This window comes from Anomalospiza imberbis, chromosome 1 (assembly GCF_031753505.1).
Source record: "Anomalospiza imberbis isolate Cuckoo-Finch-1a 21T00152 chromosome 1, ASM3175350v1, whole genome shotgun sequence".
In the NCBI taxonomy this organism is placed as follows: domain Eukaryota; kingdom Metazoa; phylum Chordata; class Aves; order Passeriformes; family Viduidae; genus Anomalospiza; species Anomalospiza imberbis.
In genome coordinates, this window is record NC_089681.1 from 122,369,695 (window position 1) to 122,513,873 (window position 144,179).

The following is a 144,179-nucleotide window of genomic DNA, read 5'->3' on the forward strand; positions in this document are numbered from 1 at the left end:
TCCTTTAACAAGAACACTGATAAGATTTCCTTATTTCACTTGGCCATTTTCCAAGCCTTGTAGGAACATATTTATTTTTAGAGCTATGGTCCTAAGTTAATTTGGTTGGAATTAGCCAAAGGGCTCAAAGGTATTAATGGAAAACAGAGAGATAAACATGCATGTGTGCATACATTCAACACACACACACACACACACACACACACACAAAAAAAACCCCACATTTGAGCCCACACAGGCATTTTTGTTATCTTATAAAAACCAATTTGAAAATACAATTTAAAATACACCCTTCAGCAGTAATCTGCATGTTGTACAACAACAAATACATTAAGAACAGCTGACACTTTATTTGGTTTGGAAAAATTCTCTATTGCTCATAAAAACCAAAATTGAAGTATAGAATTAAGCTTATATAGGAAAAAAGATAATTTTTATAGTCCCAGCAAGATACTTTAACTATATGTAAATCCCAGCATAATGAAAGATTTCCTATTTGTCAAGTAACAGCATGGTGGTCTGTAATAAATACTAATATAATATAGCATTCAGAGATCAAAGCCTCAGTCCTAAAAGATACAGAATAAGTCATGAAATCATAATTACTGTTTTGATTTAATCCAGGCACTTCGCTTAAAGCATTTTTTAAAGACATGCAAGCATTTCAAAGAAAACCATTTTCTAACAGCAAAACAGGAAATAATCTGGTTCTCTGTCCTTCCTCTTTTTATTTTGTGGCACACCTATTTTTGATATTATATAAAAAGCCCATATCCAACCTACTAATTCCCTCATCACAGTTTTTCTTCAGTAGTGCTGTCAACTGCATCCAGTTGAAGTGGAAATAGATTTCCTTAGCACAGGTCTCCTGCTTTGTGCTTAGCATCATATAAGCTATAACATGATTAAGATGTGCAGTCATTTAAGATGCAAAACTCAAACTCACAGTTTTGCAAAATCAGGTCATGATTATACAGTCTGTTTAATGTGATTAAATCCTGCTGATTACATGCAAAAATGGGTGCATGTGCTCTTTAACTTGTCTGACTGTTCGTGCTCAAAAGCCTCCCTGCTTGTAGCAGCACTAAGGAAGATGCTGGGAGTGAGCAGCTGGGCATGTGAGGAGACAGAGTCAATTTATGTCAGGTTAACATGAGTGTGAGCCATCACTGCAGCCTCTTATTTGCAAGTTATCAGCATAGATGTAGTTTTCCTTATTTCTATGAAGTATCTCATACAGTTGGGGTACTTTAAAAAAGTTAATTTTCCTTGTAAATGTTGCCATTTTTAGATAAACAGCTTAAAAATATTTATTATTAAGGAAGTACATTATTAGTTATTTATTAGTTCGACCATAGGATTTTAATGTGAAAACTGTCAAATCAGTGCTAATGCCTACACACCTCAAAACTGACCTTATGACAATTTGTTTGGTCTGCATAACAAGTTGCATTTTACCTTGTTCTTGAAGAGAAAGGTCTACCACCAATACTGGTGAAGTCAGTGGAGATCTTAAACCTACTGCTGCCTTAATAATCTAGAAACATACATACTACATAAAAACTGGAAGCAAAAATAAATTTGGGGTTGTGTCACTCACAACAGCAAGTATAGTCCTACACATTAAAACTGAGACTATTGGAAAAAGATGTAAGGGACCATATATCTGTGCCTAAAACCCTGGGAGTTCCAATCAGTAATCACACTAGTAGGCATATGCACATGAGCTAACGAAATGATATCTTAAAAACAGCTCTACTCTTAAAATTAAATGTCATTCCTAATTGGAAAACAAATCACAAAATGCCACTCAAACTATTTCATTCTGTATGTTTAAAAATATTTTTTTGCATCCCTTTTGCAATCTTTTAATCAGCAGCTGTGTACTTTACATACATGATGAGTGTGTTAATGTCAAAGAAAAAAAAAAAAAAGAAAATGTTCCATAGAAATAAATGTAGTTTGCTTTCTCTAGCTTGAATGCAGGATTCCAATCCATTCTAGATTCATTCCAATTCATTGTAGTACATTCCACAATGAACTTTCTCTCAATATAACGTAAAAGTTTAAGAAACAGTTTACAAAGGCTTTGACAAGTTCTGTGTAACTAGCCTAGTCCCAGCTATGTGGATCTGGATGAATAAACGCAATTCTATTCACATCTCTAACCTAAGGTAAGGAAAGTATTTTTCCTTATCCTCACAGAAATAAATCTCCTTGTGGAGCAGAGCTCTATCTCTTTATAGCTATTTTTGCATAAAGACTGCTAAAGAGGTCTTCTATGTCCTGGAAATCTCCAGATTTTGGAGAAGAAGACTGATCACATACTTTTAAATATTAATCTGCTTGTGGAACACTGTTTGGAATAGAGCTACCCTGTCAGTAGAAGGTGGCAGAAGATGTCTAAATGTGCTTTGGCTACAATCCTAAAGAAACTTTAACATATTTGTGTTAAAGTATAAATAAAAGCTCTGTGCACTGAGTGATTATAAAATTATTCCAGTAGTAAAGTTAACACATGCAAAAGTTATTGAGGGTTTAAAGCATTATGAGTAACCAAGATGGAGGGGTTTGAATCCAGTGGTACCCATATCACAAACTAGAAATGTTTTTTTTTTTTTCTACTTACCCGGTTTTCTAAGACTTTAGGATTCACGTAGGTAAGCATTTCTGTTCCAAGAGGAAGGACAAAAACTTGCTTGCCTACAGCAGAATTCTTCATCATCACATGGCTCAAGCACATTTCTTCACAAATGGCAGCTTTAGGTCAAGCAACAAAACCAACCCCAGAACCTGCTATAGTGATGAACTCCATTTGATTTTTCTATTTGAAGCTCTTTCATATTTACTGAAAAGGTATACAGTTTAATGTTACAGAGCAAACATATCCTTTCCGCGTTATTGAGACTGTTCTATCCAGAAATGCTTTTGGTAGCTACCATCAGCCTTATCCCAGAGCACATTTCCTCTCAGAGATAGAAGCTCCTTGGTTTGAGGGAGGGGCAGAAGACAGATGAATCCTGGCAGCTTGCTCACTCCCCTGGGATGGTACTTTCCCCAGGTGGCAAGCAAAAGACATATGCTGAGCTGTGAGAAAGAGAGGCATTTCTGAAAGGAATATGGAGTTGTTGCCACACCGGGGGCCTAGGAACTGAAAGAAAGCATATTTCTCCTACGAAAATGGAGGAATAGGATTAAGAAAGTATTTCATCCAGATGTTGCAGGGTGAAGAACAAAAGAAAAAATAAAAACGGCAGTGAGTGAGCAGAGAAGTTACAGATGGATAGATTTTGCAAGGAAGACTAGACTTTGCAAGGAAGATGTTTATTTTCCACACCTGGATGTAAATGGGATGGTAATTCTATTTTTTTTTTAATCTTAAATTTTATTAAGAAGTATTTTATTCTAACTTAGTTTTGTTTCTTTCTCCTGATATACTTTCTTACTGTGTGTTCATTGGACTGCTCCAAAGAAACAACAAAAGATCTAGTGCAGCTGATTTACATTTTGTAACTGGAAAATGTTTGTTCCAGACCTGTTCTTTGTCACTTCTGTCAGATAATTTGCAACTTAAATTAGAGGTGCTGTTTGGTTTTTAACTCTGGCAACACCTGAAGGCATTACATAAGTTTTTAATTGCATCATGTATTGAAGAAGAACTTGATGTACCTAACTGTTTCTAACTGGCAAGTTTTTAATAGGTTTTTAATTTAAAAATTAATAAATTTTAATAAAATTTTAATACATTTTTATAAAATATAATTTTAATAAAATAAGTTTTTAATAAAAATTCAAAATAATAATGTTCAGATCAGTCATGTATTAGACTTAGGCAGAGCACATCTTTTCTCTTTTCTCTTCTCACCTCCAAAGCACTCGTGAGTTTGGAGTAAATCAGGCTTTTCCTGGGAGTTATCTGTGTAAACACAAAATCTTCATCACTATGATGACTAAGCAGTTCTAAATTTCAACTCAAAACTCCTATGCATAGTTGCTACAGAGATTTTAGCTTAGTTTTTTACTTTGCAATCTCAGCTTTGACTCCAGAGTAGTCTGGGTCAAGTGATGTTTACTTTCAGTGTTTTCAAATAAAATCCCTGTGATTATACTTTTGCTTTGAGACTGTATTTTGACTGCAGCATTTGTACTGCTTGTAATATGGGACATAAGTGTGCCTGAAGTACTGTATTCTCAGCCTGAAGAAAAAGTGATATCCTTTGTTAAACCCACTGACATCAAAGAGAAAGGGAAAGACTAAACATGTATTTTAAGCTTACAAATTATTTTCTAGCTGGCATTTCCAGAGGAACTATTTTAAGAAAGAACAGGAATTGTTAGGAAATTATGGGATTTATCATGGAAAAGTTCACTGACCTACTTTAGGCTATGCCTTTGCTGCAAGGATTAATACTCAGATGTGTGAGTCACTCTGCAAAATCCTATCTAAGATTATGCCCTTACTGATCCTTTGTGACCTTAGATGTATTGCTGATGTCCTCGTGTCAGCAGTAGTGGCATACATGGTTCCAATTCTTTCACAATAAACTGTGGAGAAATGGGTTTGTCTTTCTGGGAACTTGATGTACATTATGAGAAAGGACTAGTGGCATTTAGTCCTCCTGGTAAAGTGAAGGAAGAATACACACAATCAGAGATTTTTGGGTTTTTTCCAAACTGTAACCTTAAGAAAAAAAAAAACTCCAAAATCAGAAAACGAAACTTGTGAAAAACTTAAGGAGAAAACAGAATGTCAAAATTAAAGCCAGCAAACCATGGAAACAGAGGATCAAATCTTTATTCAGGGACATATCTTGTATGTAAAATTCAACCAAATGAAATTCTTCATAGTGGCCTCTCTGACTATGCATCCAAAAATGAGGAAGAGGAGTGCCTGAGGAACAGGTTTTTCTGGTGAAGGAGGAACTTGGTAGTCCTTGTAGTACATGAAAACAAATCTGGCTTTGACATAGTTTTGACCAGTTTTTAACACTCCTTCAGGGGAGCAGGCACTGATTTCTTTTGTAAAGTCCATAGGGGAGAGTACTGTGAGAGTCCCAGATAACCAGAGGAAACGCGGTTACTCAAATAAACAAAGACTGTTGTACTCCTCTGTGCTGCCTCCTCCTAGTGCATTACAAGCAGTATATTTGTTTCACGTGTTTGAACATACTGTGGCTATTTCCAGTGGTTAAATTAAATCTTTACATTTTGTAGTTGAATCAGTTTGTTAAGAACAAACTCCTGTAAGAGGGCAGCAAAACAAATGAGCAGAAGAATGTTGCCAATTCCCAAGGTGGCTTCAAAGGTCTAAAGCTTCAACTCTGAGAGCATATACAGTACCAATAAAGTCCTTCACACATAGACAAGATGCAAACATCAGTGATGCACAATGGAAAGAAAGTATAATAAGCTCTCCAGTATTCTCACAGTTTTTGCCAAGTCCTAAAAGTTTACTATAAATTAAAATATTTAGCTTCTTTCTTATAGTTTTTGGAGCCAAGTCATTTATTACCACAGGAAATATGCTTTTAAAAGATTTTGTAGTGTTTATGATTGCAAAACAAAGCCTAATGAAAATAAGACTTGAAAATTTCTTACAGGTTCAGGAGACACAGAAAATGTAAACAACTTTCAGTTCCAATGTCATGATTCTTAGGGCCTGGCTAATGCTCTGAACACCTGAGGTTGCTGATACTGCAGACAGAATATTTATTTTACTCATAGCTATTAGATTCTTCTCATTTTCTCCCCCACATCCATCCCCTATAAGCAGATTAACTGTCCTAGAAATTTTATTGATTATGGGATAAGCCTTTAGGACTCAGTAGAAAATATTGTTTAAAGAAAAAAAAAAAGTTTTAGAATCATGTCTAAATACCTCTCTGCTCAGATTTTTTTTAAAATACATTCCCTAACCAAGAACCTTTTGTACTGTGTGTTAACTTGTACAGTTAGTCAGGCTTTTTAGACTTCTCAGGATGATATCTTCATCTGGATTTATGTAAAGAGGACCCAATAGACACTACTTTTGCAGAATACAAATATGGTAAATGATGCTAATTTTTTAATGCATAATAAATAACTTTGCTTCCTATTTGTCTTTGTTTTTTTTACTAACTGTCAGTCTTATTAAGCGGATATTTCCCCCCAAAATAATTTACATATAACTTATTTTGTGTTCCCTGTACCATTGAACATCCTAATTTTGTTCTGAAGTCACTGGCAAAATTCTGCATTGCTGTAACAATCACAGCTCCAGCATCACTGTAATTGCTACTGTAGCAATTTGTAACCTGAAAATTCAGGCCCAAACTCCTGCTTCTTACCTACACCTAAGGTCTGGAAGGATAACTATGATATAATGATACAAACAAATTCTTCTTACCAGAAAAGTAAACTGAGTCCACTGCAACACCATCACTGAACAAAACTAAAATATATGTACACAAACTGTTTGCAGTACATTCTAAAATTGTGCATATGTACGCTTGAGAGAATACCAAAAGTATCCTTTTGAAGGATCCCTTTGAATCCTTTTAGATCATCACATAGGCTGATTTACCTGCCAGATACACTCAGATCTCTGGAGAGAAACCATCCAAACCCTTTTGCAAGGGCTAGCTGTTGATACCAGGCTAAGCTTGGGTAATAGTAAATAGTCTGAAGAGCAATAGAAATATCTTTAAATCACAGATATGCTTTCATGACTCTTGACCCGCTTGAGTGGGCTCATTTCCCATAACATAGAATAAAAATTCCATGTAACAGTTTAATCTACAAATTATCGTACCATTCAGATAAAGAATTGTACTGGTTGTTTCCAAAGGAATTTTAAGAATTAAGGTGACTTTTCTAAACAGTTTGTTGCATTCTACCTTGCTTGCCTTTGTGTCAGCAGTGTACAAATAGCATAGGAAGCCTTCTGTTTGTGTGCAAAAAAATCCCCAGCCAGAAGCTATGCAGCTGATGACTAACATCTGTGTTATAATTCTGATATGACTCTAGTTGTGATAGACTTCTGATAGACTTCTGAAAGAGACACCATAATTTTGAAAGTTCTCTCTGTATTAAAAATATAGCTTATCTTTATTCTAATACTTACTTAGAGAACTAGGATTAAGATGCTAAGGCAAACAGTGTCTGTCTAGCCTGTCTAGCTGCAGACAGCTGCTTGAATACAAAATATTCACTATAGCAAAGACGTAAGCTAGCAAAAGCTTTAAAATAAATTTCAGCCTCCCATAAAGAATTCTGAGAACATGAACATTGGGGAGATATTGTATCCTTATTGCAAAGGATGAGGCAGGAATTAAGCTGATGCTTCTTCAGTAATTATTTATCTAATGCCCAACATCCACATTATATTGCTTCAAGTGGCCCTTTCACATACACCCTTGCATCTCATGTCTGTAATGCATCTCAGGTGAAGGATGAAAAAGTTTAAAGTGAATGAGATATTTAATTGGAAATTATACAGTTGTGATCCTGACCAGAAACAAAAGTTCTGATCAGGCCACTCAGACCAAAGAGCTTAGAATTGGCAACATCCTGAAATAACGGAATATTCAAATTTAACACAAAAAGATACTTTGAGTTCCCCTTTCAATCATGTTGCTATGTAGACTTTTGGGGTCATGTGACCTTAATTGAAATGGAATGGAATGGAATGCAATCACAGAGAATTGCACTAAAACAGTTAAGACTTAACACTTGAAATATGTAATGACTACAAATTCTTCAGGTCTTCTCCACCTCACCTCCTCCCCCAGCAAAAAGAGTGAATCCCAAACTGAACAACCCTATGCAAACTCTAACCATACTGCCAGCCTGAGCTACGAGCAACTTAAACAAGAGAACAGAAGCCAAACTTTGGTTTGCATCAGTTGTTACAGACAATCAGAACTATTACAGCATTTAGAAATAATTCTGTAAAAGATCTTTCTATATTTTAAAGAAAGGTACAGAAGTTCAGGCTTACTGATGTTAGAAACTGTGTTGTAGCCACTTCCATAAAACTGCTTTGCAAAGCAAAATCGGTCTGTTCTTTCAGTCCGTCCCTCCCCCGACCCTGCCTGTAGTTTCCCCTTTCCTTAGTCTTCACTTGTTTTCTTGTACAGGTCAGGAGAACATATCCTTTTGCTCTCCAAATGCAGGCTACTGCACTTTCAGAGGTTATCATGATGGCAATTAGGTCACCAATTTCGTTTTTCATAAGCTGGTGAGCTAACAATTATTTAGGTTGTGGAACTGCCCTCCTTTCAGGGCTGGAAAATAATTTGCACTCCTTTGTGCTTTGCTGCAAGTTGGCACAGTTGCTCTTTTATTGCTAAATCTTACTTATGCCCCTGCTTCTGTGCATGTTGTGTCCTCCCCATCATGACTATATTTTTGCCTCTTTACTTTCTATACTCTTTACTTTTGTCTCTTTATTTTCTATGCTTTACTTTTCAAAATCTTTATAAACTTCTGGATGTAGAGCCTGAAGGTGCTATCTCTGTCTTCTCCTGTATTTCAGATTTTAATGCTGCATTCATCCATCATTTCAGTAGACAGCCCCGTGGCTCCCTATGTCCCCTGTGGGATTTCAAAATGTAGATCTAGACCACCAGACCACTCCTTTAGCTTATAGTGAAAGCTGTAATGAATGCAAAGAACACTAAGATGTTTGGCAACAGGTTGGAGTTGTTTTATAACTATGAAGGTATTCACAGCCATCTGCTTTCAGGTACTCCTTCTAGATGAGTTAAGCATTTGTCTAGGCCTAAGAGAAAAAAATCTGTAAGTATTTTAAGGACTGAGTGCAAACACTTTCTGCCAAGTTTGCCTTTGCAGATATAAATACTTGCCCTAACACAGTACTTCACACCATGCTTGTGGGCTTGTGGAAGTGACATGAAAAATAAGGTGTGTGCTGCTCTGCCTGGATGAGTGTGGTGCTAATGTGGCTGCCGTGCTGCTGTTAAAATGCTGGCTTGTTGCAGTGTCTGTCCCGAGCTGTGTGTAATGAACGCAAAAGGATGACATGGATTAAACTCTCTTACGGATGACTCATCAAGTCTAATGGAATCATTGTCACTGGAAGATGGGCTCAGGGAAACAAGTGTTCTACTGCTTCTGGCCTACAACTGATAAATCTTTCAGTATCTATTGAAGCCTCATTTCCAGACCTGTTCACACTAATTTAGAAACACCCTCCCTCCTAGGGAAAAAAAAAAGGTACATCTTTTCAGTTTATTATAAGAATGGGAACTGGCAACATAACTGCTGGTTTGTTACTCTTATTCCCAGCAATTTTTTCAAGAATTCCCTGATATCATACTCTTCCCAAGCTGCTGCCCTTTCTCACCTCTCATTTAAAAGGCTGCCTCTTCTTCTGCCTTGAGTCTATGTGGTTCAGTCCTTCCTCACAGCCTCACTCCTTGCTGTTGCAATTACACTGCCTTTCCCTTTTGAAGTTGAGATGATATTGACCAAAAATTAGAACAATGGAATCTAGCATTAGTTGCAGCTTGGAACACTGTTAAGGCTGTGCTGATTGCTGTAAAATCAGAGAACTGTTTTCAGCAGAAGTACTGGTATGTTTATTCCAGCAATGCAAGAACAGAAGGTGCTTCCCAGACTATTATGCTGTTGGGCTGCCAAATCCCAAGCAGAAGTAGGGGCAAATTCAAGTACAAATTATTAATTGTGACCTCATCTTGCTGAGACATTTGTGTAAGATTTGCTCTTCTTTTACATCAGCACACTTAGGATATATACATCTTTGCAGCAAGTTGTCAAAAGGGATTATTTATTTTGAAAACCTTAATTGCTATACCTAAACACACAAAGTGTATGGCCAAATAAGCACCTACACAATTTTAGGGGACCAAAGCAATACACTGAAAGTGATATTTCACAACTCCTATTTCTCAATGGTTTTTGAACTATTTTTAATTTATCAAGGTGGTGAAATACCATGTGTGTTATTGCCCAGCCTATGGTTTAGAGTTGTGTGTGCTGTAAGATTCCCTGAGAGATCAGCTTGGGGGAAAGAGTACTGCTAACATGAAACATTCAAAATTATAGACTTAGAAGTAAAAAAGCTTATTTGACACTTAGAAAAAATAGTATTTCTTATTATTTATAAAGGCAAATAAACAATTATGAGTTTATTTATGAAGGGTTTGTTCTTTTTGTTTCACATGACTAACAGCTGGGTCTCTGACAGGGGGAAAAACAGTTGTATAAGTAAAACTGAAACTCAGTAATACTCACAAATAAAACTAAGAAGTGGTCAACCTTGAAATGTTAAGTATTTAACAATACCTGGGAAAATTACAGAACTTCTGCAAAACCCATCAGCCTTAAGAACTGCTTAATGCCCGTCACATTTCTGCAAGAAAACACAATCTGCTTTTATTGAGGAGAAACAACACTGTAATTGAAGAAGGTTGGTTTTCTTAACATTAAAATAGTAGTGTTGTTTTTCTCCATCTTTCCTGCAAACCATTACTATTTCTTTGGTGTGCATGTTGTTACTGGCAATGCAGGAAAAGAATCCCATCTTGCTCCTACTCTCCTAATGCACCTAAGGTTAACTGTGTACCTTAAAGTCTAGTGAAAAAGCAAGCACACAAACAAAAGCCCACAGAACAGTGCTTAAAGGAAGAGCAAGTTTCAGACGGGAATATTTCTGTGTATTCACATACTAAGCCGTAGGGGCACATCAGCCCAGTTTCTCTGGGCTGGGGCAGACGTGGCTCTGTTTCTGGACGTGTTTCTGTTCCATATTTTATGCCATTATTTAACAACACTGTAGGTAACAGACTTACAGAAGTTTCTTTCACAGAATCATTGAGCTTGGAAAAGACCTGAGATCGTCGAGTCCAAAAGACCCATCACCATCACTCCAGTAGACCATGACACTAAGTGCCACATCCAGTCTTTCCTTAAACACCCCTAGGGACAGTGACTCGACCACCTCCCTGGGCAGCCCACTCCAATGTCTAAACACACTTTCGTGAAGAAATTCTTCCTAATATCCAACTTAAACCTCCCCTGGTGCAGCTTAAGACTGTGTCTTCCCACGCTGGTTGCCTGGGAGAAGAGACCGACCCCTGCCTGGCCGCAGCCTCCTTTCAGGCACTTGTAGACAGTGATAAGATCACCCCTGGATCTCCTTTTCTCCAGACTAAACACCCCCAGCTCCCTCAGCCGCTTCTCAAAGGATTTGTGCTCCAGATAGGACATGCGCTCTTCCTTAGCATCTGGAACAGGCAATGACGCGCAGCGCTGCATACGTCACTGGTGGATGAGAGATGTGCTGCTTGGTCAGAAATTTAACAAAACATTTCGATTAGCGTCCGCAGCACAGTTGCCTGACACCGAAGAGCTCTAAGACAGGTCACACCAAGGGAGAGAGAGAAAAAAACCCGACCCGCAGTTTCGAGCTGCGTGCCTTGCGGCCGGACCCCGCCAAGGGCCGCCGGTGCCGGTGCCGGTGCCGGTGCCGGTGCCGGTGCCGGTGCCGGTGCCGGTGCCGGTGCCGGTGCCGGCGCCGCCGGGCAGGCGCAGCGCGGGCCGGGGGGCGCGGAGCGGAGCGCCGGCCCCGGCAGGGGCGGTCCCGCGGCCCCGCTGGGCGGGCGGGGCGGGGCGGGGCGGTGGCGCACGTAGCCGTCCCAAGATGGCGGTCGCTCCGGACCGGGCTGCCAGGGCAGCAGCGGGGCCGGGGCCGGGGTCGGCGGGCGGGCGCTGAGCGGGGCGGCGGCGGGGGCTGGCGGCGCTCGCCTCGCCTCCCCGCGGGGTGCGGGGTAGCTTTCCGCGCGGCCGCCAGGCTTCACCATGCTGCGGGGCTAGAGCCGCCGAGGCGCCGCCGCAGCGCAGCGGGGTAATAATGTTAACAGAGGTAAGAGCGCTGCCAAGGAGGTGCGGGAGCGCGGGGAGCGGCTCGCTGTCCGCCCGAGCGCTCAGCGCTCAGTGTCGTGGCTCAGCCCTTGGCCGGGGCCTCCGAGTTTTCTCGGCGGCTGGCAGTTTTCCCCTTGGCCGCGGAGGGCAGAGCCACTGGCCGGCTCGCCCAGGGCAGCGCCGGGCCCCTCTTATCAGCCTCGGTCCTCTCCCGGCAGGGCGGGACGGCAGCGGGGCGCTCCGGCTCTGCGGCGGAGCCCGGTCCGCCGTGCCCGCTCCGTGCGGCGGCTGGGCCCGGTCCCTGTTCGACGCGGTCCGCAGACGGCCGGGCTGTGCTGCCCGGTGAGGGCCCGTGGGGCCGCGCCCCCGCGGCGGGCCCGTGTCTGGAGGAGCGGAGCGCACCTGGCGAGGGGGAACTCGCCTCGGCCCCGGGCCGCGCCGGGAAGATGCCCCCGCCTGGGCCCCGCACGCCCGCTCCGACTTCAGCCCCTCTGGCCTCCTTCTCCGCGGCGGCTTCGTAAAGGCTCCGTGTTTATTTTTTTGGAGGGCTTAAGCGGAGCGGTTCGGCTGTGCTTGCAGGAGTTTGTGTCAGTAGGTAATCCTTAGAAGTTGACTGCCCCGGTTCACCTCTGCCTGGTGAAGGTTTTCTGTCCCGAAGCAGCTTGGCTGTGAGACAGGCAGGTATTTGAGGATCAGCGTGGGCTATAAATGTCTGCTGTGTCCAAAGGCATTCTAAAAGGTGGAATCTGGCAGTGCTTTCCAGTTGCTGGAAATTAGACTTTATCCTGTATTCTGTTTTTCTACAAAGAGCAATTGATTTTCTATTTTTAATGTCAGCAAGGTGTCCTGAGTGCAGATACTTTTGCAATACAATGACTGTGTTACCTATGTTTTATAATTTGTCATATTATTTTACAGTGGAGGTTATTAATCCAAAAGTGAGTTTTCTTAAGTCTTGCAGGGTAAAGGCTTGCTTTCCAATGCCTGAACATTTCAGCTTTGCTTTCCTGAATGATATTAAACAGTATCTTCCCTGTTTTAATTTGCATCAGTTCAAAGTTTTAGGGCATTCAGAAAGCAGTTCTGTAGAGCCATGAGCTCTCAGATTTCCCCAGGAGGGTAAAATTTGCAGAATGAATTAAACCTGTAAAAATATATGACCTATTTTTGAATTGAGGGTATTTGGTGGGTGGTCAGGATTAATGAGCTGCATTAAAAAGAATTGGTGAGTGTGATGGCTATGACTATTAGCCATGGTAATTTAGATTATTTTAAGGGTAGCATAGAACGTTCTGGGTCGGTGCCTCCTACTGGACTGTTTGTTCCTTTTGGTAGTGGCTGTGTGTGCTCATCCAAGACACTTTATCTTGGAACTGATTTTTTTTTAACAGTGTTGAATTTCTGTGAATAGCAGTGTGGATGACAATCCATTGGCTTTTTGAGATAAAGCTTCATGATTTCATGTGTGATGACTGGTTATGACACTTATCCTTGTTGTCAGGTGGAGAGGGTTCTGATGTTCCCTTCTTCTAGTTCCTGTACATATGTTATTTGTAGACAAGATGCTTCAAGGTGAAGTATTCCAGTCTTGGTCTTTGCCAAGGAGATGAATTTAAGTTTTAAAGAAGTCTTGCAAAACTGCAGGCTTTGCCTGCCTGAAAAGCAATTGTGGGGAGTTCTTCAGGCAGTCAGACAGCTCTGTCAGGAATACCCATCTAAGGTGAACTGGAGGAGTCCTTTCCATGTGAGCTTTTCTGGGTGTTCCAATGGTGACTTGGTAGCTACAACAGCCCGGAGAAGCTGTACACAGTTGCACCCATGAATCCTTACCATACTTCAGAGGAATATGCATATTGTTTCAAGTCTACTGATACGTGATTTCTTTATATATGAAAACTGAGATTGACTGTATGTTGAACTGACATTAGAAGCAAAGACTGCACTAGTTTTTGGTGCTGGATATTTGTGGCCTTGTCAAGTTTGCTACTGTCTAGAGTGGCCAAAATCACTGTAATTTTGTTTTTAGCCATTAAAAATTTAGATCCACTTCCCCTACTGTAACTGCTAGTTTTATAACTTAGCAACACAGAAAATATTTTTTCTTAAATATGTTTAAGAGTGAGGGAAAGGCATATCGGGTTTTACATGTATTGTTATCATGCAGTAACATAGTGTTGAGCTTCTCAGGGTCAGTTTCCTACATCCTTTGACTGTATCTGTATATGCAGACCCCAGCAGATTTGTTTCAGTTTTGTGTGAATGCAGTTAGGATTAGGACTTTGTAATCAGTAATTTCAGAGGAAGATCACACTTCCTGTCAGGAAAAAATACTGTGTGTGTTTTTTATTTGGCCCTTTCTGCCCATCTTATTTTATTTGTATTAAAAACCCATGCTGTTGAATGGCAAGCACATACATTTATTTACCTAACCAGCAAGTGCCATTTCCAAATTTTTCACCATAAAACTTATTTCTTCAGTAATGCTGAATTCATTCTCTTGGCATGTGTTTAGAGTCCTGTTGTGATGATCATTTCCCTAGTCTGTTGTGTTGGCCATTCTGGGTCTTTTCACTTGTTCCTCTTTTCTTGTTCATCAGATGTCTCCTCTGCTTTCCAGGCCCGTGTGGCCTGTTCCCGTGTGACTTACTGCCTCAGCACTTTCTCATCTGGCGAGGCCATGAAGGACAGAAGTTGCAGTGGTCTTCCTCTTGTCTTTTTGGACAGCTGGCTTTGTCACGCTTGCCTCTTGTGCGGTGGTAACTGTACTGCACTGACTGTGGGGAAGCAGTTGGTGTTTTACAGCTCTGGCTCTTGGTGGTCAGTAGTGTCTTAAATTCTGGTGGACCAAACACTCAGTAGGATTTTGACTTTAAGAAGTTTTAGATGCCTTTCAAACTGATGGTCTATGCTGTCTGCATTTGCAACCTGTGTTGCCTCTGAAGAGGGCACTTTATCTCAGCTGAGAAGTAGGTTCCTTTTTTGTCTTCCCCAGCTACTCATTAAACTACTTTGAGATGCTTAGGGAGGACTTCAGAATTTATCAGCAGCTAAATTTTTGACAAATTAATTCACAGCTTAGCAAGAGTAACTTGTTGCAGTACTAGTAACAGTTGAGAAGATTTTTGAAATTTAACTTTTTTTCCTTATCTGTAACTAAAAATGAGCCATATTAAATGAGCTCTGATGTGTTGGTATTTCTGTTATTGCAACTGGTGAAGATAATTCACTAACTACATGAACTACTTCCTTTCCATTAAACAATCTATGTTTTGTTTATAAGAGAGGTTTAACAACCTTTTTTTTGTGAGGGGGTTAAATTTTGGTAACTACTAACCATTGAGAACTGTTTCTGAGAAAATCTAAGCAAATTAGCCTGATTTTTAAGAATAAAGGTTGACTCAGCAGCTTAACTTGCTCTAGAATAATAGTGAATTAGCCTTTCTGCAACAGTAGCACATTGTAAAGTATATTAGTATGGCTCTGAAAGAGGCAGAACACAGTTAACTGCTTGATGTACTGTAGCATTTTTCTGTTGCTTGATACATGTCAGTGGCAGATTGCTCTGGTGCTTTGTGTCTGAACTATGTTCCACTGGTAGAGCCATTTTCAAATGTGTAGACATTTACCAGGGTGCTGAAATAAATAAGTTTTCTGTCCTTTTGTGAAACTTGTGTGCTGGGGCTTTCTTTAGTGCCAGTGTTTTTCTAGATGAGATCTAGTTGGAGCATTAGCTGCAAGCCCTTGGGAGGTAAAGAGCCTCTTTCTCCTTTGGTATTTTCTGTCAATGAGGTTTCCCCTACAGATGGTCTGTGTTTTGTCCCTAATTGTTCCTATTAGAGCTCTTTTAATAACTCTATAATTTATGAAGTGTCAGTTGAAATATGTGAGAAATGACAAAACTAAGAAAACTAACATTTTGCAAAGAACAGTTATCATATATTCCTAAGTACTTGCTTTTAAATATTTTGCTGGCTACTAGTAAAACAGTGTCTAAACGTTCAGGGCTATTCTTAGAGTGTACAGTTGGGCCTAAACTGCTGAGACTGAATGCAGAATTCTACTACATCTCTAAAATGTCAGTCTGGACCATTCCCCAAAACAGCATGAAAGAAGAAAAGCATGAAGTTCCTTACTTCAACAAAAATAGTAATAGCTTGTCAGGTTAGATAGCTGAAGGATGATCTCCTCTATCTGGTTGCACTCTAGGGAATTATCTCTCTTTTAAATATGTTTGTTGTCTTCTCCCCACCCTTACAAAGATGACAAAGCATGTTTTCTTTGAGCAAGCGTTGGGAGAATTGCTATTATTAGAAAAGAGAAGTCATTGATATTGTATCTAAGTTATTTGCAACAGTGAAAGGATTAATATTTTGCAGTCTCACTAGCAGTTTTCCCCATGGCTTAGTTGAGAATACCAAGGCTGGAATGATAGCAAAAGGAATTGCAGCTGGCACTTGCAGTTATGTGAGCAAGAAGCTTCAAGAAGTACAAGGAATTGTAAGCTTAGGCCTGATACTCTGATTTCTGAATTAATAAAGCAAGGCATTATTTCATGATGTAAACATATTGACAAGTTCGAACAAGAGCACTCTAACCATCTTTACATAATTTCTGTGAGATCACACCTCAAAATGATGATGGCATGATGGTGATTTACAGGTTTGAGGTGAAATGTGTGTTTGTTTTTACTGTGAGTAAGCACAGATAATTGATATGTTCAGCCACGGGGACTCCTTTTATATCTACCATTTGTTTTGGACAAGAGGTCAATTCCTACTCTGTCACAGTTTGGGAGGATCTATTAAAGGTTATTATTGCTCTAAAACAGGAGTAGCTGTAAAATCCTGAGAGAGTAGAGATGGATTTCTGAAGAAGTTGCAATGTTGATTGACTTTGTGTTCTGTGTGGAATGGGATGTGATCTTAGTGTTGCAGTTAAAATAGTGTGAGCCAAATTTATTTTTGTATTCTAGCACTGACATTTTACAAACATTAAAGTCTCACAATTTTTTAACTATTTTTTTTTTCAAGTGGGATGTTATGAAAAATCCAGGATTTCCTAGCAGGGAATATGGAATTTGACCATAATGGTTAGTACAGGCATTTATTTTAAAGCTGTTTTACCAGTGACACTGAAATCTTTTCAGTCCTGCTGTTTTGTCTATTTTCTCGGACAGTGAGCACAAGACTAATTTGATTTGAACCTCACCAGTTTGTCAGTCCACTAGTTGCCAGCAGGAGACGGAAATAAAATCATCTCTGCTGGCTTGAATCCCATTAAATCCCTTCATGCATCAGATGGCTTGTATGATGTCCTTTCTTCAACTTCATTTGGAAGGATTTTTTGATAATTAGAAATACTAAATTTCAAGAACTTTTTCTTTATTTCATGGGTGGAAATGGCACTGTGTTCATGTGAGGGCTCATGGCCTAATTAAAAGTTCACAGGTACCATTGATGTCTGAAATGCTTAATTCAGTATCCCATTGTAGTTGGAGTTCTGAGTAGGAGGATGAACTTTGCATGCATTTTCTTTCCAAGAATGTTCATAAGTTTGGGAACATTCTTTGAAGAGTATTAACTGCTTAGATGCAGTTTTGCTTTTGTTACAGTGTTATTTTTTAATCTTTTATGTCTCTTCCTTTGCCATTCTTCCCTTAATCTCATGCTTCTTGGAGGAAGGGGGTGATCCTGGTTCTGTTTTAATCACTCCTGTTTGTTTCAGAATGTTTTGATTTCAGAACTGTCGCTATTGTAAGATTCTTGTTCATCAGTATATTTTTGCAATTCTAGGGAATGACTACTCAGCACTTCTGCTGGTGCCTCTAAGGCAGTGCAGGTTAGGCTATCTCTTGTGATGTAAGGGAATGAACTTGAGCAGGAAGTTTGAATTGCTACATATCCTGTAGGGCACCCTGCATTTTCACTCTTCCAGTCAGCACTGTTATACAAGGTCAAGTAGAAAATAATTTAGAATAGCGAAATTCTTGCAGCAGCTGTCCAGCTGATTATGAAAGAGTGCCTCAGACTTGGAATGATTTCTCACATAGCTCTTAAGTGATACTGAAAGCAATGGGGAACAAATGTGTATGGTATTCCAAGTCACACCTCATTCAGGATTTGGCATTCCAGACTGCATGGATGAGTTGAAAATCTGGTGCTGTACATGCCTTGGGAAACAAGTGTCCAACCTGTGTTACTGTAGAAATCGTGATTGCTTTGAAGTCTTGCTGATTGTCAGAATGGTCTTGGAACTGTCTGACTTGGAGAGATGAGGGAGCCTTGCTTGTTGCCCTGCTGCTGTTCTAACAATGGCTGATGCAGGCTGAGATATCTCAAGAATCTTTTTTCCTTTGTGAGGCCCACTTAAACCTTTACATTCCATGTCCATTATTATAAATCAAAACTTTGTTTCAGTTGGGTTTCCCCAAAGGTTGTGGTGTTTCATACTGTTGTATCAGCTTACTTTTCTGAAGCCTATGTAATGATTTTTTCTGATACCTTGAAAATAATGGGATCAGTAAAAATTGAATATATTCCTTATTCACTGAAGGACCTCTTTGTGCTTCAATCACATCTGTATTTATATGTATTTGTGTGCTTTTTAGTTTTTTTCTAAAAATCTATGCAAGTGGTTGTAGTTCTGTTCCACTCTCCCCTGGTATATCTTGGTATATTAGTTACTGATAGATACCGTAATTTTTAATGAAACCTATTGGGGATTGAGGTATCCAACCTCTTTTAACATATTTGGAAGAAAAATACTTTTGTATTGTTTATATACTCAAATTAGTATTTTTGATCATAATGCCAACAAATGGAAATTTCATTAACTTTGTAAAGCAAAATCATATACTATGGAAGTTTAAATCTTGTAATTTAATGCCTAAATTACAAATTTAATTTGATGGTACATATAATGAAATGGTAATTACTTTTTATGCTTGTTTATTTCTTCTATAAAATTTAAAAATTTTTGTGGAGAACAAATTGGCTTCTGTGAATATAATTTTTATTTTTTTGATAAGAAGTTATTTATAACATTAGACTAGGGGAATAGGGTTTTATTTTAAATTTTCACATTTACTAAAGCTTTTGTCTTCACAGTCAGCATTTTTTCTGAATTTAATAAGAGTGCAGTAGGTGTGTTAAAAAGAATTTGTCCTTACTTTGTGTATATGAGCACTTAATACTGGTATCTTGCTTTATGGTCTTACAACTATGTATTTAATTTCTTCTTTAGTGCTTCAGGCTTGACTTGCATGTGTGCTTAAACTTTGAAATAAATTTTATGTTTATTTCTTTAAGTTGTTTTTAAGGTCTGAACTTCAAATGGTACCAGTATGTCTTTCAGTTGGCAGCTGCTCTACTGCAGCTTCTTAAAAATTCCTAGGAAGATTATGAATTAGCAATAGTGACACCAGCAGCAAATAATATGTCTGTGAATGTTTCTAAGCTCTTACATCATTTTATTAGATATTTTCCTTTATTCAGTTCTCCAATTAATGATGGTTGACTATTGCCAATCACTGTTTCTTTTAATTGTGCTTTATTTTACTGGCACCTTTTTTATTTGAAATATTTTTTCTATTTTAACAATCTCAATATAACATGATGCTTGCAGTCTTCTTATTTTTTCTCTCTAGATTTCTAGAGAATTGCCTGTAACTCTAATTTCCCTTATTTCTGTTTTTTGATGCAGTATGCCAATTGTTTTTTTTGTTTTCCAGTGATAAAAGTAGCTGCATTGTTTCTGTGTAGATTTGTCTACCTGGGTTGGTCTATGAATGCTTCCACCTTGCTGTCAGTGTGGTTCTTCTTTTGTTAGTTCTTTTGTTTCTCTTGTGTGTTGCCCTCTTCTTTATTATTTTCTTTATATATTTTCTTTTCCTGCTGCTTTCACTTTCGTTTCTTTTTGTTTTCACTTTTCACTTTCATATATTTTTCCGTAGATGTCTTCCATGCATAAAGGCATTTAAGATGCTAGGAGTGCCATTTCGTGTTTAACCTCACTGGATCTAGTTTGGCTGCTACTAAAGTGGTTTTCTCCCCTCCACCAGACACAAGCTGGTCTGACAGCTTCCTGTTTCAGGTCTAGCAGCTAAGTAGCAACTGCATGAAAAATTCTTTTGCCTTGGTGAACCAGTCTTGTGGAGGGATATGCGGGTGAGAACACAGGATAAGTTGCCAAATCAACAGCTGCATGGTTCAGTGCTAGGGAAGTGCATAGTGTTAGTCTGCATTTCCTTCTGTGTAGATCTAAAGCGAGTCAATACCCAAAATAATTCCTGTTCTTTTGAATCAGAGAATGTCACTATCCCTTCTGTGAGTTCTGAACGCATCTCTGCCTCCAGAAAAAATTACAAATAAGGTTTGGTAGTGCCAGTTAGGTTTCTTTTTTTGTTCCTGGACATGTGGCAATGATTGAAGTTTTTAGATATCTTCTCTAAACTTGCCCTGGGAGCTGGATATTCAAATGACTCAATTAGTTTAATCTATAATTAGTTTCAGTCTATAATCTTGAAGTGACAAGAGTTGGTGCACCATTTCTGAGGTTTCCTTTCTCTCTGAATTCATTGAAATTTGTTGGAAATATTCCATGCTGTTATGTATGAGAATGAAATATTCCAGCAAGTTCAAAAAACTGTCCCTTTATGTAAATGTTGTTTGTTGGTATTCACACTTGCTTTCCCTCTTCTGTGTCTTTGTGGAGTGGTAGTATGTGAACCTGGGAGATATCCAGGAAATAGTTGACATGCTGATTCTGGGCCCAGATTTTGTACAAGGAAGAAGATGACTTGAGGCTAAAAGATTCATCTAGGATACTCAACAGGCTCTTTTCTTCCACAGAGAAGTCAGATGGACAGAGGTCATGGAGCAGAGTCTTGGAAGAAGTTGTAGGAGGCTCCACTCTACTTACACTTACCTGCAGTGCTGCCAGCAGTGTTTTGTAGCAAACCACTAAATAAAACCTGTGGAGTTTCTCAGGGTTGTGCTGTCAGCAGACAGCAGTTTTCTCAGTAACGGTGTTAAGGGAAAGGCAGAAGTGCAGAGAGGACTGTGAAAGAGATGCATGGAGTGAGCAAGCCTTCCCAAAAGGGATGGGGGGCCAAACATCTCTGGAAAGCAAGTGAAAAAGCACACAAGCAATAAGGACTGTAGGAGGTATTGGAAAAGGGGGATATTGAATACATGAAGGGGAAAGATTTTGTTTCTGTTACATTCCCATTACATTTGTCCCATTGGAAAAAGACAATAATGTTTAAATAATTTCTCCTTCGCTGATTCAAAGCAAAATCTGAGTGCTGATTTTCTGTGTTTGCACTGTCCATTCTGTGAAGAGTTAGGCATCAGCTGATTATTAAAGAAGATGCAGATTTTTTGTATATTATGAACTATTGAAAAACTTGCTGACACTGAACTGATCTCTTTCTCTTTCTTTACTTTCTGTAACTGGATAATACTCTGTCCAGAAAAACAGTAAGTTTTTAGGCTTACTCTAGCTTTGTGAGGGTTTGCGTCACTTTGTGTAACAGTTGTTTCCATGGTTATTTTGTGTTCATCCAGTAGCATGCTTCATACGAAATTTGGCCATTTAGGGGTTCAGATGTACTCTCAGAGACCACTGGGAATTTGTAGTGAAATAGTGGTTGTATTGGAGTGTCTGTATTTTGTAACTGGAGAAAACCTGTGGCACTCAGAGAACTGCATAAAATTTAAACTTTTGAAGAAAACAGTGGAGTAACATCATGCTCTCCAAAGGAAGGTGCTAGCATTGTGTCAGTGGTTTTAAGTTTCTTAAAATTTGACTGTATTTGCAGCTTGGGATCCTGCTTGTTATTTGTGTACTGACAACAAATTCTTTGTGGTGCATACTCTGATCTTTGGAGTTCTATTTTTAATATCCATTTCATTTTCCAGCTTATAAATTATGATGCTGATTAAAAAGCACTATATTGTTTTAAGAACTGTTGTGAAATTATCAGTACCTTTTGGACAAGAAATGTGTTACAGTGGATGGGTGATCATTGCAAGCAGAAGTCCAAACTGAAACTAGTTCATGGTGCTGGCAGTGACTGAGGTCTTGGAATTAAAAGAACAAAACAAATCTGCCAAAATAGTAAAATCTGTGAATACAGTGTTGGTAGCTGTTTCTTCAGAATCCAGTGTTCAGGCAGTAGATGCCCTTTATTATTTTGGTGGTAAGAGTCTAGAGACTACTTGTTTATGTTTGAAGACAAAGGTGAGCGCCAGGGAGAGGAGGAAGGAGGTAATCCTTTAAAAATGGTGTTACTTCTCAGTCACATAAAAGGAGGTCAGAATGTTAATTGGGAGCACCAACAAGCTTTCTTAATCTATCCTTCTCTTGGTGGCAAGTGTAGCTAGTGTGTGGCTTCATAATATGGATATATTTTATTTTAGCACAAAATCCTTTGTGGTGGAATTGGATGTTGTACACTGGTTTCCAGATGGATTTTTATTGTAACAGGAAGGCCAGAACTGGACACAGGACTCCAGGGATGTCCAAATGGAGAGGAAGGGTCACTTTGCTGTCTCTGCTTTTCTACCCTCTGACAGAGGGTAGAATACTGTTGGCCACCTTTGCTACAACAGCATGCTGCTGACTCGCATTCACCTTACAGCGCACCTCGGGGTCTCTTTGTGCAGAGCTGCGTCGCAGAGAGAGGGCCCCAGACTGTATTGTGGCCCAGGGTTAGTCCACTCCAGATGCAAACCTGTGCTTGCTGTTGAACTCGATGAGGCTCTTGTCAACCCCTTTCTCCAGCCTGTTGACACACCTCAGATCCCTCCAGTGTAATGAGTGCTCACCCCTCTTCAGGATTCTGTGCACCCTTTACTGAGAGTTCACTGTGTCACATCACCCACATTGCTCAGGCATCATCAGTCCCATATTGATCCATGAAGGTTCCCACCTGGTTCACTGGCTGCACACTGAACTCTGTACCACTGATCATGTGTTTGCATCCGGCATTTTTCACTTACCTTTTAATCTACTCATCTAGCCTGTACCTCAGCAATTTAGTGATAAGGAAGCTGTGGGATATTGTGCTAAAGGCAAAGTGCATGTCGTCTAAGGCCCCGCCCTTGTCCTCAGCATCACTCGCCTCATCGCAGAAAGCAATTGGGTTGGTCAGACATGATTTGCACTTGGTAAATCCCTTTTGGTTGCTCACAACTTTCTTAGGGACTGAGGTGATGCTGACTGGCATGTATTTTTCCTTCCTCCCTGGCCTGGACCTTCTTTCTTTCTGATGGTCTTGTGCTGCCAATACAGTCTGAGAAATCATTTATGGTGGCTTTCTGTTAAGCCTTGTTTTTTTGGATTCCATGAAAGCAATTACAGTACTGTCTTCAAGCAAGGTGACATTTTGCATTACAGGTGAGAAACTCAACATGGTTTTCCTTTATAAACACTGCATTATTGCTTACAGCTTTCTCCTCCTTTTTAGTAAATTAAAAAATCAAACAAAAAAAACAAACTTTTTTTAGGGATAGTAAGAAGGATAGGAATGTTTTTAGCCACATTATTTAATTTGCCAAAATAATTCTACAAGGATAGGTGGTATGATTGACTGTATTTAGAGACAACAGCCTTTATAAAGAGGGACAATGTGGAAATGAATTTTTAGTCTTGTTGAGTATGTCTGTTACTGGAGGACTCCTGGCAATTATGATAGATAATGTGAATTGGCTTCTTCCACTTGTTTTTTTTCAGATTTGTAACCTGACCTAATAAGACAAGTAGAGTCAATCTTTTTGTTTAGTACAATCCTTGATAAAAATATTCTAAAGTCACGTTTTTAGCTTAGTATTTTTAAAGTAACTTTTTCATCTAGATGAGGAATGTTGTGTATTTGGGATGTATTAGATTGTGGTATGTACTGTCAAAGAATACTGCATCCTAAGTGGTTGCTTCTTAACTTTAGTGGAATAATGCTGAAAATTTTGCTGCAAATAGTAACATAATATCACCAGTGGGTAAGGAACTTAACAAAACTCTTTGATGACTAATTTTATAGCCTGACGATGCCAGAGTACTAAAAGGTTGATCAGAAATTAATGACTAAATATTTCTGCAGTAACCTTACTGCAGTACTGGATTTCGTATGTGTATATATAATATTTGTATATATGCAAAATATGTATAAACATATATAAAATGTTTAACTATCAGTAAAAAAAATCACACATCCTGCAGATATGTATTAAAATGTGTGGTTTATCAGGCTGTTTAGAAGAAACTACTGATTTTAAGTAATTTGCTTGAAAATAATTATTTGCTTATTGTTGCTTTCAAGCAAGTCATCAAGTGATAGAAACAAAAATCTTAGTTTGTCAGTACAAATAATAATCATATTTTTGTCAGTATAAAATTTGAAGGTATTGTCTACTGTTTACATGTGATGAGTTGTTTAGGAAAAAGCAATACAATAAAGGTCAGTGACTGCTGCTGCAATGTGCAGTTCCAAAATGTTCCAAATTTTATATAATTTGTCTTATTTTATACCTTCATGACTTTGACACTTCTGTATTTTCAAAAACTGTGCGCTTTTACTTCATTTCACTTTGTTATAGTGTGGTTGTAGGTTGAAGGTAGCGAGATTTCCAATCTCTTACATTTTCCAGAAACTGTATCAGTGTGCATCTTTTTTGTATTTATTTTTTTTAAGCTGATTCTATCAATTGAAGATTGCACAAACTGTTTTGCACACAGCCACTGCTATGAAATTGTGTGGTATCTCTATAGAAAAAAAAGAATGGATTTATTTTGGAAGTAATCATTGTTCATCAGACCTCTTAAAACCCATCTTTTCCACTTTGTTCTTCCTGTAAAGTTCATAGACAATAATGCATTGTCTTTGAAAAGAAGACTCTGTGCAAAGTAATGTTTATATAAATAATCTTTATATAATTTGGTTTTAGTAATGGTATAAATTGGGCAAGTGTAATGGAGATTTAAGTTCCAGGAGTAGGCAGATGCTTTGCTTGGTAGAAGGGATGCTGAGTTGAAATTACCACTATAATGGAAAAAAAGCTTATAACGAAAGAAAATCCTTCTCTACCTTCCAAAAGCTTAGCTCTTAAGGTATGAAGAAACCTTTTTAAAAACTTGTCCAATGCAACTTTTTCTGTAACTTTTCTTGTATCTGTGAGCTCTGCCTGCATGTTTTTGTTAGAATCATAAAGAGATGACCACTAGATCCGATTCTTGTGGAGAGAGTCTTATTTAATGCATACAGATAAATTTCCATTCAGATAAATATTAGAAGCTGGAGTGGTAGAAATTGTTCTCAAAGCAAAGCTCATCATTCTTAAAGTTCTTTCAGTGGAATCAGGTTTCTTTAGCAGTGAAAAAAAATGGTGAAAAGAAATTTTAGAGAACTCCTTGTTGTAGGAAAGCAAAAAGCTTAAGATGCTGCTTGAGCAGTCGTCACAAATTAAATACCCAATAACAGTTTCTTGACTTAGCACATGTGACCTCATTATTTTGAGCCATATAGGAGAACAGATCTTTTTTTTTCGCACGTTAAAGATTTTGGAGGCTTCTCCCTCTCTCCCCTTTGCCACTATTTTGCACCAGAAAAACTTGAAATAGATGTAATCAGTTTATCCAGAGGCTGAATGTAGAACAGCCTAGATTATCTCATTGGCTTGCATTCAAAATAGAGTTAGAGGGATTACTTTATTCTCTCACTGTAGATCACCTTCGGCAATCCTGTCAAGGCTGGCCCTGTTTCAATCACCTAAGTTGATCCAAAATGCTTTTATCTTTTTGTCTTTCTTTCTGTCCAAATAAATAAATTAGCTTGGATACAAGTCAATATGGATTGTTACAAAGGAAAAGGATCACTTTCTTGAATATAAAAGTGACATACTCAAACTCATCTTTAATACAAATTTCAAGGAAATATCAGAAATTGGGGCTTGCATCTCTTATTTCCCATTGGTATCCAAGATGCTCAAGTGCTTCTTTTAAATTTGACCAAAATTCCACATCCTTTAACCAGAACATGATTCAGACTGGGTTTTAATGCAGGCATGTTATCAGAAAGAGTGTGTATCTGTGAAGGTAGCCTCTTTATTTTTCACTGCAAGTTAAGTACTTGGGCCACTCAAGAAAAGGTTACATAAAATGAAACTTTCTGTCCCTTGCTGATATGTCTGCTATATAATAAAGTAGCTGTTAGCAGTGGGGAAAAAAGGTTAGTAAAATGAAGGTCAGTTTAACATTAAACATTTTGCTTCCTAATTTCATGTTATGATCAGCAATGGTGTCAAAGCCAGGTGTGAGAGAGAAGAAAATTTGACACTGAAAATATTTACCATTTCTTATAGAACTGTAAGTGTTAAACAGAAAATTGGTCTTTTTCGTGCAAAAAAACCCCCAGTTGTATCAAAATATGGACCATGATGTTTTTATTTTTAATTATATTACAAATTGTATGGTAATATTCTGATTATTGCAAACAGTAAAGTTTTGGTAAGGGAATTTGTTGTTCTCTAGATAAATAGTAAAATCAAAGTAATGTGCACAATAACTTTTAATCTTTCTAGTTACACATTGTTATATTTAAAGATAATGTTAGCATGTATTTTCATTTAAATGTTTGCACTTCTAAAAATGAGCTTTGGCAATAAAACTGCAAAACTGCAGTGATAGTGAATACAGATGAAAAATTGTCACCTATCCATTAGAGCCTAATCTGTTGGCTGTCCCGAATAGCCGTAGGGGAGAGTAGGGGAAAATGATCCCAAAAGCTTTGCTGTTTCATGCAGTGTGAGGAACAGCAGGAAAACCCAAACTCAGAACAGTTAGACATGGTTGTGTTTGAATTAATGCAACCGTTAAGTAATTAAGCCATTTGACATACAAAGTGTGCGGTAGCAGAAGAGGAGGAGGTGAGGTAGAGAGGGGACAGGTGGACTCTTGCTTGCAACAGTTTCCAGACTCTGTAACCGCGAGGGACCAGCGGAAATACCACACTTACCTAGAAGAAACTTCATTGGCCAAACTTCTTAACTCTTAATGTTAATTAACATAACCTTCTTCATTTAGTTAAAAGATTTTTAGTGTATATTTATATGCTCTAGTATTTTAAGCTTTCTTTGGGAAAAAAAAACAGTCTAAACTTAGAACAATAAAAGCAAAATAGACTATGTACAATCCTTTAAATTTTTTTTTTAAATCCCAAGAGTTTCCTTGGGAGTACTGCAGTAAATTATTGTGTAGATTCACCACAATTATTTTTCCATACTATGAAGTAGGAGTGGAGTTTAGGGTGTATTTTTCCTTTGCCTTTTTTGGCTGAGGAAGGAAAAGGGCAAAAGGATAAGAAGAAAGAGGTTAAAAACAGACCTTTAGTGCTGTTAGGAAATCGTGATATGCAGACGTCAAAACCATGTTGACATATATTTCAGATGATTGGTTTAACTTTGGCAGATAGGAGAATGTAACCTAGAAAATTGTTAATGGTTTACTTCAAAATTGTTAAATATTTCTCTGAGTAGTGTAATGTAACAATTTCATTGCACTGAAATTGGCACTCTGGTTGGTACAGCTTTCCAATTTTACTTGTCATGCTAGTGAAAGAGGCAGTAATTTGAAACCTAAAATAATCTTTTTAATCACTTGACAAAAGTGACACTCACCTTAATTATAGAAAGGTTTATATGTGAACATGTTCCATTTGCACTCAAAATGGAAGTCAAATTAAAAGGCAGATGTGTGGAATTAACAAAATTAAACTTGACATCTACTGTAAATGCAATCCCTGACAATTTTTTTAATGTGAGCCCAGAGGAGGCATTAAAAAAAAACCAAACCTAATAATTTAAACTACCCAAACGGCAAAAAAGTTTATCAGTGTCTTGTTAGAAACAGGCCAGCTACTGTAGCTTTTAAAATATTAATGGAAAAATGTAATTTGATCAACAAGATTGAAAGAATTGTGAGCAAAGCAACATGTTTTTGTTTCTAAATGTTGCTGTTCTTTCAAAGCTCAGATTATTCTGTTGTGACCAGTAAATGTGAAAATAATCACAAATTATAATCTTTCAAGGTAGAATCAGTCTTTTGGATGCTAATGTAAGATTTAAATTGTCTTTTGCTTCAGCTTTAAGATTGATAAGCAGATGATTCCAGAGCCCTGCCTTCCCTTATTGGTGTTCTTAATTTCCTTTTGAACTGTCTTGAAACCTGAAACCACAATTCCCACCCAATGTGTGTGGGAATTATGAAGAGAGACAAGTGCCTGGAAGAAGAGCTTCTCATTGGAGTAGAAGGGTGGTGGCACCCAGAGCCACATAAGGGGAAATACTTGTCCTCTGTTCAGTGGCAGAGGGGGCTGAGAAGAACCTATCATCTGAACTTGTGGAGTAACATTTGTTTTACCCTAAATCAGACACGTGTTACCTTACTGCCAGTTGCAAGCTAAAATTGACAGCACTAGTTCAAATCCAAACAACAAACTTATATTACCTTGGTGAATCATTTCTAGAGAAAGATGTGTCAAGATCGAAGATCTTGCTTAAAAATGGGTGTGGGGCAAAGGTCTGAAAGATTGTCAGATGGATTAAGCAAGTAAGAAACCTGTTGAAACTACTTTTTAGTAGGACATAATTGTGTTTGTTTCTGGGAGAAATAATTTCTAGAAACTTCTGTGTGAATGGTCACATCAAATGATGTAATCAGTCTTAGCTCAGCACTACTAGCCATAGTGGCTTGCAGCTTTAACCATCAAAATGTTGCCTTGATGAGGAAGCAGAAACCAAAGAAAGAAAAAGCAAATATGCATAAGAAAGCAAATTTCTTTATGTAATGCTTTTAGTACTTGGCTGCATACTGTGGAAAAGCCATTCAGTGTGAAAAATGGACAAAACCTAGTAAAAAAAGCAGGTGTCATTGAGGTGAACGTTTTGTTAGCTGTAAAAGCTGAATCGAGCACCTATGAATATTCACCTTTTTGTGTCCTCTGACACCTGATGAGCCTCTGCAGTGCACAGTTGGAGCTTACAGACACCCCTGTACTTCAACTGCAGTTTATTTTGCTGAAGCAGCTCCAACTGTGGAAAGAAAATTACCATGTGTGGCCACAATGTTGCATTAACCCATTATATGTATATGACCTTAGTAATATTCTGCAGAAGTGTTTGCAAAATCTTAGACTTGAAAGCTAAGAAGTGATGATGGTGAGACAAACATACAGCATCTGTAGTGGTGGTAAGCAAAAGTGGCTAAAAATGATGAAGTGGAGCTGCTGCTGACAGGGACTAAACATCCTTTACCCATGTGTGTGCACACAGTATATACCCAACCATGCCTACCACAGCACTAAGGCCTGTGCATCTCTTCAGGCTTTAGATAACTGTCCCTAATTCCTTGAAAGTCAGTGAACAGCACTGTGCCAGGTCAGCTTGGAAGTTTGCCCTGCCAATATAGGGCAGGTTAGCTTCTTTTAAAGGGTCTGGATAGCTGTGACTGAAACACCAGCAATTACACCATTTCTTCAGAAGACTGGTTTGTTCTTTGTGTTAAGGGTGGTAAGCATTCACCCTGCAACTAACTTTAGTTAGAGGTTCACTAAATCTGTAAATCTTCTAAAAATTAACATTATAAATAGAATTTGGAAATAAGCTGTAAGTGAGGTTTGAATTTAAATGCCTGAACTGTTTTCATACTGACCAGCGGTATAGTCATATTTGTTATATTTGGACATTCTATTCAAAAATAGTTGGTTTTTATGTATAAAGAACTTTAAGTTTTCATTTTTTTTTTCTAGGAGTCTTACTGCTGAAGTCCCTTCAAGAAGTGTGGAGTCAGGGAAAGTTTTGTTGACAGTCAGCAGAAAGGGTACCATCCTGATGATTTAATCCCTTTGAATGTCTCAAAATCCATAAGACTATAAAAGCACTCATTAGAATGTACAAGAATTGGGCCAGTGTCAGTTGTGCCTCCTGCGGTGTACCAAGTTCTCTGATTTTTAAGAAATCCTATTAAAATACCAAATGAGATTTGAATCTCAGTACCCATATGCTAAATTGCAAAACTGGAGCGTAGGACAAAAGGTCACTGTTTTATTTATTAGAGTTATAGAGCTTTCTTTGTTAATTATGCATTCATCCAACTCTGACTATACATCCGTCTAGTTTAATTAAGTCATTTAGAGAGCTTATCCCATATTTAGAACTTAAACTTTTTTGAATGATATAATTAAGTATAATGGGTTTTTGACATAAAAAGACCATCATTAAATGCTATCTTCTGTGTGCATATCTTCCTTATCATGCTTGTAGTGCTCTGCAGAAGTTTTAAAATTTAGTTCTGAAGATATGAATATGCTGAATCTTCTTTTTGTATTTAAATGTAGATGTGCAATGGGGTCTCATGTTTTAGTTCATTCTTGCATTTGCCAGGTTTTCTTTCTTTGTTTCCGTTAGCATGTGTCCTAGAATGGTTTGGATTGGAAGAGACCTTAAAGATCATCTAGTTCCAACATCCCTGCTATGGGCAGGAGTACTTTCTGCTAGACCAGGTTGCTCAAAGCCCCAACCAATCTGGCCTTGACCACTGCCAGGTTTGGGGCATCTGCAGCTTCTCTGGGCAGCCTGTTCCAGTGCCCACCACCACCTTACATCTAATCTAAACTTAGTCTCTGTTTGAAGCCATTCCCCCTTGTTCTGTCACTACATGCCCTTGTGAATAGTTTCTCTCTTTCTTGTGGGCTCTCTTCATGTACTGGAAGACCACAATTATCTACTGCATTTACTTATTATGAGTCAACAAAACAACAAAATCTTCTACTCGGTTGTGATTTTAGTAGTGTGGATTTTGTGGTCTATATTATCTATTGAAGCAATTCCTCAGCTTAAAGAGAATTGAATAACTTGCAATGCATTTTTTTTAAATTGAAGCACTTTAATTACACTTATCTACATACTTGTGTGTTTAATTTTTCCCAGCCTCAAACACTAAGAACAAAGTCAGTGCAACTCGTGTCTCCCGCTAAGAAAGTTCAGCTTGGAAGAAAATAGAATTTCATCTCAATGTTCCATTAAACTTTTAACTAGGAAGAATTAAATAATTCTAATTACAACAGTTTAGATCTGTGAAGTCTCTCTTCAGTGCTGTGATTTTGCTTTTTGATGTTGCTCTCAAAAAATAATCATAGCTGCTTTATATATAGGATTTTTTAAACTTTTTTGAAAAAGTTGATTTTTTTAATCCTATGCCTAAAATGAAAAGATGAAATCTAAATTGAGAGAAATGAGCTACAGCTCCTTCATATTAAAAGCTAAAAAAGGCCTCTCTGCAAATCTGGTGTTCAATCTCTGTTTGTTTTCTAAATGTCAGACTGCAAGACAAGTTTATTTAAATACTTTCTTAGTGTTACTTGTTGACACAGTTGTCTGAGTTCCCATCGGGGTGTCATTTGATCCCTGTTAGGAAAGGTGTAAATTAGACAACAGCAGCAACCAAAAAGAAAAATATTGAGAGCCTTAGAGCTGGAACAGTTTGAGTGGCCTATAAATACTTGTCATCGTTGTGTTTCACACTCTTGGGACTTGGCTGAAGCATGCTTTCCATATTGAACTAGAGACTAGATTGAATTAAATTTATATAAGCTTTGTTGACTGCATTGCAGCATTGTGGTGGTCTAAAAACTATGGTAGCTCAGATCAGTCAGGTTTTCCCTGCCTTGCTTTTTTAGCTTACCATGCACAGGTATGTATAGGCACACATCTGTCTACACACATAGATCGAGTATGTGTGTGTATACATGGGTATATATAAATGCACGTACTCTAGAACCGGAATCTCGCTACTTTTTTTGTACTCCTGGTGGCTGCCAATGCAGGAGTTTTGCCTGCTGCATTTATGCCAGACATCAACTCCCAAAATCCCACCAGCCCCACGTGTGCTCTTGTGACTGACTTTAACTTCATCATGGGCTTTTTCAAACAACCACTGCCCAAGTATCAGTTGCTGAAGTTTCCCTCCCTTTTATTTATGTGGAAAAGTAGACTTGTGCCAATTATTTGGTGCACCTGTTGACCTGCCCGTGACTTGACTGGAGAAAGGGACACCTTTTTAGGCTTGCACCGCCTTTGATCTAGGGAAGAAACAGTGTTGCTTGGTTGTAGAAAATTACATGTTTAGATGTGTAAAACAAGGCTGTGTTGTCTCTTCCTGTTCTATCACAAAGCCTGCTTTTTCCTAGGAGATGGTGGAGAACTTTTCTCAGGGTGGGGATGGGGGGAAGAGGTGAGGAGGAAGGGATCTCAAGAAATAAAAATGCACTAAGGGAGAATAGAAAAGAGAAAAGGGGTACCTTAAAGGATGATAGATTTATCTGAAGTGAGAGATGAGGAACAGTATTTGAAAGAAAAATGCTGTAATGTTGGCTAAACTGGATTAGTAGCCCACAATATAATGGGGGACGTATTTGATAGAAATATACTCTTAAAAACAAAGGTAATTTTTTTATTTCATCAAGCAGAGGTTACATTTGGCTAAAAGGTATCAAACATTATAGAAACTACAGGTATTGCTCTGGAGACTTAAAGTTGTATGAATATGACATTAATTATTCCTTTTCTCTGTGTTCTTGTTTACAGACCAGTCTTTCCATATGGGGATGGGGAAGTCTTGGCCTTGTGCTTTTTCTAGTAACTTTTGGACCCTTCGCTATATTTTACTTTGCATTTTATATCCTCTGCTTTGTGGGTGGGTAAGTATGTTATGAAGTGTTTTGTTTAATTTGCTGTGGAAGTAAAATTTTAATGGGTGTGTTAGCAAAGAGCTTGCTCTGAAAATCTGAAGTGGCTTTATGTAATTAATGTTTCCCCATTTGAGCACCTCTTTATGAGCAAAATTTTTGCAATTGAACTCCCAATTTAGCTATTTTTAGTGGATGTTAGAGGGAAAATGCTCACTTAAAAACAGTGGTAATTTCAGTTCATACTTTTTATTAGTGTCAGTTCTTTTCCCAGGTACTTCTAAGTACTTATGTTTCCTTTTCTATCACAATCTCATTTTCCTATTTAAGGCACTTGATTCATGGGAGTGGATGTTGTCCTGTGTGTGTGGATATAATGCTACACTTTGAACAAGTAGATCAGTTCAGCAACTGTAGACTTTTCATATATTATCTATATAAGCAGGAAGGGAGAAAATGTGAAGTTTAGCATCATTATTACATAGTATATTATGATGTTTGCCTTGTAACCATTAAAATATTTTTAATGGCAAGTTAGAATGTCTTAGTGGGATATTCTTTTTACCTTCTTACTTGATACCGTACAGAATGTATGTATATTCCTGAATATCTCATCAAAAATGTAATAGAGTTTAGTAGCTAGAATTAGAGCTGCTATGCTTGGGTTTCAACTGTATTAGGCTTGGTACTTCATCTCTGAGAAATCAGAATAGTCAGTCTGTTAGAAAAGGGATTTAGTTAAGGTAAAACTAACTTCTAGTAAATGCTTTTGTCTTGTTAAGTCTTGATGCAGGTGTGGTTGGCATATTTTGCTATCTGTTAGTCCAGGGCAAAAGTCAGAGTTTATCCAAAGGGTAAGGGTGCATCTGCTTGCTGTATTGTCTTACCACTTCCTTAGTACTTGCAGTATGGAAAACAACATGGGATATAATAATTTCTTAAGATGTTATCCTTCATTCTTGCACAGTTTCAGTTTGGCTTTGCAAAGCTAATCGTCAAAGCAGGGTCTTGGAGTATGTCTGAAGTCAGCTACAGTTTGCCACCATTAAACTGCATGTGGTGCCTGAGCTCGTTCATTCTCAAGTCAGCTCTCATATCTCTTTGCTGTGGTTATTGTACTGCTTTGATTAATTTTTTTATCTAGTCAGTAAACATTGATCTTGTTGGTAGTGTATCTGTTGGAGCAGAGTCTTTACTTACATATATAGATGTGAAGTCTCAGCCCTTGCAGTAGAATGTCATCACTTCATTACTATAACATATACATCTTGACTGTGGCTGTGATCTGGCCTTTTTTACACTGTTAATCTTTTGAAGAATGACACACTTGCTTTAGCATTCAGTACACAGAACCGTGAGTGCTAACTAGGCCAAATGGGTTTATATCTAAATTATTCTTGCCTGCTTTTTTTTTTTTTTTTTAATTAATTCCCCTGAAGTTTCGCAAAATGCTTGGTCATGCTTCTGTTAGGAACAAACAGAAATTGTTATGAAGCAACTTTTGCACTTAGAATTAGCAATTATATGTCATGACATCATATATATAAACATTTAGTTTTGGTTCATGGTTATAGTGATGTCTGTAATGTTTATTTACACTTCTCCAGAGCAAAATAGCAATTTTGGACATGGATTTTTATGGTTGATATTTTTGTTGAAACTTGGAGTTCTTACCCAATTTCACACAGTTTTTTGGTCTTTATATTTCGTTCAAAAAAGAAGTGGCCAGTCAAACGTTTCTGACTTCCAGTAGCCAGAAGTCAAGCTTCTGTCCCATTTTGCAGTTTTAACAAAAGAAAATGCTGAATCACAGCTGGTCGCACTCTTAGTATTGACCCTAAGTACTTAAATAATGTATCAGTGGACTGTGCAGGAAGATAATGGTGATGCCATATCTATGTCAATGTAATCAATCTGTTTATACTGTTTAATTCCTATTATGTGTAATTATTTCTTTTTGATATGCACTCAGCTCTGTGATTGCACAAATGACTTGTGGTAAATGTACTATTGTTTTTGGTGTACATGGAAGAATGCTGAAACCATTTGTATATATGAATAAAAGTTCCAAGTCACCATTTCTCTGTATTTAATTTTCTTTTGTTTCGAGACTGATTTATTAAATGTTAGCCTTTTTCCATTCAGTGATCATTCACTTAGGGAACTGAGCTCAAAAGCAGGAGGCTAAAGATAGATACTGTTTACTTAACCTGTGTAGAATATTACAGGGTGGTTTTCTTTTTTCCTCTCCTTCAAGTACAGGTGTAGACCCCTTTACCTGAGTGCTGAGCCTGTCTGTTACCATCTGCCTTTCCCACTAAGAGTGTTTCTTATCTTATTTTTCCTTCCCTCTTTCAGCCCTAAGCAAGTGAAATAAAAATTATGTGAATTGTGGCTTTGCCAAATACAAAAATTGAAATTTCATGGAAATTTCAGTTGAAATTTCTTGAAATCAATTGCTTTGCCATTTAAAAGCATTTGCTCGGTCATCAAATCCCATAATTATTGATACTCAGTCACATCCATATATATGTGACTGTCTGGCTCCATTAATGATTGTGACTGCTGACCAAATCAGGAATGGTTCTGTAGCTGCTTTTTGACTTTCACAAAGCATTCAGCTGAGACTGTTACTTTTTAGAATTGAGGGGAAAGTGATAATTCTGTGATCTTCATTTTTTTATCTTTTACCTTTGTTCTGTTGTTAATCTACCCCTGAAAAAGCTGGCCATCCAGTAATCTTTGGAAGAATTTTTTTAAAATGAAGCAAAATGCAATCTTTTCCTTTTTCTTGTCTGTTCATTTACAGAAGACTAATACGATTTCTCATTAATGTATTGCAAATCCTCTTGATGAATTAAATAAGCATTTACACTAGAAGATTCAGGTTAGCTAACAGATGCCCTGAATGTTCAGACTATGTATCCTTCTCTGATGCTCACATGATTTTACATTAGAGAATAAAATGTGTTATTTTCTGCCAGAGAAGAAGCAGCTCCTAGCATTTCAAGCATAAAACTGATAATACTTCAAGGCATCTAAGATTAGCCTTTTTTTTTACCATATTGGTAGTATTAGTATTTTTGAATGAGTCATTAACTTCAAAAGTATCAAAACATTTGAGAGAAATCAGAGATATAATCTATACTAGTTATTTCCAAGGCTTCATTCCTTTTGAATAAAAAAAATAGAAGCAACTGACTGACAGATGTTTGAAGTTAAAGTTGATTTTAGGCCAAACTTGAGTATACTGTTTCCTTTAAAAACAACCGAGGTTTCTAATAGCAAAGTCATAGATAATCAAAAGAAAATCCAACCTTATATAATTAAAAATGAGCCAAAACATTAGTGAAACTAGTATTGTGATTTTTCTAAGAAAGTTCTTGTCTGTGAACTCTGATAGGTGTTAGGATTTTAAAGTTGCAGGGAGCAGGAGGGCAATTAAACCTTTTATTTTTTGCTGTCATATGGCAGGTAAGGATGGCTGTAATGGAATTAGAGTATCCAGTAAACTCTTCCTATGCATTGTCAAGTTACTGATAATAATTTGAGTAGCTTTTTTTTCCTTCTTCTTTCATGGAATTAACCTCATAGCTTCTGAATTACTGGGCCTGTGAGGGGCTTAAAAAGATTTTTTTTTTTTTTTTTTTTTTTACATTTTGGGAATTAAAACCTTTAAATTGCATATTTTAGATTGCATAGGATTTTTTCTGTAATCTTGTAAGTGAGAGTATCATATCAACAGCAATCTGTATTAAAAGAACATATTACTTCAGCACATTTCAAGCCTGGAATAGCTTTGTGAGTTCCTGTGGTCACAAGTGCTGGTCTGGCCTTTAAATGTAATGCTTTGAAATTTGTGTAAAAGTTGTGTGTGTTTAGCCATCCCAAGGTTAATCTTATTTTCTTTTTTTCTTTGCTTGATATTTCAAAGGCTACATGCTCTGCTTATGCTAGAATTGGGACAGACACTAGGTTTTCATCTATTTCTAAATAAAGCCAGCTTGATGTTCATGTGTTTTTGTGCCCTAGTGTCATAAGCTGTAAATAAATTTTTGCTGTTCTAGCAAGGGTAAGCACAATGTCTAAACATATGCAGCGGTTAGTTATGCTTGCTGCATCAGTTTATTCCTGGACTGTGATTTTGTGGCTTACACTACAGTGGAGCAGCCTACAGAGTTTATTTCTTCATAGCTTTGGTGATTCTTCATATAAATGCAATCAATGCAACTTCTGTATGTACCCCTCTTCCCAAGTGCTAATATTTGTGAGCGCAGGCAGTGTGCCATCACAGCAGGCACACTGTAGCATAGACAATGCTATGTAGATTTTCTGTGTTGTAAGAATGTATCAAGACAGACAATGAAAGACTGGGAAACTTCATGATTAGGGTTGTATCAGTTATTTTGAGCCGCATGTTACAATGTGAAAAAGCACGAGAGTAAACAGTGAGGATTATCATGTATTGTCACTTTATAACTTGCTGTTAAATATTTTCTAGAGGTGAGAAAATGTGGCTGTAGTTGTACCTGGTCTTTCTTTTTCCATTTTAGGGGTTTTGTGGTTACTCTTTTATTTGGAAAAAGCAATTCAGAAAAATACCTTGAGCAGTGTGAACATTCATTTCTCCCTTGTACATCAGTTGGGATCCCTAAGGTAAGGAAAATTTCTGGTCTTAATTTCTAGATGAGATTTTATAACTTGGTTAGAAATAATCAGTTTTAATGTAAGAATTGTAAATTGTGCCCATTTCTGAAGGTAAAAGAGACTGCTTTTATCTTTTGAGTCAGCTGCTATGTGTAAGTGAAATGCAATGCCATATTTTTCCTTTATGAAATACAATTTTTTCAATAGGTTATGGAAAGTTTGATTAAAGTATTGTTTCTTCATTGTGAGAAATGAATATGATATGACTGGCAAATATCATCTGTGAGGAAATTACTAAACCATTCCTTTCCAGATTACCTGTGTGTCTTGGGGGTAGCTCTTTCTTGCTTTTTTTGTGCAAGATTGTCACAACTATTTAGGTGTCTTCCATCACTGGATCTGTAGTCTCTCCACTTTTGATTGTGGTCAAAAAGTTGCCTGCCTAACTAAGAAAGTCAAACTATTACAAAGTCTAGATTTGCAGTACTTCAAGGATGTAGAGGTTATCTTTGGCTCTCTTCAATACCAAGCAAAAATTCTGGAAAGGAATAGATGAATACAGAGCAGCAGTGGTATCCACTTTTCAGCTATTTTCTTTTCTGAATACCTAACAGACACATCATTTTGATTGATGGACTCAAGTTCAGGGTTCCTAACTGGATAAATCTGCATCTGTTTAATACAGAAAAAGTTGTTAAAAGCCAGGAGGTAGAATTTCTAGGAATTCCTGGTTTATGAACCAATGCATCTTGTTAGGTCAGAAGTTTAAATATATCTTGGTCTAATCCATTTGCACTCATCAGAATAAACACTTTAACCCCAAGATTGCTAATTATATTACATTTAATCTGACAGCTATTCTGACTGAAGCATCCTGTTATATCTTAGCTATCATTCACTACATTTCATGTCTATCAAAGGGGGTGAGTGTTCAGCTTTATCAGTAGCACATAGAAATTTACCTTGTGATTCAGCAGTGTGTTTTCTAGTCACAGAACTTTTTCTGTGACTCGTTCATTGCATGTTTGGAAAGTGGCCTTTTCACTTAAGTCTTTGAATATTTTAAGATAAATCTGAAAGTATACCCTAAACTGTAAAGTAAGTTCACTGCTCCAGATGAAAAGTACAAAGGATAAGGCTGAAAAACGAAAAGTCAGTAGTCAGCTAATGTTTCTGTTCTGTTAATGAAACCTCATTTTTGAAGGCAAAGATTCTTGGTGCCATATAGACTTTAGTGCTTCTGTTATATAGGTTGTTACTTAATGTCCTGTGTTTTGAGAGCAAATTTAGAGAAGTTTTTTCTGTTTTTTAATTTACCTCTACATGCTGAAACGTTTTATAATGTTAGTGTTACATTTTTGGGTTCAGCATGTATGTATGCTCTAGTTGCTTTATAAAAGAATAAAATCTTGTGGAGTTTTTTGTGTACTCCTTGCAAATTCAGTAGTTTGGCATCCAATTTGAGTATGGACTATTGATACAGCACTTCCCTCAACTGACCTGTCTTGACTAATCTCTGGATTTAAGTTTTGTAATATGAAGATATTTGTTTTTAGCTGACTTATGAAATGCTATTTGAAGCTGTTCACCAAATAAAATCTGTTTGTCTTCTACAATAGTGTTTTCTCTTTTGCCACTGCATTAAAGTAGCGTTAACAAGGGTATGTAAGCTTTTCAATAGCAGTGCAAGTAGAGATGAGTCCCAGCCAAAACCAAACATGTTGTTTTGTGATTCCTATTCCTATTTCTGTATTTCTGCTGACTTGTGTGGAAAATAATATTTTTAACTTGAAATTTTTTTCATGTTTAAAGTCATTTTGGACCTAAGTGGTCTTGAACAATGAATATTCTTTCTAGTGGCTGATGTGTATAGATTATACTTCTGCCATGAACCAAGTACAAGCTGAATTTGCCTGAACATGAAATTATTTTGTGGTAGTCCAAGGAGTAATCTGGTGATATTGGTTCTTTATAAGATGCTCTTTTCATCAGAGTTTTATTGATAGTTTTGGGGTATTTTTGGTACTTAGAGATTTTCTTTAGGCTAAGATAAATGTTCAGATGCTTGATTTTACAGAAATCAGTAATAATACAGAGAATCAAAGTTGTGGCTGGATGTAATATATAGAATGTACCATACATTACAACACTAGATTTGGTGCTGATAGGTTTCCTTGATTGCTGCACATTATACTTACTAGAAAATATATAGTGAATACCTCACATTAAGGAGAATACTTAAGGTACCTTTGATGGAAGATTGTATACCTTTCTACAATTTGTTTGTTTGTTTACAAACACACAGGGAGGCTTAAAAAATAGGCTTCGACTTGCTTTTCCTTTTGCAAGTCATATATAACTTCTGTGTCAGGAACCTACAGGATGGTGCAATAATTAACTGGCTCTGCAAGATACACAGTTGTCTGCAGGCTTGTATTAAAACAATATTGAGTGAAAGGTAAGTTTAGAGCTCTCTGAACTGTTAACTTGAATGCCACTTCCAGTTGAAATTACAGTTTCACTTCAACAGAAGTGTGAAATGTTTGGTTATGATAGTTTGTGTCTCTAAGCTTTACCCAAAAGACAAAAAGTAGGCTTGGTACAATATTGCCAAAGTACAGGAAGAAAACAGTGGTAACAACTTACAAGCAGTAGTTGCATGTTGGATCCCTAAATAGTCTCTGAGTCTCTTTAAGTCAGTGGGTCATATCCTATGTCACAGATTTGAGGCAGATGTGTAAATGCTCTGTGTCTTGTCCGCTCCTGAAACCCTGTGACTGCAACTGAGGAAATAGTACCACAGTCTAAATGAGGCATATTTCATATTTGACAGTTAGCTAACAGTTTCAAAAGAGGACTTCAAAAATACCCATTAGTGCAGTGAAACAAAAGTCTGAAATAACTCAGTGCAGTTAGATGCTTGTGGAGCCTGGATTTATTTGTGCTGCATCTCTCTTTGTGGAGTCTGTGTCTTGCATTCCTCCTAGGTGCTTCCTCCCTGCTTAAAATGAAGCAAGGAGGTGTTAAATGTAATAAGAAGTGATATCTATTTTTCCTAGCCAATGATTTAATACTGGTAGAGTACATCAGACTAATTGTGAGTGAAGTGACAGTCAAATGGGACAGTTGTCGTGTAAGTTGGGTCCTTCCTTTAAGTCTGTCTTCTGTGTCAGCATCTGGAAGGCAGAAGTAAAACCAACAATGCTTTCCAAGTGAGACTAAAGTCAGCGGTTGTACCTATAATGGAATAAAAGCACATACTCTAAATTTTAGATGTTTTCAGACATATCAAAAGCAAATTAAATTATACTGCAGGCACATAAAGATTTCTCTGGAGATAAAGAATATGAAAGAATGGTCTAACCTTGTAGTTGGCTCTGCTTTGAGCAGAACATCGGACGAGATGAATCCCTGAAATCCAGGTCAAAACATGGATTCTATGAGCATATGATCATTCAAATTTTTACCAAGTAATCTTGCATATTCTTTGTGTCCCTCTCTTTCTTGTGCCTGCTGCTTTTTTTTTTCTGCTGAATACAGTAAATACATTCCTCTCTGTTTTCCAAATGTGGTTTTATGCATGCAGTCCTTCAAAATTATTTTGACCATTTTCTTCTAGTAATTTGTACTATGCTGTGTTTAGTAAAAATGTTTAATTATTCACGTCCCTATAATTTGGTGGTTTTGACGCAATCAGCACAAAAATACCTTGCAAATTCATTGGTCTATAGGGGGAATACACTAATTATTTGAATGGGACCCAGTCTTAGTTGTATTAAAGTGGCATTGAAGGTTCACTTGCCTTGAAAGTTAAAAAAATATTCAGAATTTTGCAACAAAGTATTACTGTGTTGTGATACAGAGTTTCTTAAAGAGGAGAATGATTTTTTTTTTCTGGCCTCTGATATTTCACTGCCATTTACTGTTAACTGATTTGAATGAGAGATACTTAAGGCTAGTTTTAATTGCATGGAATAAAAAGCTTGGATATATGGTTTATAATTCCTTCATTTATGGCTTTGGCAGTTCTTTTTTTTTCCAATATAGGCATAACTGTAGATCAAAGAAATTATTAGTTTAATTGAACAATAGTAAGTTTTTGGGATATTATTTCTGTGAAATTAGAGGAGTTTATTGCCAATTTCATTGAAATTTTTTAGAAAGATGCTGCATTGGTCCACTTGTGAGAAGCGCTGATAAAAGGAGTTCTTTTTCAGTATGTCACTTGCCAAAAGTCAGCTCTGATGTGGTCATTCTTGGCGTTAACCACTTTGAGTTGCAAATCCTTCTATAAAGTAATTTCTTTCCCTCCTCATCAATTACTTTCCAAAGGCTCATCTGTTGAGTAGCAATTGTACAAAAAAGTAGTTTCTCTTCTGGCATATAGAATAAACTGAGGTGGATAAAGAAACCAAAAACCCAGCTGAAAATTATCTGCTTGAGATTGCACAGTCAAGTTCACAAACAAGAGGGGAACTGGAGTCTTTCATAAAAATTACTCTGTGCTGTTGTGCCTTACCCTTCCCTCCTTTTCTAACTATTTGAGTTTTATTTCCTTCTGATTTAGTAATTTAGCAAACGCTTGTTTATATTAAGCAAGAAGTAGGTTTTTATTATGTACTATATAGAAAAAAATACAGAAAATATTGTTGCTCAGAGAGGTGGTGGATGCCTCATCCCTGGAAACATTCTAGGTCAGGTTGAACAGGGCTCTGAGCAGCCTGATGTAGTTCAGGATGTCCCTGCTCATTGCAGAGGGTTTCAACTAGACCTTCCAACCCAAATATTTATATGATTCTATGATTATATCTTCTCTATAAATTATAATAATATAGAAAATGTATATAGTCATTACTGGGTGTATACATATCTATCATAAGCTGTAGAGCTGTCTTTTAATTAGAGCTAAACCCTGCAAAGTTACATTTCCCAATCTCTTTCAAGTGCATAGAAGAAATGAAACGTGAAGCCAGACCTATTAAGATTGACAGAAGACTGACAGGTGCAAACATAATTGATGAGCCTTTGCAACAGGTAAGTTCTAACCAGGACTGTTTAACCTACTTTTATTTCTATGCAAGTATTGACTGTGTAATGCAGGAGTAGTTGAGTGACAAATAGAATTTCAAAATTTTACCATATATGAGAGTGATAAATGAAAAAAACAGGGGAGATGGGCTGGGATATTGGGCAATATTTGAGTATATTTTTGGTATATTTTATTTCATTTTTTCAGTGTAGTGGTGGTAAAAACAATGTGTGCAAACCAGTCTGAAAAGAAGTTTCAGTGTGTGAATTCTATTGTTTCACTCCCAGTTTCATAATGGCAAAGGAGTGTTGTTCACTCTGGTAACCTTTTAGGATAACTGCTATTTTGTTATCAGGCACAAAAAAACTTTTTTTTTTTTGTCCTTTTTCATTAGTTCTTTTTTTTTTTTCCAATTTCAGGTAATTCAGTTTTCCCTGAGAGACTATGTGCAGTATTGGTATTACACACTAAGTGATGATGAATCCTTTCTTCTGGAAATTAGGCAGGCGCTTCAGTATGCACTTGTTCAGTTTTCTGCCAGGTAAGATTTGCTTTTATTTACATCAATATACTGTGGGTTATATGGTAGTAGGTAAGTGGTTAAGTTTATCTACTAGCCTAGTTCAGTTCATTTTACAGAAAGAACATGTAAAAATTTTAGATTATAATATAAGAAATACGATCTTTTGCTGATCCCATAGGGAAATAATGGAGATGACAGTGTTTGAAGTCATAATATTTTGCAAAATGGCCATTTCAAAATTTAGATTGCCTAAAATCACTGAACTGCTATTTTTTTTTCCTTTTTTGCAACTTAAGCATTAAGTTTGTGAATCATTTTTTCTTTGTATTCTTCATGTAAAGAGTAGGGCCACTCCTGAGGTAAGTCTGAATTCAACATGTGTATCACCTCAGATGATTTTTAGAAGTGGTATGGCTCTTCCATATATAAGAGCAATGGGTATTTTAGAAAGAATAGTAGTCCAGGGAATGAAATAGAATGTCACATATGCAAATCTTTTTTTTTAAACAGGATTGATTGAGGACAAACGGATAGTTTGTTAATTACTCCTTATTTTTGCTGCTGTTCCCTGACTTTCTGCTACTTGATTAGCAACTTGTCTGGGAAGTTCACTTCTTTAGTATGGCTGATTTCTCAGCCCAGGTGCTGCGTGCTTTGATATCCATATACATGTTTATTAAGTTTTTATTTCAGGTGTTCATCCCACTGTGCTTATTGTTACTTGCCTTCCCTCCAGAAGAAGTTGTGGGTCACCTAAATATAAGTAACTTCGTAGCAATTTTAAGGTGCTATCCCCTCCCTCTGTTGACTTGAAAATGTACGTTACTGTGCTTTTCTGACAGTGAGGGTCAAAGATGGAGAGCTGGGTTTAATACTAGAAAAAAATAATTATAATATAATTATGAATATAATAATATATTATGTAGTAAAATAATGGAAATCCTAGGAAACAGTATTGAAATGGTGAAAATGATGCTAAATAAACTGTTACAGCAACCAAACTTATGCATGAAATGGGCATGACTACCCAGCTTCAGTGTTTTTGTCTGTTTGGTACTGTCCATTTCATTGGACAGTGTTGAGCACTGAGTTTGTGTCAAAGTAGGTCAAATTCTGGCAAGTTTATTTTTTCTTCCCTGCAGTACTATAGCTCTTCAAAAATACGCACTGCTCCTGTGCCGTTGTGTTCTGCTGTAGAAAGCAAATCAATTTCACAGGCCTGCAGCAGTTCTGCAGAAAAAAATGATGTAGTGTATTTATAATGCGTGTAGTTGGATATAGCTGAAGCAGTTTAGGTTAGTACCATCACCTGTAGTTTCATACAGCCTGTCAACTTCTGGGGAGAATGAGTACAGTGGGAATTCAGTATTCCCTGAGAGCTGCAGCTTTGGGAGCCTGGGGTAAGGCTGCCATCCAGAGGTTTTGTGCGGTTCTGTCTTGTGCGGATGGGGGATCTGGACTGTTTGATCGATGGCCCTTTGGGACAGCTCTGCTTCTTATTTACACGTCTAGATTTTGCAGTAGCCTTCCCTTTCTTCTAGAGTTCCTTATCTCTTTCTCCTTGAGGAAAGTAAGAGCAGGTAAGGGAACAAAGACAAAAAAAGGAAGTGTTGTAGAAAGATTCCTGTTATAACACCTTGAGAGAGTTGAGGCAATAAAATACTTAGTGTGGTGTAAAAGCTATTACTGGCATCAAGGTTCATTAAACCTATAATGCACAATCAGATTGTTAGGTTGCCTAGTAAGGCACAGATATCATAAAAATACTTCTATCCTTCTCACACCACTAAGGAAGTAGTTTAATGTAAAGCTAACAGTGACTATTTTCTGACCTAAACCTATGTGTGTTGTTGGAAGATTATGCTAAGAACCTCCTATAATCTGACAAATCAATTTTTGATAATATTAGATTGTATTTAGTTTCAAATGAACTGTGTGTTTTCTCACTGGTGCATATTAGGCAAGTTGAGAAGAAAATAATTTAGCTTATATGCCTTCCAAAATAGTAGAAAGTATGACTGAAAAAGATCTGGAGAGTATTTTAGTTTTGTGTTGTGAACTGTTTATATCAGGACTTCTTACAGATATTTGACAATGTCACAAATCAGAACACTATTTCAGATGCAAGTGTTGACTTTCAACTAAATTAAGCATAAATATTAATGTGGTGCAAGAGTGGCGTTTTACAATATTTGGGTTTTCAGTGGATAGGCAATTAGGAGACTGATTTATTTCTTTGCTTTTCCATGTTTACTATCACTGTGGTTCTTGACAGGAAGGAAGAGAGGTAGGAATTTATTATTGTTCTTTGTGTTCACAATAAAATAATTAATTTCCATGGATGTCCTTTACTAATAGGTCAAAGGAAACAGACTGGCAGCCTTATTTCACTACACGACTTGTTGATGACTTTGGCACTCATCTTCGAGTTTTCAGAAAAGCTCAGCAAAGGATAGCAGAGAAAGGCAATCAGATGAAAGGTAATGGGAAGTTTTTTTTTTATTTGAGTCTGAGTAGGCTGGTATCTTATGTGTGTGTAATATAGTTAGCTTTGTTTTATAATTCAAGTTCTCTCTCAAATTTCTAGTCTTGACAAAAACATTCTTTTTTTATTTCTTTTGCATAGATCAAGCTGAGGAACTTGTAGATACATTCTTTGAGGTTGAAGTTGAAATGGAAAAAGAAGTCTGTCGTGATCTAGTCTGCACTTCTCCCAAAGATGAAGAAGGTCTCTCAATATTATCTTCTGAGTAAATCTTTTAGTATGGGAGTCTAATTTAAAGTACTAACAATTGTGTTCACAGTATGAAATGCATTAAAATCTTAGCATATGACTTTCAAAGTGTGGTTATCTACCATATGTGTATATTTCTTCTGATTTGGAGATATTAATGTGATAACTAAAATGAAGCATGTACCTATGTAAGTCTTCCTCCTTTCATTGGAAGAATTTTAAGATAAAAATATTTTTTCCGGGGAGGGAGGGGATAGTTTTGTAGATTCTTATTGCTTTTTGGTAGATGTGCCTTCCTTATCACTATTCTGCAGTCTTCCTGCAAAAAGCACTATATTTTTTGGTAAAGTGGAAGGAGGGGAGAAAAACCTGAATATGCTAAGTAAGGAAAATGCACTAGAGTTGGATTGTTGGGTTTTTTTTTAATCTTGCAATTTGGCTTTTGTTGTCTTGGGTTTGAGGTACATCTTTTTCATCAGTGCTGCTTGTATTCCATCTGAAAGGTGTTACCGTAATGCTAGGAATAAAAGCATTACAGAGATACATGTATTGTATGTTTGAACTCAGAATTAAGGATTTATCTATGGCATTTGGTGGTATCAGGTAAGATGTGAAGTAACATAATGTGAAATTGTGCTGAAGGGTTTTTGTTTGCCTTCTCTAGGATTCCTAAGGGATCTGTGTGAGGTTTTACTGTATATATTGCTACCTCCTGGAGACTTCCAGAACAAGATCATGCGATACTTTGTCAGGGTGAGTACAGACTCTAAAAGCCATCCCAATTCTTCGGTTTAATATCATAAAAATTTTTTAAACTGCTGGTCTTATTTTCTAAAATTGATCTAATTTAATATTAGGGTATTTTAAAAGCAGTAGAGTCTTGATAAGTGTTTAATAGCAGTGAACAGTTTGTCTGAAATGTTTTTGAAGGTTCTTTTAGTTCTATCATGACAAAAGCGTGAGAAAGTGGATGTTAGTTTTTTTGAGATTGTTTATTCTTGAGGAGGTTTTTCTTGTAATTTCTTGCAATTACAAATTACATTTGTAGTGTTAATTGGAAGAGAATGTGGTAGTGCCTATTAAATGTTCTCTGTAATTACACTTTTGTCTTTTAAGCTCTACACAGTAATGTTTAAATTGTTGCAGTTATACTAACTTTATCAATAAGTGTAAAAATGATGATATAAAAATCCTTTGTTTTTTAGGAAATCCTCTCCCGAGGAATTCTTCTTCCATTAATAAACCAGCTCAGTGATCCTGATTATATTAATCAGTATGTCATATGGATGGTAAGATATAAAATGTTGAAAATTATTTGTATTTCCAGAACATTTTCATATAAAGCTTTACTCATGTTCCCTATAATCACGATGGATAGGTGTCTGGTGTAAACGTTACCAATAGATATGTCGGCAGACATAGTAAACTTAGGGCTGCTATACTAAATTTTATACACACATAAAAAAAGAGTCTATATATCTGCACTCCTCATTTTGATTGTTCAGCAAAAGTTGCCTGACTGAGGACAAATATATCAACAAAATGTAAAGTTTAGTCCTGTGACTGTTCTGCTTGGCTGTTTGGGAATTATGGCAGTACCCATGGAGGTGTTTTCCCCTGACTTTGTTTACAGTTTGGCCTTTCAGGCTTAAGAGGCCTCAAGAATGAAAACTAAGAAACATTTATTTTCTGCTAAGGAATTTCAGGGCAATTACTTTAGGACTGTTTGTGTTAACACTAAATAATTCAATGGAATGGGCAGAAACAATTTTTTTTTTACTTTGATAACTCTCTAATGCACCTGCAAGAAAAGCCCCTAAAATTTTAAAGTAGTATTATATAGTAAAGCTAACATAAAGAGAATATTTATGCTTTAATTAACAATATAGATTCTTTGGAAAGCAAGTTAAAACTTACTCTTATATGTTATTATCCTGTATAGTTCATGAATCAAGTTTAATTTTTTTCCCCAACTTCTCTCTTCTTATTCATATATTTTGGTCTTATAGTGTACATTTAATTCTATGCTGAAAATACCTTTGTATTTCAAAGTTCTTCTTATGTATGGAATTATAAGTGTATATGTGCAGGCTTCAAGTGTATATGTGCAGTGTTTCCTTCACTCCAGCCTCCTTCACTTATTGTAAAAGTTTGCACACATTCTACTGGAACCTAGCTTTAGTAAGAAAAAATATTGCTCATCTGGACCAGAATTTTCAATTTTCGATTCCCCTCTCCTCCTACGTGTGTTCTTTATTTGTAACTTGGCCTCATTCTTTATTTACTGAGCACTGCCCCCAGCTGCATCCAGAGATAGGATTCTGAGCTTTTTATAAAGCTTTCTGTTATGATAGTGGTGTCCCAAATAACTAATTTTCAAAATTGCTTTCTGAGATGAAGAAACAAATCTGCTGGCCAAAAGATAAGGAAAAATTTTAATACAAGTCTTATGAAATGGAGATTGTTGCAGAAATTAAGGTCAGAAGTAGAGATGACTGAAATAACTCCTGTCTCCTTTTGGAACCTTTAACATAATGTCACACTTGAATGAAAAGATCAGTTTCTGGAAAAGAGAGGTTTAATTCCAGGCATGCTACAATCCTATACTAATTCTGTTGCAATAAAATACAAAGCTTCAATACAAAATCAGAAGTTAATTCAAAGTTCTCTCTTCACTGTGAAATTCACAAACTTACAAAATGTTTTAAGTTCAAGTACTGGTTGTACTATTACTTTAAAAGCAGATTTTTAGGGAGATTTTTCCATTAACTTTGATCAATGGTATCCAGCTTCATTCTTTCTGCTTCGTGCAGTTCATGTCAATGCACTTCTTCGGTACAGACCAAGTGTTACATTTCCATATCAAAGTGAGCACTTAGAAGAGATGTGGGTGAAGTGACTTTTTTAGCTTCAGATGGTTGAGTTCTAACGTTCTTTACCCTCAGCACCTGTGTGCACGTGTTGTAAAGCTGCCAACCTTTCCCTGTTCTCTATGCTGCACTCAAAGCACAGTTTCCAGTGATCTTGGCAGCACAGCAGGCTTCCTTCACTTGCACAAATTCCTTTGAGTCCCTAGAGCAGGTTATGCCAATACTGGTAAAATTGTATGTATTTAAATAGCTTAATAGCATTTGCCAGGGTATCTGAATTAGGGTTCCAGAGAGGAGTCATGTAGATTTGTTTTTCCCTAAGTAGGTTATGATTACATTGTAGAATGTTTTGATTCTTTTTGTAATTCTGTATCTTAAGAAGCCATTACTCTGGGAGCATGTGTACTTGCAGGGGATCTTGGTGAAGCTGAACCTTTTCAGTGGTCTCACCATTTTCTGCCTGCTTAGCTAAGGAGATAATAGCAGAAGATGGTAGACTGGATTTTGGCAATATTCATTAAGGAGGTTGATGGATTTTCCATGTGTCTGTGTTGTAGTTCTTGGAAACAGAAAGTGATGAAGTGAAAAACTTTTTGACTATGCATGCTTTTTCTGTTTCAGTCCATGTAAAATTTGAGTACCAAAAGGAAAATTTAGAAGTGTCAAAGAGCTTTCAAAATACCACTTTACAGTGCTGTATCAAACCAATTCACTTGAAGAAAAATCATGTCATGTACTTTTAGCTGGTTTGCATTACTTACACTGTAAAACTTTGTGTTTCAGATTCGTGATTCCAACTGTAACTATGAGGCCTTTATGAATATTATTAAATTAAGTGATAATATAGGCGAGTTGGAAGCTGTGAAAGATAAAGCAAGTGAAGAATTGCAATATCTTCGATCTCTAGATACAGCAGGAGATGGTTAGTGCTGCATTGTTTTGCAAAATATGAAATGTATTTACCAGCATGATCGCTGTAGAATATTGTAACAATTAAAAAATAGCTCTGATGCAGCATAGTATAAAGTATTTTATTAAAAAAATGCATAAGAATTGATAAAACTCAAGTATTTGTTTTCATAAGGGTTTTGTTGGTTCATGTGTTTGATTCCTTTTTGTAAGTATAGAGAATTAAGTTTGCTAAGTGTATTTCTGTTAAATCAGAACTGCCTGACTGGTGGTTCTGAATTTTGGTAATATTTAAGGTATTAATTGTAGTCAGTTAACCATTAATCTGAAAAAGGGAAAAGAAAAATAGTTCTGCTTGTTCACTTCCACTAGCAAGCTATTTAAACTGAAAAAAAAAAAACAAACTGAAGACTTTATTTATTTAGTCATCTGTATTGCCTGTCTTTGTTTTTGCTTGCAGATATCAACACTATAAAAAATCAAATAAACAGTTTATTATATGTTATTAAAGTATGTGATTCAAGAATTCAGAGGTTGCAGTCAGGAAAAGTAAGTGTTTTAAAATTTTTTTGGTTTCAAAAGAGCGAGGTTGCAAATGACTGGCTAGTTGTTAGTTTTGCTTGTTTTATAATTAAGGGTTGATAGAGTTGATATGTTTGGCTTTACTTAGTTTCTTGACTCCCTTAATTTGGCCTAGATTTGGTTCCAAGATAATATAATATTCTGCATGTATTGACTATTAAAGTAAGTAAGCATTCTATAGCTGGACCTGAAGGTATTTCTGTAATAGCAAGAAGTGTCATATAGGCAGAAGAAAATGTGACAGAGATTAATTTAAGTTGTGGTGAACTGCAGCCCCTCAAATGCTGAAATTAATTTTTGTTAATTTATTTTCTGCTACTGTCACTGTTGATGAGGTATTCAGGGTTAATTTGATCTGTAGAGAATTACATGAACAGCAGTATTAAAATCCAGCTTATCATGTAGCAGAACAGCTGCAGCTGGTTTTGAAGACAAATAATTAAGAAAACACAACCTTCTAATCTAGACCTTAATTTACTAGTGATCATGAAAATAGCTAATCATTGCGATATTACTTTATTATATGTAATGTAATATTTTTAACCTATATGCTTTGTAGTAAGTAGAAGTTTTAAAAGTTAATTTAAAAAAAGGCTATGAACACACTGAACTGTGTCTTACAGGAAATAGATACTGTGAAACTGGCAGCAAACTTTGGAAAACTTTGCACAGTCCCTCTGGACCATATTCTGGTAGACAATGTTGCACTACAGTTTTTTATGGGTAAGTGTTAATTTATCTGATCTGTTTTATTTATAAAGAATATGCTAACTCACAGGACAGTGTACTTGGAATTGCTAAGTGTCAGTACTAAGAATATCCATCACTTTTGTTGGTGATTACAGTCCTTTTAATGCAGTAGATGGACACAGTCCAGGAACTTCCTGGAGTGTGTGGGAGGTACTTCCTGACACAGCTGGTAAGGCAGCCAATCTAAAAAGGCACCTGTCTGAACCTGTTGTTTGCAAACAGGTTGATGTGATAATTGGAGGCTGTCTTAGGCATAAAATGAACATCCTCAGTCAGTTTGTAGGATGACGCTTAAGCTGGGCAGGAGTGTTCATCTGCTGGAGGGCAGGAAGTCTCTCTAGAGGGAAGAAGGCTGAATTTATGGCCCAAGATGATTTGTATGAGATTCAGTAAAGCCAAGTGCCCAGGTCCTGCACTTGTGTCAACCCCAGGCAGTGCTGCAGGCAGGAGCAGAGTGGCTGGAAAACTGCCTGGCAGAAAAGCACCTGGGGGTGCTGATTGTCAGCAGCTGAACATGAGCCAGGTGACCAAGAAGGCTAATGGTATCCTTGCTTGGATCAGCAATAGTGTGGCCAGCAGGATTAGGGCAGTGATTTCTCCCCTGTACTCAGCACTGGCGAGGTCACACCTCAAATCCTGACCTTCACTGCAAGAAAGACATTGAGGTTCTGGAGCATGTCCAGAGAAGGGCAAAGAAGCTGGGGAAGGGTCTGGAGCATAAGTCTTATGTGGGGTGTCCCAGGAAACTGGGGTTTCTTAGGCTGGATAAAAGGATGCTCAGGGAGGACCTTATCACTTCCTACAAGTGCCTGAAAGGAGGCTGTAGTGAGGAGAGGGCTCCTCTCCTCTCCTAGGCAGCTAGCAACAGGGTGAGAGGAAATTGCCTCAAGATGTGCCAGATGAAGTTTAGATTGGGTATTAGGAAATATTTCTTCACCAAAAGGTGAAGCATTGGCTTGACAGGCTGCCCTGGGAAGTGGTAGAGTCACCATCCCTGGAGGCATTTAAAAGATATGTAGATGTGGTGCTTAGGAACATGGTTTAGTGGTGGACTTGAAAACTGTTAGATTGACAGTCTTGAACATCTTTTCCAGTATAAATGATCCCATGATTCTATGAACCTGTTTTTTAGAAATTCAGTTTCAACTTAGTCTACATTTGTATCATGCTGTACAAGCCTGTTATATTCACACAGTAGTGAAGGATTCACATTTTACATGTGCAGTTGAGGATTCAGTGCTTAGTTCCTAGACTTTGCTCTCTTTTTTTACTGATTATCACCAATATGTATATATACACATAAATATCACCAATATGTATATGTATTTTTTAATTGACTCTATATGGCAAGTATTCCAGATGTATAACCAGATCCTGGTGTTTCATATGTAGTCAACATAATAGAGAATTCCTATTCCAAGATGCACGACAGTAACTAAGGTCATGTGGTGTCTGTTTTCTGTAGATTACATGCAGCAAACTGGTGGCCAAGCACATCTGTTTTTCTGGATGACAGTGGAAGGATACAGGGTTACAGCACAGCAGCAACTGGAGGTACTTCAAAGCCGGCAGAAAGATGGAAAACATCAGACTAATCAGACCAAGGGTCTATTAAGAGCAGCTGCATTTGGAGTTTATGAGCAATATTTATCAGAAAAGGTAGGAATAACTTCATTCTGTTTGTTTGTTTATTCTTTGTACTGATACTTCTTTATTATGGTTATGGCTAAGTTAATATGAAACGGTTGTTATGTAGTACAAGTTGCTTACATGGCGACATTTAAGCTATTGCATGTGTATCTTCTCTCTCATCTCAAGCAGTAAGGAAGACTTCCTCTTTTGTGTTCCCCCTCATTTATAAAGGCTCATATTGCCACTGACTGCCTTGTCAGATGCACTGTGTTCCTCAGAAGTTGACTTTCTAGAATATGCAAACTAGAGACAGAATAAAAAGACAGAATAAAGACAGAATAAAAAAAAGTCTCTCTGCGTATGCTGTCCTTTTCCTTCCCTTTATTCTGCCCTCTACCCTTGCCTGCCCCCTTAAGAAGTGTTAAAAAAAATGGAACTGAATATTTGTCCAAACTTGGATTATGATTGGGTTTTCAAATGAAATAGCTTCCTGTGACTCTCTACAATTATCTGTGTAAATTGCTCAAATATCACCATTGGGTATCTTTCAATAGGCAGTAAGGATTCCTCTGTGGAAGAAACTGCTCATCAACTTGTATTGACAAAGCATCTTTGTTCTGAATTTGTGTGTGCATAAAAATCGCCTCTCACTCAGAAATGGGCAGTTGACAAACTGTTAGCCTTTCTTCAGATGTTTCAGAACTTCATCCTATTACTTTTTTATTGGCTTGTTCTTGATTTCTGAATCTTAATCTTTTTCATAAATAAATAAAAACTGTTTATAAATCTGAGTAAATCTGATTTAGGTACTGCTTCAAAATGTATTTATAAATTGTTTTTGAGGCAATACTTAGTGTTTAATAGTGAAATTTCCAAGTTTTAATACAAACTCTGAACTTAATTTTGGGGGTGGATGGGATCTGACTCCTATCATATGTTCTAGACAGTTACAGAGATACTTGTGAAAAAGAAATTGAATTTACTTAGAGAGTTGCAGCATTGTATTGGATTTTATTTGATAAAGTAGAACTTTCTTATTTTTATGCTGCAAAAGTTGATTTAGATCTCTATGACAGGCATCTCCAAGAGTTAATATTGATGACAACTTAGTAGCAAAACTTGCAGAAACACTGAACCATGAGGATCCAACACCCGAAATCTTTGATGATATTCAGAGAAAGGTATACTCTATTCATCCTTTATTTCATAAGAACTGTTTATGCTATAGAGTATAGAACATAACTACAGATCCTAGAAGAGAAGGAAGTCAAATATCTAAACCCTAAAAGCTGTTCTATGTTCTGTTCTATGAAAATCACACTCTCTTAAAATTGTCAACTTTTGCTTTTCCATTCTTTAGCCCATGGTTTTCAAAGCAGTAGACAAAAGGAGTAGGTGTCCTTCCTGTATAAATCTAAGTATGAAACACAATTTAGAATTACCATGTTTTTATTTGTGTTAATGCACCAATTTAAGAAAAATGTCATGAGTAGACTAAAACATAGAATATTTGTTCAGTTTTACTTCTCTTTTTTAAAGGTGAATGTAATGGTCCCATCTTAAATCCTATAGCTGTTCCCAGAAATTTGTTTGACTCATCCGTTTCTGCAAACTTGCCCAGTGAAGCACTAGAAGCAGCAAGTACTGAAGAAAAAGACAATATATTTACTCCCTGCATATGTAGACTTTATCATTCAAGTCTAATACATGTATTTAAAAAGGAAAAGTGAATGATGAATATTCTGGCAATAACTTACATACCCAGTCTGAAATGTTTTTTTTTTAGATCGTTACTTCAATGTTCTCATTCATGCTACAAATTAGTGATATGAGCTGTAGAATTTAGACTCACACTATTGTATGTGGGACTCCATTTAAGACTAATTAAAGCCCCTTGTGAAATCTGGGCCTTACTTGTGAATTCTGCTGAAGAGCATAATTTTCCCATATGTTACAAAGGAAATGAACTTCCTGAAAACTGTATGGATTGGGTTTTTTCCTATTCTTACTAGATGATAGTACTTGAACAGTGGTCCATGGAAAAAAATAATTAAAATATTCTAGAGTTGACATGAGTATCCAAACATTAAAAATTAATTCCTGCTATGTATAGATACTTGTGTGTATGCTATGAAGGTAAATTATTTGAGGTGGTGTGATTAAATCTTTGCGAGGTATGGCTATATTGTATTGGCTAAACTAGAAATTGTCAGAAAGGTCACATATGGTGTCTTCTCTCCCCTTCTTTTCCTCTTCTCACCTCTTGCCCTTAGTGTTTGCAGGTCTACATTTATAGTTTATCCACAAGGAGGGACTGAGATAACCTTTTATGAAATGGATAAAGACAAAATAGGTTTATACTGCAATTGGAAGGGTTAAGAGCAGAGGACAGGAGCATTTACAACTATGGTGCTACTTCTCTTCCTAGATGTGCACATCTGACTAGTTAGATATTGTCTGATAACCTTTTCATTACGAGTAAGTCAGAGACATGTATGCGCAGGTACTTCTTGTTCAAGTAGAATTTATGAAAACTAGTTTGATTAATTAAAAAAATGCAATAAGTATTTCTGAATTTGGCATTTTTGTTTCAATAAGGTGTATGAGTTGATGCTGCGAGATGAGAGGTTCTACCCTTCATTCAAGCAGAATGTATTGTATGTGCGTATGTTAGCTGAGCTGGATATGCTGAAGGATCCCAGTTTCAGAGGATCAGATGATGGTGAAGGAGGTGAGCTCTGTATCTCTAAGGGGTATTTCCTGGGACCATTATTTTCTCTGCTTTAAAATGAGAATAAAAAAATTATCCACACTGTTTTTAGGAAGTGAAATACTCCTGTGGTGTCTCTGATACTTAAATTTATTTTCCTCCTTGTGCTTTTGTGTGTAAACTCACATAGGGTTTTCACTGTAGTAAGTTTATTAATCTTACATAATTTCTTGTCTGGTCTTGGTAACTAGTTTGTCACTAAAATAAATATGCAATTCTTCCATTCTACTTTTTTTGTGAAAATATTTAAAACTCTTCAATATGTTGGGTTTTTTAATACATAACTATACTCCTCTCTGGAAATAGAAGTTGAAAGTACGTAGGAGATGTGACTTTTTAAAGGAAATAAAATCATTGTTCTTGTTAACTGAAGTACAAATCCAGTGGAAATTGTTTTCACTGTTGAACTAGCTCGTTAACAGAGCAGTACCCTGTGGGGATATAAATTTTAAAAAATGTTACCTGAAGAATTTATTTAGACTCTTTATAAACCTACATTTCTTTAAGTGTCTTTACTGGAAATTTGAAACTCTTGCATGTTGCATGCAGCATTTTGCCCAGTGCCACAATTCTCCTTCATTTTTCATAATGTTTTGTGAATGCATTTTTATTTATGTGTGATCTTACAATGGGGAAAAATCTTCTGACTTGGCTTTTCCTTTCCTTTTCCTCACTGCTCCCAGAATCTTTTAATGGGTCTCCTACTGGCAGCATAAATCTGGTAAGTGCTTGGATTTCTTTTTTTTCTGGTCCTCAACAGTAGAGAAAGTGTGATAAAATATTTTAACTTAATGTACATTGCAGGTTTTACTTCACTGCAGTTGAATTTCTGAAAAAGTTTTTCAGTCAGATTGAAACACACAAGTTATTAATTACTCTGTAAGATAAACATCTCCTTTTTGTGTTTTCTCATGTTCAATGAAATTTTACATTGTTTCTCACAGAAATAGTTAATTTATGGAAATCATAATTTCTTATCCCTATTTGCTTTTCTTAAATAGATATAAATTTGGAGTTACATAATAATAGGTGAAAACAAATCCTTTGAAAGAGAAATCTCAAAGGATTAAATTCAAATAGACTGTAAAATGCAGCATTTAATTACATATTTCTTGGTTGATTTTTTTTTTCATTAGGACATGATTTGGAAGCATTAAAGTATCTGGAGTTTATTCCAGCCATGAGTCTGTGGTTTTGTTTTTTTTTTTTTTTTAATCTGTCTAATTTCAAGTTAATTTTTATTTTTAAGTGATTCTTGACCTGTGTCAGTTTGTCAAAACCTTTTCTTTGTTAAATGATTGTACCTAAACCAAAAATGCAAATACATTTATTTAAAAAGGAGAAATCATAAGAAGGTTGGTATATATCCTCCTCATGTTTTTACAGACAGTGTGTAGCTAAGCCACAAAGTACACAAGATTCAGTTGGGCATATGACAGTATGTTTCCAAACCTTTTCATTTTGTGAAGGTTTACATAGATATTTACAATCTACATGCAATTTCCTGGATTGTGTGATGCCTGGGCCCTTCTAGTTTGTTCTTGGAATATGCTATAGGTCCTTAGGAGTTCCATTGCATTGATAAGGTAATGCTTGCATGAAAAGGAATGAGTGTTTTCTAAAGGAATACACGTAACATTAATGTCAACGTGTTTCAGCGTGAAGATTTGTTGTTCATGGGGTTCAATTTTTTGTGGATTTTTTTTAATTTTAGTTTTGGATTTTTTTTTTAATTTAAACTGGGATTTTCTTTCCTATTATTTTCCTGTTGTTGACATTTTGAAACGTAAAGAAAAGGAGAGGTGTTTAGCTGATACAATTTATGCAAACTCCTGGTAGAGGCAGAAGAAAAACTTAATTTAGCCATATTTTTTCACAAGAGCCTTTTAATTGACTAATCTCTTTAAAAGATCTTTCAAATGTCTTTAAAGTACTCTTTCTAATAATGTTGTGCCATACCAGAGTTATATTTTATGGATGAGGATTTGTCATTTTTGTGGCTTATCTGGCTAATGGTTATCTGCTGCTTCAAGTGACTTTCCAAGCTAAGTTAGAAAGTCCTAAAGAGTTTACCAAGCACTGTTGCACTGCAAATAGGTATTTGCATGGGACTCTTCAAAGACTTGATTTTTGCTTTTGTTGTGACAAGGGTATTTATAGAATACTACGTTTATAATAAAGAGTTAGGAACATTCTAGGAGAAATCCATAAGTAAATTTCTCTTTATGCAGAACTACTTACTTTTTTGTAGTCCATATTGTTCAGGATGTTCAGTGCTTTTACAGGTGTTTGAATACTGGTATATTAGTTTTTGCTGGCTGAATTCCATGTCAAGAGTAAATTTCTGTACACATAGTTTATCTCCCTTGTGTTAGTCTGTTACGTAAGAAAAATAGACCTTGGAAAGGTTACTTTAAAGGTCAGGAAATTTCTGTACTTGCAGCTAATGACAATGTATTAAATAAGATTGGGTTGTGATATTTTTAGGTTTTTAATTAACTTGTGTTCCTGTGAATATATCTAATGGTAGAGATATTAGCTCATATTAAATGTCTGTCTGTTGTGTTATCTGTTCAGGTTTCAACCTTTTAATTTACTTGTATTAATAGTTGCTGTATAGTGCCTTGCCACAGTAGTTGAGTGTTTCCTAAAGTTTCTATTATAAAATAAATTTTCTGCAATTCATACTTTCACTGGAAGAATTTGGAAGAGAGGCTCAAAACTGTTTTGAGGAAAAGTTGTTTTACAAAAAAAAATCTTAATTCCTGCCTTTTAATTTGATACATTAATCTGCTATATTAAATCAGTGGGTCACATTTTGGGAGTATAAAATTATTGTAAATATTAATAGACTCTTGCAGATTTCCTCTAAAGGATCCATAATGGGAGCTTTGCATTGAGTAAATACAAGGATTTACACAGGTGTTCCAAGACCTTGAAGGGCAGCAGAAGTGACTGGGTTGAACTTTTGGCAATCATTAGCATATGTCAGCTTGAGCCCCACTCAGTAATCACAAAGAAATCTGAACTTGAGTGACAGTGAAGGGAAGCAGGAAAACAAGAAATAATTATGCCTTTAAAAACTATAACAGTACCTTAATGTCAGTATTTTGTAGCAAACAAAACATTTGAGCAGTTGGCTGTTACTTGTCTTCTTTTGTAACATCACATCACTTCTATCTTATTGATAATTAAATCCTAGAGCTTTAAAATCAAGCACTTTATCCAAGCTTTCACAAATGTCTTCTGCTAGCCAGTCTCAAGTGACACTCTGCTCATAAATTGAACACAGCATTATGGAGCAGCACACCTGACAGGGTCATGGCTGTCCAAGGGACTCGATCAAAAATGGGTTAAGTGGGAGTGTTGTGTCCAACAATGACTGAAAACAAGCATAAAGATTAAAGGAAAGCCCATTTATGGTGATACTTTACCAGAATAACTCTCCAGCATCCAATAACTTATAGATTCTTGAGGTAAAGATGTCTGCTGTCACAATATTTTTGCATAAATTCATCTGTTCTACCATTCGACAGACATAAACTTCTAGCACTATAGCATGTAGTGGCAAAACAGATTTCCTGAGAAGGGCTTTTCTTTCTTCTACCTTTTCTCAGTCTGGGGCCTTGGTACTAAAAGTGTACAAACATATGATTCAGGAGACTCCCTACTGCAACACATGTTATTCAGACACTTTTAAGCTGCCTTTTATTTGGTATCTAGACTTTATAACAGAAATGTTATTTCCCTTACCTTCAGTAGTAGACATTTAGGCAGAGACTGATTGAGATGGTTGAGGCAGAAAAGAGCCATTCCTTGTAGAGAACTAGAAGAGGAAGCAATGGAGTATTCTATTGGGATATTGTGGAGTTGATAAAGATTCAGATGAAGAAGGGGCAAGAGCAGAGTCTTTATATAATTCATGTTTAAGTCCAGCCTATATTTTGATTGTGATTTCGTATATGGTTTTATGTTTAAGGAAACAGATTTAGAAACTGAATTGATGTAGGTAGAGGTTTTAGTTTGATATGGGAATGGCACTGCTAACCGCTAAGTCCCATTGTAGGTAACTTTTTGTGGTAAATCACTATTAAACTGGCTTGGTTAAATTATAAAAGATAGCAAATAGCTATATTCATTTCATTCTGAATGTGTTTCTTTGGAGAATTTTAGAATTCTGGGGTAAAACACATAAAGTAACTGGGATCTGAGTGTCTGTGAATTATACTTAGGTAGCTCCAACTCTTATTTTTTAACTGGTAATTTAAGATTAGGATGCATAGTGGCCCATCCTCTAATTCTGTCAGTTGCATAAGCAGGTCTTCCAACAGTCTTGAAGAGCTTTATTGTGTTAAATCTTAGTAATCAGATGTATTAATTTTAGCTGAAACCAAAGCTTCTCTAAAAGACCCACTAGACTTCTTTTGATACCAGTAATTATTAGATATGGAGACAGAGCATTAACCAGCTGAGAATGTACCTGTTCATTTTTTACGACAGAAAATATTCCTGAGAAAAATGTTGGCTTTTATTTTTTTTTTTACATAAAGCAGAAAAACTTCCAGTTTCTACTGCTGTGTAACATTTGTGTAGAGCATAAAGACATTTGAAAGAAGGCAGAATGCTATGAAGGTAAAAGCCAAACACAACATCTGTTACACAACAGCTGTATCTCCCCAGTTGTTTGTGAGCTTTTCTGGTTTTATTTTGGTTTTTTTTCCCAATGCTCAGTAAAAGACCATTTTTAGCTGTACTTTCATTAGGGTTGAGATATCAAACTGGAGTGGCAAATATGTTTGATCAAATATGAGTGGTCACAAAACTATGTGTGAAAATGATGGGGGAAATAAAATGCCCTATACTGTGCAAAGGAATGGCTTTGGTAACCAAGTAGTACAAGCACCTGCATTGTTAGGGTGCGCTTTTAGTAGTGAACTGAAAGTTTGAAAATTAAATAGATTAATCAAAACACATCTCAAATGCAATGTATTTCTGATCTTATTCTTTTTTTCACATTTTTTCCTCCTATATTATCTCCCTACCCTGCAGTCTTTAGATGACCTTTCAAATGTCCCTGCTGATGAGACAGTTCAGCTCCATGCATACATCTCAGATACAGGTAAGTGAATCTGTTATGATGTCTTCTAACTTTTTTCCCACCATTTATTTTGAATTTTGTAGTATTACAGGCCCTTGAAATCTGATTGTCTCATTTTTTTGGCCTCATAAAATATTTGAATTCATATTTTCTATTAAGTCTTTCTGGAAATCTTTCCAGTATTTGTTCTGTTGGTCACAGACTATATATTTGTACTTAAAAAGTGATTTAATTTTTATTGTGTATAGTAGTATTATTATTACTACTACTTTTATCTCTGGAGAATCATCCATTAAACTTACTATTGAGTAGGATTTATTTTAGCAATTATCTAAAGAAATTTTGAAAGACATCTTTCTTTCTAGTCACAGAATTATAAGTCTTGACTGTTTCATTCTCTCAGTATAATACTTTTCCCTTATACTTTGTGCTTCCTTACTGGCTTAGCTAAGTTTAAGGAAGTGACTTCTGTTGTTTCTGTGATGGCATTTTTCATTATCTATTAAAAATTTTTCCTAGAAAGAAATTATTTTTCTTTGTTACATGAGAGGAAATAACAAAAATCTCAGCTATTATTTCAAATACTGTAATTAAATGAGATTACATTGGGCAATAAAATTGTGAAGTGATCTTCAGATACTTTTTGGGTAGATTTTACTATGCAATATGCTCTTAAATCTGTGCATTTATGTAGTGGACACATGCTGTCAGTAAGCATTCAGCTACTTCACATTTTAATTAAACCTATTCCAACTCAGTGTGAGGGTAGTGTGCAATCCAAGTGTAATGGTAGTCAGTCCTCAGGGAAAGGGGGAAAATGCGTTGAAAGTTAACCAAATTCTGCTTTTTTATTAAAATGGCCTGTCATACTTTTTTTCTGAATTAAACTTAGAAGTTTCATCTTTCTAACCTAAGAACAAAAGGTAAACTTAGAACCACATAAATTGTAAAATTTATAATCTTAAGGACAGCATGTATTGATAGCTACCATTATGACTTTGAATACATAATGCTCCAGTTGTATCAGGAAATCTCTACAGGTTTGTATTGCAAGATAGTATTAAACTGCATCTGTGAGCAGGTTCTTTTCCTCACCTAGTTACTATCCTTTCCTTTGTGTGAGGGTTATATACAGACAGGATTATCTCTGTTTGTTTCAGGATTCACACTGTCTTGGGTTGCAAAATAAATACTAATTAAGAGGCTATGGCATAAGGGACAGCAGGACAACTTCTTTCTTTTTCTGCCTGAGGTTCTGAAGATGCCACTTGGCAGTGCCCCTGGGATGTGGTCTGGTGGCTGCAGGGCCAAGTGGTCAGTGTGAATGTAGAGAATGGGGCTTGTGCAGCATCTGTAGTGCTGGGGGTTCCTGACTCAGCTCTCTGGGCAGTCTTTTGGCACCATCCTGACTGCCTGCTCATTCCCCTGGGGATTCAGCGCTCAACATTCTTCTTTTAGAGGTTGGATGTCAAAGACAAGATACTCTGTGCCCACTCTTCACCTTTCTAGTTTGTAATTCTTGCATAGGCAGTAGCTGAGACCTTGATTAAAAAGACTTTCATCTAGCCACTGGAAAACTGTATGTCCTGGATATTGGCTCAATACTTAGAAATACTACATGTGCCAATTTAAATGGTGTGCAGTGTAAACAATATTGGTTCTAGGTTATTGTCTAAATAAAATGGAAGGTTTTGAAACAAACTCTACTGGGAAAATTCTGTGAGGGAGGAAGTCCAAGAAGACTTAAATATTTAATGGAGATCAAAAAGATGTTTGCTTCTGTTTCAGATAGCTATATGTGTTCTTTTTATTTATGAATTGAATTTTCCATACAATGTGTGTGTGCACACACAGAGAATGCATTATTTATATGTACACACGTGTCTGTATGTATAGTTAACTAAAATAGCATGGGAAGTGATTTTTATCCTAGAGTTAATAACACACTGCTGAGTTAATAACAAACTACTGATGCCAATAACAAAACTGAATGCTTGCAGCTTGCAATCATTGTCTTGTATTTATAGACTTTTCTGGTGGGCAGACTTTTGCAATGTGGTTAGACTACTTTGCAGACTGGAATTTCTTCTGGTTTCACAGTTGTCTTTCACCTCCATCTTGAGTTCTTTAGGTTAAAATATTTTTTTAAAGTTCTATTTACTATGTAAAAGTTGAAATTTTTTCTGTTTCTTTATGTTTTGCATGTCATTGAAACCTGTCTAGCTTTAAAGCTGCTTAATCTCTATTTAAGTTTATGTAGTAAGTTTTGGAGGGTACCATACAGTGTTTAAGTTAAAGGGATAGTTTAGTCTTCTGCTTGCATGTCCATTTTTATCTTTCAAATCTGTCATTTCAGACATTTCTTCACTTCACATTTGTGTCCTTTCGTCTTCCTTCTTTCTGTTTGTTCCTTTTTTATTTTTGTTTTTAAAACTGCTAGTCTATGCTGACTCTGACCCATATGCTGTGGCAGGAGTGTGTAATGACCACGGCAAGACATATGCCCTGTACGCCATCACCGTCCACCGGCGAAATGCAAACAGTGAGGAGATGTGGAAGACATACCGGCGCTACAGCGACTTCCATGACTTTCACATGAGGATCACTGAGCAGGTTACCAATCTCATGAAAATCTTTATAGGTGCACTTTCCTGTAGTTTAATAATTGATGACTATACGATTGCTCTTTGAAAAAGAAATGGGACTTAGAAAGTTTCCCCCCCTCTTCCCATATGGCTTAATTTTACTTTATATCTTTGTTTGGAAGGGCTGTTGGTCTCCAAGAGAGTTAGTTATATTTGTCAGAGATTAAGAAATAAAAGCTGAGGTTGGGAAATAGCTATTTAGGTTTTAAGTGAATGTTAAGAATTGGTGGGGTCTCAAAAGGGAGAGATGGTAGCACTTCACTCTACTACTAGAAATCTGCCTTTTACTGCTGTACTTGTATTCTCAGACTCTTAATACTCCTAAAATGAAAGAAGGACGAAATAGAGAGTTGTAATTCACCAACTGGTACAAAGTAGAACCTACTGACATGAAAAAAGGATGAAAATACGGTGCCTTTAAAAGGAGGCTGAAGTGCTTTAAAACCAAGCCTTTGCAGAAGTCATTTAGACTGCATAATCTTTGAACTAGTCAGAAGTGTCAGTTTATATCCCTTTACTCTGTTATTAATTGAGAGTCATAGAGAACAAATTCTGTGCAGGTAAGTTAGCATTTTAAAGTTACAGCAGTAATAAAAATTGAAAAGGCTTTATTAAAAAAGCAAACATGTTGAATACTTAGATTAATTATAAATGAAGTCCAACTTTCCTTTGAATTTCTGATGGTCTTAGTGGGCTGTCAATAAAGTTAAAATATCAATTTTTTTTCCACCTATAAAAATTTATTTTCTTAAATTAATTCAGTGTTTTGAAGAATCGTGGATCTTGGAGTGAATTAACATCCTGCTGGTATGGGACAATCATTTAAAACCAACATAACTTCAAATGAGTAGAAATAAATGGCAAAAGCAAAGATGTTCAAAATATGAAAGCTCAACATTTCTGGTTGCTAAGTCTGATTGAATTTATGGAGACTGGAAATGTTAACCTAGAGCACTAAGATTGCAAAAAGTAAACATATTTCTGTGATTCACTGTGCAATCTCAGATGTTCCCAACAGTTTAGCTTTGTCTTGACAATAAAATAGACATTTTTACTGTCTTGTGTGCTTGTCTAAGATATTTACATTGACATGTTAAGGGTAAAAGTTGGAATCATTGATTTAAGATTAGTAAGAAGGTCAGGGACTGTTTTTGAGAGAAAATAGATAGTTGATCCAAAATGGAATTGAAGTAGTTCAAAGCATCTGAGTTTTTTTTCCTTAGAGCACTGAATAGGTTCACACCAGTTCCTATAGTCAGTCATGGAATAAATTCCATTTGAAGTAAATACCTATATTTAAAATAGAGGCTGCTAGTTGCTTATATTGCTTCTGGTTAGATATAAGAGTCCAAATGAAAACTAGACCATCTTCTGTTCAGTTATTTTCCCTTATGACCTACTTGCAAGGGAATGGGATTTCTAAAGTTGTAAAGAACTATTCTTTGGTGCTTCCTGCAGACCTTAAATTTTATATGAGCTTCGTGGCCTTCCAAAGTTTAATGATGCAGGAAGAGATCTTGCAAGGACTGAATGGAATCTGTATCTTTACTGTATCTGTATCTTTAATGTAATGTTGTGGTCTTTTCTAAAGAGGAAAAGGATGCAACCTGTTTCCAGATTCTTTCTTAAAGCCTAGAATACTGTATGTTTCTCTCTTTACCACCTTAAGGATATTATTTACAGGAAGTCTGGATTCTATATGGGGATAGTCCTGATTCTTAATGTTTTGTACTTGTCACTTTTTAATTTTTTGTGCATTGTACCAAATATATTCAGCCTTATTAAGTGTTAGGGCTTCTTCTTTCCTTTCTCCTTCCATGGGACTGCCATTCTTCCTGCAAAACTAGATCAAAGTACATGTCAGTGATGTACAGTGTCAAAGACTACAGTGCCAATCACTGTCATTACCTGGAGAAAAGACACAGATCATTACATATAGAGCAAGTTGTGGTAACCTTTGTGTAAACTAGGTGCTGCCATCTCTTCAGGGAAAAAAGCTTAATTATTTCCTTAATAGACTTGATCTGGATAGGAAAGAGATTTTAGAAAGATTTACAAGTTCTCTTGAAAATCTTTACTCTTTATGTGGTCTTATAATCATAGTTACTTTATTCCAAATAATAATGATAAATTTTGAGCCTAAGCCTTTTGCACACTAATGGTTTGTATTTCAAAAGTGTACTTCAAAAGAGAGTTTCACAAGATATTAAATTTTACCTGTGGTAGTCTCCTGGGAATTTTCATGCATTTTTTATTGACAGCGTACCTCTTTCTTTGGCTTCTCCGAGAATTCTGAGTTCCAGGCATGATGAAGAATTCTTTTTGTCAGGTGTTAGATGATACATAAGAATAGATGAATAGAATGTCCTTATATGAAGACTTGAAATTCTTTAAAACAACAAAAAATCTTCTCTTTTTTTCTAGTTTGAAAACCTTGCAAATATACTAAAACTTCCTGGCAAAAAAACATTTAACAATATGGACAGAGAGTTTTTGGAAAAGAGGAAAAAAGATTTAAATGCTTATTTGCAGGTAAGTTGTTATTGGGTTTTTTTAGCTCTGTGCTTGGAATTATTTTTTCAGAGGTGGCTTGCCTTTGTGGTTTTTTCTTTAGTAAAAAAAGAAAAAAGCTGTGTTGTAGTTGATACGCAAAACTAAATAATATACCATAAGAACTTGATACTGTCTCATAAGTGCATTTTCTTAGGTGTTTTGGTTTATTCTTAGCCAGTTTTGTCACAGCTTTTCTGAGCTGATGAAGTTCCAGGTATGTTGGTTTTGAGCTTTGTGTCATTGACCTTCTCCTGCTGACATGTTTGTGGTCACTTTCTCTTGTGCTGCTGTGTAAGGATTTCTGTGGTGCTCAGTCGAGGAGTGTAGCAAACCACACAGTCCCTCTGTTCAGATAAAGCATGTATCAGCCCAAACAAAAAAAGTCTTCCTTCATAGGGACTTTCTAGTCATTTAGCACTGAAATATGTTGACCAAGTCAATGCACATGTTAACAGTAAATAATGAAGATGTGTAAAGCACTGAAATGACAGTTTGATGATAAAGGTGTATATTTTTCTGTGAGATGCTATAATTACCATATTGGTTAAAATTATGGTAATTACTAAGAAGCCCATTGTTTCCATCTTGAGACTACTGTAATGTTGCAATAAAATTTAGAAATTAAAAAAATACATTGCTACATGTGATGTCTTTGATTGTGTCTTGTTAATTAGGTATTAAAATAACTTTTAAAAATTATTTTACTCAGCTCTTGTTAAATCCTGAGATGATGAAAGCTTCTCCAGCTTTAGCCCATTATGTGTATGACTTCCTGGAGAATAAAGCCTACAGCAAAGGGAAGGGGGATTTTGCACGGAAGGTAAGAATGTTTTGTACAGTCAAGGGAACTTTAGAGCATTCATTCATGAAAAGATTGCATTAAACAGACATGTTGAACTGATATTACAGAGCTATGTAGCACTTTGAAAACATCTTGCAAATGAGTTGCTTTAAAGCTTTCAGTGGCAAAGGATCTGAGGACATACAGAACCAAAAAATTGCCATTTTTATAATAGGTAAATCTGTTTGTATGACAAGAAAATAAAATTTTTTAATTGGATGCAGTGAATTGCACTGAGACTTCTCTACTAGTGTAAAAGTGTGTTTGTTGCAAGTTGCTTTCTGTCAGACATCTGTGATATGTTTTTTATGGTCTTATTCTGATTTCTTTTTTCAGTTCTTTACTCTGTATTTGCTGCTATTACCATGCTTTCCACTCTTCAGCCCAAAACACAATATGCATTTCCCTTCAAAAGTACCTGTTATGTATTTAGGTGTAACCATCCAGAGTCATTGGTCAAATTCAGAGCTCTGGGCTCTGCATCGTTTTTGTTGAGCCACCAGAACTGTCTTCAGACAAGTGGTTCTTTGTTCAGTTGACCAGTTTGTGTGAGCATCTGCTTTGCAAATGTAGCCATTTCTAAAATTTAAGCAATTTAGATATAAAAAGCATCTGCAACTCTATTGTCACCTCAAGTTACTGTCCCGCCTATATTCCTTAAATAATTAACAGAGAAATAGTTAAATATTTATCAAGGTTTTTATAATGACTAAGATGTGTTTTCCAGCTTACAAGATTCTTTATAAGCAGAACTTTTTAAAGGGCATCACTCTGGTATTTGTGCTTCTGTTTGGACTGAATTCAGAGTATATACTGGAAGAAAAATTGTAACAGTTTCTAAAACTACTTTGTTTGAAATTCTACTTGCCATGATACATACTATTCCAGGTCTGTTTAGAAGAGGCATGTTGCAAAGATGAAGAGTTGAAAGCAGAATTGAAACATCTGGAAGTAGAAAGCTTGGAAAGGAGAAATGGTGTTGAATGGAGAAGAAAAGGAAAATAAATTTAAGCTAAGAAAAGCCAAGGGATGGGAAATGGAAATGACTCAGGAAAGCATTTGTTGAAAGATGTAAATAGCTGCAGTAGGGCAGTAACAAATGAGAAATATAAATGGAAGTAAAATTAAAACTCTATTCTGCATTCTGTAATGAAGTTAAGTAATTTGAGTTGTAAGAACAACTATTATGTTCTTGTTCTCCGTGCCATGCTTTTCATAGTGTAATAATATGCTGGTGTCCTCATAGATTATACAATTCTGGTTAAACATCTTCCCCTTCAGATGGACACATTTGTAAATCCACTGCGTAACTCTATGAGAAACGTATCAAATGCAGTCAAGTCTATCCCTGACAGCCTGGCAGAGGGAATGACTAAAATGTCAGACAACATGGGTAAAATGTCAGAGAGATTGGGACAAGACATAAAGCAATCATTTTTCAAGGTAAGAAAGTACTGATGGTTAATACCTACTAGTAAATCAACAGAAGAGTCACTATTGACTCACTGAAACTAATGTTATATAGGAGAGTCAAGTCATTAAACAGAAGACCAATCTGTTTTGTACCTGCACCTTTTTAATAAGGTTCAGCAGTGATTTTACTGCAAAAATTGAGGTCTTTGCAATTAAGTAATGTGTTTTTAGGTGGCATCTACAGACTGTTAAATTCTCCACTTAATTCAGTAAAGTAACTTGAGAAGGACATCAGATTCCTGGCTTATTTTTAACTAACTATTCTCAATCAGCTGTTTCTGCATCTGCTGTTTTTGTTAGGGAAAAAACTCCATATATTTTGAAACTTAGAATAAAGACATAGCCTTTTTCTGCTTATTCCATGCTGAATTCTGGTTTAAATTTATTTTTTTCTGTCTTTCCTGCCATCTTCCCTTCATCTCTTACATTCATAAAATATAATAATTTGGAGGTGAGGAATGGTAGCGTGGTATGCAATTTGGAAGTCCTATGAAAATAGTTATGTTCAGACCATGTTCATCTTCCCTTTGTTTCTCTGATCTTCCTCTTCCTGTATGTAGCTGTAAGGTCTGTGGTTTGTGCTACCAAAGCAGTTATATATGGAAGATGTAGAACAGCGACTGAGATGGGGAATTAACCCTTAAATCATGAAAGGGAATAATAAATTGGGGCCTGGGAGGATATGTGAGTTTTTTTAATTACTTGCAGGGTAAAATGACTGTCTCTGGACTTTATCATTGCTAGTAACTTCCCTGGTGTGTGACTAGCAATATAATTGCAGTTCTACTTGCTGGGAAGCCTGTGACTAGGCAGGAGTCAAGATCAGCACAAAATATCAAAAGAAATCTCAGTCTCATAAGAGTTTTTAGGTGTTTTTCAGTTGAAGCACTAGGCACTTGATAAATTAGATGTGGATTGTCTTAAAGGTGTTGATAATCTTGGTAGCTATAGACTTGATTATTAGTTTTGGGAGGTGAAAGAGCTGCTGTATATATATATATTGGCTTGCAGTTACTGTTGACCAAATGTTGTTGTTTTACATTTTCATAACCAAACTGTTAATGATTTTTTTCTCATTTATTAATACTCTAAAGTATTTTTTACTTTCACTAACATAGACTTTTTTATTGTAGGTGCCACCTCTGATGCAGAAAACCTATTCAGATCCTGACCACTGCCGTGTTGCAGCACCAATTGATGACAACGTGAGTCTGATGTTTGTCCTTTCAAAGTTGACACCTCTAAAACCAAACAAATGAGTTACTTATTCTGTATTAAGCTACACTTTTATTGTTTTCTGACACTATACCAGGCACTTCAAAACAGTTCTAAACTTTTTAAAAATAAATTTGCATACTGTCTTTTAAAATTAACATTTTTATTAGCACTGGAATGGTTTGCGCAACATTGGAGTAGCTGTGAAGAGTGCATGTACTACTGTTTCTGTGTTTTATGGCTGGAGGGTTTAATTTTTTGATTTTTTTTCTCTTCTCCTTCCAACATGTTTTTTGTAGGCCAATCTGTGTCACATTATCTACTAAAAAAGTAAAATTATGATCCTTTTCTTAATCTTCAAGCATAAAAGCACAGGATAGTTATGCAGGTTACAATAATGTCTAAATAAAAAGCAGTTAATTGCAGTGAAATGTCACTGTTTTTAGTGTCCGTAAGAAAATGGTGCCCAAGAAAAGCTCCTTCCTGAGTTTTTCTGTAAGGCAGCTGGAAACACAGCAACCAGGAAGAGGTCAGGGATGAGGTCTCTCTTTAGGACATACTTACATGTATTAGTTTTATTCAACTTCCATAACAACTGCTGACTTTTGAAATAGCTGCTTCTTCTTGTCATATTTTAAAAATTCAGTGTATCTGGTTTTATATTTAATTTTCAGTCCTTCTTTGCTACTTATGATGTTGTAGAAGATTTAGGGATGATTTCACATTACAGTAAAATTCAGAATAAAGTGTTTGTCATTTTTGTGCTTATACTGAAATATTTGACAGATAAAGTAGCTTCTAAAACTGTATCTTTCTTGAACTGAAATAAAAGTTTACTATTTATTCTTTTACTTGGTGGTCAGGTGGATGACAATATTCCGCTGAGAGTAATGCTCCTACTTATGGATGAAGTCTTTGATTTAAAGGAGAGAAATCAGTGGTTGAGAAGAAATATAAAAAATCTGCTTCAGCAACTTATTAGAGCAACATATGGTGACACAATTAATAGGTACTGCTTTTCTTATTTAGAGCAATCATGTGAGTGACACCGTATAGTATCTGTCTATACATCCTTCTTGATAATACTAAATTATTGTGCTTTAAATCTGCATGCATTCCTCCTTGGAGAAAATCAATAAACTGTGTGCAAACATGGTGTAGAATGGAGATAAATACAAAACAATATTGAAAGGAGAATTCAAGTAACTTTTACATGCCAGTGAACTTACAAAAGAGCTTTCACATCTTAGAGTTCACATTTCTGTGAATGTAACTTAATATTTATGCTTTTTGCCCTGTTTTACCACTATACCTTTTTTACTAATATTATTTATTACTTTCTGCACTATTTCTGCTTACTTCTCTTTCATGCCACAAATGATACCCTAGCACTTTCAACTTATGTGAACTATACTGAGTTGCTGTGTTAAGTTTTTGCTCTCACACTTAAAAGATGGAAATGGGAAAGAAAAAGGACTCCTATAGGGTCTGTTTTGGCCACTCCATGTTCTTTGTACTTCACCTGTACACTTATTCATACAAATGCAAAGCCAGTTAATAGTGCTAATTAAGTAATGTTTCTTGCCTTCAGATTAGAAATATACAGAGTCCAGGCTTGCCTTCTAATAATTCGTTTCTGAAATATGAGCAAATATAAACAACAAAAAATTCTAGTTGCACAACAAATTCTAGAACAGCATTGTTACTTTCAATTTAGTGCCATGAATCAAAAACTTAATTTCTAGATGGTGAGAAATAGCGTCCTATTACTTTTTTTCAGGACATTCCTCACTGTGTCATTTCTTTTTACCCTTCACAATTATATATGTGATGTCTTGAGAACTGTACTTCCAAGAACATGCTGCCATGTTGAACAACTCAAATACTTTTTGCTGTTTCCAGATTATAGTGTAAGCAGCAGTTTCTGCACAGGCTGCTGCTTCCTTATTGCAGAGATGGCTGTAGTGTATTTCTAGTTTGCTTCTGCATTTAGAGCCATTTCAAATACTCATGGCCATACCTTGTCCTGGCAAGTTCTTGGGATTTAATAGCATTCTGCAGAAAAATCATCTTTTTCTGTTTCTTAGAAAACTAAATTCAAATTGTGGTTAGGGAAACAGTCCTGGGATTGTGGTGATACACAGATGCATGTATCATGTCTGTAAGCATCCAAGATTTGGATATAGAGCTGTGTGTATGGGTTGGTGAATGAAGGCCTGATGAATTATCAGTTTGTATCTCCTGTTAAGGATTGTGAAGTAACTGTACACTTTGCAGCAAGTATTTTGAGATTCTGAGTAGGTCCGTTGCTTACAGAAGCAGAACTTAAGAGTACTCCTTGAAGAGCAAGAAGAGGAGTGGTCTGCAAGCTAGCCTGTTATCTAATGCTGACAGAAGATGCAACAGCAGCTTTGCGGCCAACTTCATTATCACATATTTATCCAAAGAGAAAAAAGCTTTAGCTCTAGGGAGTGATCAGTGAACTTAGATTTCTATCTTGAGAATCAGTGTTGGCCTTCCTATTGTGCAGTATTATAGAACCTACTTACAGAGCTGGAAAAAGTTTAAATTATGCTTTGTTTTCCCCAGAATGCTCATTAAAATGCTTCACTTATGGGTTTTCTGCTTTAAAATTTAAACAAGAGACTTGTTGCTTTGATTTTAGAAAAATAGTTGATCATGTTGATTGGATGACATCTCCCGAGCAAGTAGCAGATGCAGTGAAACGCTTCAGGTATGTCTTTTATCACAGATGTTAAATATAGAGCACTCACCAATTGATATCTATTATGTCTTCCTTTTCCTCTTACATGAGGAAATTATTATTCTCCAGAATACAGCTGGATCAAACACTGCTTTTTAGACGTTAAGTGAGAGAAAGCAATTGTCACATGGAAAAGAGTATTTTTAAGTTTTCTTCTCTACCTTAAAAACTTATTTGTCAACCAGTCTAGAAGAGCTAGGGTACAGGTATACTTAGAAATTTCATAATTTATCACAGTAGTGATGTAATGTCTTGTTTGCCTTGATGAAGACATGTACGTGCCTTGCTTTTAAAGGCAAGCAATTAGTGCTGAAAAAGCCCTAGCTCTGAGATAATGTTTGACTTTGGATAGATACAATGGAACTGAAGTCTGAATTTGAAACTATCAATATCCTAAAAGTTTTAATGGCTTCTGCATTGGTGTTGAGAAAATGTTGCACACTTTTTTTCTTTCCATATAGTTTGGGGCTTTTTTTTTTGCGGTGAAAGTCAAAGTAGGGTCATGTATTCTCCAAAGGGTCATACTTTACTAGTGTACTGTTACTCTTTGATTAAACTTCAAGAATGCATACTTTTTATTCAGAAAAAATATCATCTTTCACTGAGGCAGAATAGCTTATTAGAGGCATGTCTTTTGCGCTGGACTTCTACTACACTGAAACTATTTATTCTCGGCTTTAGCTTGTTGAAAGGCTAACTGCTAATTTCAAAATTTTGATGGAGCAATTAATAGACCTAGAGCTTCAGTAGCAATAAAGCCTGGTAAAAGCAAGGGTTAGGTGTGTTTTATGTAAGAACTATGTGGTATTTCAGTAGTTTCGATTTGCGTTATTTTATTAAAATTTCATTTCTTCTGATTCTGTACTAAAAAAGTATATGTTAGCTATTGATTGAGTGCATTGTACTACTTGCTTTTGATTTCATCTTCTTCATCATTCTTCATTTTTTTCTCTTCTGGTATTTGAAGTTGTGTTAGGTTGTGTGCAAATTATTTTCTTGTATTTATTTTATGAGATAGCCTTGAGAGATTTAAAAGAGCTTTTCACTTGATAAAATGTTAATGTATTTTTGACAGATTTGCTTTTGTTACAGAGACGCTTTTTGGCCCAATGGCATTTTAGCAGAAACTGTTCCACGGAGGGACAAAGCTATTAGAATGAGAACAAGAGTGGCAGGGAAAACCAAATTGCTGGAGGTAATGCCAGGTAAGTGAGTCTGGGATTAAAGCCATTAAAGCCTAATAATCCATATGATATATTGTTACTGAAATTGATGTCAGTATTCTTGTTGATTGTTTTAAGTACTTCAGAGAAACCTTGATATATGAACACTATTTAAATAAAAAGGTTTCTAATTATTAAAGCATTGGACATTTTCACATGTAATGTCAGTAATTCTCTTAGAGCCACCCCAGCATTCTAGAGGATTAAGTTGTGCCTGAAATGGGTATATTCCAAACCAGTACAATTTCTTGTAAATATTGTTCCCACATGTATAGGGTAAGAGTGAAGTAATCTTCAGAAATGGTCTCTTCTGTAAGAGAATTTTTAGTTTAGTCATGTTGTGTAGAGTCACTGTTACCTCGAATTTCAGGCTACATAGTTTGAAAGACTTAATATTCAGTTTAACTTTGTTGTTAACATGGAAGTAGAATTTAGCTTACACTTCTGTGGGACTTCTGTTTTTGTAGATGAACTGAAGCACATCATAGGCGCTGAGACTACACGGAAAGGCATTCTTCGGGTCTTCGAAATGTTCCAGCATAGTCAGCTGAATAAGAGAATGGTGTATGTGTTTCTGGAGAGATTCCTAGAAACCTTATTTCCACAAAATAAGTTCCCTGAGCTGTTCCACAAACTGCATTCAAGGTCAAAGCAAATGCAGAGATATAAGCAGAGACTACACTCTACTCAAGCGCCTTCCTTACAGAAAAGGTGACACTTCAAATCCATTTAGCTGGTGTTTGTTTGTCCAGGATTAATTACTTGGGCAGATTCTCTGGGGCTTCAAACTCACATGCCATCATTTCTGCACCAGTCTTCTAGTGTCACATATTAGATTATTAATGCATCTGTAAGACCTGTGGATCTTCTCATCTTCACTTGTAGTTCAACCACGACCAGAATGGTTTGTGTGTCTTAAATGATTTGGTGCGTCTTCATGCAACATTGGGAAGAAAACTGGCCCAGTATATCAGAATGCTGATCCCTTCCGTTCCTGAGTCGATGTTTTGCCAGCAATGCAAAGTGCCAGGCCGTTCAAGTAAAGCACAACTATGGTGATACAATTGAAGAAAAGGGTGTTTTGGCGCTGGGAGATAGTGCAATGTGTGAGAGTCAGGTGGAATTGTTCGGCGTTAAAAGTGTTGAGGCTCTGTAGGGCTATTTTAACATTCCTGTAAAGGCTGAATTAACCGGAAAAGCAGTCTCTGGAATAGCAGGTTGATAGGAGCAGGGAGAAATAGTTATAGCCCCATCATAAAAGTACATTTATTAAATAAAAGTGGAGGTAAGGTGGCTTTTATGCCATATTTGCATCACCTTTCATATTTTGAAAATTAAACTAACCTTATATCTAATGGGGGTTTTAGTAAAAGCAGAGGTACAGTAGAAACAAAACCTTTATTCTGATTATTCTGTAGCATTTAAGGGCCATATGCTGCTCTTACAGCACCTGGCATACATTTTGCATGTAACTTCAGTGGAGATGGAGCATCATATTTATGTTCAATTGGTCTATTGGAACATAAGTTGGTAGTAGTAGAAGGAAAGGAATATATGTTTCAATGAGGATAGATACTATGTTAGAAGATGAGGAAATTGCACTAAGACACAGTTTACACACAACTTCCCACTAAAATCTGGAGCATTTTTGGGATGTGAAAGAACTATGTCCTACTTAATTGAAAGATTCCTTACCTTTGAGTGTGTAAGCCTCATATGGAAAAATGCTAGAATTACTTGGTTCCTCACAGGTAAAAGATTTCATTAGTCATATGCAAACACTTGGAAATTTCTGAATGCATCTCAATGTATATATGAAAATAAAAAGGAAATAAAACTACAATATTTTTTTAAATAATTTTTTTATTTTTTGCATAGTGTAAAATTGTAATAAAAATTTGACATCAAGGCCCCACATCCATCTGTTTAGTTTCATGGAAGAAGTTCTGTCCAATTAAAAATACAGTAACATTTGAATAATCCTGTTTGGCCACAGCATATCTCAGTTTGTGTTTTCTTTTACATAGTCCCCAACTGTTTGAGCATCTTGAGTAAATAGAAGGTAATCTTTTAGAGTCCCTTTTTTTCTGAATACTAAACACAGGGTAAAATACAGTTATGGATCAAGCATCCCAAAGATCCTTGTTGTAATTTGTCTCTTAATGGGAGCAAATGGTCCTTTTATGCAAGAGAGAAACATAGACCTTTGATGAAAGCGTTCTGAGACAAGATAGAAGGCTCTCAAAGGACCTCATTAAATTGACTGACACTTCTATATAGATAATTTTTCTCATGGACTCTATTCATGAAATGTAGCCTTTTATCATACTACTTAATGATGATCATATTGTACTGTTAACATTCTCATACAGTATGCATGGGCTCAAGTGCACTTGTTTTTTTCTTTATTGCAGAACTAAATGCTGTAAATTAAATCCCTTTCTTTTGTAATCCCTAGGAAGACAACTTGGTAAATATAGAAGACCCCCTCTCCCTTCCTCTCTGCAGGTTCTGTGGAAGTTTGATGGTTAAATGCTTTTGAATTTAACAAAATTCTTGAGTTCTGTGTGAAGTAATCAACATAGCCAGCTCCTATTGTTTACATGCCTCTATCTTCCTGTGTGGGGGTGCTCATACATAGCTGATATCTGACTGATGAAAGATCATTCAGCAGTTGTTCTTGGTGATACAGTAAATATCTCATTAATCCTACCAAATCTAATTTATGTCTTTTAAGTCACTGAATTTGTGAAGCAGTCTGCAAGTGGGAAGTTCAAATACTGTCATGTCAAATCTGTGGAACCTTTTATCTATCTGTAGGTACCATGAAAAATTTCAACAGGATAGTGATAATATACAAATTTGGCTTTTTTATTTTTTTTATTTTTTAGTTATCTGGTACATTTCTGTACAAAAAAATAATATCTCTAGGAATGTGAACTAAACATAATACACCATACTTATTAGTCATTTTACTTAATGAATTTATTACATATACCTATATACACATTTATATACGCATGTGTGCATGCGTATATATGTATTGAAGTTTTATCTTCTGTATTTAATTACAGAATGTGGCTTCTTAATTCAGTGGTGCCTGTTGGCTGGCAAGGACCCTCAGAAATGAGTACTTTTTGTTAAAGCGAGTTTGTATGTATCTTGATTTAAAAGTTCCTGTCGAGAATTTGAAGTACCCACGCTTTCAACCCATGCAGCCTATTATCCTAGGAAGTCTCCAAAACTGAATGTTAATATACAGCACTTAAGTGTCTGGTTGTATCTTCTGGCCTTTAGGTGCTGTGACTGGCCGCTGAAAATTGTGCCACTGTCAACAAATGCACTTGTTTTAGCCTTAATTATTTTTAATATAAAATGAGCAATTGAATTTTTCATTTGGTTCATCCTCAAGCTTGCGCTGCTGGTGTTTGCTAGAACTAAACAGTTAATTTTAAGTGCTACCAGAATGTGTACCAAAATGAAACTATATAAATTCCACAATCTAAATTTTAATTTTGTGCAATATTTTCATTTAATGCATGTGTATTTGAATAGCTGTAAAATAAATGAATTTTTAATGTTCTGAAGTCTAGGTTAAAAATGTCTTCTCAGGTGAACAATTCTGCATTCTGTTGTTACTTTAGTTTATTTAAGGACTTGTTTTAAAAGTCTTACTTGTTCCTCCTTTGTTAATTCCTTTGTTCTCAATGATCCTTGCTCTCCTGAGCAAAGCTCATGTATTACAAGGGAAGAATATGAAGAACACATCTCATAAACTCATAAAGCTGTTATCAATTACTTGTGCATATCATTGTACAGTAAGTGTCAGCTGTGTGCCTAATTGTTCTATTGATGCTTTTCCCCTCCCCTCCCCCTCCTCTCGTTTCTGTAACAAAGAATGAACATGAAATGGGCTGCCATGGTCACTTCTACTGAATGGCAGAGGACTCTGAATTTTTTTTGGAGTTTGCATTTATGTTCTGTCCAATAGAAAGCTAAAAAATTACACTAATAAAGTATTAACAGGATTAGTATGAGTCTCCATTTATTTTTCAAATAACTTTCTCACTAGAAGGTACAATAGGTCATTAAAGATAAAACTACTACTGTTTAAATAAAGTAACCATTCTTTGATTTTTTTAATGTTTTATAAACTGGATTTACTTCTTAAGAAATTAATCTCTACATTCATTTTTGACCAGTGTTTGCAGAGAGTACTGTATTTTAAAAAGAAGCAGAAACAATGGGATTGTATGATGTAAGAGGGGTTTATATTGCAGTTTTTTTAAATCTTCGGCTCTTTCCCCCCGGGTTTATTTTTGCAGCAGCTGGGTCTACCATGGGATCACAATTGTTACCCTTGATATGTTTATTCCAGCTGTTTCACATTCATCAAAAAGATGTCCTGAGCTAGAGAGATGTTAGTTCTTTGACCCTTGAGTAAAGTGTTTACCACTTTTGCTACAGGATATAGATACATATCAGGAATTTTACTAGCTGATTGGAAGTTCTAATTTGTTGAACCTGTTATCCTAGGGTAATATCATGGCAAAAATAACCTCCATAATAAGCTTATTTTTTAAAAAATCTTAAAATTATCTACCCTTTGAGTGTTATATGTATCTGTGGCTTATTTAAATCTTCAGTCTATCACATTATTTAATTTTGGTTTTGATGTCTAATGCAGTGTGATTGCTAAAGTTTATTTAGAGTTTAGTAGTAGCATCAGTCTTCCTTGACATGACACAAATTCCATAATTTATCTCTTGGAAGAAGAGAAATTATGTCATGAAAACAATTAGTTCACTTTTGCTACGTATTTCAAAAGAAACTAAGCTTTAGTAAACACTTGAAACATGTACACCACTACAGTGTGTCCCTCCCAAAAATACGTTTGACTACTTTTGTATTCAGAGGTCTCAAATAACTGTTTCCCAGCGATTTGAGATACTTGCCATGTCTCTGAATTACTGTGGCATGTTGGGCTTGTGGTAATCTGCATGGGTCAGTTAAATAATTTGATACCTGGTTCAGCAAGGGCTAACTGGAATTCTCATTTGGCATATTAGAATTGGACTAGTCTGCAAATTAATTCTGAGGTTGGGTTTAAGTAGAGAACAAGATTATATTGAATTTGTTGGCAATCAAGATGTACTAAATGGAAATAAGGAATGTAGATTTCAAAAATTGTATTTTTCTTTCTAAACATAACACTTTTAAACTTTATTCCAAAGTAGTCCTTAGAGGTTTTTATGCTGAATTTTCTCAGCTTGAGCTCTGAAAACATGTTAATTCTGAATTAAATTGAGAGGTAACGATGAAATTTTTCTGTTACCAACTTTTGGGAGTTTTAAGTAAGAGATTATCAAAATTATTTGAATTAGGAACATTATTCTTAATTTGCAGCATGTGGAATATGGTTCTGCAAGTTACCTGGTAATTCCATGCACAGAATAGCCAGAACTTTCACTTCTTTGGTTCTTTTTCTTAACATAGCCAGCCTGTATTAGGGTAAGTACAAAACTTTGCAGATGTCATCTCCCCTACAGTTTTGTTATTTTTTTAGTGTGACGGTGAAGTTAGAATTTGATTATCAAAGGATTATTTTTGTTATCAAGAACTTCATACAAAGCATTCCCTTATAGTCTGTTGAAAAAATTGGTTTCACATTTTACTCAATTTCATGTTATCTATGTTGATTTAAAACACTGGTTTCCCATTAATCCTGAGTATCATTTCTGCAAGCAAACAAGACCTGCTTATGTCTAACGTAAAAGCACGAGTATCTGGGGGAAGTAAGGATAGGATCTCCATGCAATGTTCTTCTGTCTTTTGGAGCTGTATCAGTGCAAAAGTGAAACTGGGATGTCATGCATTTGGAAATTCACCAGTTTTGTTGAATTTGTGCACTGCCATATAAAGGAAAAATGCACTCATGGTTCTCCTGTGGATCTCAAGGCAAAGGTATTTTAGTTTTATTCTTATTGCATGTGGGTTCTAAGTGTTGCTAAGGCTAGTGGTGGGTAGTTGTGGTAAATGCCTCTGAATGTGCTGGAGCCTCACTGTTCTGCTCATGAGGGAAGTGCAGCCTGTATAAATGTGTTACTGAAGGGATTCTGTAGAACCAACACATGGGGCTGTCACCACTGAAAGAACTTGCTGAAGCACCTGAGTGGTTCCACACAGAAACATTTGTGCTGTTCTGCTTGTTATAAAATCCATCCTTTTTTACTTTCTGTCAGTGGTATTGCTATTGCCAAGAATATTGTGGTCTCTAGAAGGTGTGTCATCCTGAGCCTAAGGAGTGTAGTAATAGATAGAGGGCTGTTTGTGTAGGTGGACTCTTGGCTTGACAATTGTAATACTTTTATCCTAGTATTGTGGACTACAGCTGAAAAGAATCCATAAATAAACAATAATAAGAATAAAATTAATTTTAAATAATAATTAAGATGAATAATTAAGAATAATAACCTTAAAATTATTTTAGCTGGAAACTTTTTTACTGATTTATTTATTTGATGCCAAGTGATCACTTACTTAACTTAGAGAGAGATACGGCTCTCGTAGTGGGTCTACTAACCCGTTTCTTAGAAAACAAACAGTAAAATTTTGTACTCACTTAACAACAGCATGTGAAGTACAATACTCTCAGTTCATTAACTTGAGAGAGAATTGAATAATCTCAAAAGAGAACACTGCAGAAGAAAAATTGGTAGGTCAGAAATATCTCTCAACATCACATTTATTTTGAAAACTTTAATAAAGCCTCATCGACATCCCATTCCAATACTTTACACTTTTACCCTGTTACACACTAGACAGTAATTTATTAAAATTTGCAGCATAATTGATTTTCTGTGCATCTCTTATATTGTGTGTATTTATACTTCTGAGACTTACACATTTTGTATTGAGCATTTCACATCAGAAAAATACTATTTCACATGCAATACTTGTTTTCTTTCCCATTAGCTATTTGTAGGTTTTATCACAGATGAAGGGAAGCACTCTCCAAATAAACTTGCCTAGTCTTTGCAAACTGCTTTAGTAGATCACATCAAAATTATCTACATTTTTCTCAGCTAGAAAATGCTTCCCTTTTGTTAAAAGAGACAAAAGAGACTAAGTTTGACAAAAGAGACTAAGTGCCACCCTGGGAATTGCCGGAGATAATGTTTGTTTCTTCTGATTATTTTTTATCAGTCAGCAAACCAAGGAAGTCTAACATGTAGCATTAGGTTATATATATATATATATATATATATATATATATATATGTACATAATTGTATGTAGTGTATTGCAAAGTATAGAACTAAGTACCACCCTCCTGACCATTTTGGGGGAACTGTGCAGTTTTAAAATCAAATATGGGGAAATGAAAAATTATGCTTTTTATTTTATTATAATATAAAATATGCCTATCTTAATGCCTTTTTTTTTTTATGATTCTTTAATTGCTGTATGAATAATGTTTTGACCAATGCTTTTGGCTTGTACAGGAATGGTGGCCATTCCTTTAAGTTAAACAAGAGAGCAACCACAGTTAGGACTTCTGTTTCTGTGCCTGTATTTTATGGGCCTGGAATAACTTCATTTAAATGAATCTTCTCTCTCCTATTAACAATTCCACATGTAAGCTAAATTCCATTCTTAACAGCCTGCTGCATCTTTTAGGTAATTTCAATTTACAAGTCCTAATAAAAAATATTTCAAGGATAATTATCTGAGACTTTCCATACTTGCACAACACATAAAATTAAAAATATTCTACTCTTGATTTTTTAATTTAGTTATGTTTGAAGTAAACAAGGCAATTCTAGTATTGTTTGTGCTCAGTAGGTTTTACAGCAACAACTGTTTACTCAGTGTAGGAATAAGTTTGGAAGACTGTTATTTGTTAAACTAATATAAATACAAAAAATGTAAAATATTTACAAATACAATTTAACCTGCTAAAGCAACTTTTTAAAATTTGTCCTTTTTCAACTCTATTGTCAAAAATTAACATTTTTGTTGTTCCTCAAGTTGTTGTAAGTACAAGCACAGGATAGTATGTTTCTAAAAGCAGATGTATTTTGGAGGAGATTGCATAGTGCATATGTAGGGTTGAATGTGACAAGGTACTTGTGGGCAGGCAGCAGAGTTACTGAGCTCAGTTAAGAACAAGTGGAGCAGAGGAGCTGAAACCTTCTTGAACTGCAGAGGTTAAAAAGAGGTCAGGCACTGAAGTTCTTGGATCTATACCCCTTCCTCTTGTCTATCCTTCCCACTCCCTGCAGTGTTTTGGTTATACTTTATGGCTTCAAAATTCAAGAAGCTTGTCTCCTGGCCTGATTTGCTGCTGGCCATTCATAAGAATAATTGGTTGTATGAGATGAAAATAAATACTTCAGAAATATTTGTTAATTTTCATCCAAAGCTTCATGGCAGCTAGTTCCAGGCCTTTGTTCTCATTTTTTCTAACCCTGAGCCACGATCCTGATCTACATTCCTCTCACTTCACAAAGTGTTTTATGTTCTGTGGTTTTTATCAGTGCGTGGTGGTCCAATAGTGCCTGAGATCTGCTTGGTATAAAGAAAGTGGTTATGTATGTCAGTGTGATGAGTGCATGCGGTAAGGGAGCTCCACTGGGGGAAAACTGACACACAGCAGGTGTGGAAGGAATAAGCAAAAACATTTTACTATGATAAAGATCATGAAACTGAAGGCCTGAGAATGTCAACTATTTCTAAGACCCCTGACATTTTCATAAAGTGGTCTTATGGTACACGCTTGCCATCATCTGTTCAGCTGTGGAGGGTTTTAGAAAAAAATGTTAATTCAATGCTGCTATCATTGATAGAGTTCCAGTTCAAAAACTTAATGTTATTGCACAAAAGTCTAATCTTAAAAATTAGTGGAAGGTGTAATTTGAAGTATTTTCTTCCAAAGCACTTGGTCTTTGTGCATTGTAGCAAAATTGGGGTTGTTTGTGAGTGGGATCATGCTTTAAACTTTGGTTTGAGGAGCGCAGGATAAGGCTGAATGCTTGCTTCAGCCATGCAAGATGGGCACAGCCTCACACAGACAAAGGTAAGCTCCACCAAAGGCTTTTGTTCTGATAATTCTGGTGCTTTTGGGAAGAAGAAAAGATCTGCTTTGAAAGCTGCACTTCTGAAGTTCTCTCTCCCCACAGACCTGCTGATCCTTATGTCAGAACAGGCTTTTCTGAAATTGCATAGGCTCTGGGTGTATAAGGAGGTTGTCCTGGATTTAGCAGTTGGATATGGCATATCTTCTATTTAACCTTATCCTGCCCCAAGTCAAGGGTCTCCTTAGCATCCGAGTCATCAAAAGAGATGTGTTTGCAGGTCGATTTGCTGAAAATCTGCCATAGTTTCCCTCCTGGGAAGGAAGTTTTGAGAAGGAACAGGTTGTGTGGAGCTTGCGCTGAGCAGAAGCCTTGAGGAACATCTGAAAAGTCCCCCAGCTGAGAGTGGACTAGGCTCAGCACTTAGCCCATGGGAGCCTCCATGTCTGAATAGGAGACACTGCCCTGGCAGTGGAAGAAGAGTTTTGCACCCCAAATTGTGATGTGACCGGAGAAATGGCATTCAGGTGTAGTGGTATTGGGGTGATCTCCTGCACTCTTACAGGTAAAGCCTTTCTTTCATGAAGCCCCAGAATGAGCCTATACAAAATCATGGTTCGGCTTTCAGGGACACAGAAAGAGCACAAGGCTCTGCAGGGAACAATTTAGTCCATTGCTTTTCATTTTAGTCCTTCCCAGGAGCTTCAGGGTGGTGTTCATGAGTTTCAGCTTATTCTCTGGATGATAACTAGTAGGATAGCCTTGAATGACGCAGATAAATAAATCCATGACTCTTCCAGCCTGGTGCCACTGATGCCTAGAGAGGCTATCTAGAACAGAGGCTAGACAATGTTATAAAGTAGGTATTAAAAAGGCCTTCAAAATATAGAGCTTGTACAGTACAACAGCCCAGCCAAGGGCTACACCCAAGATGGACTCCGGGTCACGAATTTTCACACTTTTATAAGTTTTGGTTCATTTACATATTGGGGTTAATTGTTCACTTAGAGCTTCAGGTTATGAAGTCCCATCCTCTCAGATTGCTCTCCTCAATTTGCTGTTGTTTACACTTTTTTGTGCCTGAAGCTGCAATGATGTCCTTGGTTCTCAGGCTGGAAAAAGATTTGTCTAACTAAACTGTGACGAGAACTTGCTAACACTTTATAGGAAGTTCAGAGTTATGTACTAATGCAGTATGAATATGAAAATCTAAAATGTGAAAAAAAGCTAAAATATGAAAGCTAAAACTTAAGTCATCATTACTTTAAATCTCTGTCTTTAGTGCTCTTTTTTTAAAACATAGAATTTAACTGGTTGCATCACTATATTTTTGCTTTGGTGTATTAGTCTTGGCCAGCCTAGCTTCACAGTAGTAGGCACTTTTACCCTCTTGGAAAAAAACCTTTCTTGCTACAGGTGTTTTTCTTTCTCTGTAAGGGGGTTCTAGAAGGTCACAGAAGCATGAAATGTATCCTAATTCAGCTTAGCTGCTAATCACAGAGAGAGAAAGGAAAGTGTGACTGAGTATTGAGTAAATGTCAGTTGGCACCTGTTTTCACAATCTCAATTTGTTTTTCTTCTCACACTATATTACACCTCTTAATTTAATTTGTGACTAGCCTTTTCTCCTTCCAGCTGTCCAGGGCTGCAGGGCACACGTTCCAGCTGGTGCTATCAACGGCTTTGCTTAGCCTAAGGACTGAGCTGAGCAAATCACCCAAGTCCCGCAGCCCTGTTCAGGATCTGGGTGCTCTATTGCTGCCTTATCTCACTTACAGGCTTGGTAACTTGATTCCCTGGACCTGAAATGGAATATGCATATTTCAAATACCTTTAAAAAGTCTTTCCCATCCTAACTATGTTGTTTTGGGATTAAAATGGAGTTTAGGTAACAGAGTGGCCCATTCATCATCTTTGCAATAATTATAGTGCTAATGTTGATTTAAGTTTGTTGTTTTGAAGAGAAAGGTTCCTAATGGCATTTGCAGAAGGGTAGGCTGCCTGGCAGTTGTATTCTGAGTGTGTCACGTGTAAGAGCTGCATTCTTTTCTCTCCCATGTGAAAGCACATGAAAAACAGCAGGGCTGGAGAAATCCAGCATCCCACCCCCATGCCCCAGAAAAGTTTAAGGCAGTCCCAGAGTGACGTTCAGAGAAGTAGCAAATTTAATTTCTTGGACCTCAGGCTATAATAGCTTAATCCTTCCTCTCCAGAACAGCTATCTTCAAAAATAAGATGCATGACTGTCTGACAGAATTAACGGACAGACTGCAAGATTATGAATTTGTAAGATACAGAAGCCAGAGTTATCTCCAGAGCTTCCCTTTGTGTAGATCTTGGCATTCCAGGTCAAGAAAGAAGGAAATTGCTCAGCCCTGTTCTCCCCGAGCAAATGTTTCTTGTCTTCTGTCAACTCTGAATTTCTAAAACTTATCGTGTGTGTATGTTGTAGTGCATATTATTATATAGGCTGTTAATTTGCTGTACAGAAGCTAATCTGTTACCAGCTCTGTCACTGAAATCTGCTAGCTAAGGACACTTCCATCCTGATAAGCTCATTATTTTACCAAACTAATTGTCACAATTTCTGTGACTACTGTTAGCAATTTCTCCCATTTTAATTTGGGGAAAGTCCTATATAGTAGTATGGCCCCTATATTAAATGATACTGCTTCTTTTCCTCTCCATAAGTTGTTCCAGAGTGAATATGTTAGCAATTGTTCTTTAATAAGTAGTCAGATTGAAAATGTATTTCTGAAAATGGGTTCTAAACTGAAGAGCTGCGTAAAGGGTTTTTTGTTGACAGTTTTTGTTTGTTTGTTTAGTTTGTTTGTTGTTGATATTTTTGGGGGTGTTGGTGGATTTGGATGGAAAAAGAATTGGAAAACATTTAATGTAGATGCAATTTTGGTCAGCATGGGCTGTGGTTACAGGTGGTATTGGCAGGGCAGGCATTAGTCACATGGTCTTGGAGGTGAAAAGGGCAAAGATCTTGGTGGGAGTAGCCCTGCCAGCTCACACAGGCTGTTTAAGGAGGCTTTAGAAAGTCTTTTTCATTTTCCCAAACCCCAAATAATTGCAATGTTTGTATTAAGGATGACCCAATACTGAATTTCATTTCAGCAGGTCATTCTCTGTTGCCTTTCTCTATCACTTTCTTGGCTTTGTGTAAAAGCTCCTGGTGGGCAAAGGATCTGACATCTATTGAATTGTTACCCCCATTCTGCATGTATTTCATGGATGTGGGATGGATATTTGAGAAGAAACAATCTTTCAGTCTACAGGTTTTGATTTTTAGTAAGTCTCTGCCTGCACATGATGACTAAAGAGGAATTTTTAGAAAAGTCACTCTTGTCACAGCTGGTGACTGCTTGAAGCTTGAAACTTAACACATGTTGAGGCTATCATTGTATAGGTTATTGCAGTTTGCTTTGTCCCCCAGCCTTGACAAGGGCAATCTTACCTCTCCAGAGTACTGCCACAAAGACTGTATTTTTAACAGCAGCTATTATAATTTTCTGCTTTTCCTACTGTAGCTGTTTTCAGCGTAAGTGATCTTTTAGTCCCCCAGAACCTGTAGAAGCAGTAAACGGAAAAATTAAGCTGCAGAGAGATTCCATAACAAAGTCAGAAATGTACACATTATCAGTTTTTGGCAAATGATATTTAAAAAAACCTCCACATGCTCCACATGCTCATTTTGATTTGCAATAGCCCATTTTTTTTTCCCAAGAAACTGTCCCAGCTGTACTACTTTATAGTTCTCATAGATCTGCCTTCTGTGTACAGCAAACACACTTTGAGCAAATGTGAAGAGTCTGGTGCCCAGGTGCAGTGTGATGGCTGCTTCTGCAACTGGTAGGAGACCTGGGTCACCTTCCTAGTCACCCTGGTGCAATGCATGAGATAGATACATCCACTAAGTGATAGATTTTTTTTTTTAATTTTTCTGATGCTTGCTCTCCTTGTTGTGCCTGATATTCTGCAAAATTATGCCATAGAAATTGGAAGCTTCTCTGTTTTGTTTCTTTTTCATGTCTCCCAGTCTCGCAGGTTTGCCATATTAAAATTATTAGGCTGATTTTTTTTTGCCTATATTTACTTATATTTTGAGCTGATTGCCACTACTTTGAGTCAGAAATGTGCAGATGGCAACACCTGATTTTCACAGATTTCCAGCAAAACTCAGAAAGTTGAAGGTTTGTGTAAAATGTTGGAAGAGATTTCTGACTTGCTGGCAGTCTTCCCTCTCTCTTGCCTCACTTTTCCATCTTTATTTTAACACTTACATTGAACCCTGCCCTTTCAAGAAGGTATCATAGGGCTGATATGGCAAATAATTTTACTTGTATGCCTACTGCTGATGGCTGAAATGTCAGGTTAAACTTGAGCATTTGCCTGTTAATCTGTAGAGGCTGCTGAATTTCTATTCCATTCTCTCTAATGAATAATTACTGCTGCCTAAGACTGTCACACTAAGATAGGGAAAAGTGAAGCTTGGAAGAGAAGTAAACACTGGGAAACTTTATTTGCCTAATTATGCCTTGTGGGAGCAGGCTGGATTGAACTTCCCAAGATCCTTCTATGTTCTGGTGAAATTTTATTTTTCTAAGTGCAGAGAAATTCCCTAACAATAAAACAAAGACCAAGGCACTTGGCTTTAAAGTAGGACCACTTAAAAATAAGTATTCCATTTTTCCTGCAGTAAAAGTTGCTATTCTGAGTATTTCAGGCCCAGCACATCTTGAAAAGTATTGAGGAGCAATATCCAAACAAAGTCTGTAAGGAGAAGTGGTAAATCCTTTTCCTGCAAGGAGGAAGAGGCTTCTCTTGAAAGGAGCCATATGTTCAGTCAAGAGAAGGTTTCCTTGTTGAAAATGCAGCAAGATTCTTTAGAGAAGAAAACACAGAGATTTATTTTATCATGTCTGAATAATTGACTCAAGTCGATGAAATGAGACTTCTAAAATAATTGTCTGTTTTAGAAGGTCCCTGTTATATGGATACTGTAGTGTCTATATGACTTTTCTGTCAGACCTGAACAACTCTTGTCCTGTGGCTCTTAAATTGCTCACATAAAGTTCTAATCCCAGCCCAGCATAGTGGGGGAAGAAGGCAGTAAACCTGTTTCTGTGTGGCAAAAGAAGAGCTACAGAGCTGGGGAAGGGTCTGCAGCACAAGCCTTACAAGGAGGGAGATGGCATTGTTAGCTCAGTGGAGAGAGACCTTATGGCTCTTGACAAATGCCTGAAAGGAGATTGCAGTGAAGTGAGGGTAAGTCTTTTCCTTCAAGAGACAGGACAAGAGGAAATGACCTCAAGTTGCACCAGAGGAGGTTCAGATTGGATATTAGGGAAAATGTATTTTCCGAGCATGTTGTCAAGCACTGACGCAGGCTGCCGGGGAAGTTGTGGAGCTGCCATTCCTGTAGGTATTTAAGGGAAGTATAGATGTGGCATTAGGGACACAGTTTAGTGGTGAACTTGGTTAATGGTTGAACTCAGTGATATTAAAGATCTTTTTCTAGCTAAATGATTCCGTGGTTCTCTGAAATTTGTCTGAAGCCTCTGCTGCTGGAAGGACATGGCCTGGGCACTCCCTCATTGGTCTCTGCCTGAACTCCAGTCCTGCAATATTTCACTGATTCAGCCATCTGTGTTCATCTGGATCTTTTTGCATGGCTGAGAATTAAAACTGGTGTTTAAGGTCTTTTGATGGCAGCACCTAATAACTGAGAGCTGCTGTTTGTTCAAGCTGCCTTTGTTAATTGTGCCCCCCTGCCTCTTTCTCTTTTTTTGTAAACATGCATTTTTAAGTTAGACATGCTTCACTACCAAATGTACTCCTTAAAGGAAACTTTTCTGCCTCTGGTTTTTATGGCTGACCACCCTGACTTAAACACAGATTCAGGTTTCTCTGAAAGAACATCTTTTCCAGGGTAATTGTAACTTTGCTTTTGGCTGCTGACTCCTGTGCCAGTATCGTGGTGTATAACTAAGGCAGGAAATACATGACTATAGTTGTTGCCTGTCTTGTACTTCCTTTGTTACTGGCAAGCCTCAGACAAATGAAATGTTCAGAGCACTATGTTTCTCCCAATGTTCATTGGCAAATCAGGGTTTAATAACTGGTAATATTTGGGTGCCTTTAGACAGAAATCTGTTCAGCTAAAAGTGCAAATAATAACTGTAACTGCATTGATTTAAAAAGTTAATATTTTATGTAAAAAACTTCTTAAGTAATACTCAAACTGATGGATATCAAGCATTTATTGAAAGGTGACCTAGATTTTTCGTGTGCAACTATGCCTAATCTAAACACACTGAAAGATAACAATATTATCTAAATTCAAGGGGAGAAATGATATTGGGTTTTTTGCAAGGTTTAGCACAGTGGTGGTGCCCTCCCAGCATTTCCCCTCACAGATGGATGGCTGCAGGACTTTCTGGCAATGCAGAACAAAGTATGCTGCTGCTTTTTTCTTTTCTTATATTTACCAAGAAGGAGGGGTGCTGTCAGCAACCGTAACAAACTTGAGCAGAGGGCATTTCCCAGTGACCTGATGACTGACTGGTTTTAATGACCCTCAGCTTTTCTCTGGGTCATTAACTCTCCTAGGTAGTTATTAATCCCCAGAAAACATCCTGGGTCTCAATGTTCAGTGTTTAAAGACAAGATAGTCTCTTGCAGATATTTTTCCTACAAAGCATCCAAAACACATATTCAACTAAATTTTTTTTCTTTCCAGATGTTCCAGTGTTTTCGAGTCTCCAGGAGGAATCTTGTCTTATCTTAGTGATTTATTTTGGTCTTATGTTGAGTTGGTATGCAGTTAGTGCACATCTGTGAATTGAAAGTTTCTACACCCTCTGGTCTTGGGGCCTTTACTCTGATTTCATTAAATGAACTGTGAACGCCTGTGCACACCATAATGGTTGCTGTGCTTTGAAACATATAATTTATTGACCTAGTTCTTGCTTTCTGTCCTTTACAGTCACTGTACTGTACTGATGCCCAGAACAGCAGCCTCTTGCAGAGAATGGAGGGATTGATGCTGTAACAGGCACAAACCCATCCATTAACTATGAGAGTCAGGGATGAAGAGTTCTGGACCTCAGCAGCCACAGCATGGCTTGAATGGCGGGTGTCTCAAAGCACCAGAAATTCTTTGGTTCTATTCTTGTGTGCTCTTATTTCCCTTAATATAGGACTGCTTAGTTATCAAGACAAATTTCCATGATGATGAAAATCATCTGCTGCAAGGCACAGCTGGGTCCCAGAGAAAACAGCCTATTTCAGGTGCTGATCTGGGAGGTGCAGCCGTGCATTGGTGCACCAAACACCTCACTTGGCACTGGTGGGGATCCTGACACTGAGCAGGTCATGGGACACTGCTGAGGAGCCTCAGCTCCTGGTGCTCTCTGTGAACAAGCTTTTCCCTTAGTGTTGAGTGTTTTGGAATCTGCAACATCTGAAATGAAATGGTTTGTTACCAATGGTAGACTTCTGTAGAGGCTGATCTCTTGGTTTTATACACAACTTGCAAGATGAAGTTCTTTTCTCCAAACACAGGACTTCTTGAAACATTTCTGGGTGAAAAATACCAAGTTATGTCATTTTGCCTGTGTTAGAATAATCCCTCTGGAGAGCAGAAGCACAGCTGTGATGCCTGTGAAATGTCCCAGTAAAACTCTTCTCTGTGGTACACCTCTGTCTCGGTATGTCTCTGTCTACACCCAGGACCTTGAAAAGGCAGAATGGCCAAACTTTCCCAAAATGTCCAGAAATGCTATGGCAGAAGACTAGAGCTCAGGGAGCAAAAAATCATCCCAGACTTGTGTTTCCTCCTGTTCAATAGTGATCACAGAGATTATTGTGGTAAATCTTCCATTTCCTTCACTGGGTAAGGTATTGGTGGCTGGGATCAGGCCCTGTGCAAGAAGTAGCTCCTTCATCTTTATTTATAGGAAATTATTTTCATTTTTTTCTGCAGACCAGAGCTGAATTTCTTTGTAGTGTATGCATTTTTTTAGTATCTATTCAAATATCATTTTTGTGTGTTCAGATACCTATAATTTTTTTTATTTTATTACAGGTTCTTCTAGGAAGCCAAATTTACTGTAACTTTCCAGTATCAAGCTTCTCTGTGCTCATTTCATGAGGAAGGAAAATTCCACCTCCTGTAAAGAAAGAGCTTTCCATTGAATCTACTTCTACTTTAAAAATTCTGCCTATGAAATAAGCCCATGATAAGTTTCTCCACCCTAAATGTAATTATAAATAAGAGACCTGTTGCAAAATAATTCTACCTACCAAGAACAACTTAAAAAAATTATTTCCAGTTGGAATGCTCAACTTTAATATATCTTTATTTCTAGAGATGAGGACTTTTTTTTTTATCTTTTGATGTTATGCCTATAATAAGATGTAGCTGCCAATTTAAAATTGAGTTGGTTTTCATTATTTATTCTGCAGGCACTCACAGGTCAAAATCCTGATGCTGGAGTCTGGCTGAAAACAGCACAAGTATGAAACAAGATTGCCACCTCCTGGCTGGAAACTGAGCTGAATTGGATGGCTTGCAACACATTTAAACAGATTTGATGTGATAATACTGATGCCCTCTTTTCTGGCTCTGTGCTAGCTAACTGCATTCCTGGTCAACGACTGTGATGAGTCAGGATCCCTGGGAGAGAGTATCACACAGGGAAACCACCACAGTTATGTTTATTACCTTTAGCCAGCTCTGTGGCCCCTTTTAAGCCACAGAATCCAGGGGGGCCTACATAATGAAAAATTTAGAGATATTAGGTAATTATAGCTGTGGGAAATCCAACGAGTTAGAGCTGTGTTTTCTGCATTAAAAATGGAAAAATAATTGTAGTGCCTGAGATATTCCTGTGGTGACAAGACAAGGCAAATATTTAAATACTAGACCTCTTTAAACTCTCTCTTGGAGAAAACTGTGTTGGGCAATGTAGATGTTTACCAAAGCAGCACTTTGGTTTCAGAATTTTGAACTAATTCCCCAATTTGATGTCTGGAAATGAGGCTAACAAATATTGTTTTAAGCACTGTTAAATATCTCCATATTTAATGTACGGTGGTATGGACAAACATTTGCAGGCCTCTTGAGCTCCAAACCAAAGGTGACTTCCTTAACGAGTAGGAACTGCAATATCAAAACTGAATCACTTCACTGATCTGGTATTTTTCTAGTGGAACAAGCAACCTTGCATTTACATTCCTACTGCACATACTATTTTTAAAGACATATATTTAACTGTTGACATAAGTCAGTCTAAAGAAACAGAAGCTCTGGACCTTAAGACACAATATTTTATAAACAAACTATATCCCTAATGATTTTAAAGGGAGCGTTTTTTCAAAACTGTCTGGGAGGGACCACTGTGGGAAGAGAACCTTGCTGCAGGTCCCCTCTCTTGGCAGGTGCCTTTGCCTTGACCCTGTGCAGGGTGGCAGTGGCCAGTCCTCTCCCCAGCTGCCCAGTTATGCTCTCCCTGTGACTGATGTCTCCCTCTGGACACTAATAACAGACAAGCAACACTCTGGGCTCTTTGTGCCATTTTCATTAAAACATAACTCGTCTTCTTGCCCTGTCATCTCAAAAGCCACACTTACTGTCAGCTGTTTTCTGCAACACAAATGGCATCTGAAGTGGCACATTTGCTAGAACATCATAATTGAAAATTATTTATGATGGCTGAAGTTATTTCCTTGACCTTTCTCAGCTGTGAAGGAAGGCTGTAGACTGTAGGAAGTTGTATAGACAGACATCCAAACTAAGGATAAATCCTCTTATCCAAAGTGTATGAGCAGTGGTTAAATGCTTTATCATCCAAACAAAACTAGGTAACTTCATTTACTTTAACCACCCTCTAAATATGTTAGATATATTATGCTCTATTTTAACCACATGTATTTAATTTGAGCAAGTACAAATATTGATATATGGCTGTGGATTACAATACCTCTTTTCAGGTTAACTGATCTTTTCTCTACTCCCTACAGCCTACTGAAATTATCTTACATTGCTACCTGGCCATAAGGAAAAGCTGCAGAAGAAAACTTAACCATGAGAGAAACATTTTGAGTGTGAACTTTATTAAATAGGGTCCAGAAAATGGATGTAGAAATAATACTGAGGGTGCTAATTACTTATTATTGCTTATTGCTCAAATAGGGAAGAAAATAATTCTTAAGCTTTTGAAAACTGGGCCCTTCCAGTGCTCAGAGGAGACTCTGATTTTGTCCAGAAACTGAAATATCCTCCTGCAGTGTGTGAGATGCCAGGTAATGTGCTGAAAGAGGCTTTGGTATAATACTCTAAAATGTGTTTAAGCTGATGGGTGTTGGAGGCTGCTAATGCTCTCCGGTAGTTTGTGTGACAGGATCATCCAGTCACGGAGCGGCTGCAAGGTCTCAGTTGCAGGGTTAACCTCACACTCGCTCACTGGGGTACAGCTGGTTGTGTGCAGCCACAGCAGGACAGGGCTCACATGCCCTGCTTCCTTCCCAAGCCTGGGTAAATAGCTGAAGAGGAGATATATGGTGTTATTTATCTGCTGGGAGTTGGACTGAACTGACTGAGTCACTTAGCTGAGGTCATTACTTGGAGATTTGCAGCTGTCTCAGTCACATTGCTGGGAGGAAGGCTTTAGACTCTCAGCCATGAAGCACTTGCAAAGTATTGCATTAACTCCTACTAAATTCAGCACTTGTTCTTCCTTTTTTTAGGGTTTGCTTGGTGAAACAGCAAAATGAAAGTGTATGCCTGGAGACAGAGCTATGGCAATATGCATTACTGCTGAAAATTTGAGGAGAGCTGCCAACTAATTAACACATCCAAGCCCCTAGGCTTTCCTGCTGAGTTACAGCTGCCAAGGGACTATTCAAGGAGCTGGTTGGGAGCACAGTGGTGCTCTGTGTCTTTTTCTAAACTTTTGATATGTGAGCAAGTGACAAACTGGAAGAAGGAAAACATTCAAATAAATACTTTTAAAGTACCCCAGGAATTACTCATAAGTACACATTCCTGTGAGTAGTAATATATGATTTTTTTTTAAATATCCTGCTTGGAAACACTGAAGATATGCTTACTACAGAAGGGTTGACTTAGGAGGGAGGGATTTTCTTCTTTCATATTTATGATTCTGACACCTTCTAAGAGTCAGATTTGCCCCATCTCTTATTTCATCAGCTGAGATCCAGATTTTCAGAAGTAGTCAAACTGGTAAGTGTATTTGGAAATATAATTATAAAGGGCTCTTGGTCATTTGGAAAGCCGGTGTATGATTTACTCTCTGAACAAGGCTGGAATTTGTCCCGTGGGAAGGCTGAGATACATGTGAATGGGCCTTTCTTTTCTGTGGCACACAAATGAGATAGGAATTTTGGCCTTCATAAGGCCTTGCAAGAAGTTGTGCACCTCTGCCCTGTGTCCTGGGTACCTGTCAGACCTGCCCTGGCAACCTGCCCCTCCTCTTCATGTCTCACATACATGTCTGCCATTAGCTCTGTTTTGCAGCTAGATCACAGACCACTTAACACTGCTGCTCATGGTGGACATGACCTTTGCATCAGGGAAAAGACCCCAAGCGGAGTGGGCTCTGGCCTTTCATGGGTAGCCACTGGATCTTCACTTTGACAGAGCAGTACCACAGGCATTTCTTATTTTGCTTTTACTTTGCTTTTCCTTTGTTTTTCCTCTCCCTGGGCTGGTGCTGGATACAGACCATGCCAGCTCCTGGCTGCACCCACTGCATCCACAGCCCATGGACAGACAAGCTGGATGGGTCTTCAGGAAAAGTAACCCACCAAGAGTGCTGGAGAAACAGCATACAGCAGGGCCTGCTGCTTTTCTTTGCTATCAAAAAAAAATTGGCTTTTCTTTCCACCTTTCTCTTGGTAATCAGCCTTATGAATCATTGGCTTGCTGGCCAAACCAATGTTGGAAGTCAGAGCAGGTTTCGGTGTGTTTTCCTGTGCCATCAGTCCTGCTGCAGGCTTTTGTGACAAACCCTTGGGCTGGCACATCCACCCTCCCTGAATGTCTGTCACCTTCACTGGAAAACACTGGATATTGTGTCCCAAGTTATTAGCTCTTCAGGTTAAGAAAAAGTCAGGCTCTAGATTCAATTCCCATCATTATCACTTTTTTTTTTTCCTCAATAAAAAACCAGCAAACTTACTACATGGACTATTAGTTTAAGTTTTAGTAATCAGTAAGTAAATAAACACAAACAAAATAAGTACCATCTATTATTACTATTATTGCAGCTTAAATTATCTATCTAAACATTTAGAAATGTCAAGCTTAAAGCACAAATTCGTTGTTTCTTCCTCCCCCCGTGCTGGATCTTTCAGTTTATGAAGTTTGAGCACCATTCAGAGCAATATAAATATAAAGTGATTTACATGCTGCATTTTGTGGATTTAATATCTTACGGAAAAATTGCTTTCCTGCTTAACATGACAAAACGTATCTAGTTAAACCCCAGAAGAGCTCTTAAAGAAGGCTTAAAAAATAATATTGCTTTTTCAGACAGACATCTGCAACGACACTAGAAAATACTGATGAGCTTTAAATTCACAGTCGGCCTCATAGTGCCACCTAGTGAATAGAGAAGAATTAACCACCTTATACAACCCTCTACTAAATGAATTTATTTTTTACAAATACATGAAGTTTGAAAGAGTAGCTTTGAGAGTAAATACACTTTAATTGGATTTCAAACTTGAAATGCTTGGACATTAAATACATGTTGTATTTAGCCTTGTGGAAAGGCTTGTCTGCTTGATAAGGTATTGCCACAGGGTGATATTTATCATGTAATGGACTTTTTTTCCAGATATGTTATTTCCCAGAAAGCCTGTGCAAGTTATTTTTTGTGGCCTCTTGAAAGTTTTCCCATGCTGTGTCAACTTGTTTCATGCTCAATCCTGATCTCAGGGGTAGCTTGCACATTTAATATTGTTCCTAAGTGACATTTTCACTGGAGTGATTTAAGGATATGACATCAGGAAATCAGAGCAGGTGAACTATTTTTCTGTTTATTTGGTTGGGTGGGTTTGTTTTGTTTTGGTTTTTTTTTTTTTTTTTTTTTTTTTTGTTGGTTTATTTGGGTTTTTTTGTGATGCAGATTTGGTTGTTTCTCTGGATTTTCTTTTTTTGAAAAGGGAACTCTTGGTAGATTTTGATTTGCAATATTAATCTGTATTTTGTGTCTGACATTCCCATGGTGACTGCTTTCTGCTTTGTGGAACTTTTCACTGAGATATGTGCTGTAAATATTTGGTCTTACACACAGAGAAGACATATAGGATACTTAGTGTTTCACTTTTCTTGTATTTCACCACTTGGGTGAATGCAAACAGGTTTTAAATGTATTTGCTTTAAAATATACAAAGGAAAAAGGGAGCATTTGAAGTAACAGTGAAGGAAAAGCAAGAAAAAAGATGGCCTCTTTGTATTTGGCAGAAGTATTTTCTGTAATTTTTTTATTTCCATTTAAGCCCTCCAAAATACAGTAAATTCTTACTGGAAATGAAAACATTTACCATCAATAACCTTGATGTGCCACAGTGTTTGCTTCCTGCTTTGAGCTATTTGTCTTTTACAAGAAGAGAGATTCTTAAAGAAGAAATCTTTTTTTTTTTGTAGTTTTCATCCACTTGTTTGAATTATTTGGGAAAATATGTCTGTGTTTCATTCCTGAATTTTTTGTATATTTTGGTAATATTTGCTGTCATTTTCCTCATACTGTTGTCCATATACTAGGAGCTCTCTGCCTGTAGCTGATTGCATATAAAAGCTCCCTTGTGGCTTCCTGTATCTCACTGTTGTGGGATAGCTCTGATTTAGTTGTATATTATTTTTGGGTTTTCCCCCTCCCCCGCTCTGCATAGAACCCTTTGGACAATTTTACTAGGATGTAAAGGTTTGTGATTGCTCTGCTTGGAAGTTCTTTCTCGGCCAGAAATAATGGAGCAGACCCTGTCCCCGGGTGCCTCAAAAAGCACTTCCAGGCTGGATGAACCCCTTTTTGAATGGGGCAATGGCAAATTGTTGTAAAAAGGAAATGTAATTAGGGAAACATCAGCCCGAGCTCTTAGATATGAGTCTTCAGGAAAACCAACCAACAACAGATGCACAGTCTATTGCTGACCTCCAAGGTCAAAAACTGGCACATTTAAGAGAAAAATGCTTTGGTGACTAATGGAACTCTTGCAGTAACATCCTTTCCCAGCCCGGGAGAGTGGCCATTTCAGCTTCATCAGAAAACTGCCTCTGAGTTGTATCACAGCCCTGATAAGTAACTCTTTCAAAGTAGAAACAGATTCTAAAGCATTCAAAAGTGTCTCTGAGCTTTCATCTTTATCCATACTGTGGTGAAAAGAGTGTGTGCACTCTGGGCACACTATGAATGGGGATGCAATAAGTGTGCTGACAGGTACTTTTTTTAAAGGAAGCCTTTCTATTTAGTGCACTGAATCAAACTCCTATGAGGTTAAATTTCCGATACAAAGCTAAAAAGTGGGAATTTGGAGGCTTGTTGTTTCTTTAATAACTGTCTTGTGAATAATGTGCATTTGTTTTAACGTCAGAATCTTTCATGGTATAATCATGTAACACTTACTAGCCTCACCTACTAATATATTTGATGATACTGATAATCATGCAATTTTTCCTCTTCAACGTGTGTATTTTTAGGGTGTAATAGGAAGACAATGGGTTCAAGTTCTTAAGATTTTTTGAGAGTTTCAAAATGAATGTAGCATTTCTCTTTAATATTTTAGCAATGTTTTACTGAAATCTGAAGTTCTTGTCCCCAGAAGATGACAGAAAAAAGCAAAGTAGAAAATAGTGAGGATCTTAGGCCGGGAAAAGGTTCTGGCACTTAGTGTTTATACACACAGCATGGAACAAGAAGCTCCAATGGGATGGAGACAGACACCTTTCAAGCCTGTTCTTGCTGAGAGCCAGCACAGGCCTTGGTGTGGGATCACACAGCTCAGACTCTCAGAGATGCCGCATTTGTTTGGCTCCATAGTCAGAAAAAGGACATTTGTTTGTCCATTGATGAGTCAAACCAATGGTTTTCAAGGTGTCATTGAATTAATGACAGTTTCCCAGAGCTGGGGAGAGAATCTTGCTTTATATCCCTGTTCCTAAATTCCCCTCGCATGCTCCCGTTCCTACCATGTCAACCATCAAGAAAAGTGGTGTTTGAGCAGCTTCTCATCATGGCTGCATAGAGACCTCACCTGGCAAATACAAGCTCCTTCATGATTCCCCCACCCAAAGTGGTGGCACTTTTTTCTTTCCCTTCTTGCTGGTCTGGGTCCATCCTGGAGGAAGAGGTTCGCTCACCAGAACAGCAGCTTGGTTTTTAACATCGGCCCTGCAATAAGTCCACTTCATACCAACATAACTGTATCAATCAATTAATAAATGAAGTTAATGTGTTTGAAGTGCTCTTGTGTGTTTTGCTAGTTTTGCTACTTTTGGTGCTAGCAAAAGTGCCAAAAGTGCTAGGAAGAGGTACTTTTGGTGCTTGCAAGAGGTACTTCAGCTTTCTGTATGCTCTGTCAGCTTCTGTTTGGTTAGCTGTGTTAGGGCTGTCTTTTTGGAAGACAAAGGAAAGAGACTGTCAGTAAGATTTCGAGGCCATTTAATTTTTGTCCTTGCCAGCTGAGATAGCTCTTTAGTCCTTAACAATTGTAGTCAAATGGCAACTAGGGACTGAAATAATTTTTATTATGAAAAATATAGTGAGGGTCACATACATTCACCACTGGTTTCAGGCTACTGTAGGCAGCTTGCTTCAGTACTCTTCAGAGGGTCAAAATCAGAAGCCTAGACTTCTAAATGCAATGCAGATGGATATAGATATTAACTATGCATAGCCACACACAATCACTAATTCTGATGAGACTCTAGGGAAAATTAGTCTTGCTTCCTTAACTTTGACTTGTATGCCAACTAGAGCCAAGATTTCCATGTGTCTTTCTTGTTTGTATGCACTCTGTGTTTCTGTTCTGAGTGAAGGAACGGGATTATGTTTTTGTACTACTGCATTTGTTTGCCCTGGTGAAGCTGGTGCTAATGGTGGAAGCATGTAAAGTTTAGACTGACTTTCCTGAGCTGCTCTTATCAAGCAATGCTTCTGCTTTGGCATCCAGTAAGTGCCTTGATACATACACTTATACTTCATAATAAATCTCAGTGAATTTTGCGGAGAGCCTCTCAAGAGATATTCCTACTGGACCAGGATTTGCAGAGAGATGTTGGGAACATCAGCCACTGGCTGATACCATTATCCTGTGGATGCATGCCTACATAATGCATGCATTATCCTGTCTGTACATGCCTACACTGGTTGATGGCTGAAAGATAACTCCTTTTCCCCTGCTAGATAGCATTGTGTCTTAGAGCAGAAAATACTGCACAATTCTATGCTTAGTTTTATCAGCACATCTTTTCACTTTATTTTAGCAGCTGGTTTTGTTGTTGCTGTTGGTTTGGGTTTTTTTTTTTCTGAACTGGAACATGTTTTTGTATTCTGATGCAAAATACCTATTCAGTTAAAGACGTGTTATTGCTATGGTTCACAATATAGGAGAAACCATATCTCAGATGCTTTATTTATAATCACTACTTTCTAAAGGTAACTTGCAGCCTTTGGCTTGAAATGTGGCTAACAATGTGCTGATGGGCAGAGTTGTGCTTTTGGAAAGCTTTCATTCTGTTGCAGAACAATTCAAAAAGGATGACTGTTTGAGAAGCTTACTGGATGGAAAAGATGATTTGGGTACTTGAACATGTACCTTCAAATTGAAGTCATCCATTCACACATCTCGTATGATTTGGCAGGCTAACATAGAAACACATCTAGCTCAAAACTAACCTTGCCTCATTGAGGGCTGGGGTGGGGAGAGAAAGGAAAAGTTACACAAGGAGTAAAGCAGAAAATTTATGGCTCCAGCTGACAGAGGTTTGGCACAACAGGCTGACTTCAAAGTGTATTAATACTCTGCAGAGATCAGTAAACATTATTAATATATAGTCTGTGGGATATTATTTTCTCTGTGTGTGAAGTTATATAAAAACAAAAACAGCTTTTATATTTAATGTCTAATGTGTTCCATATGAGGGAGTGTGTATCAATATGTCCCTGTTAAGGGACAGACTGGGGACAAAGTGCACATGCTGAGTAGTAACTTAGTCTGCAAATAGTGCAACGGCAGTCTTCTAATGAGAAAATAATTAGCATATGAGTTTAAATCTCCCATATCAATATGCTTAGAAAACCAGCAACACGTTTCTCCAAGTTTTCTCCTCTGTGGTCTTCTGTTGGTCTCCTGTACTGGTTTTCTATACATTTTCTTCCTGGGGTCTCCTATTGGTCCCCTTTAACAGGCAGCCTGGGGAAACATGTAGCTCTGATATTAATTTTTATTCTGTGGTGGGTCTGCTGTGTCTGACTATGTGGTCTGTGCTACTCATGCAGGGGTGGCTTTACTGGAAATTCTTTCCCAGAACCCACTCTTCCTTTGTGCATCTTTTTTTAGCTTAGTGAGTGATATGTCTTCTCGTCAGTGGATGTTATGAGCCTAGAGCAGTGCACCGGTGTGTCTTGTGTCTCACATGGTAATCATGCTCTGATTCAGGTGTCCTGACTCATCTCTTCACCTTCCTTAGCTTTCTTTAAATGTCAAAAAATTTTGTGTCTTGTGAATTTGTATTTTGTAGACTTAGAAGGGTTTCTTTTAGATATTTGTAGAGCAGCCTTTCTCCTACCTAGCTAAGGGTATAATCTGTTCTGTTCTGTTATCATTGGTCTTTCAGCTGGTACAGAAATTTGGTGTCTATAAATGGCCTTGTTATTTCCCTGCAATTCTCTTACTTCCTTTTAAAATAGTGGGAGCAAGGGGAAGAATGTATCTTTAATGTGTTTGCTTTCTTCTTCCATTTCTCCTTGAAAATATTTGCACCAAAGCTATATCCTGTTAAATTGTAAAATTTCCCTGTTTCTCCTCCTTTCCTCTGCAGCTGCTAAAGAGTTGGCAGCTAGCTGTAGCTTAAAAGGAGAATTTTGATGGCATTTGTGATTTTCTGTTGGCATTGAGGCCAGCTCTGCCTGCAGCCCCACTTGGGTTTGCCAGGCTTTGTGCAGCATGTGTGCTCCCTGTGCCTTAACTATTGTAATTACTGTGAGCCTGGAGAACACAGCCTTTTCTTACTGTTATATAAACTTCCTTGGCCAGCTTGTATCAGCTTTCATTTCATCTACAGGCATTGGTTGCTATGGCCTGCCAGTGAATGTAGTGAAAGGTGCTGTATTTTTCTTCATTCAACTTTTGTAAAAAGCTGCTATCAAATGTAAGACATTAAATTATGAAAAATACTGAAATACTGTAGATCCCAAATTGAAGTCCACAAAATGCTTGTATGCAATGCTTGTACTGCCCAGTTGTGCAGTATGGATTACCCCCTTCTCAAAAGGCAAAGTAAATTTCTATTCTTTGTAATAGGAATGTGGCACAACTAATGTTTATAGCAGTGATAAGCAAATGATCCTTTCCTTTTTGGAACTATTATTTAAAACAAAGCATTTTGATGTGTACATCTGCGTGTGTCCAAAAGAAGCCAAGCAGGTGGGTTTTTTGATTACTTCAGTCCATTCTTCACCTGTACACTACTCTGATAGGCCAGCTGGCAAGGGTGGCAAGACTGGGATGTGGACCTTTGTTGTCATATCCTGCCACTGCAGAAGAGATTCCACTCTCTGACCTTTACCTGTCCATTTAGACATGGGCCAAGGGTATCCTGGATGTTAGAGTTCTTCCATTCTGACTTTCATACTAACATTGACAAGGGAAGACATCCACGGTTGAGTTTCTGGAGAAAGACCCTTCTTTATTAGGCTGAAGGCTGGGATTGCTGTGGAGCATGGCTTTCTTGCAAGATGGAGATAAATGACTTAGGGTGTTTCCAATCCTGTGGAGCTGCCAGGAATTGTGAGGTTTTAATCAATGCTAGTGAGGCATTATGATCCATGACATGAAGTTAGAATTACAAAAACAGTAAGCACTTGCAAGAGTTTGGGTTTGCTAGAGTTGTTTTCATTCTATGTCTATTACTGAAATTTGTAACTAAAATTTTTAAATGGATTTTTATTGTCCTGTAATTTGACCATGGATCAAAAGAATTATAACTATTATGCCATGTGCTTGACAGCATGTTTGGACTGGAAATCTGTTTAAGATCCATTCAGTATGCTAAAACCTTATAACAATCAGGGGCTTTACTCAATAGCAACCATCAATTAACCCAGAAACTTAATAAATACAATTTTTTCAATGGGGTTTCTTTGCTTATGCAAGTAGCAGCATGCATCATGCTTTGGCAAAGCATACTGTGTAACCAAAATCAGCAGAAAGTGAATATATGAGGGTTCTGCTGGGGACAGTGATCTCTGGGGGGAAAATATTAATCATAATTCCATCAAAATCAAACTGATTAGACATACAGTATTAGTATGAGAAATATCTGCTTGCTCAATGGAGTAGTTAATTTTCAGTGGAATTCTTCTTTTGAAGGTGAAACTAAAGGCTCGCAACATTGGATGGAGAGAGATCAGGCAGTGAAGTTTTCCACAATCTGCAGGAATCTTAAAGATTGAAATCCATTTCTCTTTGCCACTTGTTATACTAATCTTGCTTTGAAAAGCCTTAAATGATCCCAGGTTGCAAAGAGTTAAATATTAAGGTGTTTTAATTAAGGATTTCAACTCTCTGGATTTCACAGTACTCTACCAAAGAGAAATACCACAATGAACTAAATATTTTGGAAGAGATTTCTCCTCTGGGAGAGAGACATCTACAGAAATTCCGTACATGAAAATGTCAAATGTTACTCATCCTCTCTGTGGCTTTTTTTCCCCTTTTTGAAGTATATTTACTTCCACTTGCTAGCTGAGGGTGTCACTGCTTGTTATTTGATATGTGGAACTGGGACACACAAAAGGATGACTAATCCCATTTACTGGAATTTTACAGTTTTCATCAAGGCCACAGTTTCCATTTCAAGCTTTGTAGTAAAAGCAAAACATCAACTGGCAAACTGACTTCTGGTTATTGTTGCAGTAAATTAACATGGATTACTATGAAATTAAAAATGTTCTTTTTGAAGGTTGTTTCTTTAATTGAAAAGAAACTTATATTTAAATATTTTCTCAGGGGCAGTTTATAGTAACTACATTGACAGTACAGAAAGTTCCCTGTCCTATTACCTGGCAGTATATTGTGTCCTTTTGCAAAAACACAGACTCTCTGTGTCTTGGTCCCCCTCTCTCTTTCTCTCCTTCATTTCATGATTTCAAGACCAATGGTTTGCATCCAGGCTGAAATAAACTTCTTGTTATAGCTATGTGACTGTCATAGTTATCAATGAAAAATGCATGCAGCCCTTGTAGTAATTTTTCCTTATAATTCAGCAGCTCTTGAGGAAAAAGAAAACCTTATAGTCACTGTCTTAAGCTGTTCCTTGCAAAATCCTTTTCTTCCAGTTTCTCATGCTTCTGCTGCAGTGGTGTTTCAGAGACTCAGTGGGGGCAGCTATTGTAAGCTGTTCTGAGCGTATTGTGACAAATTTGACCCCCCTTAAAAAAAAAAAAAAAGAATTAAATTTTAGGAGCCACCAGTTTGCATTCCAGCACTAAGCCCCTTTAAATTATGCCACTGGGGTGAAGTCTCTTCATTAGGTATAGATCATACCTGCAGCTACTCATTCTTTCCCTTTCTGCTCCCATGAGCTCCTGTGAGTCCATATTTTGTTTCCTTCCATCTTGCTCTCTCCATATTACACCTATTGTGCACCACTTTCTGGCCTCCTTTGTAGTGGGTTGCTACAAAAGACCACAGCCTTTGGAATAACAAGATAGACAAAAAGGGATTGGATTTATATATAAATACAATCAGGATTGACTCATTCTTTGCTTTATTGAAAATCCTACAGTACATGGCATTTTCTAAACTCCAGCTGCTGCAGGTTTGTCTACCTACAGGCCTCACCTGGGTGAAGCTAGAGGATTTAAATAAATAAATTCTAAGGGTTGGTAGTCACAAATTTGGAAACTTCTTGGGTTTTAAACCAAATCTGTTTGGATTGATCAATCTTGAATATATGACATCTTTTTTATTGCTCAGTGGATTTTTCTCTTCTTTTGCTCTGGAAACTGGGTTTCCATAGCAAAGTCCCCTTTTTGTGATGTTAAATACAATTTTTTTTGGAACAGTTAACTGCCCTTTCTGATGTAATCAAATAAAGAAGCTACCAACACACAAAGGATAACAGAAATCTTTGGAAATAAATGAAAAATTGGGCTAATCTGCATTGGAAAGATCTCTGTTGTAAAGTCCTCCGACTCCTGAAGACTGAAGTCCTCTCTTGCTGGCAGCACTGGGACAATTTTCGGTTTCTTGAAACTGAGTGCAGGTTTTGTCCACTTGCTGGTTTCACGTTGGGACCAGACAGATGAATTGTGCAGGCTGAGTTGCTTTGGAGGTGGGAAATGTGGGATGTCCCCCTGTCAGGTACATCAGGTACAGCCTGTCTGCGTAGGTGGCCGGTCCCACCACACTGCCAGCCTGCTCCATCTCTCAGGGCAGAGAGCTTAGCAGCTGCATCACCCAGCTGTGTTTTGCTCTGGGCTGAGTCAGTGCCAGCCAACCCTGGTGGCTTTGGGCACAAGGGTCAGTCTCCTGTAAGTACAGCCAAGCTCACTTGATTTATTTTGGTAATTGCAATGACTCTTTCCCATGTAATACACTTTCCTCTCCCACATGATCCTGTGTCCAAACTAAAGGTCAACCCTCATCTGGTTTAAATCATCATGGCTGTGCTGATTTCATGCTTGCATATATAACTAATGAGCTGGAAATTTACAGCTAGCACTGTTATACAAATGGATGGAGACTCCTGGCACAAGGGTCATCAGTGACAACGTGAGTAAGGATGTTGAGACATTTTGGAGTTGGTCTTGTGACGTCAGTAGTTGTGAATCTGGAAAATCACCCTGCCATACTTTTTGTGGGGGCCTTACAGTTCTGTTTTCAGTTAGATTTCAGCTTTTTATAATAAACTGTCTATACTCCTACACCATTCTTGCACAAGCTGTTCATCAACGTAACTCTGCTAATGAACCAAACATGGCCATCCCCAGATCCCAGATCTTCCTTGTAAAACTTTCATTTGCTTAAATGGCAGCCAGCCTCAAAGCCTTCCTTTTCTCAAAGTCTGGTGAGACACAACAGAGCCACTCTTGTGACAGTGTATTGAGAGTGGTCTCAGAAACTACTGCTGATGCCAGCGTAACTCCTTTGTGTGTTAAACATTGAGGGAGCCTCCCAAAAACTGGAAGCTCTGCCATGACAGTAGGTTGTCAGCAGCTGAACTGCTCTCTAGGAGTGGAAATTGTGTTTTCATATCCTCTGCTAGTCTTCTCTGATGAACTTTGAAGATTTTTTCCCCTGCTTTGCTTGCCTGATCAAGCAAGTTGCCTAATCAGCTGAACCTGTGTACTGCAGATATTGTTGTCGCTTACAGAATTAGTATTAATACATATATGTCTCTTAGTGTATAGAAATATTTTTAGACAGTATTGCAAACAGAATAAATGTTAATCCAGCAAAAACAACTACATCTAGTTTTATTTTTATCTCTGTGAGATGCTAAGAAGAATGATACTATGACTACCCTACACTTTAACACCATTTTATGGAAGAAAACAAACATGACCAGATTAATGACACAGCAATAGATTTGTTTTCTTAGAGAGACCTGAACTGTAGGGTGTCTGTAACAGCACTGTACATGTATTTGAACATTGAAAGTCTGCCAGGAATAAGTGCTCCAAAGCTGATCTGCATTGATTCACATCTGTCCCCTACACATTCTCTTTATGGAGAAGCTTTCCCTCTCCTCCTAGATTTTCCAGAAGGTGTCACTGTAAGGCAGTGATGGTCAAAAGCCTGTATATTTAAAATTAAATAAGTGAGAAGTACTTAATGGCTCTAATTTTCTTGCAATGATTATTTAACTCCTAACAAACAAACAAGAATAGTTTAAAACATTGGAATAAGAACAAGATTTGGGAGTGTCAAAGTTTCCATAGTTTGAATTTACAGCATGTCTGTTTTGTCATCCCAAAAAAAATTCAACTGCTCAGGCCATTAGTTCAATAGCTGAGAGTGCAAAACTACCAAAATGACTGAGCAGTTTTAAAGCCTATTTTTTTAATGTTCATATTATGTGTGTGCACACAGGGGTACATCTGAGAAGCAAATGTGCACATCAGTGAATGCAACTTCATAAAGAAAAACTGGAAACAAAAGTATCTATTTTTCCAGGTTTTCAGTGAGATGTTGCTTGCTTGCTGATTTCAGGTTCCACTGATCTTGGGGGCTCAGCACAACACACTGGGGGCCCATACAGTTTTGGAAATGATGCTGTTGTGGGTAGAAGAATTTAAGGGTAGCACTACAAGAGCAGATTAACATGAGGGCTCCAGCTATCTGAAGGTGATACACATATTAACATGGAATGCAAAGGCTCAGACTTAGGAAGAACAAGCCAAAAGTTTGTCTGTAGGCTAAAAGTGAAGAGCTGAGAAGAAGGCTCAAGTCACACTGGAATCTAAATATCAATAATCAAGGTGTAGAATCAAGGGGAAGAGTTTCCAGTGAAGCTGGAGGAGCTTTAGCACCTCTGACCTGAGGCTGGCCAAGAACTCACCTAGAATGTTGCATCCAGCTGTAGTCCTTTGCCTTGGGAGGTGGTGAGTGTGGGTTGAAATGCAAAGAGCACTGGCATGCCTGAGGGGCCAACTGTAGCATGCCAGAAACACAACCTAGGGTGTGGGAAAGTGGCAGCACAGACTAGTTGGGGGATAGTGGCCATTCGAGCTGTAAAGTAGACAAATAAATAGATTTTGTGGACAGCACCCTTTGATTACTGTAAAATTAACTATAGATTATATGATGTCCATAATTATAACTCAAGACTAAAGGTAACAGTTCTGGGGTTGCCTGTGTCCTTCCTGTTTCCTCAGGAGATAACAACATTCAAATGCTGGATCATTCATTCCTCTTCCTCCTGGCAGGGGGTGGGTGCAGCCCCAGACATGATGCTATGTGACCTATCATCAGTTTTATGCTCTCCCAAGCATAAACCTCTATGGACTGCTCTTGGGGAGGAGGAAGAGGAGAGCAGCCTTTCTGTGCACACCCTGCGCAGGTGTCGGTGCTGTGCTGGTTTACCAGCATGGACACGAGCCCTACAGGCTTCTGCCAGTGTCCTTCACTGGTTGCTTACTTAAAGTGGAATCCATGAGACAGGACAGCCACTTTGTTCTGGTCTTGGCAGTTTTCCTGGAGGAGCTCTGTCTTGTGAAAAAACCCCGTAGCAGGAACAGTTTTGGGGCAAGGGGGAATTGTTGAACTCCTGGGGCTTCATTGAGTGGGAAGGGATCCCTGCAAAAAAACCCCAATGGATACCACAACAGTCCTGGTTGCACTTTGTGCAGACTTGGTTTGTGGGTCCTTTGGAGTAAAAAGTTGACCTGAAAGGTGGGCATAAAGCCCATGATTCTCCTGTGATTTCTGCTTCCCCAGGACAGTCATCAGAGTGGAGAGAGGAAGGGAGAGCAGGAGAAAGCTGGGGGGGAGGCAAGGCAAATATTGGAATTATGTCCCTGAAGGACCCTACGGGGGCAGACTTTCAAGCATTCATTTTTACAGCACATTCTTTAGCAACAAATTTTCTATTTAACCAATGTGTTGACAAATAAATCCTGATTTGAATTTGTACATTGCTTTGATTCTTCAGGCAACTCTTGGATACATAGCCAGATTCTTAATATAGAAGCAACTGGAAGTAGGTCATTTCCGCCCTTCAAATACCATTAAAAAGTTTCTCTCTGTTATGGAAGAGAGGGAAAAGTTTTCCCTGTCTTTTTATCTTCCTAGGTTTCTGCTGTGCAAAGCAGCCTATGAAAATAAATTGGCATCAAATAAAAGTTGTTATTTCCTTTTTCCTTCGATTTTACTCTTCATCAGGACAGTTTTAATGAAATCCATCTATTTGGTTTGTGGGATTCTAGTAACGTACCTTCTCATTATACCATAAATAATGGCAAAGTAAGAATCTTATGACTATTACTTTTAAATCAAAGTTATGGGTTTCCTAATGGATTCCATAATACAAATTTCAAAGTCTACAGTAGTTTAACCATACACAAACATTGTATCATCCCCTCCTTTGTAATTCAGCTGCTCTTTATTTTCTTCTGCAGCTTCATATGGTTTAAACATCTGGGCTTTCAGAGCCGTTCCATGCCTGCTCGCCTTGTTAGAGGGTTTGGTGCTGGAGCCTCAGACTGAATGCCAGAATCCTTCCTTTTGTGTTCCTCAGTGACGTACACAAGAACTTTGAGGTGGTGTAAGAACAGAAGGATTCGTGGCTAATAAATACTTCATCTAAATGGGTGAGTGTTCGAGATGGGCTGTTAGCTTAATTCTAACCATAAGGAGAAATAACCACAGCATACTTAGGGTGGGAGAAGATATCAGTCGCTGTCACTTTTCAGCAGAGAAAAATGAGCAGAGAGAGAAGAAGCTGGGGTAGATTTTAGCTTTTGGAAACCAGGATGTAAGCTTCTCATCCAGGCTAATTCTATTCTGGGTTATTGGTGTTCTTAATTTTTCATTTCAGCAGTAACATTTCTCCTCTTACTAGGTAAAATAAGATGATTAATACATGTATTATGTCCGAGGCTGGCTACAGCTACGTCATTCAATTGTGTTGGACCTTAGGAAGGCCATACTGGTGCCTGGGTGTGTACAGAGGTTTTCAAAGTAACTCCCTTGACATACCAGAACTGACATACTTCTGCTGTGCTCTGAAGTTTATGCTAAATTATTCAGCCTTGGGAGAAGTATTGTGAATCTTGTCACAACTTAACATGCTGCCATATCAAGCATTCAATAATTTTAGAAGCTTCTTTCTCATGGTCATTTTAAGCTTAATTTACAACACCATTTGTAGGCAATGTAAAGATTTGCTTTTATGTCATCATGGTATGTTTATCAGGGGGAGTGATTCCCTAACAGAATTCTTTCTGAGGTGGAAATTAATTTCCTTTAGTAAGTTTTGCATTCACTTTTTTACATACAGAGGATGAGTTCCTGGCCCTGCAGATGCCAGAAGTTTTGCCTTTGACTCCAGAATTTCAAGACATCACCTTCAGTCTTCAGTGCAGTCTGTCTCCTCATAACCCTCATTTCCCTGACAATCTCCTCAGCATCCCTATGATTAATAAAACAACTCATTGACACTGTCACTTCCTATTTGGTTTCTGGACACTATGTGCACCCAGGGAAATCTCATTTTCGTCAGCAGCGTCAGTGCTGTCATTGGCATGGGGAGAGGGGCAGCTGTGACACTGCATTGCTGTCTGTGCCCATTACCAGCAAAGGAAAGAGATCTCACATAGGTCTTATTCATTTAGAAGGGAGACTTTTTCAATTGCAAAACTTCATAATCACCATAGATGTTTTTTTCTTGCAGACATATTCTGCCACGTTGAAGCAGCTGTCTTTTTGTAAAGAAAATGCATTTTCCTCTTTCTTCTGGAAAACTGCTGGCATTCAGATGAGTTGCTACTTCTCTTAAATCTCTCCCTCTGCCCAGCTTGAGAGACAGCTGAGTAACATTACAATGCATAAATGAGAATTAAGTGAGAAGGGCTTTTGCTTTATATTTCCCCCTAATCATTATTACTCTATCCATGTCAGCTTCAGATTTACACCAGATTAAATTCTGAATAGAAGGAAAGCTGACACAATCCAGCAGGATCTCCTAATTAAACCCTTTCAATCAGTCATATTTTTTCCCTTTTGATTATAACTTTTCAAGTTTAGTGGCTTGATCAGGTTGGAAACATTCTGATTGTATCCTTTGTAAAAGCATGGATATCATTTCTGTACTTAAATTGTCATATACAGTTTTTCTGTTCACTTCAGTGGAGCTAAGAATTTTTTTTTGTGTGTGTCAACAGATATAATGTAATACCCATTGATAAAGGTAGAAGGAAAAGAAACACTTATTGCTTTTTAAGTGCAATAAAAATAAAGGTTCATCATGTATTTTTTCCCCAATAAAAGCATTTTCTAAACAGAACTTTAAAATGAAATTGTTGGGTTTTTTTCACATTTAATTTCAGCCTGGCTGATAAAAATATAGTTAATTGAAGGGGTTTTTAATACTTTGTTGAATTTTTTTCTCTTTTCCACCACCATTTCTTACAATCCTCCTTCTATTGCAGTTTGTTTTTTCTTCATAGTAGTTTCCATTTTTATTTGCTTATGTATATCTGTATGTATGTGTATGTTTTTTTTCTTTTACTCTTTGTATCCCCATTATTGGACGTCTACATTACCTTCCCTCCCCTATCAGCCTGTCCATGCTTCTGTTCCTTCATACTGTGGAAGTGACTAGAACCTCAAATCTATGTTTAAGATCATAATTTTACTCCTCTCATTTGAAAAACTGAGTTCTTTAGTACCTCCATCTATCATGCAGCTGCTAAGGAAGGAAGGTAATTCACCAGACAGTAATACCTATAAAATGGAAATGGACAGTGTAAAGCACAATTCCTGAGCCGGTGTTAGTAATGTGAGTGTCAGAGGAAACCAAACATTGTACTTGGCCTCAGTTCTGGAGAGACTCTGCATAAGGTGGAACTCCGGTGTACACCTAGGGTTTGGAAATCCAGCAGAAGCCTGGGAGGGTATTAAATGGTTTTACTGGGCCTTTCTGGACACATCTGTGCATGCAGAAACTGGTAATTTGCTTTGATATCTTCAAAGCTGTAAATAAGTACACGGCGAGCAAGATTTGCAGTAGTAGGAAAGCTGCAGTTTTGGTGCATATGTAGAAGTTGGAGAGCTAGAAATACGATGCAGCTCCCGAGAGCATACCTGATGCAACAGCTCCCAGAAAGGACTGGCGAAAGACCATCTCAGTCTCTTGAGCTGGTGACTGGATTGTGCACCAGAAGCTCATCTGGTTTGAATAAATTCCTGTCAGTAGCCTGCCTTCTACTTAATGAGGTTTGGGGTCAAGAAATTTTACTTCCTCTTGCCTTAGTTCTCGGAAAGTTTTTTTTCTAGTTGTGTGATTTCTGGGGCTCCTGATACATCGTGATCATATAGGATTCATCTTAACGCATTGTGTGTGTTGAGCAGTCTTTTGAATAACAGCCAGAGTGCTTTTTCAGAAAGTGGGAGATTTAGATTTCAACTCAAAAGGTTTTTAACAGCACTGTACACATAAAAGAGTGCTCTAGAGATCTTGTCTAAGTATCCTGATAAAGTCTGGCCCATTTTATGAGTGTGGTTTTGCTTTATGCAAATTATCTGAACATTTTTTGGAGCACAGAAAAAAATTACTTTCCAGACTCTTAATTTGGTCCATTGCCTTGGGAGATTGGAAAGCAAATTTCAAATCTGTGATTATTTCCAATTATTGTCTTGAGTTTTAATACTAAGTGAGAAAAAGCAATAGGAGTTTGAGGGTACCCTCAAAATCCATCTATAACCTAGTTTCTCAGACATTTGTTTAGGAACTATATTACGTTGATTTAAAACTCCTTAATGAATGGAACCAAAGTCCCTACAGCTTTAAACATTTTTTGATTTTTTTTTTTTGTCTACTAGGAGAAAGCCCTAATCGTTTCAAAATGTAATTTTTTTTGTTTCTCAGACCCTTACTAGAGACACTTTGGGGGATATTCTCTCTAAATCAAAATTTTCTTTCAGTCTGTGACACCTTCTTTGAAAAGTTTGTTTTTTTTTTTTTTTTTCTTCAAGCCAAAACACTATTTTTATTTCTAATAACTTTGTTTGGTTTTATTCAAAACGTTTATCAAACTTTTCTGATTGCCTGCTTAAATCATTCACTTTGTGGACATAGTAAGTGAAGCAAAGATCGACTGCTTTGAAAAAAATCTGTTCATTTCTTCTGGTACACAAAATAGAGGTGGCTGACCAGACAGAGTCTGCTCTTATTCTTGAAATAGTTCTCAACTGGGGGCAGTTCTCAATTGTGGCTGATGTGTCAGTGTGTGTTGCCACTGAAGAATAAACATCTCCATGCTTATACTGTAAATAAAGCACTCTCTCTGCCCCAACTAGCCAGGTTACCTCTGGATCTTCCTTACTGACCAGACACGGAAAAAACATGTCAACACTGAGAGATGGAGCTGGTTATGTCAAAGGGAGAATCCAAACCACATACCTAAAAGTTGTCTGGAAACAGTTTTGATGTATCACTTAACCTGAAGACTTTGAATCTCTACCATAAGTGACCACCCCTAATCCCTTCCAACTAAATTTCTAAAAAGATTTTGCAGTGTAATCTTGACTGTCTTTTAATTCGTTCATTTTGGAAGCACAAGCTCTCTTACAATAATAAGGAAATTGATCTTGGCATCCAAATTACTTCTGCCTATTCCACACTGGATCTCTTTAAATGACTACTGCCACTAATGCTCTTGTAATTCATATGAGTTACTACATATCTTTTAATCCTGTTAAGAAGAGAATAGTGATTATTTAGTTAAGGAGATCATTGGAAAAACGATCTAAATTCTGCTCTGAATCATTAAACAAAGTCCGTAACTGAATTTTGTAACACTGAAGAAAAACTTCTGTGATTATTTCAGTGGGTCAGCAATGAAGATCAGTTTCAGATGTATTAAACTTTGAATACAAGTATAAAGAAGTTATTCTCTGTCACTGTTTCTTATTTTTATGCATATCACTTCTGAATTAATTTAAAAATTTGGGATTGGATGGGTTCTAAAAAAATACTGTCACCCAGTTGTAATTCTTCTGAGCAAATGAAGCATCTGCTAACTCAGGGAGATGACAGTGTGATTATTCACCTGCTCATAGATGTAGTCCAGTTCTTAGTGCATTCAAAAACTCAAACTTTAATTGTATTTTTCTGTCAAATATATACACTTCATTGCTTTTTAATATGGAAACTGAGGTATTGCTTCTCTCTGAAACCCCATTCCCCTCAGTTCCCTCCTGGTTTTTCTACTGAAAAACCTGTATCGCTTTTCACCAAGCATCCAGCAAAAGCCAAGACACTTGAGGAACATTTAAGAGAAATGGTGAAAATCTGAAGTGCAGTGGTGAATGCGTCTCTTGAGATCTGACCAGTCTTGCAAGAAGAATATTTTTCTATTTACCTGCTACCAAATGATTAATCAAACCCTGCTTTTATCCTCCATTCTTTGCTTTTCTAAGAATATTGCAGCACCAAGTAACAGAACAGACCATGACAATTGGTTCTTTAAATAACTATTTTCAACATTAAAAAAGTTATAGTAATTTCTTTTTACCTGTTTCTTAAATCAGAAAATGTTTCTGGAGCACTGAGCCCTCTACTGAACCTACCTTGTTATTTAAAAGGGAATTTCAAACTCAGTGTTAATGACATTGTTAATGCTTAGGCATACATCATCAGCAAAATTATATTAGGCATATCAAAGCAAAAGAGTATTCAAACAAGCAAAAAATGTAAAAAACAACTGCACATTCCCCCTCTCTTAGTGCCTTGAAAGAGCAGTTTCATAAATCTGAAAACAATCAAGAGCTAAATCTTTGGGGAAAAAGCTTTTAAACAGAAAAATGTGAATGATAATTGGGAGCTGCTTAGGAATATTTTACCAAATGCTTCAAAAACCACAAATGAGAGAGAAGGCCATATTGTTTAAAAAAAAAATACCACCCAAACAAAACAAAACTAAACAAAATGAAACCCTGGCTCAAAGGGAAAGTGGAAACAGATATGAAGCAAACAAAATAAACCCAGGAAGATGATAATTTACACAAAAATGGAAGAAAGTAAAATTTGATAGTGATACAAGTCAGAATCATAGAATCATAGAATGGTTTGGGCTGGAAGGGACCTTAAAGAAGGTAGGAATTATTCAAGAGTTGTTAAGGGGAAAAAAAACCCACAGAGAAAGAACATGTAGAGTGGAAGAGGGAAGTTTTTAAAATATGTTAAGAAAAGTTACAATTATATTGTTCCATTGCTAAAAGGAAGTGCTATTATTGTCTATAATAACCCAGAGAGGCAGAACTGCTCTGTAAGCAATCATGTCACCCAGTATTTAAGGACATCAAACACATACCATTCAAGTTAGACATTTTAAAATAAATTAGTTTGATAAGCCTCCCTGTAAACATTTATTCTAATCTAGAGCTGAGAAATATTAATACTGTACTAATGTTTTAAAGGAACAAGACAGTGACTGCAATAGGTGGAGGATTTGTGGGAAGCTGCTGAATAACTTCTCCGGGAAAAATGAAAGTCCTAGTGTCAGCATCAATTAACATAGGTTTGCAGCAAACAGCTTTTACTATCTTGTTTTGAATAAATTGAGATGTTTGGTTATTAAAGACAATGGCAGTGAAGTGTTTTTCATTTGGAATTCTGGTTAAGACATGAAAGGGGCAATTGGTAATATAGCATAGACTAAAACCTCATTGTGATAGCTCACATTTTAACCATTTCTGGCAGCTGTCAGAGGACAGGTGGTTCCTGTCTGATGTATCAATGCAGAAAGAAAGAGAATAATTTATTTTTGTATGGGAAGGTTATTCATCAAAGTAGGAAACATTCCACCAATGCAACAGAGAAGATAATGACTGAGGGAAAGTGGTGACAATCCTGTTATCAGGATTAGAGGATGGCTCTCCTGAGACATTTGGTTTCTGCTTTTCTATCTACAAAAAATTCATTAGTATGGCTAGCAAGTATTGTCATATTTTATCTACTGCTGCTATTTAAGAAAACTTTTGTTTAAGGACTTAATTGTGGGAAGTCCTGCAGCCTGTGAGAAGGTCAGGCTAGATGGTCCCTTACAATCTATGAAGTTACAAAGGAAGAAAAGTCCATGCAAACCAGGAAACCCATAAAGGGAAGGGGAGAGAAGTACCCAGGTTTGCAAACACTGCTGCAGATGTCACAACTCACAGAACATTTGGAGAGTTTTAAGCTAATGTAATCCATCTCCTTAAAAATGACACATCTGTTTCCACTTTCTGTTTCTTATATTATCTTTGTAACATCACTATAGACTCCATCTGGAACTGAAATTCTCTTTAATTTTTTTAAAGCAGCATTCTTGATAAAATCTGGCATTGTAATGATTTGAAGGCAAGGATAAGCTTGGAAAATGGAACATTTTCTGTTTCCTGCCCATGTAACTATGGTCCTTCCCTCTCTGCAGGCATGCATGGTAAAGATATACAGAAATATAAATGCATTTACACCGCATGTATACTGTGAAGGAAAAACCAACACAATTAGACTAAGATGATAGATCCTTTATTTTTTTATTGATAACATTGTACTAATCCTAAAGACAAATTACAATGTGTATTTGGAGAACTGTTTTAAATATTAAAAGGCATGATTACTAATTTCTTAGTATTAATAATAATTGTACTGCTCCTTCTTATTATTACTCATGTTTTAAAATTGCCCTTGGCTTTGTAGTCAGTCCAGTCTGCTGGGGCTTGTTCTTGTCTTACTGCAGTTTAAAGGAATTTTCTCACAGACTTCATTAAGGGCCAGCTCTACTTTTACTTTTGCTTTGCAGCCTCTTTTAATTTCCTTTACTGTACACATTAGCCCAGAGGTAATATTCCCAATACTGTTACAGAAAGATCCTTTTCAAATTTCAGTATTTAACTATTTCAGTGGAAATATGAATAATATTTGTGTGTGTGTGTGCTTGGGTTTTGATAATTAATATTGAGAGGAACTATTAAACTGTATCCTCAAGCTATTTATCTATGCATTTAACAGCACAAAATATATTTGGAAGTATAAAAATGTTCTTGGTTAATATGGAGTAACTTTTGGTGTATCTTATTGCATTAGGAAGAATGAACAAATGCAATTACTGGAAAACCTGTTTAGCCTCATATTATGTTTCCCCTAGAGGTCCCAGTACAAAGTCTCCTGGAGTCAATGAAGGCTTGGAGTGCAAGCATTCCTCCAGTGCCTTTGATTTAGCAATAACAGTGACTTATTAATTTTCATTTTCTAGACTAGAGTAGATATCTTTCCAGGAAAAAATGAACAGTAATGTTTTGCTCAGGGAAAAGGAGGAAAAGAAAAGCAATTAAAAAAAAAAAAGGATTATATTTTTAAGCAAAAAATTTAATGATTCCCCTTTAAACTGAGAGGAAGATAATCAGGAGGGTTTTCTGGTAACTTAGAGGTCTCTCTGTCTTTTTCCTGGCTGACTAGTCAGGCACTTCAAACTTTTTGCTGGGCAGGAAAGGAAAGAATAAGTAATGCAGTCATGTGACAAAATTTGAACATGGAGTATGAGAGGGCAGCTTCCCAGGGGACTGAAGACCATTTCTTGTCCAGGTTCATAGCTCAGTTTAATTTAGATTATTTTTTTCCTTATAGAGGAGAGGAAGTATTTTGCAGTGTCACATGTGGTTATAATGGAACTATCTCTGGACTTCTCTTTCTTCTTTTGTTTCCCTGCACTCCCATTTCCTGCCTCAGGTTTGGGAAGGAAATGCACTGCAGCCCCAACACAATGCCTTAGTCCTTCACAGCATGTAGGAAAGGTTTGAGAATTTGTTCATGGTGGTGGCCTGGCAATATCCTTTCTCTCCCTATAAGAGTTGGCACTACAAAACTCATCCTTATGACTTCACTCCTGCTTTTTCCCAGCACCTTATCTATGTGACAACAACACTCAAAAGGCATTTTGCCTCTTAAGAGTCAAGTAGCATCTTGAAGCTGTGTGCATTCTTCAGTTTTCCCATCAAAGACAGAGAGGGTTTTGAAATTTTTTTTTTTTTTTGTGCCTCAAATAAACAGTTATCAGAAAATTATGCCATCAGTACACTCTATCCATCTAGAACTGGTAATTTTACCCTCTCCCTCCCTCCGTCCCAGGCATGTACTTGTCTAATCTAGGTAATTTCCTATCAGTCTAACCTAGTGTGCGCTTTGATGGATACAAGTAACCAAGGCCACCAGGACCCACAGCTGAAGTGCAAAGACTAGAATTATTACATCACCCTGCTAGCTGGAGGATTCCGAAAACAAGAGGAAATACATGCACTGCTAAGCTTACTCTGTGTAAGCAGGGACAAAAAGCTGGGAGCACATTTCCATCCTCAGCATCCCCAATGGCCTGGGGCACATGCAGTATTTCACAGTGCTGTGCTTTTGCTGTGCTTTCCATAACCCCCAGCTCCTTCTCTCTCTTCCAAGCCTGCCCATGAAGAGTGCCTCATGTCTTTGACAGCTTTCTGTAATCCTCTACGAAAACTCCGCCTCTCAAGACAGACAGAAAACAACCCAAAGCAAGCACAATACATGAAATTTTCCATGCTAAATATTCTCAGCGTCCCTCAGATGCAAGGTCAACTTGAAAGATGACAACTCTACTTGCCCCTCTTGCCAAATCTTCTGCTTTCAACCCTTTCCCTGCAACACCTAAATAGATACATTGATAGATAACTAAGAAAATTAGAGTTATTTTAGCGGCTTTCAAAACATCCCAGACAGCAGTCCATGTTACAGTTTGTGGGGGTATTTAACATTTAATATTCCATCTTTCAGTGAAGACTAAGAAAAAAAAATGAAGTTCCAAATACATTACAAAGAAAAAAAATAAATCAAGAAGCAAATCTTAAAAGAGTAGGAAGATTTCTCTTGACTGTAGAGGAGACTAGATCAGCTCTCTGGCCACATCATGCAGTCTAGACTGTCAAGTGATACTAATAAATACTCATAATAGTGTTGAAGATTACACAAGGCAAACTGGGCATAAATGTATACATGTCTTGTGAAGTTTTTAAAAATCTTGGTTGGAAAAAAACTAAATACCCAGCAGTTTAATTTTGTTAGCAATTCAAATCAGGCTTGGACTGAAAAGTTCTGAAAGTTGTCAACATTGAATAAAAAACCTGAATTTGCAGTAGTAAGATAGTTGCAGACAGGGACCCATCACAAAACTGCCCTGATAGCCATTAGTTGTCAGTAGAGGCTCCTGCTTCTGCTCTTGAGTAGAGAAGAGGCACTGTCATTCCAAATCACAAGGAGTTAGCTCAAGGATTGTCATTTTAACTCCCTTTTGGCCAAAAGTGAAACATTAGGTGGTGTCAAAGCTGGAGCCTATAGGGTCTGGCTGAGTGCTCCAAACTCTATCTGCTACAAAACTATCATTGCCATATTATTGAAAGAAGTTCTAGGTCAGTATCACTTACATTTACAGTTTATGTTAAGACCCTTTAGAACCTTTCCAAGAGGGACATGGAAAATTAAAGTGAACATAAATTGGAGGGAACTGAGTACACCTTACATTGCTACTCTTTTCCAAGCAGTGAAAAGAGTACTCACTGCAAGTGGGAATCTGTTGTCTTTAATCAAGACTCAGGAGTATAAATTTTCTGTAAAGCTCCTTGAAATTTCCTCTGTTTAAATGAGAGAAATATTTAAGGAATTGAATAAATTTTCTGGACCTGTTTATTCATCTGTAATGAAGCAGTTGGAAAATTTTAATTTATGTTAGCGTTTGAGCAAAATTGACCCAATGAAGGAGAGTGCATTATTACCTTTTGTACTATCACATGATGAATTCAGTTGTGCAGTATATTAAACTGTATGCCTTTACCTTTTTCCACAGAAATGGAAGTGACAACTTCATATAATATTTTCCCATTTGCAGAAAGGACAAAGAAATAATCCATAAATTTTAAGATTACTTTTGATTTATTTAACACTCCTTTATGCTAAAAAAAATAGTTTCAAAAGGAAGATAATTACTCATCAAAATGCCAAAAATACTTTCCTATTGGAAATGTTTGGTCAGGCTAAACACAAATTTGCAAAAGCCTTGGGTTTTTCAGTAGCTTTCATACAGCTTGTGCAGCTTGTCAAAAAAACTAATCCAGTGGTAGCCTTAATTTGCTCTGATATGAGTAGGAGAGGAGAGTTAGGCCACATGTTTCCATTTGCTCATTCTAAGCTCTTTTATGAAGTGTCCAATTTCAGTACAATCATATCAGATTTGAGATAGCCACAGATACACTCTGAGATCAGCAAACTGGAAGCGTTTTGACAGGTGGTGATAGGTGTGAATGTGTATACACACGCACGCCTTTGGAGGTTTCCTTTGAGGCTACAAATTGTGATTTCATCCAATTTTACATAAGCCACTTAGTTTTAATACAAGCTTTGATCACTGATAGAAGAAAATAATTTTCTTTACTCAAATTTAGAATGCAGATGATGACTTAACAGTGAAGTGTGTGCTCAGTGTTCACAGTGTTTCAGCCCCAATGTGCTGTTTCCCTGCACTTTTCCTCTCAACCCAAGGACCTCACGTTCTGTTCTAAAGATTGAACTTGGTAAGACATTAAGACATGCCTTTCAGTAGATATTGAACCCAAAAGTTCACTGTGTTTATTTCTTAATCCTACTTTGGATATTTTCAGAAGTCATCAGTTGTGGAAATTATCAAAAGCAAGAGCTGTGACATTACAGAGAAAGATTTCTTGTTTAAAAATAAGGAGAATGGTCATTCAAGGATTGCCAAGGGCCAGAGAACCATGATACAATTTCATAGACAATTCAAAATGGATTTTTGCTAAATAGTTACAATAATAATAAACAGGTGCTCTTAAAATTAAGAATTTTATGATAATGAATCTCATGCTTGTTAAAGCATATTAGACGCTAGCAACAGAGTCAAATAGCAAGATATTGGCACAACAATATGGAAAAAAAATGCTAAAAGAAAGACCTGGTCTTGTTCCCTGCTCTGCTGTTGGACCAGTGGATAATCTCAGCTCCAGTAAAATCAATGTGGTTTTGTATAAATTCATAATAATTCAGTTGACCCTTGTTTTTTTTTTCTTTCCTATTTTTTTTACCCACAGTGTGTCATGCATGAAGGATTAAATCTGTATTTTTAAGCATTCAGTGAAGAAATTATGACAGTAGCAAATCCCCTGATGTTTGTTAGTCAGGTGATAATCTGAGTTGAAGAAAAATTACTCAAAAAATAAATTAAAAACACCTGTAACTGTAGGAGTTTGCTCAATAGGGAAATGCATTTTTAGATGGATTTCTTATCATTAACTGGGTCCACATATTCCTAAATACATAAGCATCCCTGGCTTTTCACAGAAGTCTTTCACTATGAGTTGATGCTGGAGTTTCAGCTGTAATTCTTGATTTCTACTGCCTGTATATACACAAGAACACTAACATTGGGTTTTGTGACTTTTCTGTCTTTGACTATGTTTTGTAAAGCATGTAGTCAAACAGCTAGGTTAGAGTGTTAGGAGATCAGCCTCTCTTCCTTTTTGTTTCATATATGGCATGTGTCAGCAGAATGGGCACAATCTGAGGGTTGCCAAGATGTTTGTCCACGTTTCTTCCAAAAAGCACAGCTTCTCCTGTATCTTCTGAAGATAAATCACTTGCATTTCCAAAGATTTGTGCTTATTACTGTGTAACAGGGCTTAGAAGACACTATTGCATATAATAATTTTCTTCAGAGTGGTCTTTCTGAACTCAAAGCATTTCCTTGGGAGGCTACTGCTAACCTAGAGGAAGCCAGGTAGCCAACCAAGAGCTGATTCAGTATCCCTCAACTACCTTGTGCCACCAAGCCTTGTTCATCGTGCTTGTGCTACATAGCGCCATAATAAGCTCTGAAAAATAAAAGGAACAGAAAGAGTGCTCACCAGCTCTAAACATGATATTCTTGTCTGGGTAAATTTTTTTTAGCTTTCATCCTTAAGAAACTTCAAAAAGCTTGTAAAGGTGATGGATAGGAGAGACTTTCAAGGGAGATTTATCATGTAGTTAAACTATATACCCTCTCACACAGATGGTTTTGGTTGTAATGGAGAGTTTGTGCTATGCGATAGCTGCTTGAGTATTCTCAGCAGTGGATCTGCTGTGATCTCAGAACTCCTGACCAGAAGGCATCCCTCTGATGTGACCCCAGGGGGAGTGATAGGACTTGTCCTTCCAAGGATCATTGCTGGTAATTCCAGTACATCTCCTTTCTGTTATCAGGATGTGGATCTCACAGCTCATTCACTAGTGAAGTAGAGGAAAACCAGCTGCTGTAAGACTGCTTCTGAAACAGGTTCCCTGTTATGCCCACATTCTGCAGTTTGTTCACTCCAAGACAACATTACACTGTTTGACCAAACTGGAGAGCATTCAATGAGAAGAGATTCAGCTGGCTCCTCGTGTGCTTACACCACTTCTGGCCAATTGGGCCAGACTAGAAATGCTGTAATATCCTCTTTACTTAGCAAAGTGAAGAAGCTGGCTCTTCAGGAACAACTTTGTCTCTCTAAAGGTCTGCTCCTATTACAATCCACCACCTGCCAAGGCAGACACAGACAGATCTCATTTTCTTGTTGTGAACGTAGATATACATTGGCTGTAAACTGATGACAGAGCAGCTTTGGTTGATAGAGTTTTCTGTGCACTACTTTCCTCCAGAGCTTGACCTAGGCACATCCACCATTTAGGCACGGATGCTTCCCTCCTTGGCTGCTTCTCATGACTCAAAGCAAAGGCTACAGCTTCCTTCCTGCAAGACAGCAGACTGACCAGCTGCCACACCTCTGCTGATGGATTGAAGTGTTTTCAGGCCCGACCTTGCATTCCCTCCAGCTGCTACTATGTATACAATTTTTACAAGGCAAGAATAAAGGGAATTAAGGGAAGAAGGAATAAAAGTGAATTTTCAAAGGAAATCCTGCTGTTGGTTCCCACTATTTCCTTCTATTGTTGAATGTCGCAGATGCTGAAGTAAATGTCTACTGAGATGGGAATCCCACATTAACTATTGTCATCCAAGTTTGGTCATGGCCAGCAGTTAAATCATTCTTCCTTCTCTTTTTAACAGCTGGAGTCTACAGTGGTATTTCAGATATTTTTCTGAGTAAGCATGCATAATGTTTCCCACAGGTCACTGTCCTCTGAAATGGGCCAAAATATTTAAATAAAAATGTTGAACCTTCTATAAACTCTCTGGCAGTTTCTATGGAATTGCATAGAGCAGGATGCTTGCCAAAACAAACAACTTATAAGCGCCATTTTTTTCTTTCTCTTCCCTATACTTTTAATTTATATGGAACACAATTGAATCCCTCAGTGATGCTGCTAATTTTCTCCCTGATGAGATGGCTAGAAAATTTCTGAGAATCCCCTCCAATCCTAAAATGCTCAAATCACTCTCCCTTGAAGACATAAATTCAGTGTATAGGGCAGTCTCTGTTTTTACGTGCTGTGCTTAAAAGAAGATTTAGAAACCTCATTGTGCATCACTTCTAATGGGGCTATGAGAGTAAGGGAGTGCATGGGCCTCCTCCACTGACCAGACATGACATTATCCTTGCAGACTTGGATTGTGTTTTCTCTCCTTCAACAAGAACTCACTTTACTAGGGAATGTGGGTTACAAGTATTCACTCTGGTCTGCAGTTCTGCTTACACAAGACACAAAAATGATCCCAGAGAGAAATCACCCAAAGAAAGAATCCAAGCAAAAGAATTAGCTATAAAGCTTGTTAAAACATATAAACTATTAATGCTTATTAATACTGAAGATGCAAAGAGTGGAAGAGTAAAAAGACAAGCATCAACCCAACTTGCAAAGTGATAGACATAATTAATAACTATTTTACTTGAAAGAGTGTAAGAATTTAAAAGCTGTCTGAATATGGCCTGTAGACATTTCCTTCAGGGAAAAGTCTCCTAGCTGTGTTAAATCTGCTGATTCTCTGCTTCCCACCCCTCTCTCCCCTACAGTAGTCAGCAGCACAGGGACTGAAGTGGGACCAGCTGTGCCAGGACCTGCTGTGAGCACAGGATCCATCTATGTCAATCTCAGCCCTCTGGCTCAAATTACTCAAGACATTGGCATTGCTGGAAAGGTTGGTTTTAGAAGTTTCCAGTCACTCCCTCTGCCCTGGTGCCTTGTATCTCTTTGCTGGTGTTTACCATACCCTCAGGTCACACTTCTGTGACAACTTAAACAAAGCTGAGTCAGTGCAGTGATGGTCCCATCTTCACACTTTTCTGTGTCTCTCCTCTTCTCTCTTGTACTACTCCTGGCAGCAGAGTGCCAGCCTACAGAAATTTCTGGTAGCTTTCTGTTAAGCCCTTTGGTCCAGCCCTGAGCCATTGGGAACTGCCAGTGCCAGCAGCAGAGGGGTGGAGATGGCAAGGGAAAGACAGGGATGTTGATGGCAAAGTTGGTTTAAGCTGTTGAGAAACCTCATCCCCATTGCACAAGAATAGCAGCATATGGGGCTACTCAGTGAGCTGAATTACTGACATGAACAAAACAAAACAAGCAACCCCCAGAAAAACCCAAATCAAAATTCCCCTTCCTGTAAAAGGCTGTTTTGGTGTGGCTGAAGGGGTAGTGAACTACTGCAGTTCCTTTAGGGTCACTGAGGCTCTCATTTCACCCCATAAATTTCATCCCATAAATTGCCTCCAGAACTAAGAAGATCATAAAAAAAGAAAGTTAGAAAGCCTTTTTTAAACAGAAAGTGGTATGTTTTTATTTGAATTGGAGTTGCTTAATTAGAATACTGAATTTTAACAGCCTCTTCAAAGTTATTGAATTTATGTGTTGATATTCTGCACCACAGTTGAGTCAACGAAAACCTGTTGTGCCTTTCAGAAAAGATAATTAAATCTCCTAAATGTGTTTGCCAGAAATATTGGGATATAAGTCATCCCAACAAAGTGGTTTGAACAAATGAAAACCAGTCTGTTAGAGTGACAACATGCTTACTTAACTCAAGATACAATAATAAACTCTTTGATGTTTTTCTAACTGAACCAGATTCCCAAAATTATTTTCTACATTTTATTTTAATGTCTTTAATAATGTTTCTATGTCTCATTGAAATAAAATCCCATGTGTTTAGTATTTTTAGATGCAACACCACTCGTTTTGAAATATTTTTTGATAAAATATTTTAAATTTTGACAGAATTTGAGCTGATGGATCGTTATGCTTATTTATTTATTTATGTGAAGGATAGAAGGCCTTTCTTCCTTATCAAGTGTACAGATCATCTGAGTGGCTGAACAAATGTTTCCTTCATCTTTGTTTTTGGACATCTCTAAGGATAACATCTTGTGTTAAGAAGCTGTGTTAATAGTTAAGTGGATCTTCTAACGTTGTACACTTCCACTTCCTAGGACAGGCAACACAGCAGGATTGTCCTTAGTAATGTGCTGCATCTTTTGCTGTTTATTAAAGAAGGACATTATGACATATCATCTGCCTTGCTGGGTGCCTAATTATGGATTTTACCCTGCTTGTTCAAGGGTCTGTGCATCTGTCCCAGTCTTATTTATTCTGTTCCATTAGTACCCATACCATGAGATGTTTTAATTTCCAGAGGAACTTTCAAGTGAATTTCCAGAAGATGAAAATACTCCATGGTACCTGTTGTTTAACTGTGCTGGTTTGGTTTGACTGTGTGGCATTATATCTTTAGTAGAGCTATGCCTTTGTATTCCTGTATCTTGACAATAAAGCAGAGTTGCCTGTCTTTTGTAGAACAGAGTGGTTAAAACAGCTGCACTCCCACTGGAGATGACAGCAGCACTGTATAATAGGCGTGGTCATCAAAATTCAGATAATTTCATGCCTTGCATCTTTTTCTTTAGGAAAATTAATAGATGGTCAAGATGTTAGTAGCATCTTTAAAAGAGATAGCACCATCTGAAATGAACAGAAGAGGGGCATGCCTGGTTCTCACACTCTGCGAGGAAACTTTCAGAGCTCTAAAAAATGGGATTCCTCACAGGGCACAGCTATGTCCACATCCTTTCCCTGCTTAGATGATTTCAAAGAAACAAATGAAATTCAAAAACCAGTCTTGTGGTACAGTGAGCTGGAAGAGATGCGTTCTACTGAGATTTATTTTTATATCTGGGTAAAAAAAACTTTCTGTTCTCTGTCCTAAAAGAAACAGCAGCTACACTTACAGACAGAATGTGGGTGCTGGCTCCAGAGTATTTCTCTTTTGAATGAGGAAAAAAAACAAAGAAGAAACCCTTAGTGGAGGTGAGAGAGGATGTGAGCATTCTTAGTTCTTTGTATTATATTCTTCTGCTAATTGTTAAGCAATCCTCATTCTTGTTCTATTCATATACTACTTAGGAGAAAGCAAACTGTAACAGCATCTGAGAAATCCATAGGCAAAATAGGCTTTAAGGCCCTTTTGAGCCAAACCACAAAATATACAGTTTATTATCTTAATTTGAATTAATGCACTTTGACAACAAGATTCAGAGTAGCAACACTTTAAGTGGAATAAATAACAGAGGCTTGTTTTCACTGTTTCTAAACTTCTGCTGTTTTCAGTAAATTCAGCAAGAAAACAGAGCACTAGAGAAGAAAAGATTTTTCCCACACCCATTACTAGTTCACACTTCAGAGCAAAAAATCTCCCCACTATAACTCATAGTCTATGCTTCAACTAAACATACAATAAAAATCACACTGGATAAGCTAAACTACCAAAGTCTCAGGACAAGAGTTTAAGGTGCTGTTGGCTTGATCTCAAACCAGGGAATTTATCTTGCAGGTGTCAGAGCATGTTAGCTGTGCTCTCTCAGGTAGTATTGAGGTAGTTTGTCAGGTGACAAAGAAGGTGTTTTACTGTAGAATTATGCTACAGAAAGACAGGGCCTGTCCAGGAGCAATGGAGAGTCACTGGTTTACATTATCTTTTCTTATTATTGTAATATTGAGCAGGTTCTTCATTAATTCTTTAATGTGTGTTTTCTGTGGCAAGTATGGCATCACTACAGCTAATACAGAGGTGCCAGTTGCTACAGTTGTCCTCAAATGCATATACATCCTAGGAATTATCCTTCTCCTATTTGACATAAAATTGTCATTTCTAATCTTCATTTTTAATATTTTACTATTATAGCTATGAATTATTCAGATTACAAATAATATATTTTTCAGAAGTTTCTGCCATCCTAAAGCATAGAAGAACATTAAAAAATTTACTGATGGAAAGTTACCTTAAAGCACAGCAAAACATCCTTCATTTCATTTTATATCATTGCTTTTATACATTTTGTTTTTATATTGTACTTGCTGGCAGTTTTTTGAGATTTATTCTGGGAATTTTTTGATTTGAAACAACCAAGACAAGACAGTAGCCTTACGGTGCAGAGCCAAAACCATGCCAGGCACAACTGCATGAGCCTTTCTGAATTTAATTTTTAAAGGGCTTGAGAATAGGCAGAGGAGAATGTAGTCTCTGAAGTTCAGCAAGAGAGGCAGTTGCCTGAATCAAGATTCTTTAGGCTGCTTATGAAATCTGAGGTTAAGGTGCTGTTCTCTAATCTGCCAGAAGTGTCAGTAAGGCTCTTTGTTCCTTAAGTAATTTGTCTTTGATTTGACTCAACTGAAATTTGAAAAGCAAATAATAAAGGTGTTCCAGATAGAAGGGATTTGCAGGAGGACCCTTTGAGTCTGTGCTGTGTATCGCTGCACACAGGCATGTAGCTGTGCATGAGCTTATGCCTGCCTATGCTATGAAATGGAGAAGAGTTTGGAAGTAATCCTCAGGTGTAGCACTTCTTATGATGCTTAAATATAAATGTAAAGTGATGTTGACTGTGTTTTCTACCTGCAGTTATAACACAGCAAGGTTACAAGGGTAAAAAAAAATGATAGCTGCCTATTTTCCGTGGCGTTTTCACTCACAGGCCTCTGTTGGCTGCTGCAACTTTTACCAATACTGAATAAACCTCACTGAAAATTCTGATTATTAGCTTGAATAAAAGGGTCAGAATCTCACCCCTAAAGACTAAAAGATAAAACCACAGACTGCACTGTTCAGTTCTTTATTGAGCTTGAGCTGTGGTGACATTTTTCTATTAAAATCTTTGCCAGAGTATGCATAAATGAAAATGGATGCATACATATTTCACATCCTGAATATTGTTCTCCAAAGAATGGCATACTTTTGCTCCAACAGCAGAGGAAAGTAATTGATGAGGTTTAGATGTTTAGAAAATTAGCTGCCAAAGTCTGTTTTTAGTTAAACCTCTAATAAAGAAAATAGTTCTATATTTTCCATGCAAGAGTTTTGGTGTGGGTGCCCAGAAGATACTGTGATGTCTTTTTTTTCCCTTTTTTTCCAAATAAACAATCTTCTTCCCTTGAAACTGAAAAACCTGACAGCTGCTATTCAAAGATAATATAATATTTAACATTCAGTTAAATATTCTTAGCACCAAAATAACTCTTGTTAACACTAGCACTGACTGTGTGAAAGCTCAAGACAGCAGGGACATTCCACCTATTTAAAAAATCACTGCCACTGAAAAAACAGGCATGTAAATCTTACGAACGCTCATCTCAAATGCATTAAGATATGGTGTTGAGAAGCTTTATTTTTAACTGAAAATTATAATTAGTTTGATGACTGAGTCCTGAATATAATATCTGTCTTTTCAGCATATGATTTTGTGGATTTTATTGGGCAATCTTCTGCTTTTTACACATAGCCTAATACTGTATCCCTTGTTTCAGGGAGTGGTGTTTAGCCATGTAGATATCTGGGATTAAGTGCATGCCTAAATACTGAAGTGGAACTACTTGCATGAGGAGCTACCACTCAATGTGAATAAAACAGAATTGGGTGTAGAATTATTTGTTTATTACCCATCAGACAGAATTACTTGACCACCCAAATGGAGTCCCTGAGGCTGTATCTGAAAGCCAGTAGTTAAAAAAACCCAACCAGATTACTCTCTTATAAGTGGTCTGGATAGTGGATTTTTAATTCAGTTTTGTTCTGGAGACTTTTTTACAGTTTATTACTGATGGTGCTAAGAAAAGAACATTTGAATTTAATTAGTGATGTAAGATAATACATAAAATTACAGTATAAAGAGAAGCTAAAATATCTTGGTACATAGGGTGGCTGTATCCATTCCCACAGTAATTAGCCCACATATAAAGGGACTTTTCAGACCAAACTCTTGAATTCTTGTCTTAGTGACAAATTTGGATAGCTTTCTAAAACTATGAGAACCTCACTGGCGCCATCCGACATCCTCTGAAGTCAATGGAAATTTTGCCTGCAACTTCACTGGAAGTAAACAACGAGTTTGGAAAACAAGATGAAAGCATTGCCACTAGTGAGTCATGAAATCTGGAATCAAACTCCTACAGTCTCCACGTCCTTCAGTCTCCATGTAAGCATACAAAGCAGAACTTCTGAATTCTTTATTTTCCAGCAATGCTGTGATAGAGAGCAGTTGTGTAGTACATTCACATATGCGAACCCTTAAGCAAAGGCCCATACTGTTGTACCCAAAACTGATTCTGCATTCCTGCCTTTTTGAGCCTGAGGTGTCTCCTGTATGGCCAGAGATGTGGGTGTTCAAAGCCTAGAATTGTGCAGAGGTCTGGCAAAACCACAGTTGCCTACATTGATTTCTCTTGTATTAAAAGAACTAGAAAAAAAGTAATTGTTTTTATACTCGAAATGTTTTCCTAAGTAGCTTTTCAGTAACTTGAACAAAGAAAAACTATGGTCCATAAAATTTTGAGAGAATTCCTTGGAATAAGCAAACACATAGAACATGGGATTAATGCAATTAACAACATCATTTTTCAGAGTGAAAAGACTTTTCTTTGTAAGGTATAAAGGGAAAACATTTTCCCACACAAGATCCCTTGTTACTCAGAGAGTGAAAAATGCTCACGTCAGGATAGAAGACAGGAGAAAACATGACTGGCATGGAGTTAAACCCCTTGTGAAAGTACTTTGGGAAAGGCCACTTCAATAAGTGCACGATTGTGCAAATAAGGATTTCATCCACTAGTCTGCCATGGTTCTCTGAATACAACAGTGGTTCAGTTTGAATGTATTGTGCATATACTGCAAACTAGATGTCAAGGCTCTGTCGTCAGACAAAGCCTTATTGTTTATTAAAATGTTTCGTAAGTCCTTATTGTGGGAGCAACAAACCTCTCCTTCCCACCAAAGCCAGATCCAGTTCATATCAAGATTTGGAATGCATGTCCTTTTTAATTTAAAGTACAGAATAGCCTCTCTGTGGTCTGTGCTAAAAATCCATCTGAATGCAATATCTTTTCCCTAAGCTTAAATGGGCCATGATGTTTTGTGTCAAAATAAAAGCATACACTGACCCTGATGGTCTTGTCTAGCCAAACCATTTTCTGTCTAGAAGTAGAAGAGGATTTAGAAAGAAAGAATATTCTTGTCTACTTCTTATTCTACCTTATTTTGCCCATAGGGTAGGTGAGTACAACTTTATTCAGGACTCTGCTAAATTTTGCTTCACTGTGTTTTCTCCAGAAGATGTTGAAGCAGAGGAATCTCCCCATACACTGGATCTACCATAAGCATCATCATTGCAGGCCTTCTATACTGGGTCTCTCAAGTGGGCAGTACAGAGGTATGATGCTCCTTCTTTGCCTGGGATTTTGCTCCTTTGCAGCACCAGAAACACTACAGAAGCTGTAGTATAGCAGATTTAACCCTCACATTTTCTCAGCTTTAATCTTTTAAGTAGAAATGTGAAGCATTCTGTAGAGATGCTATTTCATCATAAGTCTCCTGTAATTACTTAGACTCTTAAGACTATTTTTATTTTTCTGGTAGCCTAAAATCTGGTTTTATGTTTTATTTACAGTAGCTAGACATATTAATTCTTGAGTATTAGAGTTAAAATCTTGTTTCCATTGGTAAATGGAAATTATTTATGGATAAAATTATTTCACAGGGAATCAGAAGTTGTAGAGTGGATAAAAAGTCTTCTATTTATTGCTGATACACAGTATCACACATTTGTACTGAATCATGGCCCACTGATTTCCTTACTATTTACTAAAAGAATTACAATTAACACTGCAGCCTATTGGTTAAACAGCTCCCTTACTGCTGGAAAAATGGGATGTATAAACTCTTGGGTAAATGGCATTGCAATTTTAAATGTTACAAACATTTTCATGGTATTTAAAATAACTTACTTTACATAAGACAATTATTTGGATTCTTGATTTCACTGTTTTCCAAAGTCTTTTATCCAAACCAATTCTGTAGGTGGCTAGGGTTTTATCATATTATCCTATCATTTCCTTGAGATTAGGAGCTTTGCTCAAGACAAAATAACTTCCCTACTATTTATTTGGCAGTGGGCACAAGGGCAGCAGAAGGTGAAGTAGGAAAAGGACAAATAGAATCCCTCAGTGGCCTATACCATATGTTTTAGGTCAGAGACTTTGACAAATATATATAGGACAGCAGGATAAGGAACTAGAAACATAACCATAAAATGCATCTTGGATAAATGTACAAAACAAAGGATTCTGTCTTATCTTCCTGAGAAGTATATTTTAAATGTAAATATAAACCAGCGTTTTTCTTCTGAAAAACCTCAAACCCCAATGCAAACACATTCCAAAATAATTCCTGGACTGAGCAGCCCAACATAAACAACTATGGCCCACAAAAAGCATTTTTGGGCCATTGATGAACTTTCCATTTTTCTTCAAAATGACAGCACAGGAGAGCTTCCAGTTGTGTTGGTATGTGCAGTTTATCAGCTAGAGAAGGAAGGCTGTCATGTATCCCATCAAAATGAGAATGCATCAACCTCAGCTCCCCAAAGTCACTTACGGACTGCTGCGTGGAAAATGTCCATCCCTGAAATCTTGCACATTTCAGCACAGATTTCTGCCTCTCTGGCATCACTGTGTGACTTTCCAGTTCAGCAAATATGCAAGGGACTGCTTGCTACTGTGAGAAAGCAACATGCTGTGCTCACTGCTGAACTGCCTTGTGGCAAAAGGGAGGACTACTTACAGGTTAGCTTTTCTTTTTTTTTTTTCTAATTTCCCATATCTCAGCTGTAGAATCACTGTCTAATGTTTGGTTATATCCCAAGAATCACATAGGTTTTGATTGAAATTTATAGTTTTTACCAAAACCTTTTCCTTGTGCCTTGCAGGAGGCTGTTTATGTCACCTGTTCAACTTTGATGGTTTAATCACCTGAGCGTTAAACACTTGCTTGCTAAATTGGGATTTGTCTGGCTGTCTGGTTTCTTTCATCCTTCTATTATCTAGCAATATCGTGGGACAGACATGAACATGTATGAGTATGAGTAAGTACCTGGGCAGCCTGGGTGTGGGAATGAGGTATTCTCCTGGCCTCAGTGGGAAAATGGTGACTTACCTTTAGTAGCTTTTTACTTGGAAGTGAATAAACTTCTTTTTCTTAATGAAATATGTGCCCTTTCCGCCCTGCAAACCATGGCTGGACAACACTCCTCATGCTATTAGCATGGAGAGTGCTGAGGAAGCCTATCTGAGGGGGAGTTGACTTTATTTTGGGCTTTTGAGGCCAACCGTAGTTTCTGCCTTTGTTTGAGGACCCAGCCAATACTGTCACAATTCCTTCTTCCACTACATGCTTGCTTTCATCCTGACCTTTGCCTGGCCAGAGGAAGGAGAGGAAGGGAGTGGCAAGAGATCTTCATACTCAGAAAACATTTAATAAATCACCAGAGGTTTGTTGTCTGCATTGTGTCCACAGAAACACCCACAAAATGAGAATCCACTCACTACAAAACACCACAGGAATCTCCTGTTCCTGTACAGTGTATATAAATTGGCTGTCTTTACTTAAAGGAAAATTAAGGGCTCATAAACAGATTGTTTTACAATCACCTCATATTTCCCCCTGAAAAATCCTACAGCATATGTTTTTTTTTTCCTAATCCTACAGCGTATGTTTTTTTTTTTTTCCTTTTTAGTAAGGCATATGATATTTGATGAACAAAGGGAGCTTTTGTGCAGGTGTGATTTAAAACTTTTTGTGAGCATTTTCAATCACATTCCTTGTATTTAGGAAGGCTCAAGAAAATATAATAAGAAATTAATATTTACCGTGGCAATTATTAAATGCTTTCAGGGAAGTTTCAGCCTAAAAGGTATTTGAGATTATAAAAGTGAGATTCCAACCTGAGCCTAACTTTAGCTTATGTACTGAAAGAGACACGTGTGTGTCCAAAACAGCACAAAAAACCTTCATGCTGCCTCTTCTCTTCTCCACTCACCAATTCTCTCCCGATGACTGACGCAGTTGCAACATCCCTGCTTTGCCCTGCCAGGTACCAGTCCCTGCCTCTCATGTCAGGGGCTGTGCCCGTCCAAACAGAGCTCCATGTGCTCCTCTGTAATTAATGATGACAGCTTTTCAAAGAGAGGGAGGGCCTGGAGGATGGGCTGGCCTACAGCCTTTGACTCGAAAGCCTTTTGACTTATTTATGCAGGACATTTTTTTCCCACCTACTTCTCTATCAGAGGGGTGAGTCATGCTCATATGCACATCCATAACATCGTTAGGGAAGCTGCCTCGTTAAGTTCAGTATGGTGACACACACACAGACATTTCCAGAGTGGGGGCACAGGACTGCAGGCTTTGACTGGGATGTGAATATCCTTTTCAACATCTAATTGTAAGTCTTGATCTAGAGTGAGATTCCTGTATTATTTGGGGCTTCTAAGTATAACTAAAAAAACCTCCAGACAGTAAAGAACATGGATATCTCCTGGTCTGTCAAAATAAAAAAAAGAAAGAGAACAACTCACTGCTCTACCAACTCAGAGTTGGTCTTGTATTTCTGGGAAGTAAAAATGGTTAAATATGAACCCGCCAAGGCCATATGTTCCTAACACGTGTGTTGCTTCTCCATCTAGCTGCCAAAAAGCATGTCTGTGTTTGACTCCAAAGCTGCTGAATAGTTTCTTCAAAGACTGAAGCATCTCATATGAGGTCTTGAGGATAATAGTTTTGCCAAGTCTCACAATAATAGAGAATCAAGTCAGGACAGCTGAGCTCTTCTTCCTTCAGGGTCACTGGGATAGAAAATTCTGATTCTGGTAACAGAAGAGTAAGTTGAAAATTTGCCATCTCTCTCTAAACCAGAGAATTTCACCCTGGTGACACTATGTTAGGTACACATAACATTTAGCTTATCTCAGCAACGGCGCTTTTGTTTTCTGGGTTGAAACTTGATGTTGCCAAGGTTTTGTGTGTTGTACAGAGCTGTGGGAAGGGAGTTAAAGAACACTGCAAATATTTACTATAAGTTTTACCAGCAATTAAACTTTATATTAGTCCCTCCTTCCTGAGTAGTGTCAGATTATAAAGTTACATTCTAGCACTGCAAAAGGCACAGAGCATGGGTCTTTGTCAGCCATATATATTTTATGAATATACAGGTGGGGATTTAGATAGAAGTGGTGAAACCAGACAGATGGAATACTTTTTTTTTTTTTTGGTCAGGAATATTATCTTGTATTTCAATGCCTGCCTTACAGCGAGCCTTTCTGCCTTAAGAGTTGTAGGAATGAAAGCAGAAAGCAAGCTCCTCTTTATACCATGGCCTTTCTGAAAGTCTAGCATCCCAAACTGTAAACAGTGCAGTATTTCTTCAAGGACTGGAATCAAGACCATGCACCAGAAGCAAAAAACCTGTGAAATTTTGTAATATGTTTAATGATACCATTAGGTCATACTAGCATTAAGATAGTGTTCAAGACTTTATTTTTCTTTATATTTTTATGTTTTAGATTTAATAAATTGATTTTTTTTTAATCAGAAGTTATCTAGACTCTGGAGGTATAAAGGGGAAAGTGAATAGTTTTTTGACTAAGATGAAATTTATGTTCATCATCTCTGAGAACACAAAGCAGATCTCTACCATAGGGACTGATTAGGATGAGGAAGGGAACAGAACCTGGAAGAAATGAGGTTATTTCAAAAATATTTGTACAAGATATGGAAAGGCAAGGGCAAAGGAGTTCTTTGCTGGCCTATTACACCACAAAGCCAGGCCCAGAGCACTCCTGGCTCCCTGCTCTGATGTCAAAGGCAAATAGATTTGAACACATTTATTAAAGGACAGCTTGTCTATTTAGTCCCTTTAGAATTATTCTCAGCTATTGGTGACAGCAAATCTAAATTATTTTTTGCCAAATGAAATTAAAGCTGCTGCCTAAGGCATTAATATACATATGGCTTGACCATTCAGAAGAGAAATGCCACATTAGCTGCTGAGATACCTTACTGTACATATAGTTAGAGCAAATTATCTGCAAAAAGAAGCCATATGACAGAGGAATATTATTTTTAACTTTTACTATGGTTTCTTTACTTAAAATCAGACTTGATAGAATCTTTCTTTATGATACACACAAAAATTTCCTGTGATACCTGCAATGGGATGAAAAAATCCTTCATCAGAAACTTCTCAGGACTAATATCTTCTGTTTACAGGTCCAGCAAACACCTCTACTTATTCTGCTTTGCATGCTCGTGTAGGGACCTCAAAGAAGGGATTTTGTGTTGGTAATTAGGATGTGCTCTATCCAGCAAGAGGAGAATGTTGCACAGTAGCATTAACACAACCTGGTCATGGTGGTTGCACAGAGTCCCCCACTACAGCTTCAGGGCTGATGTTTTCTGTGCTGTGCACTGCACAGCTCTTTCTCTTCTGCTTTTTGACACAAATATCTTCTCTAACTCACTACTGGCATTCCTTATGTGGTGCTGCAGCCTAACAATAGAAGCTAAAATTTAATATTTTCAGTGGCATGCCATATACTCACACTTTGCATGATTTTAAAACCAATGACTTGAAACACGAAAGTTCCCGACAGAGCAGTGCATTTCCAAAGGGTGCTCTCTCTGTAAAAGAGGTTCTTTCCACTTATCCTGGTCCCACTCTCCCTGTTTTTCCAAAATCTGTTTCTCATCATAAGATCTGTCCTTATTTATGCTTACATTCTCTATTATATCTAATTATAATAATATAACCACATAATATAATAATATCTAGCTGTAGTTCTACATCAAATAGAAAGCTTTTTGTAAAACAATACAAATTTTCAATGCAATAGAGAAATGAAAACACAAACTCACTTGAAAGAAAGTAACATTTTTGCTTTGTTAGCATATCTACTAGTACATTTAATGATTTATTTTTTATAGTTTGGCATTAGATTGAGCTGTTTAGCAAGCAAGTTTTTGTTTCCAACATTCATCTGAAGCTATACCAAAGTTAGTTAAAAGAACATTGGATACTCTAGTATTTAATAGAAAAGTTGAAAATGCTTAATCACAGACACATCTTGGCTGAGAAAAAAACATTTGAATGAATATCTATTTCCTGCTTACCTGCTCCTGGTTTGGGATGAAAAAAAGTGTTGCTATGCTCAAGAGAAAAATAATATAGGTTTGGTAAACTTAAAAGGAAATATTTAAAAATAGGGGGTGGGGGGAGAAAGAAAAAAGTTTAATTTGAATAGGGGTTTTTTTGATGAATGAGAGTTTTCAATCTAAATTTAGCATTATATTCAGAAGCATCCTGCTTTTCTATAAATGACTAAGACTGTATACACACAGGCCTTCCTGAATGGGATGTTTACTTGCAGATGCCAAGATGTCCTTCAGACAAATATCTAACACAATATTATAGAAAGTGGATGCTTGCTGTCAAGGACAGCCAGATGGCCCCCATGTGTCCAAGCCAGAGAGAGATGCAGACTTGAGAGAAGCTGATGGGAGGTCCATCCTTCCCAAACTGCTAAGGCTGTGAACATCTTAAAAATTCCTCTTAGAGTGGTTTTGTTCAGAAATTCAAGAGTTTAAGATTTGTGCTTTTAATATGTCAGTGAAGTGACTGTTCCCAGCGTGTCAGCACAGAGTGAAATCCCTCTATGGAAGCCAAATTAGATTTAAGTAGTTTTAAGCACAAAAGCTAGAAGCTGTTTCTTGAGTGGTGACAACACAAAGCAGTGAAGGAAATCAGGTCACAGAGAGCTAAGGTTGTGATATGGAGGGCTCTGTATTCAAGGCAAAAAAAATTAGATCTGCTTTTGGGAGTGGCCTAGAACACAGAAGTGCAGCTCCAGTAAACAGCAGGGCAGCCTTTGAGGAGGTCAGACCCATAAAGTTCCATACATTGTGCTACTTGTATTTTATATTAAAATTATTATATTAAAAACAAATTATTATATTAAAAACAAGTGTTTTGCTTCAATTGTAGCAGAAATCTAAAAATACCTTTTCTTTTGTCATTGAAGTTTTCTGCAAACCCAATTAATTAAATCTCTATCTCTCACTTTCTAATGCAAAAACAGAAGCACCAAATTTTTAAGGCACAGAGATACCCAGCTTGGTTATAAATGCTACAATACTTGTCAGAGAGCATTTTGTTGAGATCCTATTGAACAAGTGTCATCTCAGAAAGTGTAAGGTGGCAGAGATGATCAGACCTTAGAATTCATTTGCTTCTCCTCTGAGAAAACTTTCTTTCCCTTTTCAGACCTCTGAATATGAGATGAAATTTAACAAGACAAAAATTGTATTTTAAAAAAGAGGTATCTTCCTGCAAACTCTTGCCAGTATCACAGGAGTGTCTATCATGTTAATAATTTTAATACAGACACTTTACAGCTGAAAAGAGAACCTCGGAAAGCAACCCCCAAATGTCTTGGATTTGGATGTCAGAAATAACCTGATCATAATCTCAACCACTGGATCTAAATATTTCTTGCTGATGATCTCCTAAAAGAGCTCTTCTATAGTATCTGATCCTGTTACTATAAACTCCAGAAATTTCTGTCTACAAATAGTTATTGAAACATAGAAATGTAGTGTTTCATCTTCATGCAGTTATTTTAAATCATTGCTTCTGTATCAAAAAACCAAAATTTTTACTGGAAGTATGTTTACATTTGATGCTCCCAAATTTTATTTAATGTTGCACTTTACATTATCAATATTTATTATTATAATACTTTTCATTAACATGTTACTTGTGTCTTTCCTTTTTGCATATTTGCATGTTTTCAAAAACTCAGTGACTTCAAAAAAAAAAAAAAAAAAAGAGTAAAAAAAGTCCCTCCACAATGGGGAGGGAACTATTATCTATTACACTAGTAATAATATATTTTAGTTTTTTATATACTATATTGCATATACTAAGCTGAAACGGGCTTGTTCCATTCTATTGCAGCTAACTGCTTTTAAACTTCAGTTTTTCTCCCCTCTTCTTACAAATCTCTCTCTATTTCTTCTTTTTAAATTGCACCTTTTAAACACCTAGTGAGAAGGTGGTTTGTGTCTGACTCATCTCCTGCATACACATCCTACAAAAAAAGGAGTAATGGCTTCTTTTGTTTCTCCATCCCCTTCAGCTAGCTCTGTGCTTCTAGGATTATTCTTCCTTCCAGCTGCTGTTCTGAATATTCTCTCAATTTCTAACATTAGCCTTACCCACATTCCTGATTTACATTGTGTTCTTTGGGCTCCTGCATGCCGTTCTAATTTTCTGCTACATGCCATCCACTCACTTTCCCTCTGTCTGCAAAGCCAGGTTTAGTGAGCTTTGTGAGATCAATTTAATCACTAAAAAAACTGTGCAGTCCAGCAGTAAATGTAATATGTATTCCAGAAGACCTACAAACAAGTTTTACTTGGCACTCACAGCAATGAGGTAAGAAGATAAAATGAGTTTGTGGTCACATTACCAGACCACCAGCAGAGAGTTATGAGAAAACTAGACCCATTTTAATTAGGAAAAATATAAAAAGTTTACATGAGAGCCATCATTCTGGTTTTCTATGAACCACAAGCTGTAATTATAAACCCAAAGTATGAATTTTCTTAGCTTTTTTCTTGGATTTTAATATCACTGTGTGAAACAAAAGTTGAATTTCTTCAGGTTTTTCAAAGTACGCCTTTATTAAGGAAACATTTTTTCCAAAAAAACCTTGCAGGATATTAAACTTGATAAACTGCATAGTCTCTTTTAACTTCAAAATTGTTCCATGCCATGCTATAAATCTGTGCAGTCTAGGTTTTTAATGATTTCTATGTAAGCAGAACTGTACATCTTAAAAATGGAAGCCTTTGTCTTGTGTAAGGGGAGAATTAAAATCTTCAGCATTTCTCTGAAAGTTATGTCCTGAGGAGCTGTTTAATTTTTACAGTGATCTTATGATAGGATGGACTGTTACTTATGCTGAGTGAAGTTGATTTCTTAAAATGCAGAAGTAAAATGCAATTTTTTAGTCTAGTACTGCAATGACAAGATCAAACTTTTACTGAATTGCTCAAAAGATGATGAATTTGATAAAAATATTCTCAAGTAACACAGTCTCTGGTATTTGTTTACATCAGCAAGGATATGGCTAGATGCCAATAATTCAATGAAGTGTTAGAAAGCTGAAACTATCCCCAAACTAGTTGGTATGAGTGTGTGGCATAGTGCCACACCTTGCTCAGTCACTAGTAACCAACTTGGGTTCCAGTAGGAATGTAACTCAATAAACATGGTGCGGTACCTGAATTATTTAGCCTCACAACTGGATTTTCTGATGGTAGCGGGCCTGTCTTTGCTTTCTTTGAAGCTATAACTGTTTAGCCATCTTCTACTTAGCAAAAACATGAACCTGTGTTTTCTAAGAGATGTGTCATCTCTTCACCAAGTACATGTACACCATAATCTGTAGGAAAATATAGAAGAAAATCTAAAACATCATTACTATGGTAGATTTAACCTCTGAAGCAGTGGAACTGCAGGACCTGGAGTAAACTAGGAGTGTAGTACTGGCTATTAGATGTAGGGGAACACTCCCCCGAAGGTGAAGGGGCATCACTATTGGATAGCCTTTCTTGTGTTTCTCATGTAGTGGCTGTCATGATACTACTCTGCCCATCTTTAATTCAATAATTCAGTAATTTGGACACTCATGTGAATGTAAGATAACCAATTTCCTCCTACTGCTTGCTGAATTTTGAGTCTTTGCCAGCTTCCAAGCAAATGCAATGAGCTTGTGATAATTTTATCAGTGTACATAACTGCAGAGGAAGGGACAGGCAATGACTGAAAGGAACAGAAATCTCTTGTTGAGGCTATTTTACTTTGATTAGACCTTTGCAGTCTCACAAAAGTGACTGCCATAAAGATGCTCAATGTCACAAAAATCAGAGAACGAGAAAATCTGGATTTCCTTCTGTCAAAAATAATTTAGGTTATTCTACAAGATGGCACAGGTTTAGGAACAGGGACTGAGAACCATGTGAAGAAGACTTCTATTCAGGATGCTACAGTGTTTGCTCAGAAATTTTGCCTGTATGTACTTGGTCTTCTATACTGGATGTCTTGAAAAGCTGTTAGTGCAAGAGCCCTGCTTATTCTGGTGTCATCAGCATGTTCCATTGGTACAGCATTTCTCCTCTGGCTTCTCCCACTCGTGCTTCCAGTGCCTTCGATGGGTAGGATTTTTTAGAGTAAAGTGGGATGTTCATCAGTATGACTGGGAACTCAATAAAACCCTAGGTCCACAAAGGGAAAAAAATTGAATTTTTCTAAATGACATTTCAAAGTATGATTTTTTTGTCTTGCTCATCTAAATTCATTTCTATTCACAACCAATATAAGCTGCTAAAAGCTAAGGGACTGGTCTAAATTGCTTTTCTTGAAGAAAACAGAAGAATGCATTGTCTAAGGTAAAGAAATGGAATCCTAAGACTTACTGTTTAAAAATTACATTCTGATCACGACTAATAATTAATTTCAATGACTTATCTTGCAGACAAGACCAGTAATTCTGAAAATGTGGGGTAATCCAATAGCTGTCTCCTTCTTTAATATTTTTCTCTGTTTCAGCCTAAGGAATTCACATTTATTTTGAAAATTGATCTTGCTTCCTTGAGTTGTCCTTGGAAGATAGTCCTTGGAAAAATTAGTGTTTTGCATATTATAGTGTTTCTTAAATCTTTAATTATTTCCTTACACTTCTGTCCCCATATGTGATCTGTGGTTTTATCTCTCTTATTTACATTAGCCAGAGAACAGATTTTATTTTCTGAGTTCATTTGTTTATGTAGCTTTGGACAAATTTAGCTGGACAGCTGCAGACTGACCATAGGAAACACCATGGAAATTATTAGTCTAAAACTGACTAGTCCTGATCTGCTCATTGAAAGATTAGTGAGTAATCTCATCAAAGTCCAAAAACTAAATGTTGTTGAAAACATTACTTACAGGAGTAAAGTTTGCTGATTCCTTATCTTAATTTCTGATGGTGACATTTCCTCTTTACCCTTAAAAAAAAAAATCTTAATATTAGAGTTCTGATCTCATCTGGTCCAAACTGAAATCCTTTTATAAAGTCAGTTAGACTGTTTTAGAGCAGCTGAGCTACTCCACCTCCTTTAACATCCAGACTTTGTGCTTGCTCTCTGTGCTTCCAGCTGTGTGCTCTTGTGTACAATGGTCTCCAACTACTAAATTTTTGTGCTTTCCTCCCATAAAAATTCTCATGGATGAATGTCATTCACGTAGTGTAGAAAATTCTGAGCCTTCCTGACTAGAAGCAACACCTTTGCATCAAGTTTCAAGCAGAGCAGAGCTTTGTATATCAAACTTGTGTCCTCCCTGTACACTCATGGGGTATAACAATTATCTTGGTTTCTACCAAACCATAATTCTGTGGTCAGTAATGTGAACTTTTATTCTTTTGGATTGCTTATTTCTATAAATTTGATAGAAATATGTCAGGCAAATTCCAGACTCTACTGACCCTCCTGGCAGACTCAGGGATGTCCATTCTCTCATACCATGGGGCTGTTTTGGGATGGCTTACATGGAGTCCAAAATATTTGTGACAAAGGAATTAGTGAACATTTTCAATAGTTATGGAGATGTTTATGTACTATACATATGTATATATATATATATTTTAAAAATCATATGTCCATATCTCATTAACTATATTATAAAGATACATACAAACATTTCACTTTGAATTATACAACCATACATAGTTTTGGGACAGAAACCAGTGCTGAAGAATTTTCTGACAGATTTAATACTCTTGGAATTTAGAGAATGCAGAAAATGTGCCTACTTTGTGTGCTTTATCTGTAATATTTCAGGAATAGTAAAATTGTGTGGTTAACTTTGTTTCTTGGCCAACATTCTCATTCCTTGTATGTGCTGTAGGTAACAGTTGCTTATGGATTCCTTACCCATACAACTTCCCAGACTTACACACTGTAATTTCCTGTTTATGGGGCAAATAACCCTTAATTGCAGAGACTTACAGAGTGGTTTCATGGCCCACAAGGTATGGTTTAGCATAACTAGAGGCAAAATGAATACTAAAATTTTGCTCATCATTATTCCTCTCTTTCCATCGATTTGATAGATGCTTAAAAACAGTAGCAATTTTAATATTAAAAGTCTTTGCCAAAAATCTCTGAACAAAGAAGGTTTGTTGAGGCCAAAAGGCCAAAAGATATCCTAGAGAACTCAGAAATATCTTCATAAACATAAGCAATTACTATATTTGGTTTGGTTGGATTTTTATATCTTATAATTGCAGTCTATGAATAGTTTGATGGCTCTTATTTGTTCACTAAAAGACCATGAAGACTGAAAGTATGGTGAATATTAATAAAAATTCTCTAAATTTTTATGGCATACTTTTAATTTCCTAGTTCTGTTTCTCTAAGGGCCCATGCTGTTTTTCAGTCCTATTAACTCTTTATCCAGAATTTTTTTCTTCATGATACACACGAGTGAATTCTCATATGCATGCTTCCTCCCTGCTGAAACCACTTCTGTGAAACAAGCCCAGAAAGAAGAGATCCCAATTAACTCTGCATTTAAATTTAGTAATAAAATACATTTTAAAAACCCCTTACATATAGATTTAGATTGGTCAGGTAATAATTGACAGTCCAAAGAAATATGAAAGTGTGTTGGGTAAATTATTCATGTCTTTGAATATAAAATGGGAAATGCTGGCTTGTGGTAATGTAAGTATGAGCAGCTGCTTTAGCTTGTCAGAAATACCTTTAATCCATCTTCTTAAACTCTCTCTGGTTTTTTCCACCCAAAAAAGGCTTGAGAAACAGATAAACTTTAAAGCACTTTAGAGGAAAAAACTTCTGATCATTAGCAGCAGACATACCTAGTTTAAAGACGGTCAAAGACTTCTAGAACTGGAATATATCTTGTCCTGTATGGAGAGGGAATACCTTTAGCCTTTTGCTATGTAATTTTTGCTCTTATCAGTTTCAAAAACCACAACCAAAGGGGGGATGATAGTTTCTAAACTGTCTATGTCTTTCTTGCAGCTGTACATGGACCAGTTCTGAAACTTTTCACTCATGGTGATAGTTTCTTTTGTGGGAAATAACAAGCTCATTTACTGGACATTAGAAATAAAATTACCTTGCTGTGGCCAGATTTCAGAATAATTTACCTGCTTTTCAAAATTGTATTCATAGTTCTTTTCCCAGATTTTATCAAAGTCCCAGCCCTTAAAAACTGAATTAGTCCATTATCTGGTCCAAGGATAAATAGCCACAGAGAATCACATGCCCTGTTACATCCTTTAATGCCTGCTGACATGAGCCGTAGTGTCAAGTCAGAGAGGCCTCTTCATGCCATTTAACTGCATTTATGTATTTAAGTAAGGGGTTTTGTTTCATCTCACTTTGGATGTCCAGAAGTTGGTATTCTGAACTACACATCTAGATGTCGTGTCTAGGCAGTCAGTGGAGAAAAGAGTAGGATGACTTTGCTTCTGTTACTTGTGATTTATGGCTCCTACCTTTACATTAAGTCAATCCTTTGGATGTAAGGAGCTCTTTATTAATTAGGACAGTAAATTTAGCTAAAAAGTTAATTTTTAAATAGTGAAAAATATGTAAGATAAATCCTGTTCTCAATGGCAAGCTCTGAAGGCAGAAGCTGTGCAAGAATTGCTATCTATGAAGAAAATATTAAAGGAATTGTAGTCCCAGAGTACCAGAACTTAAGTCTCTGCTCTCATGGACCATTTGCATTTTTGTTCCTGACCATGGCATTGCCTTTGGTACTGTTTTTAAACATTCACTTTCTGAACTTATAATAACAGCATATGTAAAACTAACTTGTGATAATTTGATTTCATGTACTATTCAATTAATTCTATACTGTTCACGTGACCTTTCATGAGATACGGATGTAGAAGTACAATAAAGTTGCACTGTACCCTAGAAACTCAAAAGAACAGGGAGGAAAAAGAGAACTATTCTAAGCATTTACTTGAAACACTCGAAAACTTAGTTATAACATTTAGATGAGCTATTTTATAATCATACTCAAGGGCTGGCTGCTTCCTCTCATTTCTTCCCAGTGATGCACAGTTCCCTGTCTTCTGTGCTGAGGACAAGCTATGCAGACAGGCATGGCAAGTCTACTGCACTTTTGACCTGCTAGTTGTCTTTGTTTCCTGTCTACCTGCATTAATTTTGGTTCATTTGCACAAGTTTTCATGCAAAATAAAATAAATACAATCTCACAGTGTAGGTTCTGCTGGCGATTAAGTTGAATAATTAACAAATATTTGTCCTTCATTTTTTTATATAGCTTTTACATGCAGAAAAGATATAAAAATCAAGAATAATGCCAGAGGTCTCACTGTTCTAGGTCATTTGGCTTGCAGACTCTGAAGCTGGCCTCTCTTGGGAAGGTCTGATGTCTTCCAGTGGAAGGCAGGAGGAAATGAAAACAACCCTGTGGAAAAAGAAGAGAGGAATATTTTTCCTTCCTAGGTGGATTATATTCCCTTAGGGCTCAGCAAAAGTCTGTGCTGCGTACTGAATATGCAATAGATGATTTTTCTATTGCTAATTCTGTGGTAATAACCTAGCAAGATAAAAAGTTAATAGGCTGCCCATGTGTTTAAAACAGTCTTCCAAAAACACATTTTAAAAATAAATGTATTCCAGAAGATGAACTGGAGACTTTTTTTTTATATCCGATTTAGAAAAGAAGGCCAAAACCTACATTAATGTGAGTTTCTCTACTGAATTCTGTTAGAGCAGAATTTTAAGAAGCAATTCTTGAGAACTGTGCAGGAGATGTCTAATATTAATGCAGAAGCAGGTTCATGGCAAATCCAGATACCTGTGGACTATCTGCTTTTTCACAAGTGTAACAGAACCTAATAAATAACTACTGAATAATACATGCCTACATAATTTTGTTTATGAACTTCATTACATCTGAATGTAGTAAAAGGTTTGATAGATTTTCTACCTAAAAATCCCTGAACTGATAGGTCTTTTGCTGTCCATCTATACCAATATCAGTGGTACTGTCTTGTCCTTTGGCTGTTTCCATTCACTTCTGTGCTGTTACAGCTTCTTCAGCAGTTTTTGCATTCCTTCTGTGTTTTGCCTTCCCTACAATCCACGTGTTTCTTGTAAATGTTTCTGTTAGCTTTTTCTTGAGGCCTTCTTCTTGTGATTTTGTGTGGCAACACATGGACTACCCCCTGTTGTGTTTTACCTTTCAGTAACAAATACCTCTACCTGCCCTAATTCCTAAATCCTTCCACTCCTCTTCCTCCTCTCTGTTAAAGTGTTTTCCATCCTTTTTTTTCTCTGTAAACTTCATTTTCCGTATTTTTTATTGCACAAGACATTGTGTACAACAAAAATATTAATTATGGTTGTCTAAATATAATCCACCATCTGTGTAATTTCTGTCAAAAATTGCTAAGGCTAAGCAATGGCTGACAAGCATAAAGGTATTTAATAGTTACATAAAAGGCATTAAAGTAAAGGTGTTTTCTGTGTGTCTGTGCAGTTATGGTTTTTTTTTTGAAAGTATTTTAGACTTTCATACATAAGCAAGGGGGAAGCCATCCACCATTGTTCAATGTTGGGATCGATCCAAAGTGAGCATTTTTGCATGTGAATCACTCTCTCTTTTGTATAATTTTGTTAATATTATTGCTGTCATTATTTTCTTATTTCGTTGCTGTTTCCAGTAATTTGTTCTTATCTCAACCCATGATATTCACCTTTTGTGCCTCCAATTAACAATTCCATACCACTGCAGCAGGAAGGGGAAGTGGGAGACCAGCGTGTGGTGAG

General features: G+C 37.1%; 1 protein-coding gene across 6 annotated transcripts; it reads left to right on the forward strand.

Annotated features, from left to right (window-relative positions):
- The first annotated feature begins 11,643 nt into the window (after positions 1-11,643).
- SNX13 (sorting nexin 13) lies at positions 11,644-76,909 on the forward strand. Of its 6 annotated transcripts, none has more exons than XR_011005235.1 (26): positions 11,647-11,887; positions 32,523-32,635; positions 37,177-37,279; positions 42,215-42,304; positions 42,719-42,840; positions 45,181-45,302; positions 45,449-45,550; positions 46,221-46,309; positions 46,762-46,845; positions 49,210-49,348; positions 49,796-49,884; positions 50,541-50,640; positions 52,133-52,326; positions 53,376-53,480; positions 54,898-55,030; positions 55,753-55,790; positions 60,119-60,188; positions 62,608-62,780; positions 65,237-65,344; positions 66,075-66,185; positions 67,488-67,649; positions 68,813-68,884; positions 69,758-69,903; positions 71,560-71,628; positions 72,734-72,863; positions 73,349-73,580. XR_011005235.1 is itself a non-coding variant. In XM_068209617.1 (26 exons), exons 1-26 carry the CDS (start codon positions 11,876-11,878, stop codon positions 73,594-73,596), a joined length of 2,907 nt encoding a protein of 968 aa, XP_068065718.1. In that variant the 5' UTR covers positions 11,649-11,875; the 3' UTR covers positions 73,597-76,909. The 6 variants fall into 6 exon arrangements, 5 of the variants coding, with proteins under 5 accessions (XP_068065756.1, XP_068065737.1, XP_068065718.1 ...); XM_068209617.1 differs by having other exon boundaries at positions 11,649-11,887; positions 72,751-72,863; positions 73,349-76,909; XM_068209626.1 differs by having other exon boundaries at positions 11,650-11,887; positions 62,641-62,780; positions 72,751-72,863; positions 73,349-76,909.
- The last annotated feature ends 67,270 nt before the right edge of the window (positions 76,910-144,179 follow it).

Coding starts and splice junctions, on each gene's coding strand:
- SNX13 (XM_068209617.1), top strand. Junction 49,349..49,795: donor TCTAGATACAGCAGGAGATG/GTTAGTGCTGCA, acceptor TTTTGCTTGCAG/ATATCAACACTATAAAAAAT. Junction 55,031..55,752: donor ATCAGATGATGGTGAAGGAG/GTGAGCTCTGTA, acceptor CACTGCTCCCAG/AATCTTTTAATGGGTCTCCT.